This window comes from Salvelinus sp. IW2-2015, linkage group LG32 (assembly GCF_002910315.2).
Source record: "Salvelinus sp. IW2-2015 linkage group LG32, ASM291031v2, whole genome shotgun sequence".
Taxonomy (NCBI): domain Eukaryota; kingdom Metazoa; phylum Chordata; class Actinopteri; order Salmoniformes; family Salmonidae; genus Salvelinus; species Salvelinus sp. IW2-2015.
The window spans coordinates 13585935-13695359 of NC_036871.1; the positions used below are offsets into that span (position 1 = coordinate 13585935).

General features: G+C 42.9%; 1 protein-coding gene and 1 long non-coding RNA gene across 3 annotated transcripts; both read right to left on the minus strand.

Annotated features, from left to right (window-relative positions):
• Window positions 1-16031: 16031 nt before the first annotated feature.
• LOC111957263 (protein FAM110B-like) lies at window positions 16032-65569 on the minus strand. Of its 2 annotated transcripts, XM_023978046.2 has the most exons (3): window positions 65422-65569; window positions 27314-27410; window positions 16032-18781 (listed from the first exon to the last, which is right to left on the minus strand). In XM_023978046.2, the coding sequence occupies exon 3, from the start codon at window positions 18390-18392 to the stop codon at window positions 17145-17147; it is 1248 nt and encodes a 415-aa protein (XP_023833814.1). In that variant the 5' UTR covers window positions 18393-18781; window positions 27314-27410; window positions 65422-65569; the 3' UTR covers window positions 16032-17144. The 2 variants fall into 2 exon arrangements, with proteins under 2 accessions (XP_023833814.1, XP_023833815.1); XM_023978047.2 differs by lacking the exon at window positions 27314-27410.
• A 19211-nt stretch (window positions 65570-84780) lies between these two features.
• LOC139023492 (uncharacterized) lies at window positions 84781-88102 on the minus strand. The gene is made up of 2 exons (XR_011474625.1): window positions 87921-88102; window positions 84781-86123 (listed from the first exon to the last, which is right to left on the minus strand). It is a non-coding gene; the product is annotated as an uncharacterized lncRNA (long non-coding RNA).
• Between the last annotated feature and the right edge of the window lie 21323 nt (window positions 88103-109425).

The following is a 109425-nucleotide window of genomic DNA, read 5'->3' on the forward strand; positions in this document are numbered from 1 at the left end:
TAGACATGTTTGTCCTATAGGACTTCAGTGTGTGACATGTTCGTGATTCTGAAAGGACAGCAGCCGTAATACCAGTGCACTAACGTAGGAGAGCGCACTTATTGTAAAACACAAAGGGCCAGTGGTGTAGTGGGAGGTATACAGAAAGTAATCAGACCCCTTGAATTTTTCCACATTTTGTTACGTTAAAGCCTAATTCAAAATGGATTACATTTTTAAATCCTCACAATACCCGTTAATGACAAAGCGAAAACAGGTTTTTAGAAATGTTTTAATAAATAAAAAACAGAAATAACTTATTTCCATAAGTATTCAGACCCTTTGTTATGAGGCTCGAAATTGAGCTCAGGTGCATCCTGTTTCCATTGATCATCCTTGAGATGTTTTACAACTTCATTGGAGTCTACCTGTGGTAAATTCAATTGATTGTACATGATTTGGAAATGCACACACCTGTCTATAAATGTCCACCGTTGACAGTACATGTCAGAGCAAAAACCAAGCCGAAGGAATGTCCGTAGAGCTCCGAGACAGGATTGTGTCGAGCACAGATCTGAGACAAGATGTTGCATGAAGGTCCCAAGAACACATGGCCCACTTCGTGGAAGTTAGACACGCTCTAGCTGGCCGCCAGGCCAAACTGAGCAATCAGGGGAGAAGGCCTGATGGTACACCTGACCAAGAACCTGATGGTCACTCTGACAGAGCTCCAGAGTTCCTCTGTGGAGATGGGAGAACCTTCCAGAGAGACCTCCATCTCTGCAGCACTCCACCAATCAGGCCTTTATGGTAGGAAGCCTCCTCAGTAAAAGGCACATGACAGCCTGCTTGGAGTTTGCCAAAAGGCACCTAAAGGACTCTCAGACCATGAGAGACAAGATTCTGGTCTGATGAAACCAAGATTGAACACTTTAGCCTGAATGTCAAGTTGTTACGTCTGGAGGAAACCTGGCACCATCCCTACGGTGAAGCATGGTGGTGGCAGCATCATGCTGGGGATGTTTTTCAGTGGCATGGACTGGGAGACTAGTCAGGATCGAGGGAAAGATTAATGGAGCAAAGTACAGAGAGATCCTTGATGAAAACCTGCTCCAGAGCGCTCAGGACCTCAGACTAGGGTGAAAGTTCACGACAACGACCCTAAGCACACGGCCAAGACAATGCAGGAGTGGCTTCGAGCAATTCTCTGAATGTCCTTGCGTGGCTAGCCAGAGCCCGGACTTGAACCCGACCGAACATCTCTAGAGAGACCTAAAAATAGCTGTGCAGCGAAGGCTCCCCATCCAACCTGACAGAGCTTGAGCGGATCTGCAGAGAATGGGAGAAACTCCCTAAATACAGGTGTACCCAAGAAGACTAGAGGCTGTAATTGCTGCCAAATTTGCAAACATTTCTAAAAACCTGTTTTTGCTTTGTCATTATGGGGTATTGTGTGTAGATTTAGAATAAGGCTGTAAAGTAACAAAATCTGGAAAAAGTCAAGGGGTTAAATTCTTTCAGAATGCACTGTATGTATAGGGGTAAGATGTCTAGGCAACAGGATATAAAGAAAACATGTTGCATAATAGATATAAAGGCTGTTAAGATATTCATGTTTCAAGAAAGGAGTGTATATATTTGGGCTGGAGAAGCAGTTTTATGCGGAGACTTAATGGAAGCTGATAATTATGAGTCTCTGGAAACAATTACAAGTCCTCACTGCCTGAGACAGAGTCAATACCGAGTACAAATGTATCCGACACCGAGACAAGACCGAGACACTGAATATGTGGTCTCAAGACCGGACTCGAGTACTACAACACTRGTAGTAGTGGTCCGATTTTGACAGAAAGCAAACACTATGATTCATTGATTTATGACTATGACTATTTATGACTATGATTCATTGATTTATGACCCCTTGATTTATTCCACATGTTGTTGTGTTACAGCCTGAATTCAAAATTGATACAATATTTTTTCTCTCTCACCCATCTGCACACAATACCCCATAATGATAAAGTGAAAACATGGTTTTTGAAATTTCAGCAAATGTATTGAAAATKAAGAAATATATAATTTACATAAAGTATTCAACCCCATGAGTCAATACCTTGTAGATGCATCTTTGGCACTAATTACAGCAGAGTCTTTCCACATCCCGCAGGTAAAGAAGCCAGATGTGGAGGTCCTGGGCTGGCGTGGTTACACTTGGTCTGCGGTTGTGAGGCCGGTTGGACGTACTGCCAAATTTTCTAAAACGACGTTGGAGGTGGYTTATGATAGAGAAATTAACATTCAGTTCAACAGCTGGCAACAGCTYTGGTGAATAATCCTGAAGTCAACATGCCAATTGCACGCTCCCTTAAAACTTGAGACATCTGTGGCATYATATTGTGTGACAAAACTGCACATTTTAGAGTGKYCTTTTATTGTCCMCAGCACAAGGTGCACCTGTGTAATGATCATGCTGTTTAATCAGCTTCTTGATATGCCACATCTGTCAGGTGGATGGATTATCTTGGTAAAGGAGAAATGCTCACTAACAGGGACATAAACGCATTTGTGCACAAAATTGTATAGAAATAAGCTTTTTGTGTGTATGTAACATTTCTAGGATATCTAATTTCAGCTCATGAAACATGGGACCAACACTTTACATGTTGCTTTTATATTTTTGATCAGTATAGATACAATTCATTTAGAAATTCGTCAAGAATAACACAACAAAAATGATGTATTTCCATTGTGGTCCTAGTTCAACCAATAAACATGTTACACATTCACAGCTAATCTACATGGAAAAATATTATGGTGTACCATGGTCTAAATACTATAGTATTACTATATTTATATACTACTTACTAGTTTCAAGTTGTAATATCACGTGCACAAGTACAGTGAAATGCCTTTTTTGCAAGCTCTAAACACAACAATGCAGTAAATCAATCAGTTCCAGTACCATATTTACAGTGTGCAGTGATACTGGAGTGATTGAGGTAGATATGTATAGGGGTAAGGTGACTAGGCATTTGGATATATGATAAACACAGTAGCATCAGCATATTTGATGATTGTATGTGCTGTCTCTTATACACATCTGAACAACAGATTTTTACATTGTCAGCTCGTGGATTTGATCTAGCAACCTTTCGGTTACTGGCCCAACACTCTAACCACTAGGCTACCTGCCGCCCCCAGCACTCCATCACTCTCCCAGCACTCCAGCACTCTCCTTCTTGGTCAAATAGCCCTTACAAAGCCTGGAGGTGTGTTGGGTCATTGTCAGGTTGAAAAACAAATAGTAGTCCCACTAAGCGCAAACCAGATGGGATGGCGTGTCGTTGCAGAATGCTGTGGTAGCCATGCTGGTTAAGTGTGCCTTGAATTCTAAATAAATCACAGTGTCACTAGCAAAGCACCCCCACACCATCACATTTCCTCCTCCATGCTTCACGGTGGGAACCACACTTGCGGGGATCATCCATTCATCTACTCTGCGTCTCACAAAGACAGGCAGATGTTCGTGACGGGAAAGCACACTGGCAAGACCTGACAAGACAAGACGAACTGACAACAGAAACAGAGAACACACGTATAAATACACAGGGGATAATGGGGCAGATTGGCTACAAACACAAAGACAGGTGAAACAGATCAGGGTGTGACATTGTTAATTGAAATGTATTCCAGGTGACTACCTCATGAATCTGGTTGAGAGAATGCCAAGAGTGTGCCAAGCTGTCATCAAGGGAAAGGGTGGCAACTTTGAAGAATCTCAAATATAAAATATATTTTGATTTGTTTAACACTTTTTTGGTTACTACATGATTCCATATGTGTTATTTCATAGTTTTGATGCCTTCACTATTATTCTACAATGTAGAAAATAGTAAAAATAAAGAATTATGTGTGTGTGAGCAAATTATGAAGTGAATGTTTGTGTGTGTGTTGGAGTGTCAGTGTGCGTGAGTGTGCATAAATCAAATAAAAAATGGTCAACTCAGTCCATGTAGCCATTTTGTTAGCTATTTTGTAATTAGCAGTCTTATGGTTTGGGGATAGAAGCTGTTYAGAARCCTGTTGGTGTCAGACCTGATGCACCGGTACCACTTACCATGCGGAAGCAGAGAGAACAGTCTATGGCTTGGGTGGCTGGAGTCTTTAACGATTTTTCCCGATCCTGGATGGCAGGGAGCTCGGCCCCAGTAATGTTCTGGGCTATCCGCACCACCCTCTGTAGCACCATGCCATCGAGGGTGGTGCTATTGTCATACCAAGCAGTCAAGATACCCTCAATGGAACATCTGTAAAACTTTTTGAGGATWTGAGGGCCCATGCTAAACCTTTTCATTTGGACACAGAGGAAGTTGAAGTTCACAACCCACTCCACTGCAGCCTCGTCGATGTGGATGGGGGCGTGAAAATTACAGTGAATGTGTCTGTCAGTTGTTCTGCGCATTCTCTCAGAACGTGCCCTGGAATACCGTCGGGCCCCGGGGCCTTGCGGGTGTTGACCTGATTAAAGACTTTTGCAGACTTTACTGTAGTATTCACTATAGTGTTTTGCGGACATGAGGGTAGTATACTATAGTATTCACTGTAGTGTTTTTGAGGACATGACTGTAGTATACTTAAGCAATAAGGCCCGAGGGGGTGTGGTATATGGCCAATATACCATGRATAAGGGTTGTTCTTATGCGCAACGCGGAGTGCCTGGACACAGCCCTCAGCCGTGGTATATTGGCCATATATCACAAACCCCCGAGGTTGTCACACCCTGATCTGTTTCACCTGTCCTCGTTATTGTCTMCACCTCCTCCAGGTGTCGCTTGTTTTCCCCAGTGTATTTAGTGTGTTCCCCAGTGTTTCCTGTCTCTCTGTGCCAGTTCTTCTTGTATGTTTCCAAGTCAACCAGCGGTTTTCCAGTTCTGCTTTTTGTATTTTCCTTTTTCCAGTCCTCCTGGTTTTGACCCTTGCCTGTTTCTGGACTTTGTACCTGCCTGCCTTGACCACGAGCCTGTCTGCCACTCTGTACCTCCTGGAATCTGATCTGGTTTTGATCTTTTGCCTGTCCACGACCATTCTCTTGCCTACCCCTTTGGATTTATTAACATTGCAAGACTCCAACCATCTGCCTCCTGTGTCTGCATCTGGGTCTCGCCTTGTGTCTTGATAATTTCAATTGACTGATTGCCTTATATATCCCGTAACTCAGTAAAATCGAAGAAATTATTGCATGTTGCGTTTATATTTTTGTTTAGTGCATTTTTGCTATGGTGTTGTCTGGTGAGTTGCTCAGAACTATTGACCCAACTCAATAGGTGGTCTGTCACTAACATGTGTCTTTGTTCTGGTTGAGGTGTTCCCCTCATTGAACTCTAACTGGCAGTTTGCYATTTTAGCTAACCCTAGTCGGCAGGTGTTACTACATTATACTACAGTCATGTCTGCAAAAACACAATACTGCCGCCATGTCCGCAAAAACACTACAGTGAATACTGTAGTATACTATAGTAATGTCCACAAAACCACTACAGTAAATACTACAGTATACTACAGGCATGTCCGCAAAAACACTATGGTAACGGTTAAAATGTTGGCTTGACAGTCGCTGGACCAGGGTTTGAGTCCCGTTAGGGGCTACCCCTCTGAATTCTGTACAATATACTGTACTTCCATGGTTGGTTTCATTGACTCTCTTTAACTCCCCCTAATTGACCCATTTTTATCTACATCTTCCGAGTCTGTGGGAGAGGTTTAATTGAGCAAAGTGAGGTGTAGAATCACTGATCACAAATAGTATTCCCTGCCAAATAATAGGTTTTGTGCGATTTAAGATTCACAGAGCTACACCTCYCCTGGCTTAGGCAATCCCCCTGCCAAACACACATGCACAACCAGACATTGATTGGAGACCGCTTGTCAATTACAGAACATTTCATAGGATTTCTTACCTACAGCAACACTAGTGGATAATGGTGGAAATACCAGTAAAAGCACAGTACCTCAAAAAGTGCCCCCAAACTTCTGGCCCTATATATAGGTTACTCCATGGGAATGGGGCCATGTTATTCTGTGGTAAACAGTCACTTGTCTRTCTCTGCCTCGTCCTGTCCTGCTGTCTGCCGGCCCCATACATGCCTGTAGGGTGTTGTGTTGAGAGGGGGTTTGATCTATGTGTGAATGTGTGCGTTCACATGTGTATGTGGGACAGAGAGAGAGGGGACCAGATGTTTGCTAGTGTGATCAAGGAGCAGTCTTGAGTCATTGAATCAGTGTAGCCATCAGGTCTTCATGGTGATACAAACTGTTGGTCACTAAATCCGGTGAAAACTAGAACCATGAAAAAACAGCTAGCTGGAGCTCGTCTGAGTGGTTGGCTTCGGAGCCCTCACCCGCTATGTTTTTAATGCTGATTGGTTTTGGTTCATCCCACTATAGTGGTGTCTGGTTAGAACTTGATGTTGAGGCCCATAACTATACTCTTGTCTGTCACTACCACACATACGCAAACACAGCTGTTTCATATGGTGCTGTCATGACAAATGGGAATAAGGTCAAATCATGATGTCAGTGACCTTTAGGTTGTWAAGTCGGAGCTCTAGAAAGATGCCCGAGTTTCCGACTTGGAATTCCGAGTTGGATGACCGCTGAAAACAAGCTCCGACGGGAAAAATGGTTTTCTTCCAAGTTGTCTTGAATGCACTGAAGTCGGAAGTCAGCGATTTCCGTGTTCCCAGTTGTTTTGAACGCGGCAATAGTTCTTCATGTGATTGTGATTATGCCATTATGCCAAAACACTTGGGTTTAGGAAAAAGCATGCGAACTGTCCATCAGCACAACACTTTCTTCTTCTTCTTGCGGCGGCATGTAAACACAGGCAATAACGTGAGGTGTCGGGGGCAGAGACTTGGAATGCATCCAAGTTCCCTTATTGGTTGGATGAATCAGATTGAGAGGGCTGTCCTTTTGGAATGAGGTGAAACATGCACCCCTACACCCATAGAAATGAGTATAGGTTTTTGGCTTACAATCCTTTCAGGTGATGTAATAGGGCCATATCACCATTGAAATTACTTGACACACAGGCATGGCATTGAAAATAGCTATGCCCATATGACTTACACGTGGGAGAGCTGTAACACTGCAGTCTAATAGCATAAAACACTCAAGGTAGTGCTGTATGAGATGCTTTTCCTGAAAAGCAGGCTCCACTCATTAGTTGACTAATAGACAACATTTTTTGGAGTTGTACGCATCCTTACTGGCCTACCAAGCAAAAGAGCAGTAACTGTGCATTTGGTCAAAAAGGAGTTATTAACTTTTTTTCATACATTAAATACATGCTTTATCATGTGGACAAATATCCCGCCTCCATTGTGTTGTGGTATGGAGAACATTTGGGGTCATGTTTTCAGTAAAAAGTTAAGGTGGAACCAAGGAAAAAGGCAGTAACTGCCATCACACGTGAGTTACTGCCTTTTACCTTGGTTTCACTGAGCTTTGTGCTACAGTGTCTATGGTTGACCTTGGTATTATTTATTGTTCTTCGCTGATACAAGTGTCAAACTATATGACACTGACAGCCACATAGAAATAAACATATTAACACAAGTTTGTGTTAAAAACAATCGCCATGGAAACGTATTCCAGTGGGTGTACCAAGCAGAAGGCAGTAACTGCCGTCCAGGGACAAAGGTCATGTCAGAGGTTGGGRTCAATTTAATAAAAAATGACCTCATAGTAAGACAACAGATAACCATATCTCCAATGATCTGCCTACAATTCATTTGGCTGGACAATATATTTTTTTTCTCAATTTCACTCTATGAGCAGTTTTTGCTCTTTTGCTTGGTGGGGCAGRCTACAGTAGCTAGATTTCTTTACTACACATTCCATCTATCCATTACACATAGGAATGGTATGAAACACAAATCCTTAGAGATTCAACTTTTGAACCTGAGACCTTCGATTTCTTAATTGTTTCCGTAGAAATGACTATGGATGGTGTAACACACATTTGGGTGCAACGGGGTTCATAAAGTATCAACCGAACACTGGTATTGCCTACCTCCTATGGTTCACATGACCTGCTCACCTGTTGGCAAAATACTCTATAACTAGGACCTTGAGTTTTGCCTGGCCAGTTCATTTGATCAGGCAGAACTCCTGGCTCTACTTATAAGATGTCTATTTATATGGAGTCTTGCCAACAGCTAAAACCTGACTGAGTGACTGCGGCCCTAAAGTGATAGTGCAGGGAACCTCATAATGGTTAACTTTGGGAATAGTAGGCTTATCGAAAAAACAGACCTTTTAGGCCTTTTCCCCCTCCAGTTAAGCACTGCCTCACAGAAAGCTCCATTATTTTCACCACTTCACACACAACTGCAGCTCTGAAGCTCAGTGGAGGAGACTCCACGATGGTGGTGGTGACAGAGCGTTTCTGAGTTAAGGAGTCTGTCAGCTCATTACTCAGAGCTAAACGTCTCCTCTCTGTCTCGCACGGCGAATGGGCTTCGGCTAAGCTGCCGCAGTTGAGTAGAATGACTCAAAGGCTTAAAAGGCAGCAGGCGGTTCTCTACTGAGTGTGGAGGAGTGCGGGAGGAGAGAAGCTTCCAAATCCAATACCAAATCCAGAGATGTTAGAGTGAAGTCCAAAGATCACTTTTTATCTCACTGGCCCRGTTGGGCCAGTTGGCCAAAAATTTWACGTTCAGCACACAGACATGGTGTAGTTTTTAAATGCATTGGGGTCATGCAGGGCCTATATGTTGGCATGCTTCTCTCTATGTTAAGCTATTAATAGGCTACATTTGGTTATTATGATATCAATATATRTACAAAAATATGTAGACACCCCTTCAAATGAATGGATTTGGCTATTTCAGCCACACACATTGCTGACAGGTGTATAAAATCGAGCACACAGCCATGCAATCCCAAGAGATAAACATTGGCAGTAGAATAGCCTTACTGAAGAGATCAGTGACTTTCAATGTGGCATCGTCATAGGATGCCACCTTTCTAACAAGTCAGTTTGTCAAACTTTTGCCCTGCTAGAACTGCCGCTGGTCAACTGTAAGTGCTGTTATTGWGAAGTGGTAACGTCTAGGAGCAACACCGGCTCAGCCGCGAGTGGTAGGCCACACAAGCTCACAGAAAGGGATCGCCGAGTGTTGAAGCACGTAGCGTGTAAAAACTGTCTGTCCTCGGTTGCAACACTCACTACCGAGTTCCAAACTGCCTCTGGATGAAACATCAGCACAAGAACTGTTCGTCGGGAGCTTCATGAGTATGGAGTTGTTGAGATCGGTGTGGAAGAACTTGACTGGCCTGCACAGAGCCCTGAYCGTAACCCGATTGAACACCTTTGGGATGAATTGGAATGCTGACTGCGAGCCAGGMCTAATCGTCCAACATCAGTCCCCAACCTCACTAATGYTCTTGTGGGTGAAYGGAAGCAAGTCCCCGCAATAATGTTCCAACATCTAGTGGAAATCCTTAACAGAAGAGTGGAGGCTGTTATAGCAGCAAAGGGGGGACCAACTCCATATTAATGCCCATGATTTTGGAATGAGATGTTCGACTAGCAGGTWTCCACATACTTTTAGTGTATGTATTAAAAAGCTGTGTAATATAATTTAGCAATGTACAGTGCATTTGGAAAGTATTAAGACCACTTGTGTTTTTCCACATTTTGTTATGTTACAGCCTTATTCTAAAGTGTATTTTTGTAGCTTTCTTTTTGCAGTCAATCAACAGTAGCTAGCATGTTCACTACTGAAAGTTTACTTTTGTAAATCACTTTCCCTAAAATAAATAACCTCAGGGAGTAGATTGTTTTGGCACTTCTTTTTGCTCAGGACAGCACGCACGTGCAGTTTGAATGCATCAACTTCTGGACTGCTAGGGTGCTCGAGAAGTTGTAGCCCAAAGGCTGGCAGTTGGCGATGTTAAAGTCGTTTCATCTTACCTTCCAAAAGCATTGTATGCAACATTTTCCACCACCATGCTAGAGTAGCTAATGCAACTTCCTAATGTTGCGCCTCACGTTCAGCCAGGGGTAACAACAGATTGCTGCAAACTGATTTTCTGAATGTGACACGCAACATCTGGGACTARCATTCCTAGATATTTCTCCATTTTTCCCCCCACCTTCTCGCCGTTAAATTGAGTTAAAGAGGAAATCAACGCCTKTGCAGCCTGAATGGAGAATGTTTTATGTACGAACCGGTCCACGGAAGATACGAGTGTATAGCAGGCTGCATACAATGCCTTTGGATGGTAAGATGAAACGGCTCAAATTCGCCATCTGCCGGCCTTTGGGCYAGAGAAGTTGGGARCGTGTTGGTGCATGAATGAACGGCCAATCGTATTGCTCAAATAAATAAAATAATTCTGTGTGTAGTCTTCAATGGTTTTCAATGGTAGACTGCGACAGAGTAGTTAAATTATTGATGCCAATGATCCACTAAGAGAAGAACGACTGCCCCCTCTCATTATAGCTACGGAAGTTTAAAGGCCAACCACGGTACCGCCGGCATTGTTAGTGGAAAAAAGGATCCCCCATTTAATGAATGGAAAAATTGCAATCTTCGTGCTCAATCKTCGTAAAAAAATWAATWAATCAAAGTCAATAATGGTATCAATAATTGCRTCTAATTCCCCAGATTTATTGGTTGAACTGATTATTTTTAAATCACACACAGAATAAGGTATAAGGATAATTGAGTTGCTAATGACAGCCTGCAGTACCACGGTCGGCCTTCGAATTGAGTTACTCAATGAGAGGGGGCAGCACTTTGCTAGCCTGCAACGTCACTTCCTGTAGTAGCTCAAACTGCTCATGATTTGTCTCCATGAGACACCATCTTAACTGACTTTATTTAGCTTCAATGTGGTATTGAGTCTTCACAAAAGAATAAATGATGTCATGTGATCGATGACTTTTTMCATTCATATATACCGTCACTGGATACACTAGCCGGACACACATTTTTACCGGCCCTGGGCCAGCAAGCCCTCGTTAATGTTTTGTATTGGGCTTTGTGAGGTTGTTGTTGTTTGACCCCATGGCTTTGAAATAAGCCCTACTTTAGCTGAATGTAAAGCTGCAATAAGTAACTTTTTGGGCAACCTGACCAAATTCACATAGAAWWGTGAGTTATAGATCTGTCATTCTCATTGAAAGCAAGTCTATGAAGTGGTAGATCTGTTCTTTGTGCGTTATTTCTATGCTTCCCGTTCTTATGTTTAATTTTTGCATCTTTTACTTTCAGTTTTGTACACCAGCTTCAAACAGCAGAAGATACAATRTKTTTGGTTATGGAAACGATATTTGACAGCGGTTTAGATGTTACAATGATTATCTACACCCCTCAAACTCAACTCTGGACCTCGAAGCCAGTTCCACKGCATTTTTTCATTGTTCCCCTCTAKTCAGGGACTGATTGAGACCTGTGACACCAGGTGTGTGTGCAGGGGTACTCTGTTCTACCTTTATTATCAGGTAGAACAGAGTACCCGTGATCTACACTATAATTGCTTGTTTTGAGAAATAAACTGAAATTATATGAAGTATTAGAATTTTTGCACCCAGGAAATAGCAGAGCGATTTCTGTATAGTGCATATTTAACAGAAATATATATATTTTTCTGGTAATCCAAGCTTTGTCAAATACTCATATTCACTGTCTTGGCAACTGTCCTGTTCCAGATTCTAGGCCATCTAAAAGGTACCCTAGAAAAATCCTGGCAGCACACCAGCAGACAGACACTAACCATTTGTGACTCAAGGGTGAGGCTAAGGTCATGCTTGGTCTTGCTGGAGATCATACTGTTTTTAAAACAATCAGTTGTGGGGGATGAAGACTAGAAATGCTTCCCCTGAGAGCACTGTAGAAACTATAACCATATTGTCTATCTAGCAGTTGTAGTTTTATAGTATGGGTATGTGCGTTCAYACTGACCCCTTTGTGAAACACGTTAGGGTGTGGTGACTAGACTTGTGGTTAAAAACCTCTGACAGACCGACCGAYTTATCTTGGAGGTTTCACCACCCAATAACAATAGAGAAATAATCTGAGGGTGAGCACTTTCATTCAATGCAGGGGGGGGGGGGTTGTCCATCAGTGATGTTTCACTGTGTAACGTGTGACCTTGTGCTTAACCCCCTAGAGTCGATTGAYGCACTGGTGCATCAATCTAAGTAACATCATACAAAAATCACCATGAAAATCCGTCAGTTTAAGACAGAGTATCTTTTTTTGCATTGAATGTATCTCAATCCCGCACATCCGCCTGTCGCACTTCTGCATCTGTGGTGAAAGGCTGCAGAGCTAGAGTGGTGCTTGTCAGACCATGAGACGAAAATCGGTCTTCTCACGAAAACGATTGCGGCATCCGAATGGTTTGACCTACAAAACTAATGTGACTCCACTGTAGAAAGGGGAGATTCTCACAAACACGATGGTGGTGTCAYGGGACTCGTAACAAGTACCAGATTTTACAAAAATGAATGGAAGTATAAAGGTAGTTTTGTGCCTACCCAAAAAAGGGGCCATGTGTAGAAATATTATATATACAGTTGAAGTCGGAAGTTTACATACACCTTAGCCAAATACATTTAAACTCAGTTTCACAATTCCTGACATTTAATCCTAGTAAACATTCCCTGCTTTAGGTCAGTTAGGATCACCACTAATATTTTTAGAATGTTGAAATGTCAGAATAATAGTAGAGAGAATTATTTATTTCAGCTTTTATTTCTTTCATCACATTCCCAGTGGGTCAGAAGTTTACATACACTCAATTAGTATTTGGTAGCATTGCCTTTAAATTGTTTAACTAGGGTCAAACGTTCAGGTAGCCTTCCACAAGCTTCCCACAATAAGTTGGGTGAATTTTTGGCCCATTGCTCCTGACAGAGCTGGTGTAACTGAGTCAGGTTTGTAGGCCTCCTTGCTCGCACACCTTTTTCAGTTCTGCCCACAAATTTCTTATGGGATTGAGGTCAGGGCTTTGTGATGGCCACTCCAAATACCTTGACCTTGTTGTCCTTAAGCCATTTTGCCATAACTTGTATGGGGTCATTGTTCATTTGGAAGACCCAGTTGCGACCAAGCTTTAACTTCCTGACTGATGTCTTGAGATGTTGCTTCATACTGTTCTCAGCATCTTCACCTTCAATGCACTCGTCGCTCTCCAGCATCTCCTTCCTGAGCGGTGTGATGGCTGTGTGGTCCCATGGTGTTTATACTTGCATACTATTCTTTGTACAGATGAACGTGGTACCGTCAGGCATTTGGAAATTGCTCCCAAGGATGAACCAGACTTGTGGAGGTCTACAATTTATTTTCTGAGGTCTTGGCTTATTTCTTTTGATTTTCCCATGATGTCAAGCAAAGAGGCACTGAGTTTGAAGGTAGGCCTTGAAAATACATCCACAGGTACACCTCCAATTGACTCAAATGATGTCAATTAGCCATCAGAAGCTTCTAAAGCCATGACATCATTTTCTGGAATATTTCCAAGCTGTTTAAAAGCACAGTCAACTTAGTGTATGTAAACTTCTTGACACACTGGAATTGTAATACAGTGAATTATAAGTGAAATAATCTGTCTGTTAAACTTGCATGACTTGCCAAAACTATAGTTTGTTAAGACATTTGTGGAGTGGTTGAAAAACGAGTTTTAATGACGCCAACCTAAGTGTATGTAAACTTCCGACTTCAACTGTGTGTATGTATGTGTGTATGTATGTATGTATCTATATACACTGCTCAAAAAAATAAAGGGAACACTAAAATAACACATCCTAGATCTGAATGAATGAAATATTCTTATTAAATACTTTTTTCTTTACTAGTATTGAATGTGCTGACAACAAAATCACACAAAAATTATCAATGGAAATCAAATTTATCAACCCATGGAGGTCTGGATTTGGAGTCACACTCAAAATTAAAGTGGAAAACCACACTACAGGCTGATCCAACTTTGATGTAAATGTCCTTAAAACAAGTCAAAATGAGCTCAGTAGTGTGTGTGGCCTCCACGTGCCTGTATGACCTCCCTACAACGCCTGGGCATGCTCCTGATGAGGTGGCGGATGGTCTCCTGAGGGATCTCCTCCCAGACCTGGACTAAGCATCCACCAATCCTGGACATCTGTGGTGCAACGTGGCGTTGGTGGATGGGAGCGAGACATGATGTCCCAGATGTGCTCAATTGGATTCAGGTCTGGGGAACGGGCGGGCCAGTCCATAGCATCAATGCCTTCCTCTTGCAGGAACTGCTGACACACTCCAGCCACATGAGGTCTAGCATTGTCTTGCATTAGGAGGAACCCAGGGCCAACCGCACCAGCATATGGTCTCACAAGGGGTCTGAGGATCTCATCTCGGTACCTAATGGCAGTCAGGCTACCTCTGGCGAGCACATGGAGGGCTGTACGGCCCCCCAAAGAAATGCCACCCCACACCATGACTGACCCACCGCCAAACCGGTCATGCTGGAGGATGTTGCAGGCAGCAGAATGTTCTCCACGGCGTCTCCAGACTCTGTCACGTCTGTCACATGTGCTCAGTGTGAACCTGCTTTCATCTTGAAGAGCACAGGGCGCCAGTGGCGAATTTGCCAATCTTGGTGTTCTCTGGCAAATGCCAAACGTCCTGCACGGTGTTGGCTGTAAGCACAACCCCCACCTGTGGACGTCGGGCCCTCATACCACCCTCATGGAGTCTGTTTCTGACCGTTTGAGCAGACACATGCACATTTGTGGCCTGCTGGAGGTCATTTTGCAGGGCTCTGGCAGTGCTCCTCCTGCTCCTTCTTGCACAAAGGCGGAGGTGCGGTCTGCTGTGCTGGGTTGTTGCCCTCCTACGGCCTCCTCCACGTTCCTGATGTACTGGCCTGTCTCCTGGTAGCGCCTCCATGCTCCGGACACTACGCTGACAGACACAGCAAACCTTCTTGCCACAGCTCGCATTGATGTGCCCTCCTGGATGAGTCACTACCTGAGCCACTTGTGTGGGTTGTAGACTCCGTCTCATGCTACCACTAGAGTGAAAGCACGCCAGCATTCAAAAGTGACCAAAACATCACCAGGAAGCATAGGAACTGAGAAGTGGTCTGTGGTCACCACCTGCAGAACCACTCCTTTATTGGGGGTGTCTTGCTAATTGCCTATAATTTCCACCTGTTGTCATTCCATTTGCACAACAGCATGTGAAATTTATTGTCAATCAGTGTTGCTTCCTAAGTGAACAGTTTTGATTTCACAGAAGTGTGATTGACTTGGAGTTACATTGTGTTGTTTAAGTGTTCCCTTTTTTTTTTTGAGCAGTGTATATACAGTAATATATATATATATATATGTATTCCCATGAGCTTTCTTATATCTCCTAGACATAGGACAAACACTTCAAAACCTGTGTCTTATGATAGTCAAAAAATCTGTCTTTTTTGCCATTTATGAATGTGTTTCTCTGGCTAATAGTAGTAAAGGCCAAATTCAGTATTTTTATACCTAAAGGGGTCCTACAATTCAAACTCAAATAGCTAAATGATCTATAGTATGAACGTCTGAACTGTATTTGAAAGATGAGGGAATCTGTCCTTTCCACATTGGTTTTAGATTAGATCACTTCGTCTCTGAGCTCGGAGAGTAACAATTGACATAAAGAAACTGCATTACCCACAATGAATCACTCTCCTGACATATCCCACAGCCTTTTAAACCTGGAACATGAACAGTGGAGATAGGAGTAACTGTCAACAGACTCTTTTTCAGTTTTACATACTAGCTCAGGTTCATTGTAGTCTKTGGAGCGATACATAGAAGCATGGAAAATACATCTTGACAGCTTTTCGCTTTATAKGACCGCACAAGGAAGGTGATATTGGTGACCTATGATCTATGAGCTAACATCAACAGACTACACTCACATGGGTATTCTTCTGATCCTCCAGCGGTTAGATGGGTGATGTAACGGTAACGCAGTAACCATAAGTATTGTAGTACAGAAAATGAACAGAGCTCAGTGTTTCCTCATCAAATATAATTTTAATGAAATAATACTCACATTTTTCGACGTAGATGGCAGATGGAAAAACAAGCCATTTATTGAAATAATGCAGAATAACTAACATTGAAAACAATTAATTGCCTTAATTTTTAAGTACTGTAACAGTTCCAACTCCCATATACTGAACCATGTATGCCGTCATAACAACGTCATACACATTTGATCGTGAACAGGGTTTGACGCAGTCTCACAGTCAAGCCCAGAGAGAAGAYTGAACAATGTAGTAAGTTAGCTTGACAGGCGCCCTCTGACAATAATCAATAAAAAAAAAAATGTATATACATTTTCTTACAGCATTTACACACRTCTTAAAGAAAAGCCAGTACCACAAAATCCAACTGTCAAAAAGAACATTATGGACAACAAACTAAACAGAAGCAAAAACCACGTAATGCTGAATGGTTTCATGATGCTGCCTGAACGTTATCGCCATAGTAATGCTGAGAGAGGGGTTAAGCTGGGGTTTCCCCAGGAAGGGGGCAGGGTCTGGGTCTGGAATGTACCAAACAAACTCTCCTGGTACCAAAGGGGTGAGGCAGGTTTGGACTGTACCATGCTTCCACAGTCCTTTTTTCAGGGGAGTTTTTTTTCACACACAAAGCTCAGATGCATCAGAGAGAATTATTAGACTAAAGACTGGTTACACACTGAAGCGCTGCATTCACACCCGTATGGCTTCCAGGCTTAGTGTTGTTCAGAACGAAAGGACATTAAGAAGACACACCTAAAAAGAGCTGGCATCATAATGCTGGTCTAAACAGAGAAAGCAAAACGATGAGAGAGAGAGAGCTGCACTACTCGAAGAGACGGCACTGAACGGCAGCCATCTTGAAAAAGGCTATTTTTTCCTAAACCTGCTGCTTTAGCTGGAGGCCGCACTGGCGGGYTGGGTGGAAGGAGTCATGCAGATTCAGAGGACAACAAACACTGAACGCAAAAGCGACCGCAAGAGCCATCCACTGGCGCCTTGCCAGATCAATACCTTGACATTCAGAGAGATTCAGTGCGCAAGTGTCCAAAGACCTTCATTGCATTGGTAGTATATATTTTTTTGTATGTTTCTTCCCTCTCTTAGACATGAGATACTTTCTGTGACTCGCGTGCCTGTTTGATGCTGTACAGCCATTTGATGACGCGGGCGTTGCGTTCTACGGCCGAGATCCCGTAAGGCACGCGTTCGCTTGCATCTTCCTCCTCGTCCGTCATGTCCTCGTTGCTGTGCCGTGATTGGTCGCAGTCYGAGCTGATCATGCTGGCGCTGCGGAAGTTGAGGGAGATGATGTCGGAGTTGGCACGGGCGAAGCTCTCTACGCCCACACTCTCCAGCTCCTCGGGGTCCAGCCCACAGTAGTTAAAGAAGCGCTCCACGTCGGCGCCGGCTCGTGCGTAACGGTCGCTCAGGTCCGACTTGGAGCGATGCAGGGACGGCCGGCGGGCCACAGAGCTCCCCAGCGCTAGCTCCAACTGCTCAGCTGGGGCGGCAGAGGAGGGCGGCGTGGTGGTGGCCTCGCTCTCAGGGGCCTGGGGGGCGTTGTCGCAGAGGGGGGCAAGGACTTTGGGGCTGGGCTTGGGGGGTAAGGGAGGTGCGGAGCTGCTGCTACTTCGGGCCGCCCTTAGAGACTTACCGTTGCATAGCCTGCGGATGTCGGAGGAGCTGTGGGAGGTGTGGAGGGGTGAGCGGTCGCCCTCGCCCCGCTCCTCCAGCAGGCGGCGGCTGAGGTTCAGGTTGCCCCCCTGTGGGCTCCGTCGGCCGGGTACAGGGGGAGGCAMCTTGAGGGACTCGGAGAAGGAACAGAGGCTGGTGGGCTCAGAGCAGTCCGTTGTGGTGGGGATGGAGCGGTGGGGGGCCCAGCTCCTGGCCCCGGGCTTTAGAGTAGCGCTCTTAGCGTGGCCCTCAGAGGTCGAGCCGGAGCTGTTCAGGAGGTTCTTAAGGATCTCCAGGTTGAGGTTCTCCCGTTTGCTGGTGGTGGTGCACGTGTCTGACTTGGAGTTGTTGTTGGATGCCTTGAGGTCCACCCCACCACCACCGCCCCCATTCGCCCCTCTCTTAGCCACGGCAGGGCAGACAGGCGGCTTTGCTAGCAGCGGGGGCTTAACAGGCTCCTGCTTGGCGTTGATGACCTCCTGGCTCTTGACGTACTTCGACTTGTCCGCCTCCAGCCGCTCCACAGCGCTCAGCCGCTTAGGGTTGGGCTCCACCTGGCGCCGGAAGTAGTCGGGCCCTTTGTTGAGTATGCGCAGGGGGACGGTGGAGGCAAAGGCCGCCCCGTGGCCGGGGGGCTTGCTATCTGCCAGCGGTGTCAGGGTCTCGGTGGGCATGTCTGGGTGGCTCGGGRTGGCCGCCGTGGTGGCTGACGCGGGGGGTGGCTCTGCTGCTGCGCGTAGGGCAGCCTGCAGGCACGCACATGAAGCCAGGCGAGCGGAGAATGGGGGCCGTCTCCACTGGCCTTCAATAGCCAGGTCTCATCCCCACAGAGCATCAATCAGCCCCTAMTGCTGCCCTGCTCCTACTGCCCCACAGCCTGCCTGCCCCAGGGTGGAGCGACAGAGAGAGAGAAACAAGAGGAGAGAGGSAGAGTGGGGAGAAGGGACAGGCAGAGCGAGTGCAGGGGCAGTGGTCCGGATCAGTAGGCCCAGGGGTGTAGGATTGTGGGAAGGAACAACCTCGTCTCACCTCCTTTGTTCGCCCACGACTGGAGGCAGCAGATCTGAAACAAAAAAGAGACCAATCGCATTAGGGGATCAGGTGACATCACGGTCATAGCAACAACATGAAGAACTGGGACACATGCATGTACTTGACTGTTGAGGGGCACACTATATAGACACACACCTATAGGAACACATGCAGACGCAAACACACTTAAACACAGGGAAATATGTTCCTAGTGAAAAGGAGGAAGGTGAAAAGGAGGAAGGCTGAGTAGAAAAGCATACAGTTAGCCATGTCTTTTCCCTGCATTCTGCTCTAACATCGCAAGTGTTATGAAGAACCTCATTGTCTGTCAAAGTGAGGAGTGCGATTATTCCAGCTCTCCCTCAGATACACACACACACGAGAAAGTGCTGACACAGCCGCCAGTGGTGTGTTTTTCCCCCCACCACAGAGCCAGAGAGAGAAGGGACTACGAGAGTGAGATCAGACACAGGAACAGAATGGCAGAGAAAAGGAATGAGAGACAGAAGAGAGATCGAGAAAGTGCAGAGTGAAATATAGGGTGCAGAGTGAAATGTAGACCGAAGAACCTCAAGGCTGTTGGGGGGGGGGGGGGGGGATCATAAATAAAAGTAATTACAGTGGCATCAGGGACAGGGCTGTTTGTGTGCCGGCCAATGGACAGGGAAATTGCAGTGACAAAGCAGTTTTATGGCCCCACTGTGTGTGTGCGCGCGCGAGTGTGTGGTTGCGCTGCCTGCGACACGTCATACATTACTGAGGGGGAGGGAGGGAGTCTGGGGCGATGCGGGGCAGACGCCTGGACTGATTCAGTAAAACGTAAAACACATGGCTGGTGGTGGCCCTAATGTCTGGCTTACTAAAGAGTAGATTAATGAGTTCATTTCAAAGGCGCAACCTGTACGTTTCACCCTGCCTGGGACTTGTTTGTAATCTGATGGTGTGATGGGGTCTTGGACCAGGGCGAATGTAACCATTTGGGGACGACGACGACGACGACTTCAACTAACCGAGGCACCTTTTGACTATTATTGTCTCAAAATCACTGAAATTAACAGGTTTGTTACTGCATAAACTACAACATAATGTAATCGCAATCTGTAAACKTGACTATCCCCACCCCATCATATCAGCAATTATTTTTTCATAGAAATGCCTGAATCCAATCTCTCTGATTTTACCCAGCCGAATCACTGTGATTACACATGTTGTTTTCTCATAACCAAAATAATCCACAAACGGGACGGGGGTGGGAAGGGACTATAGCCCCAGACTAGATTTAGATCATCCAATACTCACTCCCAATTCCCMCCCGTCGTGCGGTGTAGAAACACACCACTACAGCTTATATCCTGACCCGTCAACCACTCAAAGACCCGCATCCCTCTATTTAGAAATATAAGTATATTGTTAGAGGCCTGGAGAGTTCATTTTGCAAAACTCAATCCAGCAACAACACAGAGTCCCAGCTCCAGCCGAGACACGCCATTGGCCACGGGGTAACCGTAGGGACCMAATTTCATCAWCTAACGGTAAGACACTCCAGGTAATAAACCAAATTAGGCAAGGCGGCCTGCCTTGCCCATAGGCCCATTGCCCCCACCTACMTTTTTTTCAATCAAATCCGTTTCAATGAAAGACATTTGTTTGGTTAGCCCCGGATACAGATTCAGGGGCCTCGCACCCGGCTATATGAAAACACATAGCAGGACGTCTGAATGAACAGAAACACTGCCAGGCTCAATTTCCTCAAGGTCTTTACTATAGTTAAGGTCATGGTTAGACCTTAGATCTACAGGACCCTGTAGATAGCCTATGTTATAATGTAAACACAAGAGAGGCATATATAACTATTACCTATGAATGTTACGGGAGACAGAGGACCATGTAAAACAGCAGGACAACAGGCAACTGATCTCTCATTAGAAGGGGGTGGGTTGGTGGCAGGGCCCATAGAATGAGGCTGCAATCTGCCACCACACTGTCTGCAGTCACACACACACACACACACACACACACTCCACCATACTGTAATTAAGGAACAGGAGGGGGTCAGAGACAGCACTATACACAGTAATAACAGTGAATGAAGCCAGGCTCTCCTCTACCCAATATACCAAATGACTATGATCCTCCCCCTTGACTACTAGGCTAGTCTTAATAGGATCGGGGCCTTTAAAAAAAAAAATCCTCTAAAATGTCATAACTGCCTGTAGCTCAGGACCTGAAGCAAGGATATGCATATGCTTGATACCATTTGAAAGGAAACACTTTGACGTTTGTGKAAATGTGAAATKAATGTAGKAGAATATAACACAGGTCTGGTAAAAGATAWTACAAACAAAAAATATGCGTTTTCTATAATTTTTTTGTTCTGTCTTTGGGAAAGAGAGAGAAAGGCCATAATAKAATATTGCAGTTTAGGCGGAATTTAGATGTTGGCCAAGCGCTGCAATACTGGACAATATTTTGTATCAAGTCTGACCAAATGTGCCGAATTGGTCCATTGATACATTTTGCAATGTGCATAACTATAGAGAACATAACTATAGAAACTAACTCAAGTGCATAACTATAGAGAACATACAAACATGATATGGTAATACTAAATTTAAGTTTACACACTCCCAGGAATGTCATACATGAATCATTAGCTTATACACTAACTTTCACACATCTAGATGGCCGGGCAGGGTGGGTGTGGAGCCAGAGACAGCAGGGGTTCATACTGTAGAACCCAGTTCCTACATTTGAATATAAAAAATTATTTTATCAAACAAAAACTATGCTACATTTTATCTCTGGGACCCTTAGACCCTTAGACCCTTAAATCAGAGCAAGATTACTGAATGTAAGTTCATTCATTTACCTTCAGAGGTGAATGTATCAAACCAGTCACTGTGATACGTTTTTGTTGTTGTTTTACGCTCTCCTCAAACAATAGCATGGTATTTTCTTCACTGTAATAGCTACTGTAAATTGGACAGTGCAGTTTTTAACAATAATTTAAGCTTTCTGCCCATACATTTTTTTTATTTAACCAGGCTAGTCAGTTAAGAAAAAAWTMTTATTTACAATGACAGCCTAGGAACAGTGGGTTAACTGCCTTGTTCAGGGGCAGAACGACAGATATTTACCCTTGTCAGCTCGGGGATTCAATCTAGCAACCTTTCGGTTATTGGCCCAACGCTCTAATTACTATGCTACCTGCCGTCCCAATGGAATAAGACATGTCTATGTCCTGGAAAGTTTGCCGTTACTTACAATGTCATGCTAATTACATTAGCGCACGTTAGCTCATCCGTCCCGGTATAGGGACACCGATCCCATAGAGGTTAGCCTCTTACCCCTTACCAGCTGTGGTGGGCTTTTGTCCCCTGCCTGCCCTGCAACACTCCCCTTGTTTAGTGTACTGTACAGTGTATGCATGATGTCATCACAGAGTTCAGTACCTTTCCTTCAGGCATTCAATCAGCTCCTAGAGAATGGAGAATGTATGACAATTGTTTTCAGTCAGTTACCTACAGTCATGATTCAGGTAATCAAAGCAAAAGTACCTATATCAGRTAAGTCCACACACAAACATGACGCGTGCACACAAACCGCTCTCTCCCCCTCTTCCTATGTTTGAAGATGCCGATTCCCCCTAATTAATACCATGTGCCCTGTCTTTCTCCCTAATAGGCCATCTCTATAACAGACCTATATTCTCCATAGATCGTATTATGATAGAGCAACACAGAGATGCATAGTGTCCTTTGACCAAAACGACCACATCCATAACAGCGGTATGCTCAGAATGTTCGACCCAACGGATTCCTTCATTCTCAGAACCGCATCAGCCTAACATTCCATTCTCCTCCTTGAAAATAAATTAAAGGCCAATAGAAAAAACCCACATAAGCTGAGAGGTCAAATCCATTTCTGGTTCTGGGAGACAATCCTTTTCTCTTTTTGCCCCAAACAGCCCCAAACACATGACGGTCATACGAGAGGGTGTTACGTACTATGCAGTCAGGCATTATGGAATGACTGGACTTATATGGCTAGAGGCCCATGTTCAGTTAAATCATGTTATTGTTGTGACGAAGTGAGACGGAATAAGACTTTCATCCAGTATAGCTGCAGGACTAATGCATCATGCACAGGGAAGTACTGAATGCAAAATCCTAACTAATTTCAAAGCAAGCGTGGCCTGGTGGATGCAGACTACAGTGAAGTACACAATGTTACTACTAGGCTACTCAAWTATACTGCAACGAGCTAAAGCACCTTCCTAATTCACTTTGGCTTGATAATAAAACGTACAGTCAGCTTTAAGGCGCAAGGGGCTTAGACAGATGTTTTGCTATCGCTAATTCTCAAGACACAGATGTTTGCAAATCTATTATGTTTTTAATAATATAAGTTAATAGGTCTCTCTGCATTCTGATTGTTTTATACTGTTTAATTAAACCTCAACMAAAAAAWAWWWWTCAGCATTTTCATAAATGTTTGCATTTCCTGCACTCATTTGAGATAATTTCCACACTGCCAAGTAGGGCTGCACGATATTGGCAAACAATCTAGGCCTTATTTTTAACTAAATGTTGCAATTGCGATTTGACTTGTGATTTAGGTCAAAACACTTGGGTGAACTGTTGGAATCATGGAAAAATAATGATTATTCTAATTCTATAGTTAGAATATTAGTGGTTACTTTGAATACAGTATTGTTTGACATGACAACAAATGAAAATGCCAGGGAGGAGTTACTGTGACAGGGTAGTAACCAAAGTGTTGGTCAGTGTTTCCTAGGGGACCCTATAATCTTTGTCGATATTAAATGTTTTCTCTTAGCTACTCCATGTAGCTAACATATTCATGCATTTCCAATTCCTCTTTGATTTAGAAGATACTGTTGMACAAACATGCTGATTTAAGCCTACACCGTTACTGGTATCAGGCTGTATAGCTAGCTACGTTTGCTCTGACTCAGTACATTTATTTGCTAGCTAGCGAGCATGACTTAGCCACAACTTGCTAACAAAAGACAAAATAGCTGTTTGCAGATATAAGAAACACAAACTAATGGTGTAATTATAGGGACGCTAGTGGATTTATATTAAGAAGCAAAATGGAAACAGCATCATTGTCATCAACATTGTTGCATGTGCTGCACTGACCATGCAGACTGAATGCAAGTGTCTCATGGTCGAGCAACAACAAATGTGCTYCTTGAGTGACGGGGCGGGGCTAGCTCGTGTGGRAAAAAGKCATGGAGAGAGAGCAGAGAGAGATGATTCAAGTAGCGGAGTAAACTATTGAAATAGACGTTGCACACGGCATATCACATTTAACAAACCAAACATTCAAATACCATTATAGAAGGTAAAGTAAAAACCCAAACCGGTCCGTGCATCAATACCCGTATATTTTGTATTTATTAAGGATYCCCATTAGCTCTTCCTGGGKTYCAAACACACCAAAGCACCCACATTACCTATAAAACAGTGAACTATGTTTGCACTGAATGAGCTAAAGATAAAACAGTACATCATATAACATCCCTACACCACCACAACACAAAATGTTCAATACCACCATACAACAATATCACAATGTGTGCGCATTCATGTGTCGGTACCTTTGGGTGTGTAAATAGTAAAATACGGTATACCGCCCAGCCCTACCCCCACATAATGACAGTCTCTGTGTTGAGTCATTCAACTGGTGGTTGAATTTTAATAGGGTCCGGAACCCTAACCATCTGTCAATGTCTTGTACACAAATCGGCAACAGACAGCGGAGATTGTGGGCCAAAATACAGGCCAGATTATCATGTCATTTTAAAGTCATTTCAATTCACTTTAATGCAAAATACACCCTGTGACCCAAAACATGTGTTCTTATTTCCCCAAAATGTTTACAGATTTATGCAAGCCTTCCTTCCAGATATCGGGTTTTACTGAATATGTGCTGGCACTGCTTCACTGGACTCCTGAGAGAGGTAAGACCCCATCCCCCATCACCTCTGTGTGTGGTTCTCGGAACATAGTTCAATCCATCTACAACTTCTCTATTTGAAGTTCACATGCAGATGTTGTTACCACAGGAAACAGAACTGTCATTCCCGGGTTTCTCATCTCAGTGAGGTTAAGGGGGACTGTTTTTGTAAAGGGGGAGGGTTGTTATTTCTTGGCTCCAGGCCCAGAAAGGTGCTTTAGGAATGGGGGATTGGGGGGGGGGGCGGGGGTTGTCTATGGTAGAAAATTGCTTTATTTCCCCCAAAATATTGCAGTGACGGTTATGAACTGTCAATACTTTTCAATCTCAATACAAGGCTTTGGATGATCTCTATCGCTCTGAGGAGATATTGACAGCAGCCAGGACTTTGTGTCTTCGGCCAACAGACACTAAAATAGATCTGTAATAGATCTGTTGTTCTTGTGCACTGCAGCTATCCCGTTACATCTTGGCCGTCCCCGCAGCGTAAATAAACGTTCAACCATCCAGTCTGAAAACTGTTTAGAATTTCAGATAAATCTTACAACAGGAAAAGACTGTTTCAGGCCGTCTGCTATTTTTAGCAAATAGAGGAGTCTCAGTCCGTTAAATTTGATGCTCTTTGGAAGAACGGGGAGAATGCAGGCTAAAAACGTTCTGCGAAATGTGCCAGTTTTTCCATTAAAGCATATTTGTGCTGATACGACTACTAGCACAGTCCTATGTTACTTCTTTTGGATGTTGAGATAATCGATGTAGATGGTACAGAAGGAGGTAAAGCTATGAATGAATCATCTGTGGTCCGAGGCAAACAGATGTAAAGGGTAGACAGACAGGGTTTCCTAGAGAGACTGAGAGAATGACAGAGAGAGAGAGACAAATACACACGCACCATAGTCTCTATGGGAATAACACATACGCGCACACACCCACACCACACGCGGTGACCCAATTTAAACTGAGTCTCATGTGGCAAAGTAGTGAGACTATCGTCAACAATACTGTGTACTACACCAAGTTGATGGATAACATTGTCACTCCTAGTCCCACAGGGTGTTGAGGCTTGGTCCCACTTTAAAACTAACTTACAAAGGCTTTATATAGCATGCATAATGTCAACAAGTCCTTGATTAGATTCATCAGCTGTGTTAATGGTGGGCTACACTCTTAGCACCTTTATTTCTATCTAGAACCTAAAAGGGTTCTTTGGCTTTCCCCATAGGAGAACCCCTTGAAGAACCCTTTTTGGTTCCACGTAGAACCCTTTCCACAGAGGGTCCTACATGGAACCCAAATAGAGTTCAACATGGAACCAAAAAGGGTTCTCATATGGGAACAGCTGAAGAACCCCTTTGGAACMCTTTTTTCTAGGAGTGTAAAACCAAAGCCGACACACCCTGTAGGTCTCCAGTATCAGGACATCAGGCCTAACGGCTGCTGACAGATATTGCTAATGGGATGGCAGGGGAAGAGGCTGTTTTGGGACAGTTTGTTCAGCACAGACACTTCTTTACAATGCTGCCAGCACATCACCTTCCACAGCTTTATTCACGCCAGCAGTAATGTTTATTTACTCAAACTGGTCTGGGTGAATGCAGAGACTAGTCGGTGTAAGGCTAATGGAATCAAACAGTGCATTGCTGAAACTTTACTGCCACTGTTGGCTAATTCTGCGTTGGTTATGACGGACCACTCTTCTGGAAAAGCATTGAGCGATATCGTATTCTATCACTCACCACGTTGTAAGAGCGTRTAATGGAGTCGATAGCCTAGATAGTCCATTGCTTATCCATACTGATTTTAAGCCATAAAGACAGACTAATTTGAACACAATTATTTTATTTAACCTTTATTTAACTAGGCAAGTCAGTTAAGAACTAATTCTTATTTACAATGACGGCCTACCAAAAGACAAAAAGGCCTCCTRCGGGGACGGGGGCTGGGATTTTTTTTTTAATTATAATATAGGACAAAACACACATCTCGACAAGAGAGACACCACAACACTACATAAAGAGAGACCKAAGACAACAACATATCATGGCAGCAACACATGACAACAACATGGCAGCAGCACAAAGGGCAAGGAGGTGGCGACAACAATACACAACGCGAAGCAGCCACAACTGTCAGTAAGAGTGTCTGTGCAAGTCCCATCCCAATATCGTCAAGATCAGCGGACATGCTAGGTCTTCTACTGCATGAATACACTCTCTAAGTCACACTAATTAACAACCTGTTTTATAGCTGCTGTACAGAGCATAGCCTAATCAGCACTAGGAAGCAGACTGCACTGTAGATAGGCTATATAGTAATATAGGCCTAGCCCTAACAAGCCTACCAAATCACAAAAGGTAGTTTATATTGTGTCTGCCCTACACAAAGATTATTTTGTAATTGATAGATCTGGTCCAATAGACTGACTAAGATGAAGTAGTCTAGTTTGAGGGAGGCTGGTGCTGCGACTCAGGAGGCTGCTGCAGCTGCATACCAGCAGGGGCTGGCAGACCGGCTGGCTAGACTCAGTTGAATCAGGTGTGTAGGCATGGATGGACACGGAGATGATGATGGGGCTCACCTGTTCAGAGCTCAGGTGTTGGCAGACTCTGGTCCATTGGCCAACTCTGAGTCCTCCTTGTCCTCCAACCGCTGCAGGTTGTCAGCAGGGGAAACGGCTGCGATAACACATAAGTCTGGTTAGATCAGGAACCACTCTAGGTGATACATATCGGCTATATAGTACTAGAGACATACTCCAGCTCTAAACAGCAAGTAGTAGAATAGTTTTTCATTTAGGCTATACAACAGATGGTGTGGGACATGGACTCTTGTCATTAGACCATGAGGTCTGAAAAATTAACGGACAAACTTGGAGTAAACTATCACTAACGAAATCCAAGAAACTCATAGGTCTATGGGTACAACCAAAGACAATATGAAGATCGGAAGAAACTGCTTCTCCAATAGAAATCCCTGGTCACGCTTGTAGGTGATGTCATGGTGAAGATGGCCAGCTGCGTTCATGCGCAGAAACATGTCATCGGGTCTAACGGTCATCTCGCGCCAACCTGCGCATGTGTAGGCCGTCAAATCAAAGCCACTCCTTCGATATAACGTTGTTTTTGACGAAAATGAAAACGTGTCAGTTTATCACTTCCAAGAGGTTGGAGTAATAACATGTTCAACTACTTAAGACATTGCCTGGAATCTAGGTTAAGAAAATGAACAACTAAAGGAACGTTTCACTTCTCTCACTGACTTCTCTAACCTGGTCTGTTTTGGTCTGTTTCGCAAGCGTTCCCGGAAGTCTTGCGAAGTTGCGCCTCTGGGTTTGGAAACTCTGTGATATACAACTAATGTGTCTTCATTTTCTCAACACAGTCTAGTCAGGTTCAGTGACATAGTCCATCAACCACTCTCCTAGATGCAGATGCTCTCGCTGTGTGAGCAGCACTTGTGCAGACCGATCAGACACGAGCGCTGCAAGCTGTCTAGATGCAGGGGACACAGAGATACATCAAACTCCAAAAGGAAGACGAAAATCTCCACTCTCTCATCAGAGGCATTTCAGAAATCAAGTTAGACAACACATTTTCACAGGGAATGTTGTGGATWGGTGCTATGGCGTGCGTGTGACATTCTGAAATGCCTGTCACATTTCAAAGCTGAGTGTTAGGCCTCAATCACAGGTCTATAAAAATAGAGATTATTTATCTGAAATCACAATCGTTCTGCACTGCAGAAAAACAGGGGAACTAGTGTGCTGGGCTGGAGCAAAAAAAAGTGGGCTAGCACCAAGCAATGAGGCCCTCGAGGACTTCAGTTGCTTTCCCCGCTGGAAGAGAGGAGACATAGCCTGTGAAAGAGTACACTGTGTACTTAGTGCTCTACTCTTGAGAATCTACATCTGGAACATTGAGTGAAACAGTCACAGCATAGTTCTGTTTATTAGGATCCCCATTAGCTACTGCACAGCCAGTTGCTACTCTTCCTGGGGTCCACATAAAACRTTCAAATACATGAACAACGTACAGAACAATTATAAACAAGAAAAACAAATAAGAGTTATATATTGAAAAGACGCCAAGAGACAACAAAAATACTATTTACAAATAATCGTATATAAATATTCATATTCTTATATACAGTGCAGTTAAATTAGATCTAGCATTTCGCTACACTCGCATTAACATCTGCTAACCATGTGTATGTGACAAATAAAATTTGAATTTGATCTTTAGAAAGATGAGAGGCGCTCTGATACAATATGTTTATCTGTTTTTTAAAGCTAAACTTGCTTTTTGCCTGAGTAACCTCTGGTGGCAGAGCATTCCATGATGACATGGCTCTATTCATTAAGTGTACAAAACATTAAGAACACCTGCTCTTTCCATGACAGACTGACCAGGTGAAAGCTATGATCCCTTATTGATGTCACCTGTTAAATCCATCAGTGTAGATGAAGGGGAGGAGACAGGTTAAAGAAGGATTTTTAAGCCTCGAGACAACTGAGACATGGATTGTGTGTGTCCCATTCAGAGGGTGAATGGGCAAGAGAAAATATTTAAGTGCCTTTGAACAGGTTATAGTAGTAGGTGCCAGGCGCACCGGTTTGAGTGTGTCAAGAACTGCAACGCTGGAGTTTTTTGTTGTTTACCCCCTTTTTCAATCTTGTCTCATCGCTGCAACTCCCCAACGGGCTCCACCACCCAAAGGACATCCAGCTAACTTCACACAACTGTGGGAAGCATTGGAGTCAACATGGGCCATCAACATGGGCCAGCATGGGTGTAACTCAATATTAGGATGGGTGCAACTTGATATGCAGTGTGTATACACATATAGTATACAATGCATTCGGAAAGTAAATCACACCCCTTGAGTTTTTCCATATTTTGTTACGTTAGACTTATTCTAAAATGTATTAAATTAAACAAATTCCTCAATCTCCACACAATACCCCATAATGACAAACCAAAAACAGGGATTTAGAAATGTTTGCAATTTATAAAAAAAATAGGTACCTTATTTACATAACTATTCAGACCGTCAAAATTGAGCTCAGGTGCATCCTGTTTCCATAGATCACTCTTGAGATGTTTCTACAACTTGATTGGAGTCCACCTGTGGTAAATTCAATTGATTGGACATGAATTGGAAAGGCACACACCAGTCTATATAAGGTCCCACAGTTGACAGGGCATGTCAGAGCAAAAACCAAGACATTGGGTCGAAGGGATTGTCCGTAGAGCTCCAAGACAGAATTGTGTTGAGGCACAAATGTGGGGAAGGGTACAAAACAATTCTGCAGCATTGAAGGTCCCCAAGAACACAGTGGCCTTCATCCTTCTTGGAAGCAGTTTGGAACCACCAAGACTCTTCCTGGAGCTGGCCGCCCAGCCAAACTGAGCAATCGGGGGACAAGAACCTTGGTCAGGGAGGTGACCAAGAACCTGATGATCACTCTGACAGAGCTCCAGAGTTCCTCTGTGGAAATAGGAGAGGCATTCCACAAGGACAACCACCGCTGCAGCACTCCACCAATCAGGCCTTTATGGTATTGGCCAGACGGAAGCCACTCCTCAGTAAAAAGGCACATGACAGCCTGCTTGGAGTTTGCCAAAAGGCACCTAAAGACTCTTAAGACAATGAGAAACAAGATTAACTCTTAGGCCTGAATGCCAAGCGTCACGTCTTGGCATTCAGCCAGAGCCCGGACTTGAATCCCATCAAACATCTCTGGAGAGACCTGAAAATAGCTGTGCAGCGACGCTCCTCATCCAACCTGACAGAGCTTGAGAGGATCTGCAGAGAAGAATGGGAGACATTCCCCAAATACAGGTGTGCCAAGCCTGTAGCGTCATACCCAAGAAGACTCAAGGTTGTAATCGCTGCCAAAGGTGCTTCTACAAAATACTGAGTAAAGGGTCTGAATACTTACATTTATATACATTTGCAACATTTTAAAAAACAACTGTTTTTGCTTTGTCATTATGTGTGTAGATTGATGAGGGGGAAAAACCATTTAATCCATCTTAGAATAAGTCTGTAACGTAACAAAATGTGGAAAAAGTCTAGAGGTCTGAATACCTTCCGAATGCACTGTATATACAGTACCAGTCAAAAGTTTGGACACTTACTCATTCCAGGATTTTTCTTTATTTTTACTATTTTCTACATTGTAGAATAATAGTGAAGACATCAAAACTATGAAATAACACATATGGAATCATGTAATAACCAAAAAAGTGTTAAACGAAACAAAATATATTTGAGATTCTTCAAAGTAGTCACCCTTTGCCTTGATGACAGCTTTGCACACACTTGGCCTTCTCTCAACCATCTTCACCTGGAATGCTTTTTCAACAGTCTTAAAGGAGTTCCCACATATGCTGAGCACTTGTTGGCTGCTTTTCCTTCACTCTGCTGTCCAACTCATCCCAAACCATCTCAATTGGGTTGAGGTCAGATGATTGTGGAGGCCAGGTCATCTGATGCAGCACTCCATCACTCTCCATCTTGGTCAAATAGCCCTTACACAGCCTAGAGGTGTGTTGGGTCATTGTCATTTTGAAATACAAATGATAGTCCCACTAAGAGCAAACCAGATGGGATGGCGTATCGCTGCAGAGTGCTGTGGTAGCCATCAAGGTTAAGTGTGCCTTGAATTCTAAATAAATCACTGACAGTGTCACCAGCAAAGCACCCCCAAAATCACTGGCAGTGTCACCAGCAAAGCACCCCCACACCTCCTCCATGCTTCATGGTGGGAACCAGACACGCAGAGATCAAACTTTGTGATATTACATTGTAGAATAATAGTGAATACATCAACTATGTAGAAAATAGTACAAATAAAGAAAAACCCTTGAATGAGTAGGTGTGTCCAAACCTTTGACTGTTACTGTATGTTAGAACTTATTTTGAAGTTAGTATTTGCAATTCAAAAATATATGTAATATTTTACAATGGTATATTCTAATTAAGCAATAAGGCACGAGGGGGTGGAGCTGGTATCTCTGACAGAGCAATACACTGATCCCCCACTGAGTCAAGAAGCAGGGATACCATGGCTAAGTGCTGTATTCAGGCACTCCGCGTTGCGTCGTGCTAAAGAACAGCCCTTAACCGTGGTATATTGGCCATATACCACAAAATCCAGAGATGCTTTATTGCTATTATAAACTGGTTACCAACACAACTAGAGCAGTAAAAATACATGTTATGTCATACCCGTGGTATACAGTCTGTTATACCCCGGCTGTCAGCCAATCAGCATTCAGGCTCGAACCACCTAGTTTATAATTATTCATAACTTATTTTACTTTAGTTCCACATGGAGGACTTTTGAGAGAATACAATTAAATCAAGAGAGTAAAATAGCGGTATGGGCTATTTTGTTCACAAATAAGCCAAATAAGAAATACTTTTTCAATTTTGATGCAAATTAAATTAGGCTAAAGCTTTTTCAAATCTGTTCTGTTTTGTAACAGTATGGTGGCATAGCCTCATAATATCTGTTCTTCTTCCCTCATAAGAAACAGCAGATTATCTCACACACTGCAAAGAGCACAGCCTCCACACAATTTGCCTCAGCATCCCACGATGCAGCAGTGTAGGCAGGGCTATTTATAAACAGGGTTCCTGGCAGACGCCCCCACACACACGCTGCCTCACCTTGAGTCGCTAACCCGCCTGACTACATCTCACCCCACCTCACCCCCATCCCTAACATCTCCCAGAATGCTGTGTGTGTCGGTGGTGTTAATTATGGCCACAGAGAACAGGAGGAAAACAGAGAGGAGAGTAGCCCTCCCCTCTCCTTCTTGACCCCACCTCCACAAAAACACCTCCTCATCCTCCATCGGATATAAGTAGGACAGTGGGAGTCATGGGAGAAATAAGGTGGCTGAATAATGTCCTTGATGTAGAAAAGCAGGTCCGGGATCTGTATCCCCAAACATTATAGAAAGACCATGACTTTTAGCAGTGGGGATAATGAAAATGGCCCTAGGACTCACCCTTGGGGCACTCCATCTGATAGGTTACAGTTTAACTTTAACTACTTTGACTCTGCTGTTTAGCTACACACAACAGTAAGCCTAGTTGTCGGAGGGTCTGCCATTCAAGTGGTTAGGCCTACACTGACCCTTCCCTAACCAGCAGGCCTATGTGATCGCTTAATCTAGGCCGTAATGATTTTTCAGTGTACAATTAGACAATGTAGGCTAAAGGTTACTGTGACTTATGAATGTTTAGAACCATGCAAGGCATTGATCCTTTTGGAAATTCAAGTTTTTGGTTTCACGGTAGCACTAAGCACCTGATTCAACTATTCATGGTCTTGACAGAAGTCGTTCAAAACCACAACTAGTTGAGTCAGGTGTTTAGTGTTCTGGAACAAAGGAGGTTGCACTACATGCACCGTATGGCTCCACAGAATCATTGGCTTCCTCTGTTCCCTGTTCTAAACTCTAAAAAGGTAGAAGATAGTAGGCCTACCTGATCAAATACTAACCAAACGCAGAACTAACTTAGATCAGTAGCATTCTACTCTGTTCATAACAGCTTTCCTATCTGTTTGTTTACTAACACCAGCAGCTGCAGAAAGGTGGGCGTGTTTGAGAATCCCTTCTTCTTGACTCAGTGGGCGATCAGTGTATTGCTCTGTCAGCGATACCAGCTTACGGTACACATACCAGTTTACGGTACAGATTGACAGGAAAGCCTTCCCAGCCATAGATAGAACACTGTCTCAGATGAAAGCAAATGCATCCCAAATGCAAGAGAACTCGGCTGGCTAAAAGGAGAACTTCCAACCAGCCTCAGTGTCTAACAGTGGAAAAATGTCATCCTCATCACCAGTGAGTGACAAACTTAGTCCACTGGTGTTTGTCCTCTGTTCTGACATTAGCCTAAATACACCAGGAGAATGTTTGGGTCTTTGTTCTTTGTCTTCTTCTTCTGCAGAAGCATGCTGCTTGTCTTCTTCTTCTGCAGAAGCATGCTGCTACCTTGCTGCTTTCCTGGTAGCTGCCTGTTGGCCTCGGTGTAGAGTGGAAAAACACTGTAGCAAGGAAGGAACATCTGGGATGATGCTCCTTTGGCCAGCAGCGCTAGGCCTAGCTAGCTACAGTACTTCAGGGTTTGGCAGGAGAGGGTGTGAACTGTGAGACAGGAATGAGGGCTGCTTAGGATCTCCGAAGGAATGTTAAATCACAACTACTTTTTAAGGTGTTTAGACGAAGAGGCAAACAGATACGGTTTTCAGGCTGATCGACGACACTGAACAATTTATCCCTGAATCCTGTGTTTTGAATTAGGGAACAGTTTGAGTACGATAGTGGTTGGATTTGATAGATTGCTCTTTTTCATGGTTTTGATGAAAAGGGAGAATGGAGTTTGATCAAAACGTGGAAAATGGAGTTTGAATAGGCACCAAATCTCCAGTCATTAATATTGTTTTGAATTAGTGCTGTTTGAGGTCGATTCGGTTAAAAACAATTTACCAAGGTTTTTGATTTCAATAAAATACATAATGAAATATGACCTTGCAATTATTACAAAGCCAAATATTGGGAACATTCAATTGCCAAAATATTTAAAACAACTCATTGTCTAAAACAGAAGAAAACAATAAAAGCCCCATGATGGTAGTGACTGCTCATTACTGCGTGCTTATATTTTAATAAAATATTTCAGTTGTGTATATTCCTTTAATTATTATTTATGACTTTATTTAATTTCTTAAAGTCATCATCTCATCTCTGCTAGCTAGCAGCTGCCTGTTCTGCAGAGCTGTCTGACTAAATCACTATTTCAGTGGTTCTTCAAAGTTGATAAGGCATACTTTTAAGCCTGCTGAATAACAAAAATCAATCAATTAGATGTATTGTCGGGTAGAGATACCTAAGCAACTGCTCTCTATCCATCGTGTCTATCACGCTTGCTCTCCTTGTCTGTCTGAAGGCTCCACACAGGCACGAACCGATGAGAACAGGCAGCTGTAGGCACAACGGATTCCGGTCATTGTAATTAATTGTTTACTGCCCTAAAAGCCTTTTTGGGCGACCCGACCAAATTCACATAGAAATGTGAGTTATAGATTTGTCACTCTGATTAAGAGCAAGTCTAAAAAACAGTAGATATGTTCTATGTGCACTATTTCTATGCTTCCCGTTATGTTTCGTTTTTGCGTATTTTACTTTTAGTTTTGTAGACAAGCTTCAAACAGCTGAAAATACAATATTTTTGGTTATGGAAAATATATTTCACAGCGGTTTAGATGGTACAACTTTTAGTCTGACTCAGGAGGCATGCAAACCATTCACCTCTTCCGAGTATATTGCTCGCTAATATTCAATCCCAATAAAGTAGACGAGCTCAGGGCGAGGATCTCCTTCCAGAGGGCCAGGGACTGTAACATACTCGGTTTCACGGAATCATGGCTTTCTCCGGATATACTGTCCCCATTCATATAGCCAGCTGGGTCTTCATTACATTGTGCATACAGGTATAAAGAACTCTCCGGGAAAAAGAAAGGCGGAGGTGTGATTGTGACTCATGGTGTGATTATGCTAACGTACAGGAACTCAAGTCCGTTCGTTCACCCGACCTACAATACCTAACAATCAAATGCCGACCGCATTACCTACAGAGAGAATACTCTTAGGTCGTCATCACAGCCGTGTATATTCCCCCTCAAGCTGATCCCATGACGGCTCTCAAGGAACTACACTGGACTTTATGCAAACTGGAAACCGCAAATCCTGAGTCCGCATTTATTGTAGCTGGGGACTTTAATAAAGCAAATCTGAGGAAAACGCTACAGAAGTTTACCAACACATTGCCTGTGCTACCGGTCCATCACAAACTATCGACCATTGCYACTCTCGCTTCCGGGATGGCTACAAGGCCCTCCCCCGCCCTCTCTTCGGTAAATCAGAAGGCAGAAACTCAAACAGGAAGTACTTAATTGTTAATTTTTWAAAATGTAACCTTTACTTAACTAGGCAAGTCAGCTAACAACAAATTCTTATTTACAATTATGGCCTAACGTGAACAGTGGGTTAACTGCCTTGTTCAGGGGCAGAACGACAGATTTTTACTCACTCCTCCAATACCTCTTATACAGTCTGGAGGTGTGTTTTGGGTCAGTGTTCTGTTGAAAAACATATGATAGTCCAACTAAGTGCAAACCAGATGGGATGGCGTATCGCTGCAGAATGCTGTGGTAGCCATGCTGGTTAAGTGTGCCTTGAATTCTAAATAAATCACTGACAGTGTCACCAGCAAAGCACCCCCACACCATCACACCACCTCCTCCATGCTTTACGGTGGGAACCACACATGCGGAGATCATCTGTTCACCTACTCTGCGTCTCACAAAGACACGGCGGTTGGAACCAAAAATCTCACATTTGGACTCAGACCAAAGGACAGGTTTCCACCGGTCTAATGTCCATTGCTCGTGTTTCTTGGCCCAAGCAAGACACTCTTTCTTATTGGTGTCCTTTAGTAGTGGTTTCTTGAACTCCGTGAAGCATTTATTTGGGCTGCAATCTGAGGTGCAGTTTCCTGTGGCGGTCGTCATGAGAGCCAGTTTCATCATAGCGCTTGATGGTTTTTGCGACTGCTCTAGAAGAAACTTTCAAAGTTCTTAAATGTTCCTGATTGACTGACCTTCATGTCTTAAAGTAATGATGGACTGTTGTTTCTCTTTGCTTATTTGAGCTGTTCTTGGCATAATATGGACTTGGTCTTTTACCAAATAGGGCTATCTTCTGTATACCACCCCTACCTTGTCACAGAACAACTGATTGTCTCAAACGCGTTAATCAAATATATTTAGATTTGTTTAACACTTTTTTGGTTACCACATGATTCCATGTGTTTTTTCATAGTTTTGATGTCTTCACTATTATTCTACAATGTAAAAAATTAAGAAAAACCCTTGAATGAGTAGGTGTGTCCAAACTTTTGACTGGTACTGTACTGATTGTACAAAACATTACGAACAGCCTTCCTAATATTGAGTTGCACTCCCTATTTTTACCCTCAGAACAGCCTCAATTCGTCTGGGCATGGACTCAAGGTGTCAAAAGCGTTCCTCAGAGATGCTGGACCATGTTGACTCCAATGCTTCCCACAGTTTTGTCAAGTTGGCCGGATGTCCTTTGGTTGTTTATTATTTTTATATATTTTTTGTTTTACCTTTATTTAGCTTGGCAAGTCAGTTAAGAACAAATTCTTATTTACAATGACGGCCTACCCTGGAAAACCCGGACGACGCTGGGCCAATTTTTGCGCCGCCTTATGGGACTCCCAACGGCCGGAACTGAACCAAAATTGAGTTCAGGTGCATCCTGTTTCCATTGATCATCCTTGAGATGTTTCTACAACGTGATTGGAGTCCACCTTTGGTAAATTCAATTGATTGGACATGATTTGGAAAGGCACATACCTGTCTGTATATGGTCCCACAGTTGACAGTGCATGTCAGAGCAAAAACCAAGCCATGAGGTTGAAAGGTACCAAAAAATGTCTGCAGCATTGAAGGTCCCCAAGAACACAGTGGCCTCCATCATTCTTAAATGGAAGAAGTTTGGACTCTTTCTAGAGTTTGCCGCCTGGCCAACCTGAACAGACGCTTGGTATTGCACGTGGTGATCTTAGGCTTGTGTGCGGCTGCTCGGCTATGGAAACCCATTTCATGAAGCTCCCTGAAGCCGCTTCGAGGCAGTTTGGAACTCTGTAGTGTGTGTTGCAAACTAATACATATGATTTTTACGCGCTTCAGTGGTCCCGTTCTGTACGCTTGTGTAGCCTACCATTTCGCGGCTGAGCCGTTGTTGCTCCTATACGTTTCCACTTCACAATAACAGCACTTACAGTTGACCGGGGCAGCTCTAGCAGGGCAGAAATTTGACCAACTGACTTGTTGGAAAGGTGGCCTCCTATGACGGTGCCACGTTGAAAGTCACGGATCTCTTCAGTAAGGCCATTTTACTGCCAATGTTTGTCTATGGAGATTGCATGGCTGTGAGCTTGATTTTATCCATCTATTAGCAACAGGTGTGGCTGAAATGGCCGAATCTACTAAATTGAAGGAGTGTCCACATACTTTTGTGTGTATGTATGTATGTATGTAAGTATATATATATATATATAYAYACACACACACRYRYGTGTRTRTATATATATATATATATATATATATATATATATGTGTGTGTGCAGTGTAAACACTAATAAAATGACCAGTGTTCCATGTCTATGTACATAGGGCAGAAGCCTCTAAGGTGCAGGGTTGAGTAACCGGGTGGTAGCCGGCTAGTGACAGTGACCAACCCCCTGTGTTTAGGATCAGCATAATGGAGTTTTTTGTTGTTGCCTATCTTCATCACCTGGGGGTGGCCCGTCAGTAAGTCCAGGACACAGTTGCACAGGGCGGGGTTCAGACCCAGGGCCCGGAGCTTAATGATGAGCATGGAGGGTACTAATGTGTTGAAGGCTGCTCTGTAGTCAATGAACACCAGTCTTGCATAGGTATTCTTCTTTTCCAGGTGGCTTGGGCAGTGTGCAGTGCAATGGCGATTGTGTCATCCATGGATCTATTGGGGCAGTAACTGGACTATTTGTACTTGACCATATTCCCAGTGACTTTACCGCGCTTTCAGTTTTGGAGCGAATGCTGCCGTCCATGGTTTTTGGTTTGGATAGGGAACAACATCCCCTATACACTTTCTGATTAACTCAGTTACTGTGTCAGTGTATACGTTGATGTTATTCTCAGAGGCAACCCGGAACATATCCCAGTCTGTGTGATCAAAACAATCTTGAAGCATGGATTCCGATTTGGTCAGACCAGCGTTGAACAGTCCTTACCACGGGTACTTGGGGCTGCAGGTAGCCTAGTGGTTACCTGCCGAAAGGTTACTGGATAGAATCCCCGGGCTGACAAGGTAAAAATCTGTCGTTCTGCCCCTGAACAAGGCAGTTAACCCACTGTTCACGTTAGGCCATAATTGTAAATAAGAATTTGTTGTTAGCTGACTTGCCTAGTTAAGTAAAGGTTACATTTTWAAAAATTAACAATTAAGTACTTCCTGTTTGAGTTTCTGCCTTCTGATTTACCGAAGAGAGGGCGGGGGAGGGCCTTGTAGCCATCCCGGAAGCGAGAGTRGCAATGGTCGATAGTTTGTGATGGACCGGTAGCACAGGCAATGTGTTGGTAAACTTCTGTAGCGTTTTCCTCAGATTTGCTTTATTAAAGTCCCCAGCTACAATAAATGCGGACTCAGGATTTGCGGTTTCCAGTTTGCATAAAGTCCAGTGTAGTTCCTTGAGAGCCGTCATGGGATCAGCTTGAGGGGGAATATACACGGCTGTGATGACGACCTAAGAGTATTCTCTCTGTAGGTAATGCGGTCGGCATTTGATTGTTAGGTATTGTAGGTCGGGTGAACGAACGGACTTGAGTTCCTGTACGTTAGCATAATCACACCATGAGTCACAATCACACCTCCGCCTTTCTTTTTCCCGGAGAGTTCTTTATTCCTGTATGCACAATGTAATGAAGACCTGTATAAGAGGTATTGGAGGAGTGATGGAGTGCTGCATCAGATGACCTGGCCTCCACAATCACCTGACCTCAACCCAATTGAGATGGTTTGGGATGAGTTGGACCGCAGAGTGAAAGAAAAGCATTCAAGTGCTCAGCATATGTGGCAACTCCTTCAAGACTGTTGGAAAATCATTCCAGGTGAAGCTGGTTGAGAGAATGCCAAGAGTGTGAAAAGCTTTCATCAAGGCAAAGGGTGGCTACTTTGAAGAATCTCAAATATATTTTGATTTGTTTTACACTTTTTTGGTACTACATGATTCTATGTGTTAATTCATAGTTTTGATGTCTTCACTATTATTCTACAATGTAGAAAATAGGAAAAATAAAGAAAAACCCTTGAATGAGTAGGTGTGTCCAAACCTTTGACTGGTACCTTATGTGTGTGGTACCTGCTAATCTTACAACATTTGCACACACTGTATATAGATTTTTCTATTGTGTTATTGACTGTACGTTTGTTTATCCCATGTGTAACTCTGTGTTGTTGTTTTTGTTGAACTGCTTTGCTTTAGCTTGGCCAGGTCGCAGCTGTAAATGAGAACTTGTTCTCAACTGGCCTACCTGGTTAAATAAAGGTGAAATATATATCCTTTTTAAATACACAAGTCATCAAAATAAGACAGCTTTGGCATGGAAACAGTGCTTGGTCTTATTCAACCAAGCCTTGATACATGTGGCGTATCCTCTACCATGAGCAGTCAGAGTCACACGTCTAAGGACATTTAAAGGGGCAATCAGCAGTTGCTACATCCATTTCTGGACTTAAGTGAATGATATGTAGGCCTACTCATTGATTCTTGAAGAATATAACATATAAATGCCTCATGAGCTTAGTTCAACTGTTGTACCCCATCAGAACAAAAACATAAGATTGTTTTAGTGCCGCTTTAAAGAGGAACAACATGCTCAACTGTGAAATAGCGGGCAGGTAAAAACAATGGTTTAATCTATAAAGTTTTACTCGGATTATGTTAAGGCTTCATTACATAATTTATGACAACACTGAAAGAAGAAAAAAACTAGATAAAGCCTCAATGAATTTCCATTACACAGGTTCCGCTGCTTTAGATTGACCTCTGCAGCAGTATTAAGTAATACGATTAGGCCTACTCCGCATCCCACCAACACAAACACACAGAAAACATATCAGCACCCTCTGAATAGCTCTTAGGGTTATTCATCTACAAGCTCCCAGTATTGAAACACACACATAAACAACAGTCACTTGACACCTGGAAACAGGCTCCCACTCAGACACGATCACACACGCAGGCATTACCAGATCATGGCGTGTGCCTGATTACATTTCATTGGACAGTGATGGCTCGGGTTAGACAATCAATGTGGCCCAGAATCTTGTTACGGACCACACACACACTTTAGGCATTTAGCAGACGCTCTTATCCAAAGCGACTTACGGGAGCAATTAGGGTTAAGTACCTTACTCAAGGGCAGACAGTCAGATTTTTTCTCTCTCACCTTGTTGGCTCTGGAATTCGAACCAGCAACCTTTCAGTTACTGGCCCAACCGTCTAAACGCTAGGCTACCTGACCCCGCTCACACCCACCCCTACACACACCTCTCTTACTGCCGCCGCTTGCTGCTGAATACTTTTTGCTGACCTTTAGGGTGAGATGAAAACAAAGTCAACCCCCCCTTACCCTTCCATGGTTTCCCCGCAGGCACCGAGATGGATGGCCTGCACCAGCAGCAAGGACCCGCAGTGTCAGGATTAAGGGAGGGGGGGAGCAGTCCACCTGTCAGACCGTGACATCAGCTGACGCGTGCCACTGACACCTGCAGCACCAGGCAAACACATGCTGCTGAGAGTTAAGATGTTGTAGGCTGCAGCCAGGCTGGGCTCCCGAGTGGCACAGTGGTCTAAGGCACTGCATCTCAGTGCAAGAAGCGTCACTACAGTCCCTGGTTCAATTCCAGGCTGTATCACATCCGGCCGTGATTGGGAGTCCCATAGGACAGCGCACAACTGGCCCAGCGTCGTCCAGGTTTGGCCGTCATTGTAAATAATAATTTGTTCATAACTGACTTGCCTGGTTAAATAAAACATTTTTTTTTAAATTAAAAAGCCAGGCCTAGACAATATATTCCACTGAATGGTGTTTTCAGTTTTTTCTATGTAATATGACCTCTAATACAATAACTCTCGATTTTACCTTCTCTCACTCCCTTTCTGTAGGATGTTTATAACCCCTCTTTCACCCCTTTCCCCTCTCTAATCTGATTGTAGGCATTCAGTGGACTGTTACTATAGTCAGACGTGAGGGTGAGCCAGGCAGGGTATCAGCTGCAGTATTATATTTTCATAAATGGAATCATCAGGAGACGACGTGAAGCAGCCATTCTTTTAATAACGCTGCCGAGAGGACAGAGACACAATGATCTCAATCAAGCCCCCGTAGACAGACCGAGCCTGTCCTTACGGTGTGCGTACATGCGTTCAATGTTTATGCGCTAAGTGCGGAGAGCGGCAGGCTTACTGGTGTTGTTCATGTGATATCAGAGCCTTAGTAGGGTAAGACTTTTTGTTCTTATTTGGGTTTTTGCATGCTCTGATTCCAGACTATTTTTATTGCACCCAAAAAAGGAATTCAGAACCCAATGTCAGCCCCAGTGTCCCTATATGCAAGTGTGTGTGTAGACTAGTCAGCCAAGACATAATGGCGACGGATAGTGTCTGCATGCCATGACCTCACGAAGCAGTGAATGATAGTGTAACAGCACTCCAGAGCACGTGTGTGGGGTGTCGCATGTGCATGGGAGTAAGTGGGGGAAAGATACAGCACGACAATGCAAGATCGGCTAGGTCTACGTAAAAAAATTTTTTTATCTTCTTTTAAGATTTTCATTTTGCACATCATTCTCAAGAGTCATTGCACTAGTTCAAGTAAGCAGTAAGACATATGTCCAGAACATCTGTCTTAGACTCTCCCTAACAGTAACCATACCTGATGGTTCAGTTCATTATTAACATGTGTGAGAACTGGGTAGCCTTCTGTGCAACAAAGGACCTACAGAACCACAGAAAAAGAACCATCTGTGTAGTAAGAGCCAATACAGGGATCCCTTAGTGAGGTGAGTCATGTTATTTCGACTGGAGGCCCATTATCTTCTCATGTTAAAAAAGGAGGTTAGTCCCGATCAATCAGCTGCATGGTGATTCATCCGTCATGTAAACCAGGGCAGACACTCAACAGTAAAAGAGGAGATCAATCTCCGCCTCCGTATTTTATGACGTCTTTAACTGTCTGCTTTTATTGAAAACTGAAGGAGAGAGGGACGCCCCCTGTGCTGTGACAGTTGTACTGGTCACACATTTGAGCCACACTGAAATCGAGATCGACACGACAGTCAAGTGGTATCTAACAGTTAAAAGGGTATGAGAAAATACACTTCTCGCACATACATAACAGAATTCAGCAATAGGCTATGGAGTAAAACAAATATCAAGTTGACTGAATGTGTGTCAATTTCATGCATTTTCTTGCAATGTTGTTGCTATTTTGACTGAAAACTGAAGACTGAAAACCCCTGAATATTGGTTTGAACATGGCCATGAGACTGACATTCTTGGAAAGGGACGTAAGGCTTAGCCATAGATACTGGTACACTGGCAGGAATTCAAGGGTGAAGATAGACCTGTGTAGGGCCTATAGCAATTGCTAAATAGTCACAACAGCTCTACTAGCCTGTATAAAAATAAAAACTTTCAACACCGTCAAACTATGTGCCACATCTTACTAGGAAAAAAAAACATTCCTAACAGGTTGTTGTCCTAACACCTTGCCTGATACAAGAAACAAGCAAATTAGCAGACAAACTTACTGCTTGAGCAGCTCTTCTTGGCAGCCCAAATGTTGACAAGCACTTTCCAGAGCTGCCGTATCAGGAAACACAGAATCACGGTACACATCGTAGACTGGCGTCCTTCATAAGGGTGCCCAAATTGGAGCCTTTTACAACCCAAATGGTACAACCACACATAGGAAAATAACTGAGTAGGACATGAGAACCTGCTGTCAGACCCCATTAAACTAATACAGTCTTATCTACCTGCCACCTTAATCACAGCTTAACATCCTGCCTCAGGCCAGCTAATGCTAATGCTAGCCAAACCATGTGGCAAGACTCTTATGACAAGATTCGGCAAGGCCCTTGTTTAACCTCAACAAGTCAACACAGAAAAGACAAGCAAAGGTATCGTATTCTTTATTTTGAGCACAGGAAGGATAAGATCACTTGGACATTCTGATAAGGTGCACGAGAGAGAAGTAATCCTCTTGCTGCAGCCCTCAACACAGATTAGGCCAATGACTCTCAGGGTAATGTTCTCTCCCAAGTGGGATGATGAAGAGTTAACGACATAACAAAAGGCCAAAACTTGAGTTAACCATGACCCTGTCCACAGGTCCGAAAGACTACATGAGGTGAAGCCTGAGGAACACTCCCACATTGACAGCCAGATAAGAGAACACTCAGACCAGAGAATGAGGATCCCAACTGAGTTAAGACGCCCAATGCAAACCGCTTTCTATTTACACTGGCAAAGTTAGCACGGTTCATTTGAAACAAACTGGTGTGGGCTATTATCATTATAAAATAAAATAAATCTTCAAAAGAGAAAATGAGAAATGTAAAACGCGGTCATTCAGGCCACCCTGTACCTGACCTCGCTAGCCTCATTGCTTCTCCAAATTCAGCATTCCACTTTTTGCATAACCTGACCCTGCTTTTTTGACTACCCTTCAGAGCTATTTCACTCTAACACTCAGGGTAAAAGCTGCCCATAAGCACAGATCTAGCAGCAGCTGGCTTCCCTAAATCCTAACCTGAAGCATTTTGGGGGAAACGCTTAAGTCAGTGTCTGTATGAGCAACTGCATCCTACTTAAATCCTTACTGCCCTAACTATGAGAGACAACCTGATCGACCAAGGTGGACCCATGTACTAATGTACTAGCCTACATTTAGCCTTCCCTCCAGACATAGGGTCCATTAGCCAAAATAGTTGAGTATTAACTTGGACAGGATCTGTTTTTTATGGCAGAGAAACCAATTTGGCTGAGGGGACCTGTATCCACCAACCTGAATAAGTGTAATCCTCTTGTTTTGGATCCCCGGGAAAGTCTGTAGTCTGGACGACAGTCAGTCTGCATCCCAGGGGACGTCCAAGCAAAACTGAAGATAGGCGTTTTCACATATTGAGGGTGTTGCTGAGCAAAATATACTGTATATGGTACATTTTTACAGAGAACACTTGGCCTCCAGTCAATTCATATTTTCAACTATTTTGTCGATGTCGTGCTTGATGCAACAGTTTACCTCAGGAAAACCAATAGTAGATAGACAGTGGTCAGTGGACACCACCTAAAAACGAACCATTGTCTTTAAAGACAACTGGCCTCGTTATGACCTACGTAAGAGTGACTGACTGTGAAACAAAGGTCAGATGATGCGGAAACAAAACAAAAATAGTTAAGAGTACTACTGTATCAGGTACTACGTCCCCACCCCCGTGCAGAGGATTTGGGTCACCCTTTAATCCCATCCTCAGACTGATCTCACTGACCCTGGGGTTAATTCACCAAGATCGACTGTACAGCACCGTAATCACTGCCTATTGTCCCAATACACCGGGTTACAGAGTTCACGGAGGAAGATCAGACAAAAATGTCCCATCCACAAATAATAGGCTAACAAAACAACACTGGCTCAACTCAGAGGGCTAATAACTAGGGACATGAATGCACACAAACTCAAAAAGAAAGCCGAGCCTTCCTGAAACAGCCGTAGTCTCAGACTAAAAGTCTTAGAGACAACCGGATCATGGACCCAAAAGGTCTTAAGATTAAGAGGTTACGATGCTATACCACAGATAAACATTATGGGTGAAGCAGGGATACTGTAGTGTACCATGACATGACCTCAAAGTAATCCTACGACAGGGTTGGGGACAAGTCAGTTCGGAGGCTGAACAGAAACAGCTCATTTCTTCTTTGTTTTTTATTGAGTTAAAATGGAAGTGAGCCCAATCCTGTCCCAGGAAGACCTGTCTCCACTAAGAGCAGTTCTGTCAAATATTTTGACTACAGAGGATGCACACTTGTAGACGGAAGGTGGGTTTTTGTCTGGGTTCTTTCTCCTATTACTGTTATATTTCCCTGGTAAGTACTGCAGAGGTCACAACTCATCGTCATAACAACACCAGCAAGGATCTCTTTGTCCCTGCGTTACTGGATATGGGCAGGTGGAGTTGTGACTGGAACAAGTGAGGGAGGCAACATTAGGGGGCAGGGATACTGATACTGTTCTTTGGGCATCTTTATTTTACATTGAGGGACGACAGCAAAGCACATGTTAACAAAATAGGTTTATGGAAGAGCAGGCTGGGTCGGGGAGGGGGCAGAGAAGAACAAGTTCTAACTGGTTCAAGGTCAAGTGCTCTATCAGCTACAAGTCCGCTACAAGACGGAAAACATGAAAGTCATAGTTAGGACAGGTCTTCAGTTGTCAACGACACCTGGAACGAGAAGACCAGTTCTACTGAAGATAGGAGTCCATTGAAGAGCACCAGGTGTGTTCACCTGTATGCATCCACCTGAACCTCACCTGCCATGACAGGCCCTTTAGTTCTCTGATTCGCATCTGAGATTCTGCTGCTACAGCTGAGGTTACAGGATGCCTCAGGTGCTGAAGGAAAACAATAACAACAGATTTAGGTTATTTGCCACAAATTGCAAGTCATTTTCGTCAATGGACAAAACATTTGTAAAATCAGGCACCATTTTTTCCCTCCTGTATATCATTTATCTGCAGCAATGTAGTCTGGTTTCAGCAAAAATGATAAAGAATGTTCCAACACATGGACAGGCTGACTTAATTCGAAACCTAAATCAATTTGCCCTTACAGGTAGAGAGCAGTTAGTGACTTTATCCGAATACTGTCAATGTCACAATCGTCCGCAGTGCTACTGTAGACACAGCTCTTCTCTATCCCTCTGCACTGCTTGTTTGCGTTTGGGAAATAGGGAACTGCTCGTGACCTGGCACCCTTCAACTGTTTGGTTGAGACCATCTGCTCAGGCTTGGTACAATAGGGCCGTCTCATCAGTACCTTCTGGTGGGTCGTTCACACTCACAGCAGTGCTGCTTTATAATCCCCCTTAATTCGACTTGATGTTGGAATAATCTCACGACTCCGGTAGCAATCCCAGCCATCTGTAAATAAGCCTTTACACAATACCCAGACGACGATGGAGGACAACAAACAAATACACCTTACAGGGTGCAGATAAATAAAGCAGAGTTACAGGGTAATATTGCTACTTCCTGATCTCAATGGAATCACCATTAAAAACAATTAAAAAAGGTTATATGAATGTCACAAAACATCTAAGACAGGGGTTCCCAAACGTTTTCACTCAAAAAAGTGTGACGTCTATTTGGCACAAGTACTGTCGATGACAAACTGTTCACACCCCTCTTGTTGGCGGAGATAATGTTGCCATTTTAAAGCAAACTTCCTGCAATTCTACACATTTTGTCATGTCTTATGTGTGTTCATGTGATATCGGACTCAAACATTACAACAACAAAAATCAATGGGCTAAAAGACCTAGCTCAAAAACGTTAGCTGACATGGACTAGTTGATCTGGACATTCTGACAAGTTATAAATAGCTCTCTAAGGTCTGCAGTGACAAGAGGAAAACTGATGATGCACTACCCAATTTCAAAATTGCACCTTGTGCATTCTACTATTAGAACGGCTCGCCCCCCAGTTTGTGAACCACTGATCTAATACACAGCTATGAATGTCACACAAATAGTCCAGCCCTATGTAGGCCTATCAGGGTTTGTTGTTTCTTAGAGGGTGAAAACAGTCGAGAGTGGCATTTGACCTCATGCATATGAACAGGTCTGCCTGAGAGACCTCTAGAGAGACAGCCTGAGACCCAGGAAGGGTTAACGCCAAGCAGAAGCAGGGCAAAGGTGAGGCATAAGCACAACCTCAGCAGGACAAATGTCACTCCGGATCTAATCCTAAGACTATACACTGCCAAGGCTTCGGGACTTTGAAAATCAGTCAGTGTGTGCACAAAGGGACGTGATGTGCACCCTCCTCACATAACAGCACAGTAGAACTCAAGCAGCTTAGAAGTACACTCACTAAAATGAAAAGGTCTTGACCTACATCACAGAAAAAAGGAGGTTCCTGAATGTCCCTGAAAGTAGCTCTCCTCGCAATCAAGCACAAATGAACAGACTGCGTCTGCCTAGGAGTCCTTGTGCAGGGCTCTACACTAGTGCTGAGCGATTATCCAAAATGTCAAACAACTGACAAATGTGGTTCAATTATTTGAATTCCATTTTGTTTAGGTTTTTCTGTGAGCTCAATGCACACATTGCACAGTTTCTCTAGAGATAAATCAAATCAAATCAAGCCTAAACTGTGCGATGTAGTAGGGAGTTGTAGTTTCCCCACAGGCCAATATTCTACATAGTTTAGAGGAGAAAATGTGGTAATTAACTACACTGACCAGAATCCATTGCGCACCTACTTGTCCGGTCTGTGTGTTTCCTTTATGGCTGCTATGTTAGGTTAGTAAGGGGCAGACAAGGAGAGGGAGAGAAGAGACATCGAGAGGGATAGAGAGCGGTTGCTTCACGAGGTATCTCTACCTGAAAATACATTATCCAAGTGACTGACAGAAGGTACTCAGCAGTCATAAAAGTATACCTTATTTACTTTGAAGGACTACTGAAGAATCAGACAGCATAGGAAGCAGCTCTATAGAGATGAGATGATGACTTAGAATGAAATAATAAAAGTAATCTAATATACACAACAAATGAAACAGTTTATTACAGATTTGTGAATACCTTATGGTTAATAAGTGATAAGCAGTCATGGGCAGCCACTACCATCATGGGACTTTTATTAATTGTTATATTTTTGAGAATTCAAACCACATAATGCATAGTGCATTTAATTTTTACTGTGATAATTTTTGTATAATCTAACCGAAACTGACCTCAAAAAGCACTAATGGCTCAGCACTACTTTACACCAATGTGTTAGTACAATATGCAGATGTTCAGTAGGCCTATTTGCCAGGGCTCAGGTGTGTTTGATTGGCATGTTATAATGTGTTGGATGGTTATTAGAGGTATCTGGGGTTTTGTAGTCAAATTGCCATCTGGGACACCTCACACTGGTGAGTGTCAGGCCACATGATCAGACCAGCTAGTTCTCTTGTTTCTCTGGAGGCAGACGCACTCGAGTAAAAAATATTTTTAAAAACTGCAGGTAGGGCAACCGTTGACTGGAGGCAAAAGACAGAACAAACAGACATGTTCACCGAGTGTGGAAAAGGCCTGCTGGGTCCACGACGCAGCTGCGCCTCCTCTCCATTGATGTGTCAGGAATCAGACAGATGGGTTTCATCCTCCGCCTCCAGAGGATTCACATGAGCCGGGAAACATGAGACTAGGGCCACACACTATCAAAACCGAGAGACGAAACGACCGCCCCACTATCACAAACTAGCCTATAAACGTGACTTAGTAGGCTACACACTAACATAACAGAAACATTATCAGAACTGAAACGGCCACACTATAATTAAGCAATAAGGCCAGAGGAGGTGTGGTATATGGCCAATATACCACAGCTAAAAGTCGTTCTTAGACACGACAACGCGGAGCAGTGAAAAGTACTTTGTTTGGGTATATGGTCTGATATACCACATCTTTCAGAAAAATCTGCATTCTGGGCTCGAACCACATGGTTTATAATCTCTGACATGATACGACATACACAACATGATACAGACATAAGCTACGCTATCACAACCAATAGCCGCAATACTACGACCCTAACTTGACACCACACGCCACATTTTCACATAGCTTAACCTTCCAGAGAATTCAAATGATCCAAAATGCATGTTATCACCACCGCAATCTCAGAATTATCCCAGCTAACTCGAACAGCCCAGACATAAAACAGGCTAGCTGAGATGACAGCCACACGCGAACTATAACAGTGGTACTATTCAACCTAGCCATTATCATACACTTTAAACAGTACATTTACTCAGGTCTGAGATAACAGCCACCATACTAACTTACAACCAGCAGAGAACATTCCCGAACAACAGCAGCAGCTGCAAGGTTTTATCACAGCTTGTTTTAATGCATTAAGCATCCGCCAGATAGCCGCCATCACACCAGGCCCATTGTAATTAGTATAGTTAGAGATGATTCTGGTCAACCTTCAAGGCCACCACCGTCTACAGTAAATGACCCCTCCCCAAAGTGTTTGGACTGTTATTTCTCTCCTCCTCCCCCTCTCCCTTCCGAGTGCCAGCTTTATACCAGTCTCAGTAAAACTCCACTGCTACTTTAAATCCATTCGTGAGAAGTGGGGGTCCAGCTGAAACCTGACATGCTTTACTACACACACCCTTCTCCCTCGCTCTTTACACTGCCCTCTCTCCCCGTTTTTCTGCTCCCTCATGGCTCATATCAGTGGAGCTGTCCTAGTAAACGCTGTCTGACCCAGTCTCTATCTACTGCTCCTCAGACTGCAAACTAACATACCTCAGCCACTGTACCATGTAGGCCTACTTGTGCACTATTGTTTTAGTACAGAAACTGAGTTTTTTTTTGGTTAGCAGGATTGACCCCCACTGTACTTACACTGACTGAACATAACTGTTCTAAGAGATGCTGCTATGACTGTAATTTGTGCACATTTCCAGGAACCTTGACTATTTGATGCCACTGCTAGTGGCAACCACACTTTGACTCCAAATGTTCATGACACAAACATAGCCAGCTGCACACTCAACAAGTAAGGCCCAAATAATTAAGTCTTAACAAATGTCCTCATCAAAACGTGTGACGTCTCGCTGACCACCACATCATGTCTGATTAGTTACGACTGACTTGGTCTCTCAACATGTCACTGGCAACCTCCAGCCCTGGGGCAGAGAAAGGACCTGCCTACATTATAGAAAAGAGGAAATGTGGTACAGGTGCTGTCGAACATAGCAATCCACTAGCTATTTGATGTGTGATATTTATTCCAAGGACCCCAGACTAACCTCCGTACCAGTCACCATAAGCTGCTTTGTGTCCCTTGAGATCAGTAGTAGATGGAATGGACCACCATGTACATCATAGATTTACCTCTGCTATTTCATATAGCCAAGGCATAATCTGTTAGGCCTAAACCTTATTGAGTGGCAAGTGATTGTGCTACAATAATTTGTTCCATTTTTTAAAATAATAACCAAAATCACCACAGACAAGTCTAAACTTCAGATGGCTACTATGGTCTTTGGTCCTGATCTGAAAGCTCTGGACTGGTGACAGATAATTTCCAGTAGGGATCCAGCGTCTTCCTTTCACGATTCACCTACCCTATCTTTTCAGATTAGTGCAGATGAAGAGGAGAGTGAGGGGGAAAGGTAGCTTCTTATAGACCATTAAGATGCACCCCATTTTACATCAAACAAGCAGGATGGGGGGGGCCTACCATGGGGGATACAAGTAGTGATGGAGAGAAAAAAAATATTATTTTGGATGACATATCGATACTTTGACTCCATGTCAATTATTATAATATTGTTTTATGCTAGGTAGCGTTAGTCGGCTGTACCGGAGACAAAACTCCAGTATTTTTCATCCTATAGCTTATCCTGCTCTCTGGTCCCTCTGCAGCAGACATATAGTGAGCAACATGTTTGGAACATCAAATCGCAATATCGAATCGCAATACATACAAAATCGTGAGAATCGTAATACATATCGTATGGGCACCTAAGTATCGTGCTAATATCGTTTTGTGAGGTCCCTGGCAATTCCCAGCCCTAGATACAAGGCCTGGCTCTCTGTTCATGTCTCTGTTCAGGCTGTCTCTTTCAAAAAAACAGCAGAAACGCAACCTTTCACAGCTGGAGCAGATCTTACTATTTAGCAGGACGCCAAGCAATAAAACAGAATGTTGAACATAAAACATCAGCATCCCAAAATACCTGCCCCTCTTTCTGAGGAAGAACATGAACTTTGGAATAAATAAGTTAAAAAAGGTGGGAAAGTAGGCTAACAAAGGTTCTCAACCCTCTGGTCTGTTGACCAGCGCCGGTCCTTGTGATGTTGCTTACTGCTCTGTCAGATAGGGAGCTGACACTATTTCATCAGCTCTCAAGAACTAGTTTTAATCTCAGCTACAAGGTTGTGAACCACAGTTTGCCAGTCCCTGGCACAGAAAAGGCTGATAAACACAGGTCCACTCAGCCCCTCGTTGGAATGCTGGTCTTTTACATAATACTCATACTCTCTGCTTTAGTAGTCTGCTGATTCTCAGAGTAATATGATTTAAAGATTCTCATGTGATTTGTAGATTGTTCCAGGTCAAGCATTTGCAGCAGCTGAGAGCTTCACTTCTAAAAATCGCTTCAAGCAAACTAAATGTCATCAAAATCCCGCTCCATCGTGTGAACCAGACTCACCTCCGCTTCGCATATCGCTAGAATGAAGACAAAGCATGGAGATGTATCCACGTTTGAGAAAGAAACTCGCCCTATTGGATAATCCATCTAGTGCTGGGTTATATGAACAAAAACGAATATCTTAATTTCTTCAAATTTATGGGTGATTCACGACATACAGTTCAAGTCGGAAGTTTACATACACTTAGGTTGGCGTCATTAAAACTCGTTTTTCAACCACTCCACAAATTTCTTGTTGACAAACTATAGTTTTGGCAAGTCGGTTTGGACATCTACTTTGTGCATGACACAAGTAATTTTTCCAACAATTGTTTACAGACAGATTATTTTACTTATAATTCACTGTATCACAATTCCAGTGGGTCAGAAGTTTACATACACTAACAACAGCAAAGGACCTTGTGAAGATGCTGGAGGAAACAGGTACAAAAGTATCTATATCCACAGTAAAACGAGTTCTACATCGACCAAACCTGAAAGGCCGCTCAGCAAGGAAGAAGCCACTGCTCCAAAACAGCCATAAAAAAGCCAGACTACGGTTTGCAACTGCACATGGGGACAAAGATCGTACTTTTGAGAAATTTCCTCTGGTCTGATGAAACAAAAATATAACTTTTTTGGCCATAATGACCATCATTTAGTTTGGAGGAAAAAGGGGGAGGCTTGCAAGCTGAAGAACTCCATCCCAACCGTGAAGCATGGGGGTGGCAGCATTATGTTGTGGGGGTGCTTTGCTGCAGGAGGGACTGGTGCACTTCACAAAATAGATGGCATCATGAGGCAGGGAAATTATGTGGATATATTGAAGCAACATCAAGACATCAGACAGGAAGTTAAAGCTTGGTCACAAATGGGTCTTCCAAATGGACAATGACCCCAAGCATACTTCCAAAGTTGTGGCAAAATGGCTTAAGGACAACAAAGTCAAGGTATTGGAGTGGCCATCACAAAGCCCTGACCACAATCCTATTGAAAAGTTGTGGGCAGAACTGAAAAAGCGTGTGCGAGCAAGGAGGCCTACAAACCTGACTCAGTTACACCAGCTCGGTCAGGAGGAATGGGCCAAAATTCAACCATCTTATTGTGGGAAGCTTGTGGAAGGCTACCTGAAACGTTTGACCCAAGTTAAACAATTTAAAGGCAATGCTACCAAATACTAATTTAGTGTATGTAAACGTCAGACCCACTGGGAATGTGATGAAAAAAATAAAAGCTGAAATAAATCATTCTCTCTACTATTATTCTGACATTTCACATTCTTAAAATAAAGTGATGATCCTAACTGACCTAAGACAGGGACTTTTTACTAGGATTAAATGTCAGGAATTGTGAAAAACTGAGTTTAAATGTATTTGCGCTAAGTGTATGTAAACTTCGACTTCAACTGTACAGTCGTGGCCATAAGTTTTGAGAATGACACAAATATGAATTTTCACAAAATCTGGTGCCTCAGTTTGTATGATGGCAATTTGCATATACTCCAGAATGTTATGAAGAGTGATCAGATGAATTGCAATTAATTGCAAAGTCCCTCTTGCCATGCAAATGAACTGAATTCCCAAAAAACATTTCCACTGCATTTCAGCCCTGCCACAAAAGGACCAGCTGACATCATGTCAGTGATTCTCTCGTTAACACAGGTGTGAGTGTTGACGAGGACAAGGCTGGAGATCACTCTGTCATGCTGATTGAGTTCGAATAACAGACGGGAAGCTTCAAAAGGAGGGTGGTGCTTGGAAATCATTGTTCTTCCTCTGCCAACCATGGTTACCTGCAAGGAAACCCGTGCCGTCATCATTGCTTTGCACAAAAAGGGCTTCACAGGCAAGGATATTGCTGCCAGTGATATTGCACCTAAATCAACCATTTATCAGATCATCAAGAACTTCAAGGAGAACGGTTCAATTGTTGTGAAGAAGGCTTCAGGGCGCCCAAGAAAGTCCAGCAAGCGCCAGGACCGTCTCCTAAAGTTGATTCAGCTGCGGGATCGGGGCATCACCAGTACAGAGCTTGCTCAGGAATGGCAGCAGGCAGGTGTGAAGGAATCTGCACGCACAGTGAGGCGAAGACTTTTGGAGGATGGCCTGGTGTCAAGAAGGGCAGAAAGAAGCTACTTCTCTCCAGGAAAAACATCAGGGACAGACTGATATTCTGCAAAAGGTACAGGGATTGGACTGCTGAGGACTGTAAAGTHATTTTCTCTGATGAATCCCCTTTCCGATTGTTTGGGGCATCCGGAAAAAAGCTTGTCCGGAGAAGACAAGATGAGCACTACCATCAGTCCTGTGTCATACCAACAGCAAAGCATCTTGAGACCATTCATGTGTGGGGTTGCTTCTCAGCCAAGGGGCTGAGTGGGCTCACTCACAATTTTGCCTAAGAACACAGCCATGAATAAAGAATGGTACCAACACATCCTCCGAGAGCATCTTCTCCCAACCATCCAGGAACAGTTTGGTGACGAACAATGCCTTTTCCAGCATGATGGAGCACCTTGCCATGAGGCAAAAGTGATAACTAAGTGGCTCGGGGAACAAAACATCAATATTTTGGGTCCATGGCCAGGAAACTCCCCAGACCTTAATCCCAATGAGAACTTGTGGTCAATCCTCAAAGAGGCGGGTGGACAAACAAAAACCCACAAATTCTGACAAACTCCAAGCATTGATTATGCAAGAATGGGCTGCCATCAGTCAGAATGTGGCCCAGAAGTTAATTGACAGCATGCCAGGTCGGATTGCAGAGGTCTTGAAAAAGAAGGGTCAACACTGCAACTATTGACTCTGCATCAACTTCATGTAATTGTCAATAAAAGCCTTTGACACTTATGAAATGCTTGTAATTATACTTCAGTATTCCATAGTAACATCTGACAAAAATATCTAAAGACACTGAAGCAGCAAACTTTGTGAAAATTAATATTTGTGTAATTCTCAAAACTTTTGGCCACGACTGTATATCTACATTTTATGTTCTCTCTAAATAAGCTTTGTTGTACAATTAAAGGTCAAATACACTGCATTTCAAACAGTCAACAATAATCTAATGAATTCAGGGCTTCTTCAATTATACCTTGGCTAAATATAAGCCTTCCACAACCATAAGTCTGCCTATGTAAATGCCCTTTTTGTTACAAATTTAACCAGAACCATGCAACCATTCACATCTTGTAGCAGGCATTATAGAAAATAACCACAGGTCTCATACAATCTCTCAAGCACAAGCCCACCTGCTAGGACGTAGCCAGTTAATCTTTATATTTCAAGTTTCAAGGATCTATTTGCTAGTTAACAAGGTAGAATAGTTGAATTGTTATGAACACACCCTTCTGTCATTCTACAACTGTTTGAACAGCATGCTAGCTTGTCCACTTTGTTCAGATGTTGAAATCAAATGGCCTACCTTCTTTCTCAGAATGAGTTGCCAAATCCTTTGTGTTTTATAAATATGCAATAAGCATAAAAAACTGACTAGACAGCTTGTATAACAGTCTTTGGCTAAAATGCTACAAGCGGTACGTGGTACCCCAATGCTGTGTGCGACAAACTGAGAATGAATTTTCCAGAATTGAGGGTATGGTTAGAAAGGTTAACGTCTCCTCTGTTACAGTAAAATAATGTCTCAATGTGTTGGTGTCCATATGACCCATTCTGTTGGACCAAACCTCAAATGCAAATAGCGAGTTGAAACCGCTTGTCAGAGAGGAAGAAGTGATCTCTCATCTTTGTTGTGTGAGTGGCAGGGGGAGGGGCTTGATGTCTGTGTGTAAACAGAGGAAGATGTGCGGTTTCACTCTCGCCAAACTCTGTCCAAAATAAGCCCAATGCATTCTATGGGCTTATTTTGGACCTAACCTTGTCGCTTGCCTTGCCGCCTTTGGGACAACGACTCCCATTGTTAGGGCGGAGAGATGAGCATCTTGTCATTATATACAGATCTCTGGTGTAAATGGGAAGGTGAACACAACACAGAAGGAGCAAAGAAGACGAGACCAAAAAGAACAAGCGGACATAAATGCTCATTAAAAAGAAAATACGATACAGGTACCTTGCAATATAGGTATTTGGAATATCGCGAAAAAAAAACATACATTTGAAAGAATCTAATTCATTCAATATATCTTGCAGCCCTAGATCCCATCGCTGCAGGCACAAGGTCAGGCCTGGAGGATGACGACCCACTCATCACTATCAAGATACATTTTCACACTGTGACCAATTCATCTTTCGCATGCTCTCTACTTGTCAAGTGTTCCAAACGGGGACATTATTTGTCTCTTTACCTAAACATGCAAACACTATCAGATAGAATCCATAGCAAGCAGTGTACTGGAATGACATTCTGATTAAATGAATTTTAAATCACTCTCATGTTATGGGAGGCCCAAAATAACTGAAACGAACAATGACTACATCTCATCTGCCCAGACCCGCATGCTCACACCCCCATCCCTAGTGCCTGCATTAGTGTTTTCCACATGGCCTTAAATTGTACCAATTTGGTTTTCCTCAGTCGCCCATGATATTTCAATATTTCAATAATAAATCTTTAGATTTTTCCATTGTGTTAATGATTGCGGATTGATTGATGTCCACATTTTTAGTAGACATTTTTCAAGATGAGAAGAGAATCGTCCAGCCCATTGGGTGTCTCACTACACCCCCATAATGCCATGTCTTGAAATTTGCAAACAGACAAATTAAAAAGATGTTTATATTGTAATAAGTCTGACAACATTCCAGCTCCGCCCATAACTTTTGGACTTTATAGCATTCCCAGAAGGCATGGATTATGGAGTCATTATTAGTTTAACACTGAAGACATGACTATGCCGTTGTGCTGTAGAATTTGTGAATTTTGTCTCTCGTATAATACATTCCATACATTAGTTTATACTGGATTAAGCAAGCGTACATTTTCTTTAACTGTAATTTTGTTAGTTATGTTCCAACATTCCCTCCATCTTGTGCCAACATTGTTTGTTTTAAGTCCTGGTTCCAAAAGTGTATTTTTCTTTCTCTAAGAGATTGTCAGTTGGATAGGCTCTCTGCAAGGTTTTGAATATCTTCCCTATCATATGAACATCCTTTCTGACTCAAATAAGATTCCATCCAGGTTGCTCTGATATCCAAAAGATTTCTAATCGAAATTTCCTGATATGTAACTATCTACATTGGTCAGTCCAAAATTACTTTTTTCTGTCATGGAAATACATTTATATTTTAGCTTTAAAAATGATAAACTTCCTCATGGCAAAATGTGTACAATAGCATGAGATTAGCTATAAAACTGCAGATTTCCCTTTGCCCCGTGGCAAAATGTGTAGAATTGCAGAAAATTCCCAAAACATGTATGGGACATGTCTTGATTGATGCATGTCTCAGTGGACTAATCCATTGCGGAAGCCACAGGGATGGCAGACCAGTAGTACATAAACCGTTAATTCACATCATTTCTAATCTACAATGTTTGTTTGGATACCGTCATTTCTGTTAATGAATTCAATATATTACTATTTTTACTGTTCTCAATTTTGGAGTGGACATGTTGTTTGCAGAGAACACATCCTAGGCTACATTTGTGAGAAACACGTTTTGGTTTATTTCATTCCATTTACGAGGTCAATTTATTCATTGTGTTTTGTTTGGAGCGCTCCTGTCAATGTTGACTAAGGACGCACACCTGACTACACATAGAAGTAGGCCTGGGCTACCTGGCTTGAGTGCACATGTAGACTTATAAAATGTGCCCATTTGGGGATCTGACAGTATTTCTGTCTTAACTCACCACTACTAATGAGCTGTGGAGATTCTCAAAGTAATTTTTTCTTCACCTCAAACAGCAAGTAAACAAAGTCTGTTTTTACATCCATTGAGAATGACAATAGTTCCCTCAATGTAGCCTATTTGAAAAATCTTTCCAGCTCGCTCCCTTTCGATAACCCGTCATGCTCTGATCCATGCTCTGATCCGGTGGAAATGTTATAAAATAGGCCTACCTGATTACTTCTTATCCCTTGCGCAAATAGCCTACAGCTGTGTCTGTCCAGAGCTCACTGGCAGGGGAAACTCTTGAGGGTCCAGAATATTTTATACAATGTTGCAAGTTTGTTAGCTTAGGGCTGGACCAAGTTGATAGTTGATACAATGTTTCAAGTTCATACATTAAGGGACGAAAGTGGCATTTCCCGTATGTTTGATGAGGATCTCCATATTACAAATGTACGGTCCCTTACTAGACGTCCGTGGGTATTATTAAAATTAACCAGCCGTCTCTCGGGCGTCCCCCAGTGCCCGGTCTTCCAGGAAGTCATCAAATGAAGTCTCATCTGCTGTACCGGAAAATTCCACCAGATGGCGACTGGCTGTATATTGCAAATGGACAAAACAAAAACACCAAATGGACATGGCCGTTTCTCGTAAACGGAAAACACTTCAAAGATGAAACTCGGTGAGCACAGGTTTAGCCAAATGTACTTTTAGCCCAGAAACAAGATGTCGTTGAGGCCTCAACGCTCTTTGAGTTAATGTCCATTTTCTGGGATTAAAGGTTGAAAATGGTAATACAGTGCTAATTTGCCAGCTTCACGTCAAAGTACATAAACCTACAGTGTAAGGAAAAATAGAACCAGCCATTTATCTAACGTCCGTTTGATGATGGTTAACTTCCCTAGGGTAGGGGGCAGCATTTTCACATTTGGATGAAAAGCATACCCAAATTCAACTGCCAGTTACTCATCCCCAGGAGATAAGATATGCATATTATTAGTAGATTTGGATAGAAAACACTCTGAAGTTTCTAAAACTTCAACAAGCAATGGAGAGGAACCACTATCACTGCTCGGCCATCCCGAGTTCAACGAGCCAGTCAATTGGGCATTTCTGCAGTATATTAGAGCATGTCCAATTCGTCATGGTAAATGCCCATTGTAAGACATTGCAAACAGACAGTGTACAATTGTACATTTCCAATGTATTTAATGAAGGATTTAACATCACCAAATGGACAGGCTGAAATCAACACCAACGAGCGATTGGACAGTGTCCATTACACATATGCTATATTGTCAGTGTGAACATGCTCTTCTGCAAGTTGACAGTGTCCATTGCCAATGTATATCCATAACAACTTCCCATTAGGAAATGGACATGCTGAATCAACATCAATGAGAAATTCTTGCTTCCTATGATCAAACATGACAAAAAGACCTTATAGGTTGATTCAGGGCTTAACATAGTTATATATATAATTTGGTGAGTATATATGTCATTTGGACATTTCCTATGCCATTTGGACATGGTTCACTGATTTTTGGGTTTGGAAACCGACTTCCTATGATCATATATGGCAAATGGACGGTAGAGCGCACTCTCCACCTTTGGGATTTCTGGAGTATGACACTTGGCATTTGCCATGTTCCACTTGCAATATGTTTTTGATGAACTGCCGTCCATTTGAGTGGTATTTGCGATTGTGTACTTGGTTCGCCAAATGCCAATAACATGCCATTCATTTTTGTCCATTTCATGGGGTCTTCCCTTACAGACAGGCCATGCAAAGCCAATGTGATATATTTTTTATCAGGATATTGTTTTTATTTGTTGGCTTTATATAAGCTATTTTTACATAGTTGGCAATGGCAATTGAAGTTGCTTTTAGATTTGTAGCATTTTCATTTAGATATAATTGTTATTAACCACAACAATGATTTTGAGATAAAGACTTTATTATATTATTATTTATTATGTGCATAAGAAAATCATAACTGGCACGCAGATCGGTAGAAATTGTAAGATAAATTGGCACTCCAAATGGAAAAGGTTGCCGATCCCTGTTTTAGCCTATTACCGGCAACTTTGGGAGAGTAATGGCAGAATCTGCGAAGGCCAGCAGCAGGTGATGGTTCGGGAACAATTTATCTTTTGTTTGGTTAGGCGATCTTGATCTCTGGCTCCCTTGAGTCATTTGTGTGTCTTAATTATTTAATCACAGTGTGCTTAAAGCATCAGACAAGCTCAGTGGCTTACATATACGGTAGTTGATTTTATTAAAACACATAGGGTGTGTCTATATATGGGAAAATAGCCTATGAGTTTAAACATTTCGACCAGTCGAAATAATTACTCTGGGGGGGGGGGGGGGTGGCACAGCCTAGTCAGTATTCATAACAAAAAGTATCTCTACCTCAAAAGTATCTCTACCTCAGTCACAGGGCATCCCCACCCCCACGTCCTCTTTCCCTCCCTGTCCCTTAGCTCTCTCTCAGACAGAGCTGCATGCTGACTACTGTTCTGTTCATGTTCTGTCTGTGTACTCAACTGTTCCCGCGTCACAGCATCCATTTCCACTGAGCCTCTCTGCTTTGACCATCATGGCATTCCTCAGAAAGCCAGGGCTCCACCATCCCCTGATCCCTGAGCTAGTACCGCACATGACGGGGATTTAGCCTACTGGTCTTTCACTATAGGCAGGCTAATATGGGGTTGAGTATTTAGGCAAATAGTTAGGCTACATATCTGAATATGTCCTAAATGTGTAGGCTTTGGAACATATTTCAAGTGACCTATTGAATTTTTCCTGCGTAAGCAAATTTGTAGGCTAGTTTATCATCTTCATGCTTTGTTTTCTTCATGTAACCTGACAGATATTATGGTGGTCATGCTGAATAATTTTTATGGGATGGAGAGGCAGCAAGCACATTATTTGTGTTAGCATGCACATTGTTTTCATCTTGACATTGGCCCTCGCTGCTGGCCATTGCAAAGAGTGTAGGCTAGCCTAAATTATATCCTTTTGCAGGGGGGCAACAAACATGTAGCCTATTATAGCACAGCACAGAGTAGCCTACTACTCTCAACTAGAGGTTGACCGATTATGATTTTTCAACGCCAATACCGATTGGAGGACCAAAAAAACCCTGATTCCGATTAAATCAGCAGATTTATAAAATAAATAAATATATATATTTGTAATAATGACAATAACAATACTGAATGAACACTTATTTTAACTTAATATAATACATAAATGAAATCTATTTAGTCTCACATAAATAATGAAACTTGCTCAATTTGGTTTAAATAATGCAAAAACACAGTGTTGGAGAAGAAAGTAAAAGTGCATTATGTGCCATGTAAAAAAGCTCATGTTTAAGTTCACTTGGACTTGCACAGAACATATGAAAGCTGGTGGTTCAATATTCCCAGTTCTTCAATATTCCCAGTTAAGAAGTTTTAGGTTGTAGTTATTGTAGGAATTATGACGCGTCGACTATTTCTCTCTATACCATTTGTATTTCATATATCTTTGACTATTGGATGTTCTAATAGGCACTTTAGTATTGCCAGCCTAATCTCAGGAGTTGATAGGCTTGAAGTCATAAACAGCGCTGTGATCCAGCATTGCTAAGAGCTGCTGGCAAACGGAGTAAAGTTTGAATGAATGCTTACGAGCCTGCTGCTGCCTACCACCGCTCAGTCAGACTGCTCTATCAAATCCTAGAATTAACTATAATATAATAAACACAGAAATACAAGCTTTTGGTCATTAATAGTGTCAAATCCGGAAACTATCATTTCGAAAACAAAAAGTTTATTCTTTCAGTGAAATACGGAACCATTCCGTATTTTATCAAACGGGTGGCAACCATAAGTCTAAATATTGCTGTTACATTGCACAACATTCAATGTTATGTCATAATTATGTAAAAGTCTGGCAAATTAGTTCGCAACGAGCCAGGCGGCCCAAACTGTTGCATATACCCTGACTCTGCGTGCAATGAACTCAAGAGAAGTGACACAATTTCCCTAGTTAACTTCTTATGGCTGGGGGGCAGTATTGAGTAGCTTGGATGAATAAGGTGCCCAGAGTAAACTGCCTGCTACTCAGGCCCAGAAGCTAAGATATGCATATTATAAGTAGATTTGGATAGAAAACACTGAAGTTTCTAAAACTGTTTGAATGATGTCTGTGAGTATAACAGAACTCATATGGCAGGCAAAAACCTGAGAAAAAAATCAAACCAGGAAGTGGGAAATCTGAGGTTTGTAGGTTTTCAAGTCTTTGCCTATCCAATATACAGTGTAGAATTTGGTCCGATTGCACTTCCTACGGCTTCCACTAGATGTCAACAGTCTTTAGAACCTTGTTTCAGGCTTCTACTGTGAAGGGGGAGAGAATAAGAGCTGTTTGAGTCAGGTGTCTGGCAGAATGCCATGAGCTCAGTCAGGCTTGCGCCCGTGAGAGTTAGCTGTGTTTCTTTTCCTTTCTAAAGACAAAGGAATTGTCTGGTTGAAACATTATTGAAGATTTATGTTAAAAACCTCCTAAAGATTGATTCTATACATCGTTTAACATGTTTCTACGAACTGTAATATAACTTTTTTGACTTTTCGTCTGGACTAAGTGCCTGCGCCTCTTGAATTTGGATTTGTGAACTAAACGCGCAAACAAAAAGGAGGTATTTGGACATAAATTACGGACTTTATCGAACAAAACAAACATTTATTGTGGAACTGGGATTCCTGGGAGTGCATTCCGATGAAGATCAAAGGTAAGTGAATATTTATAATGCTATTTCTGACTTCTGTTGACACCACAACATGGCAGGTATCTGTATGGCTTGTTTTGGTGCCTGAGCGCTGTACTCAGATTACTGCATGGTGTGCTTTTTCCGTAAAGCTTTTTTGAAATCTGACACAGCGGTTGCATTAAGGAGAAGTATATCTTTAATTCCATGTATAACACTTGTATTTTCATCAACATTTATGATGAGTATTTCTGTAAATTGATGTGGCTCTCTGCAAAATCACCGGATGTTTTAGAAGCAAAGCATTACTGAACATAACGCGCCAATGTAAACAGATTTTGGGATATAAATATGAACTTTATCGAACAAATCATACATGCATTGTGTAACATGAAGTCCTATGAGTGTCATCAGATGAAGATCAAAGGTTAGTGATTAATTGTATCTCTATTTCTGCTTTTTGTGACTCCTCTCTTTGGCTGGAAAAATGGCTGTGTTTTTCTGTGACTTGGCGCTGACCTAACATAATCGCATGATATGCTTTCGTCGTAAAGTCTTTTTGAAATCGGACACTGTGGTGGGATTAACAACAAGTTTATCTTTAAAATTGTGTTTAATACTAGTATGTTTGAGGAATTTTAATTATGAGATTTCTGTTGTTTGATTTTGGTGCCCTGCACTTTCACTGGCTGTTGTCAAATCGATCCCGTTAACGGGATTTCAGCCGTAAGAAGTTAATATTGCCTGCTAACATGAATTTCTTTTAACCAAATATGCAGGTTTAAAAAATATATACTTCTGTGTATTGATTTTAAGAAAGGCATTGATGTTTATAGTTAAGTACATTCGTGCAACGATTGTGCTTTTGTTAAATCACCCGTTTGGCGAAGTAGGCTGTGATTCGATGATAAATGAACAGGCACCGCATTGATTATATGCAACGCAGGACAAGCTAGTTAACCTAGTAATATCATCAACCATGTGTAGTTGACTAGTGATTATGTTAAGATAGATCGTTTTTTATAAGATAAGTTTAATGCTAGCTAGCACCTTACCTTGGATCCTCGCTGCACTCGCGTAACAGGTGGTCAGCCTGCCACGCAGTTTCCTCGTGGAATGCAATGTAATACGCCGATTACCGATTGTTACGAAATCTTGAAATCGGCCCTAATTAAAATCGGTCGACCTCTACTCTCAACTTCATATCCATTGTTGTGGGAATAGTGGGATAAATATAAATTAACCACGGTGATCCCGAACATCATTGACCTGGCATTGATCTCGAGGCCATATGTTAGAGATCTGGTTTTGGACCCAGAACACAACACTGCAGTCTTTTCTCTCTCCGTCTCAAACAAAGGCATGGTGTCTGTGCCAGTCATGACCGTAACAAACCGTATTCTTCACTGTTCAGCATTCCTCACAGCTAACAAGTTTTTGTGAGTAACACTAGAATCAACAGCTGTTGTTGTCTTGGCTGTGCCAGCCTGGGTGTGTGTTTGGTCAAGCCAAAAAGGGGAAGAGTTTATCGGTGAGAGACTGGGAAGTGTTTAATCTTAATGTGATCAACAGGGGAATTCAAATTGGTTAATTACACATCAGGGATGGAATGTGTTGACGTTGTCATAATGTGTTGCTTCGAGTTGGTAAACTACACACAGTCAGGGTTTTAGCCTAAATGTTTGGCTGTTGATGTTATGCAATATGCATCACAACAGTGTCCAGCTTAAAAATGATAAGGCCTGGGCCAAATGCATCTGTTTATGACCACTTGCTTCTCTTCGCTGGTCTCTGTTATAAACCGGTTATGAGTGTATCATGCTTCACATACTGTCATTAGGCTACTTATTCTGTCAAGCTAAGTCATGTTTATGACTTATGCAGGCAGTATGATGGAACATTCAAATAAAGGGTTCCTGCTAAAGTCATCCAAGCCTAATGCCTTTCACTCGTTTTGTCATGACAATCTATTCACACTGACACTTACCCAAATCATTTTACCACCTACAGCCTCCCAACGAACACACTGACACAGACACACACTCCAATCTCAATATTCATAAACCTGTTGTGTGTAGCTGTGTACCAGGCTCTGTAGATCAAATGATTCAGACAGAGTTTAAGGGCCCAGCAGCTATTCACTGTGAAGTGTGAGGAGTGGGTATACAGACAGGTGCACTAACGGATATGACATGTCAAACAGAACAAGTGAACACGGTAGCCTCTATTTACTCGTTACTATATGCATTCCATGCTACAGGCCTAATGCTAATATATTACACTGAAGAATAATCAATGCAAACTTACACTTGCTCTTAATTTCCCACTTATCTTATGATGACACAGTGCTCAGCCTAAAAACATAGACAAAACGGACAAACACCACAATAATATCTCAGAGGAGCCATAACATTGCCATGTTCTCAGTGGACTGGAAAGTCCAAGTGTTCTTGCTTGTTAGTGGGCAATTACTCGAATGTCACATCTCATAACCCCATACAATAACGATGCTGACTCTGCAATCCCCCCAGCGCTCGAGCCACCCGAACCATCATCTTGACAAAATGTTAAAACCTCAAAGAGCGACATTGAGGTTTAGGAGTCGTTTCATTGTGACCTGCTGCTTCAGGCTGATGCACAATGCAAAGATGCAACGTTCTATCAGCAGTTTAGCTAAATGACAGCCACCTGTATGGTGCAATGTGAGCCAAAAAACAACCAGAGTAGGCTACGTACGAACGTTGGCTCGTGATTGCATGGCAGTTGAAACACGACGTCGCACACTTTAACATTTTCAKTCAGACTGACCGTATCGTATTTTTTGTCGTAAAAATTTAAGTGAATAGCCGACATCATTCAAACAGCCATGTTGATGTATAGCCTACGTTGGTGGATAATTTGGGGGAAATAACGACTGGACATAAGAATGTATGTCTACGTCAGTCCGTGCGGAAGATATAATCGTAGCAGGTAAACCATAGGTAAAACACTTACCTTGATACCCAGCGCAGGAAAACAAAAGATGCTGCGGTATCTTTCCGTTAGACGGAATGTGTGGGGATGGCCTCAAAGCTTCAAGGGAAACGCCAAACAAGCTCATTCAATGCAATCTACAAGCGACTGTACAGTCTGTATCCCTGCGCCATGGAAAGAGGGGGGGGGGGTGCTAGGACAATATTCCGAGTTGTCTTGCATATAAATCATCAAAGAGTGATTAAAACTCTTATTTCTACATTATTTCATGTTAATATCGATGGATTGTTAACGATAAATGATTGTGTTTGAGATTCGAGAGTATGTTTTATTCTCAGTCGATCTGTGCACCCCTACCATTGTATATGATGTGTTCCATTTTCTCTTAAAAGATACACCTCCTTTTTATGAACGCAAGGCACAGTTTGATCCATAGAAACAGAATGAATAGAACGGCCTTGGAACCTCTAACCCTGAGCCTTCGCTATGCCCCGCTTCATAATGTTGGGCAACCAATCGCAGCGCTCCAATGGATCGAGTAGGACACCTCGGTCAAGCTCACGTTTACATCGCATGAAAGCCAGTGAGGTCTTTGGCAAAAACTGAGTTCTTAAAAATAAAAATCTTTAAATGGCTAAATAATTGAACAGTACTTGCTACTGTGACTCCTGAAATGCAGCCTGTTGATGGAATATTTTTCTAATATGAAATTATACTTTTGTTATTGTTTGCTAGCTTAGTCTCACTAACCACTTAAAATGACTTGTTTTCTCAAAATGTGTGTTAGCTAGCTAACTTAGCAATGTTATGATTACAACTCCCATCTGCTGTCGACATCAGCATACGATTGGAGAGCACTAGTTAACTCCAAAAGTGGTTATAGTTTTGACTGCATGCTGACCAGTAACGACCCATAAGGTAGGGCAGAGACCCACCTGTTAATTAAGCTAAAAAAAATAATAATAATGTGTTGCCTGTTTTGCATGTTATTTTGGCATTAATACGTGTCACATATCAGTTTGCAAACAATATATATATATATATATATATATATATATATAATTGAGTTAATAAAGCCGCATACAAACTTGGACTCTTTTTTGCTTTCTTGATTAAGGCAGCTCTAAAATGCAGGTGTTTCAGCCTAGCTCAGTGCTTTCTGTGGTGGTGAGGGAGCCAGTGGAAAACACGAAGCGTAGGTGTCACGGCTGTTGAAAAGAGAGGACCAAGGTGCATTTTCTTTATTAAATCAAAATGACACCGAACAAAAACAATAAACACTACAAAAACAAACCATGAAGCTCAAAGGCTAAGTGCCCTAAACAAAGTCAACTTCCCACAAACACAGGTGGGAAAAAGGGCAGCCTAAGTATGGTTCTCAATCAGAGATAAAGATAGACAGCTGTCCCTGATTGAGAACCCTACCCGGCCAAAACATAGAACTACAAAACATAGAATACCCACCCCAACTCACGCCCTGACCAAACCAAAGTAGACATAAAAAATATCTCTCAGGTCAGAGCGTGACAGTAGGGGTTGGTAATGTTTTTTGGTTGCGCCGTGATTGGCTCAGTGTTCTGTCACTCACTGGGACACTACATCACTGCAGTGAGCTCTAGAGGTAGAGCTAGAAAATTCAAGCCCCTTGGGTGCTGCCATAGAGTTACATTAGAAGTTCCCACCCAAGCAGGCTCAAGGTCATTGGCAACACATAAAATGACGTCAAATCACGTTATATCTTCAGTAGCTTTGATTGGACTGGTTAGAGTGCTGGGCCATTAACAAAAAGGTTGCTGGATCAAATCCCCGAGCTGAGAAGGTAAAAATCTGTTGTTCTGCCCCTGAGCAAGGCAGTTAACCCACTGTTCCCAGGGGCACTGGATGTTGATTAAGGCAGCCCCCTGCACCTCTCTGATTCAGAGGGGTTGGGTTAAATGCGAAAGACACATTTCAGTTGTACTTGTTGTACTTTCAGTTGTACTGACTAGGTATCCCCTTTAAAATCTTAGCTAGACAAGCAGTCCTCATCATGAATCAAGTCGACAATGCTTGTCATTTGAAAATTAATAAGGATTAGAAATTATAGATAAAACGTGTCTGTGCTCATTAGACATAAATATTACACAACAAGTTGGAAATTGCAAATTTAACAATGAGTGGTTTGGAAGGAATCAGTGCCTAACTGCAAGCATTGCAAAGCAATCACTAGCCTGCTATTCAGGTGACTGGGTGTTTGGTCCAAGTCTGGGTTTAAGGGTCTCTTTTCCAAGCTTAAAAAGGACAAACATTCAACATTGGCCATGCTGTCAATCCAGCATGACTTCTGCCATGCTCAAAACAACAAAACTCAGAACTGCGAAATCTTAGACCTCGGGAAAAAATGAGCTCTGACTGGGAAAATACGTTTTGAACGGTCATTCAACTCAGAATTGCAAGTCGGGAACTCGGGCCTCTTTCTAGAGCTCCGACCTGAAGATCCCTGATGTCATCATGATTCAACCTTGTTTTTTCCCCTGAGTTCCCAGTTGTCTTGAAAGCACCATAAATACAGATAATGTCAGACTTTGAAGACAACGTTTGTCCACGAAGGACCGTCATACCACCTTCCTGTTCAAGTGAGCAAAGCACAACAAGGTGTGTCCAAAAATGTCTTGTATGCTGCTGCATAAATGATGTAATATGCCAGAGAGATATGTATACTGTAGCTAAGAAAGCAATACTAAGTGTGTGTTGTTTAGTAAGCTGTTAGTAGCCCATGTGCCTCACCCTGATAATTTGGTCCATTTTCCCCACATAATTTAGCCTACAACAGTAGGCTCCTCCTCCTCAACAAACTTGGTGGTGCACATGTAGCTTATAGCCTGTTTTAGAGAAATGTCATCATCAAATATTGTAAGAGCTTTCATTGTCTGCTTATATGCCCCCTTTATTTATCCTACGGTGCTGACTTGGTTTCCAGGGAGAATACTTTCAGAAAGACCCATGTTCTGAATTCGGTTGCTGCATATTTCAAAAGTGCTGAACAAATAGTTATATTGACAACGTCCGTCCTAGCTCGCTCATTAATGTTTTAATCTAAATTACGGATTTCTTCTTATCCGCTCCCTTATGCCATAGTTTGTACATCTCAATTGTCAGTAGAAACCACATTTGTTTAATGTCAGCCATATCAGCTTAGCTTTTTTTTAAAGGCAGTAAATGAGGCTGAATGAACTGGTTCACTGCCAGACAAGGCTCCGCAGATAGCGAGGTGTAGCAGTAGTAAGGTGTTGGGACTGCTGTTGGGACAGCTTTATGTAGGCCCTAACAGTTTGTGTCACCCATATAGTGCAATTAATGTATTGTTTAGTGTTATGTTGTGTAGTTTTTTTTTTGCCCCACCAAGATGTACATGCTAAAATCGCCACTGATGCTGACAGTGAATTCAGAGACATTCAGTGGCTAGCTACACTACATAATTTTACCAGGTTCCCCTGAAGCAATTGTAATGACAGTTCACCACAACATACCCAAGGGTTTCCTGATTAGCAAGGGGTAGTCTGTGTTTAGTTTAATTGTGTATTAGAAGCACAGTTTGAGATAATTGTGAAGGGTTTTCTCCACTAGTTAGAATGGGGAATTGGGCTTCCCGGGAAAATGTTGTTGAAGGTTGCAACAGTAACTAAAGGGGTGTGGCTTAGTGAAGGGTCATCTCATGGGTACACTCGCTATGGCTGCCTGGTATTGTGATGCAATAATTTCCCATGGTAATGTAGAATGCTAATTCAAATGATGTTAACTGATGTGAAATTGAATGTTTGTTTTAACAAATCACAGCACATATTGGTTGGGTACACGTTCTGCTTTTACTTCCTGCTTTGCTCCTATAGGTACACTTGAAAACGCTGCCAGTCCATCCATTATGCCATCATTGACTTGAATGGGGAGGCCCCTTCTATCCATTTGATTTCTATGGGCAAATCATGCTGGCCTGGTATGCACATTAATCAGAGCATTAAAGTAACTGTCCAGTGTTTCCAGATTTCTATTAAATATGAGTGATTACAATTTAATTACAATGAGTGAAATAGTTGTACTTCTAAAAATTATTAAAAAGCTGTTTTTCTGTGTTTGAATGGTTGAGGTGTACCCTAAAAACAGAATGGTGTGGGCATATAATGGTCGTTAAAAATATTAACGCAAGTCGACCTCTGATTGGCCAGCTCATCCTCCTCAGGAGGATGACATCATCCTCTATGAGGAGATAGCAAGCAGTCTGTTCGAGATAGGTGGGGTTTTTGAAGTGTTTTTTCTCAATTTTACGCTTTGGCCACAAATACTTGTAAGTCGCTCTGGATAAGAGCGTCTGCTAAATGACTTAAATGTAAATGTAAATGTAAATACGATAATGGGACGAGTCAACAACATTATTTGTGTATGAGTTAACAGTATATTAACTTTTAAAAGTGTGATTTTCAGTAGGCAGTTAATTTAATAGAGGAAGTAAAAAAAAGAAATAGTGTCATTATATATATATTTGACACTATCATTTAATGGTTCAGTTAACCATATCCCAGTGATCCTCAGGCATTGGCATATACATTACTTTACACATAAATGATTCTTTCCATCTCATGCTAAATTGAATTCATTAGGGAGCATGATCCAATCTGTGCCTTGAATTGAAAGAAGTACCTTGTGACTTGCCTTTGTGTGGTGTGCATTTTAACAAGATATGATAATGTCAGTGTCAGTTGGTGCCGTTTAAGATTAGGGGGGACAATTGTTTTTTTTATGAGCATGGCCTTATTTCTATTACAGCAGAGGTGTCAAACTCATTCCACATAGGGCCGAGTGTCTGCAGGTTTTTGGTTTTTAGTTTCAATTCAAATGTATTTTTATAGCCCTTATTACATCAGCTGATATCTCAAAGCACTTTTCAGAAACCCAGCCTAAAACCCCAAACAATGCAGGTGTAGAAGCACGGTGGCTAGGAAAAACTCCCTAGAAAAGTCAAAACCTAGGAAGAAACCTAGAGAGGAACCAGGCTATGAGGGGTGGCCAGTCCTCTTCTGGCTGTGCCGGGTGGAGATTATAACAGAACATGGCCAAGATCTTCAAATGTTCATAAATGACCAGCATGGTCAAATAATAACAATCACAGTAGTTGTCGAGGGTGCAGCAAGTCAGCACCTCAGGAGTAAATGTCAGTTGGCTTTTCATAGCCGATCATTAAGAGTATCTATACCGCTCCTGCTGTCTCTAGAGAGTTGAAAACAGCAGGTCTGGGACAGGTAGCACGTCCGGTGAACAGGTCAGGGTTCCATAGGCAGAACAGTTGAAACTGGAGCAGCAGCACGGCCAGGTGGACTGGGGACAGCAAGGAGTCATCATGCCAGGTAGTCCTGAGGCATGGTCCTAGGGCTCAGGTCCTCCGAGAGAGAAATAAAGAGAGAATTAGAGAGAGCATACTTAAATTCACACAGAACACCGGATAAGACAGGAGAAGTACTCCAGACATAACAAACTGACCCTAGCCCCCCGACACATAAACTACTGCAGCATAAATACTGGAGGCTGAGACAGGAGGGGTCAGGAGACACTGTGGCCCCATCTGATGATACCCCCAGACAGGGCCAAACAGGAAGGATATAACCCCACCCACTTTGCCAAAGCACAGCCCCCACACCACTAGAGGGATATCTTCAACCACCAACTTACCGTCCTGAGACAAGGCCGAGTATGGCCCACAAAGATCTCCGCCATGGCACAACCCAAGGGGGGGCGCCAACCCAGACAGGAAGATCGCGTCAGTGTCTCAACCCACTCAAGTGACGCACCCCTCCTAGGGACGGCATGAAAGAGCAACAGTAAGCCAGTGACTCAGCCCCTGTAATAGGGTTAGAGGCAGAGAATCCCAGTGGAGAGAGGGGAACCGGCCAGGCAGAGACAGCAAGGGCGGTTTGTTGCTCCAGAGCCTTTCCGTTCACCTTCACACTCCTGGGCCAGACTACACTCAATCATATGACCCACTGAAGAGATGAGTCTTCAGTAAAGACTTAAAGGTTGAGACCGAGTCTGCGTCTCTCACATGGGTAGGCAGACCATTCCATAAAAATGGAGCTCTATATTAGAAAGCCCTGCCTCCAGCTGTTTGYTTAGAAATTCTAGGGACAATTAGGAGGCCTGCGTCTTGTGACCGTAGCATACGTGTAGGTATGTACGGCAGGACCAAATCGGAAAGATAGGTAGGAGCAAGCCCATGTAATGCTTTTATAGGTTAGCAGTAAAACCTTGAAATCAGCCCTTGCCTTAACAAGAAGCCAGTGTAGGGAGGCTAGCACTGGAGTAATATGATAAAAGATTTGGTTCTAGTCAGGATTCTAGCAGCCGTATTTAGCACTAACTGAAGTTTATTTAGTGCTTTATACGGGTAGCCGGAAAGTAGAGCATTGCAGTAGTCTAACCTAGAAGTAACAAAAGCATGGATACATTTTTCTGCATCATTTTTGGACTGAAAGTTTCTGCTTTTTGCAATGTTACGTAGATGGAAAAAAGCTGTCCTTGAAACAGTCTTGATATGTTCGTCAAAAGAGAGATCAGGGTCCAGAGTAACGCCGAGGTCCTTCAGTTTTATTTGAGGCGACTTTACAACCATCAAGATTAATTGTCAGATTCAACAGAAGATCTCTTTGTTTCTTGGGACCTAGAACAAGCATCTCTGTTTTGTCTGAGTTTAAAAGTAGAAAGTTTTTAGCCATCCACTTCCTTATGTCTGAAACACAGGCTTCTAGCGAGGGCAATTTTGGGGCTTCACCATGTTTAATTGAAATGTACAGCTGTGTGTCATCCGCATAGCAGTGAAAGTTAACATTATGTTTTTGAATGACATCCAAGAGGTAAATTATATAGTGAAAACAATAGTGGTCCYAAAACGGAACCTTGAGGAACACCGAAATGTACAGTTGATTTGTCAGAGGACAAACCATTCACAGAGACAAACTGATATCTTTCCGACAGATAAGATCTAAACCAGGCCAGAACTTGTCCGTGTAGACCAATTTGGGTTTCCAATCTCTCCAAAAGAATGTGGTGATCGATGGTATCAAAGGCAGCACTAAGGTCTAGGAGCACAGGACAGATGCAGAGCCTCGGTCTGACGCCATTAAAAAGGTAATTTACCACCTTCACAAGTGCAGTCTCAGTGCTATGATGGGGTCTAAAACCAGACTGAAGCATTTCGTATACATTGTTTGTCTTCGGGAAGGCAGTGAGTTGCTGCGCAACAGCTTTTTCAAAAAAATTGAGAGGAATGGAAGACTCGATATAGGCCGATAGTTTTTTAATATTTTCTGGGTCAAGGTTTGGCTTTTTCAAGAAACCCACTTTTAGTGAGTTTGGTACACATCCGGTGGATAGAGAGCCGTTTATTATGTTCAACATAGGAGGGCCGAGCACAGGAAGCAGCTCTTTCAGTAGTTTAGTTGGAATAGGGTCCAGTATGCAGCTTGAAGGTTTAGAGGCCATGATTATTTTCATCATTGAGTCAAGAGATATAGTACTAAAACACTTAAGTGTCTCTCTTGATCCTAGGTCCTGGCAGAGTTGTGCAGACTCAGGACAGCTGAGCTTTGGAGGAATACGCAGATTTAAAGAGGAGTCCGTAATTTGCTTTCTAATGATCATGATCTTTTCCTCAAAGAAGTTCATGAATTTATTACTGCTAAAGTGAAAGCCATCCTCACTTGGGGAATGCTGCTTTTTAGTTAGCTTTGCGACAGTATCAAAAATAAATTTTGGATTGTTCTTATTTTCCTCAATTAAGTTGGAAAAATAGGATGATCGAGCAGCAGTGAGGGCTCTTCGATACTGCACGGTACTGTCTTTCCAAGCTAGTCGGAAGACAACCAGGTGAGGGGAGTTCCTTACTAATTAGTGACCTTAATTTATCAATCAAGTACAAGGGAGGAGAGAAAATCCACTGAAACTCGGCCCTTGGTGGAATGAGTTTGACAAGTGTTATAGCAAACTGGATGACTGTCATTCATATTCCATTCTCCCAGCTCTATGTAACGTTGATAGGTTTAAGCTACTACATAATACTCTATTTTTCCCTATACCCATCATGATGTTGCTACAACCTAGCCTACAAATTTAAGTTTAAAATTGTAGGTGCACAGGTCGAGAGACAAATTGGAGTAATCAAGGTGAAAGACAGTGACACATTAATTAAATACCACCTTGCACACTCTTGCCTGCATCTAGCTGATCGGGGGTGTATTCATTAGTCCAAACAGTTGCAAAACTTTTTGATTAGCAACTAAAACAAGTTTATTTTGGACAAATTCAGGTAGGTCCATCCCCATTTGGTTCCGTTTAAGAAATATTTTGCAACATATTCGGCAGAATGAATACACCCTTGATCACCCACACACAGTTCACTTTCATAGCAGCCACATATAGCATCATCATTTTGCTTGTTGTGTAATTCCTTCTCACATCTACGCGCTCTCCTCCTTTCACCATTTCCCTTCGTTTGTGGACTTTCAGTGCACAACAGCCATCTGTGACCAGGCGCAAAACCCTATCCAAGCCAAACCTTCATAACATAAACGCTAACCGCTAGCCTACATCATTGTCACCATATTAGCTAACGTCATAGTCAACAAACTATAACTAACACGTTAGGAAACCCACAATCCAATCCATGTGTACAATGACACAGTACAGTCTACAGCACAGCAAGCAGTTTAATAAATGAATCAAACTGAAGCGTACCTTGACTTGGAAGAGTTGCAATGTTGGATAGCCTTAGCCAGCTAGCTAACATAACTAGCATTTTTGAGTCAGGTTGTTGAGTAGGCTAAATTAGCTGCATTAGCTAAGTAAGCTAATGGTAACTAAGTAGAATAAAAAAAATACAGCAAAATATAGCTAACTCTCACTTTGCAGCTTCTCTATAATTTAAGAAATTCATTTTTTTTAACTGTTCAACTATTGTCTTTCTCTCTCTTTGAGTCAACAACTCACCACACTTTATGAACAGCAGTACTAGCTAGCTGTAGCTTATGCTTTCAGTACTATATTCATTCTCTGATCATTTGATTGGATAGACAACATGTCAGTTCATGCTACAAGAGCTCTGATAGGTTGGAAGACGTCCTCCGGAAGTTGTCATAATTACTGTGTAAGTCTATGGAAGGGGTGAGAACCATAAGCGTCCTAGGTTTTGTATTGAAGTTAATGTACACGGAGGACAGAAAATAGCTGTCCCCTGGCTGTACCATGGTGCTACCCTAGATGGTGCTGTTGAGGCTACTGTAGACCTTCATTGCAAAACAATGTGTTTTAATCAGCTATTTGGTGACATGTGAATGAATATATGTTTAGTGTAGTTTTATCTAAAAAGTGAAATCCTCAAATGATATCACTGTGAATACAAGCAGACTCATTTGAAAACTCTTAAGAGTCTGGTTTCCTTGTCATTTAGACATGCCAATCACAGATTGGTACAAATTACCTATTTTTGTCTCGGGGGCCTCAGTAAACATCCCATCTGCCTTTTCACCAGCCTCTTTGATGTTAATTGCTGCAGGATTTATGGAGATGCAACAGGATTACAGCTCCTTTATTCCCCCTCTCACTAAAGGGATCTTCAGAAACACATGGCGCTAAGCTCTGTTCCACTGGCACACAAATAACCATATAGGACGCCCTACCCTGTGTGTCCCATGCCAGGCCTGGTGGAACCCTACCAGTGCCAGGCTTGTCCTACAATGGCATCAGCTCCCTCTGAGCTGAGGGGGATGGGTACCATGGGCACAGACACTCCAGGGGTTGCCATGACTGCATGGGGGGCGGGGAAATTGCTGGGAGACTGTCAGAGTGAGGAACAATGAAAATTGAAATGTATTAAACAATACTAGGACTGAAATCAACAAAAGAATCTTACTGGATTTTCAGACTCAATGAGCCGTTCCTTTGACAGGGATATCCTTAGATGCTTCTCTGACAGAGGACATCTCAGGACAGACATTGAGGCTTTTGGTATTGAATATCTAATATAATGGAAAAGGGTGTCAGATACTATTCTCTCATTCTGCATCTCAATGAGAGAATAGTATCTCATTGAGTATCTCATCACAGTTCACTACTTTTGACCAGAGTGACATTAGAGCTCTCTATTGAATTATTTGGGCAACAAGGTGTTGTGAGATTTGATTTCCATCTGGAGTAATGGGAACAATAGATCAACAGGAAGTGGGCCAACCACATCTGATGACTTACAGGTGCATGACAAAGAGTCAGGACATTTAAGATGGTACCATAACACCACTGATTCTCCCACAAAACACAGCAAGAGAGCAAGGCATTGACAATAACTGCTTCTCTCAGACATACAGTATAATGTCCAGTATGATGTCCGGTATAATGTCAAGGGTTTGCACTCAAAAAATAATGAATCAATCATAAAGAGATCATAAATTGGATGTGAAAGGACCTTTAATACGTCAAGCATCAACAGTGTGCCTGGTATCACATCCCTTCAATACAACAACACCTCAGAGGCCAGACAGTGAGATCACCCTGCTATGCTACTATCTCACCTCCCTCACATGTGACTGCTGGCATTATCAGGTCTGACCTAGGCTTTGTCACAAAGCACCCAGGGTGTTATTGTAATCATTGTGACCAGCTGCTGTGTGGGATAAAGAGGGGGTGGACGGGTACGTGTGGGGGAGTGGAACCCTCGGAGGAAAAGTCAAAGATTGTGTGGAATTTAATAAGAAGTGAGCCCCTGCACAACCACCCCGTTGGTCTCATTGTCCTCCTTGTCAGGAGGAGGGTCTTGAAAATCAATCCCGCTGCCATGCCTAGCCCATGACTGTGATGAGAGAAAGAAAGAGCGAGAGAGCAAGAAAAAGAAAGAAAGAGCGAGAGAAATAGAGCGAGCGAAATAAAGAGCGAGCGAGAGAAATAAAGAAAGAGCGAGCGAAAGAGCGAAAGAGCGAGAGAAAAGAAAGAAAGAAAGAGAGCGAGTGAGCGAGCGAAAGAAAGAGCGAGAGAAAGAAAGAAAGAAAGAAAGAGCGAGAGAAAGAAAGAAAGAGGGAGCGAGCGAAAGAGCGAGCGAAAGAGCGAGCGAAAGAAAGAAAGAGCGAAAGAGAGCGAGCGAGCGAGCGAAAGAGCGAAAGAAAGAAAGAGCGAGAGAAAGAAAGAGCGAGCGAGCGAAAGAGCAAAAGAAAGAGCAAAAGAAAGAAAGAAAGAGCAAAAGAAAGAGCAAAAGAAAGAGCAAAAGAGAGAGAGAGAAAGAAGAGCGAGACGAAAGAAAGCAATAACGAAGAAACGATAAGAGAGATTAAAGAGCGAGCGAAGAAGGAGCGAAAGCGAGCGAAAAGAAGGATAACGACAGAAGATCCAGAGAGAAAGAAAAAAGAAAGAGCGAGAGAAAATATAAAAAGAAGACGAGAGAAGAAAGAAAGAAAGAACAGAGAAAAGTAAGAAGAAAGAAAGAATAATATAGAGCGAAGAAAGAAAGAAAGATCTAAGAAAGACAAGAAGAAGAACAGAGAGATAAGAAAGAAAGAAGGAGCGAGCGAAAAGAAGCGGAAAAGCGAGGAGGAAAGAGCAGTGAAAGTAGCAGAGAAAGAGAATGGAGCCGAGAGAAAAGAAGGAGCTGAAAAGAGCGAAAGACGAAAGAAGACGAGCGAGGAAGAAAGAGCGAAAGAAAGAAATAGCGAGCCGATGCGAAAGAGCGCAAAGAAAGAAAGAGCGAAGCGACGAAAGAGCGAAAGAAAGCAGCGAGAATGAAAGAAAGTGAGCGAAAGAAAGAAGCGAGTCGATTGCGAAAAATGAAAGAGCGATGTACGAGCGAGCGAAAGAGAGACACAGAAAAAAAGAAAGAGCGAGAAGAAAAAGCGAAGAGAAAAGAAGAAAGAAGAAATAAAGAAAGAGCGAGCGAAAGAAGGCGAAAAGCGACGAAGAGCGAGCGATGAGCGAAAGAGCGAGAGAAGAGAAAGAAAGAGCGAGAGAAGAAAAAGAAAGAGCGAGAGAAAAAAGAAGAGCGAGACGAAAAAAAAGAAAGAGCGAGAGAAAAGAGAAGAAAGAGCGAGCGAGCGAAAGAGCGAGTGAAAACGAAGTGAAACGAAGGAAAGAGCGAGAAAAAAAAAAAAGAAAGAGGGCGAAGAGAAAGAAAAGAGGAGAAAAGAAGGAAGAAAGAAAGAGCGAGCGAGGAGCCGAGGAGAAAGAAAAAAGAAAGAGCGAGAGAAAGAAGAGCGAAGAAGAAAGAAAAGAGAGAAAGAAAGGCGGCGAAAGAAAGGGCAAGAGCGAGCGAAAGAGCGAGCGGAAAAGAGCGAAAGAGCGAGACGAAAAAAGAAAGCAAAAAAGAGCGAGAGAAAAAGAAAGAAAGAAAGAGCGAGAAAAAGAAAGAAAAGAAGAGAAGAAAGAAAGAACGAGAAAGAAGAGAAAAAAGAAAAAAAGCGAGAAAAAAGAAAGAAGACGAAAGCGAAGAAAGAAAAGAAAGAGCGAGACGAAAAAGAAGAGCGAGTGAAACGAAAGAGCCAGAAAAGAGAAGGGAAAGAGCGAGAGAAAGAAAGAAAGAAAGAGCGAAGAAAAGAAAAGGAGCCGAGAGAAAAGGAAGAGCGAAAGAAAGAAAGAGCGCGAAAGAAGAGCGAAAGAAAGAAAGAGCGAGCGAGCGAAAGAGCGAAAGAAAGAGCGAGAACGAAGAAAGAGCGAAAGAAAGAGCGACGAGCGACGAGAAGAGCAAAAAAAGAGCAAAGAGAGAAGAAGACAAGACGAGCAAGACGAGAAAGAAAGAAAAAAGAGCGAGCGAAGCGAAAGAGAAAAGAAAGAAAGAGCGAGAGAAAGAAAGAGCGAGCGAAGAAAGCGGCGAGCGAAGAAAAGCGAGCGAGCGAGCGAAGAGAGCGAAAGAAAGAGAAATGGGTGGTGTTTCTCCAATTACAGAAGAACAACAGGACAGAAATACAACCCTCCAACCGAAAAAGGCCTGTTTGTTGATGTATCCTCAATGAAATGATAAAATATACACACCACAAATTCCAAGTGGCTATACTTAAACTCTTAAACATTACTTTATCTCGGTACTTCCGGCGCCGGAAAAGAGAGGCTGCCTCCGCTCGGCCTTGGAAAATATGCGTATTTTGTTTTTTACGTGTTACCTTACATCGGTACCCGGGTAATCTTAGGTTTCATTACATACAGTCGGAAAGAACTAACTGAATATACGATAAACGTCAACTCATCATCGTCTACCAGGTGAATATGACTTTCCCGAAACGGATCCAGTCTGCCTTCCACACAATACAATGGATCTGATCCCAGCCGCGACCCTGTGCGACGCCCGAAAAGGGGAAAACGTGCGGTCTCGTGGTCAGCTTCGGAGAACGGGCACATCGCGCTCCACTCCCTAGCATATACTCGCAATGTCCAGTCTCTTGACAATAAAGTGATGATAATCCAGCACGGGTAGCATTCCAGAGAGACATCAGGGATTGCAACGTGCTCTGCTTCACGGAAACATGGCTAACTCAAGGGACGCAACGAGTCGGTGACGCCAGCTGTTCTTCATGCACGCGCCGACAGAACAAACATCTTTCCGGAAGAAAGAGGGGGGGTTATGCCTTATGATTAACGAGAAGTGGTGATCATCAATACAACACACAAGAACTAAGTCGTTCTGTTCACCTGATCTAGAACTCCTCACAATCAAATGTCGACCGCATTATCTACCAAGGGAATCTCGTCAATCATAATCACAGCCGTATACATCCCCCCCAAGCAGACACATCGATGGCCCTGAACGAACTTTATCTGACTCTTTGTAAACTGGAAACCACACACCCTGAGGCTGCATTCATCGTAGCTGGGGATTTAACACAAGGCTAATCTAAAAACAAAACTCCTAAATTCTATCAGCATATCGATTGTGCTACCAGGGCTGGAAAAAACACTAGACCATTGTTATAACTAATTTCCGCGACGCTTTAAGCCCTCCCCCGCCCCTTCGGAAAAGCTGACCACTCACTCCATTTTTGATTCCAGCCTACAAACAAAAACTCAAACAACAAGCTCCCGCGCTCAGGTCTGTTCAACGCTGTGCCGACAATCTGAATCCACGCTTCAAGACCTCTCGATCACGCGGATTGGAATATGTTCCGCATCGCGTCCAACAACAAATATACGAATATGCTGATTCGTGAGCGAGTTCATTAGGAAGTGCATTGACGATGTCGTACCCACAGCAACGATAAAAACATTCCCAAACCAGAAACCGTGGATGACGGCCCATTCGCGTGAAACTGAAAGCGCGAACCACTGCTTTTAACCAGGGCAAGGTACCGGAGAGCATGACGAATACAAACAGTGTAGCTACTCTCCGCAAGGCAATCAAACAGGCTAAGTCTCAGTACAGAGACAAAATCGAGTCGAAATTCAACAGCTCAGACACAAGGTAGTTGGCAGTCAATCACGGATTACAAAAAAAAACCAGCCCGTCGAGGACCAGGATGTCTTCTCCCCAGACAGGCTAAACAACTTTTCTGCCCGCTTGAGGACAAATACAGTGCCACTGACACGGCCCCTACCAAAACCTGCGGGCTCTCCTTCACTGCAGCCGAGTGAGTAAAACATTTAAACGTGTAACCCTCGCAAGGCTGCAGGCCAGACGCATTCCAGCCGCGTCCTCAGAGCATGCGCAGACCAGCTGGCTTGTGGTTACGGACATATTCAATCAATCCTTATCCCAGTCTGCTGTTCCCACATGCTTCAAGAGGGCCACCATTGTTCCCTGTTCCCAAGAAAGCTAAGGTAACTGAGCTAAACGACTACCGCCCCGTAGCACTCACTTCCGTCATCATGAAGTGCTTTGAGAGACTAGTCAAGGACCATATCACCTCCACCCTACCGACACCCTAGACCCACTCCAATTTGCTTACCGACCCAATAGGTCCACAGACGACGCAATCGCAACCCACACGCCACTCCCTAACCCATCGGACAAGAGGAATACCATGTGAGAATGCTGTCATCGATTACAGCTCAGCATTTAACACCATAGTACCCTCCAAACTCGTCATCAAGCTCGAGACCCTGGGTCTCGACCCCGCCCTGTGCAACTGGGTCCTGGACTTCCTGAGGCCGCCCCAGGTGGTGAGGGTAGGTAACAACATCTCCACCCCGCTGACCCCAACACTGGGCCCCACAAGGTGCGTTCTGAGCCCTCTCCTGTACTCCCTGTTCACCCACGACTGCGTGGCCATGCAGCCCCAACCAATCATCAAGTTTGCGGATGACACTACAGTGGTAGGCTTGATCACCAACAACGACGAACGGCCTACAGGGAGGAGGTGAGGCCCTCGGAGGTGTGTGTCAGGAAAATAACCTCATACTCAACGTCAAAAACAAAGGAGATTGTGGACTTCAAAACAGCAGAGGGACGACCCCTATCCACATCGACGGAGCAGTGGAGAAGGGGAAAGTTTTAAGTTCCTCGGTGTACACATCACGGACAAACTGAACTGGTCCACCCACACAGACAGCGTTGTGAAGAAGCGCGCGCAGCCTCTTCAACCTCAGAGGCTGAAGAAATTTGCTTGTCACCAAAAGCACTCACAAACTTCTACAGATGCACAATCAAGAGCACTGTCGGGCTGTATCACCGCCTGGTACGGCAACTGCTCCGCCCACAACCGAAGGCTCCCAGAGGGTAGTGAGGTTGCAGAACGCATCACCAGGGCAAACTACCTGCCCTCCAGGACACCTACACCACCCGATGTCACAGGAAGGCCATAAAGATCATCAAGGACAACAACCACCCAAGCCACTGCCTGTCACCCCGCTATCATCCAGAAGGCGAGGTCAGTACAGGGCATCAAAAGCAGGACCGAGAGACTAAAAACAGCTTCTACTCAAGGCCATCAGACTGTTAAACAGCCACACTAAACATTTAGCGGCCGTGCCAACATACTGACTCAACTCCAGCCACTTTAAAAATGGAATTGGATGGAATTAGTAAAAATGTAACCACTACACTTACAATGCCACTTTAAATACAAAATGTTTACATACCCTACATTACCCATCTCATATGTATATATCACTGTACTCTATATCATCTACTCATGCATTGCCATCTTTATGCAATACATGTACCACTAGCCACTTTAAACTATGCCACTTTAGTTTACATACTCCTACATACGTCATTCTCATAGCAATACCTCTTCAACAAACAGTAACTCCACATAACCATGCGGAGCTAAGCAGTCAGGCCGAGTAGGGGAATGACCGTGCTGAGTAAACACAGCTACATTCAAGAGTATCTTAGTACATATTCTTTATCCCTTTACACTTGTGTGTGTGTGTAAGGTAGTAGTGTGGAATTGTTAGGTTAGATTACTGTTGGTTATTACTGCATTGTCGGAACTAGAAGCACAAGCATTTCGCTACACTCGCATTAACATCTGCTAACCATGTGTATGTGACTAATAAAATTTGATTTGATTTTGATTTGATTTGGTATCTTCCCCAATATTTGGAACCTAGGACTGATAACCCCAATCCAAAAAAAGTGGAGACAAATTTGACCCCAATAATATGTGGGATATGTGTCAACAGCAACCTTGGGGAAATCCTCTGCATTATCACTAACAGCAGACTAGTACATTTCCTCAGTGAAAACAATGTACTGAGCAAATGTCAAATTGGCTTTTTACCAAAGTACTGTACGACAGACCACATATTCATCCTGCACACCCTAATTGACAAACAAACAAACCAAAAAAAGGCAAAGTCTTCTCATGCTTTGTTGATTTCAAAAAAGCTTTGACTCAATTTGGCATGAGGGTCAGCTATACAAATTGATGGAAAGTGGTGTTGAGGGAAAAACATAAGACATTATAAAATCCATGTACACTAACAACAAGTTTGTTAAAATTGGCAAAAGAACATACACATTTCTTTCCATGGGGCTGTGGTGTGAGACAGTGATACAGCTTAAGCCCCACCCTCTTCAACATATATCAACAAATTGGCGACGGCACTAGAACAGTCTGCAGCACCCATCCTCACCCTACTAGAATCTGAAGTCAAATCTACTGTTTGCTGATGATATGGTGCTTCTGTCCCCAACCAAGGAGGGCCTACAGCAGCACCTAGATCTTCTGCACAGATTCTGTCAGATGTGGGCATTGACAGTAAATCTCAGTGAAACAAAAATAATGGTGTTCCAAAAAAGGTCCAGTTGCCAGGACCACAAATACAAATTACATCTAGACACTGTTGCCCTAGAGCACAAAAAAAATTATACATACACTACCGTTCAAAAGTTTGCGGTCACTTAGAAATGTCCTTGTTTTTGAAAGAAAAGCAAAAAATTTTATCCATTAAAATAACATCAAATTGATCAGAAATACAGTGTAGACATTGTTAATGTAGTAAATGACTATTGTAGCTGGAAACAGCTGCTTCTTTTTGGAATATCTAAATAGGCGTACAGAGGCCCATTATCAGCAACCATCAGCAACCGTGCCAATGGCACGTTGTGTTAGCGAATCCAAGTTTATCATTTTATAATTGATCATTAGAAACCCCATTTGCAATTATGTTAGCACGGCTGAAAACTTTTGTTCTGATTAAAGAAGCAATAAAACTGGCCTTCTTTAGACTAGTTGAGTATCTGGAGCATCAGCATTTGTGGGTTCGATTACAGGCTCAAAATGGCCAGAAACAAAGAACTTTCTTCTGAAACTCGTCAGTCTATTCTTGTTCTGAGAAATGAAGATGTGTGAGAAATTGCCAAGAAACTGAAAGATCTTGTACAACGCTGTGAACTACTCCCTTCACAGAACAGCGCAAACTGGCTCTAACCAGAATAGAAAGAGGAGTGGGAGGCCCCGGTGCACAACTGAGCAAGAGGACAAGTATATATATATATATATTTAATTTAACCTTTGTTTAACTAGGCAAGTCAGTTAAGAACAAATTAATTTGTTCAATGACGGCCTAGAAACAGTGGGTTAACTGCCTTGTTCAGGGGCAGAATGACAGATTTATACCTTGTCAGCTCGGGGATTTGATCTAGCAACCTTTCGGTTACTGGCCCAACACTCTAACCACTAGGCTACCTGCCGCCCCATATTAGAGTGTCTAGTTTGAGAAACAGACACCTCACAAGTCCTCAACTGGCACTTCATTAAATAGTACCCGCAAAACACCAGTCTCAACGTCAACAGTGAAGAGGCGACTCCGGGGTGCTGGCCTTCTAGGCAGAGTTGCAAAGAAAAAGCCATATCTCAGACTGGCCAATAAAAATAAAATATTAAGATGGGCAAAAGAACAGACACTGGACAGAGAATACAAGTCCACTGTCACTGACCCAAACTTAAAATAGGCTTTGACTATGTAGACTCAGTGACTATGTAGACTCAGTGAGCATAGCCTTGCTATTGAGAAAGGCCGCCGTAAGCAGACCTGGTTCTCAAGAGAAAACAGGCTATGTGCACACTGCCCACAAAATGAGGTGGAAACTGAGCTGCACTTCCTAACCTCCTGCCAAATGTATGACCATATTAGAGACATATATTTCCCTCAGATTACACAGACCCACAAAGAATTTGAAAACAAACCCAATTTTGATTAACTCCCATATCTATTGGGTGAAATACCACAGTGTGCCATCACAGCAGCAAGATTTGTGACCTGTTGCCATGAGAAAAGGGCAACCAGTGAAGAACAAACACCACTGTAAATACAACCCATATTTATGTTTATTTATTTTCCCTTTTGTACTTAAACTATTTACACATAATGACATTTGATTTTTTAAATTATTTTGGAACTTTTGGGTGCAATGTTTACAGTACATTTTTATTGTTTAGTTCACGTTTGTTTATTATCTACATATGTTTCCCATGCCAATAAAGCCCTTAAATTGAAATTGTACTGCATTGAGAAAGGGATGGATGGATGAGAGAGAGAGAGAGAGAGATGGCTGCAGTTACAGTCTATTAACGCTTTTTATCTAATAACGGCTAAGTCAGGCAGCCTATTGTCTGTCTACAGACTTGATTAGACAGCAGGGTATTTGGGGAAAGGCGGGTGATCTCATCTCTTTTAGACAAATCACAGAGAGGGTCTAAAATGTTGCATAAACTGAAAGGAAATAGATATGCATTTGTCTTGGTTTACATCACCAAGACAAATGCCTCATTGAACCTATAGACTGCAGTTGAGCCCAAGGAATGGCGACATCTAGGATTCTGAACTTGTGGCCTCGTCTTGTGCTTGTGGTTTGGGTGTCAGATCACATTCACTGCATAGTATGGCTCTCACAAATCATGTTCTCCCAGTGCCTATAAGCGGACTTAATAAAGAGAGATCACAATATCGATTAAATTAATATTTATTCAAACAATAGACATACTGTAGCAGCTACAGATCTAAATTCCTTATCTTCTAATATCGTAGCATGACCCACTGTGTTATTGGATGTTGTGAAAGCAGACAATATACTGTACAGCCAGGAAGTCCAATAGTATCAACACAATATCTAATTTAATTTAGATTTCCCCTCGTAGCCATTCAGTGTAGGGCCCTGTCTATTCATTTTGGCAAGGGAGATGTAAAGGAATGGGGGATGTGTCGAGATTCATTACAGTAAGTACATGCGCTGGGCTGAAAGGGAGGGCTGTTTTCCACCCTATACACTGTTACTTAGCAATGACACAACCAGGCTGGAACACCAGAATTATTGTCATGACATTGTTACTTTTTTTAAATGTTCCTCTCTGCATTGTTGGAAAAGGCCCATAAGTAATCATTTTATTTTACTGTTAGTCTACACCTGTTGTTTACGAAGCATGGGACAAATACATTTTGTTTTGATTTGAGAGACACATACACAAAAAAGGATAAAACATTATTCTGATCAAGAAAAAAAAACATGTCACATGATGTTAGAAATATGTAACATTGGTGTTAGGGGGACATGAAAGACACTTGAGAATAATTGACAGGTTCAAATGAAGAGGATCCATTTCCAATGATACTCCATTGAGGCTTACACAACAAATAATTAATTCAACTAATTGAAGTTGGTCAGTGACCCTATTGATATCAGGATGAATCTATTCTAAACGTCAGAGCCGAGGGGTGTGAATGTAGATCAACACGGTTGAGTGAGTTTTCCCATATCGATTGGCCCAAAGCACATGTTGTTGGTTCATTGAACGCTAATATGGAGAGCAGGCATTGTCAAATGAATTCTGCATTCAGGAATGCAGTGAGATATACAACAAAAACAATACCAGACACCCTTTAAACCGACGCATAAACCTTAGTTAGTTAGGAACCTCAATCTTGTTTTTTAAAACCTGGAAATGTTATTGAGTGACATCACTTCATCCAGGTGTGTGGGGTTTACTGTATGTTGTGAATGGTGTGCTCCTTATGGGAGATGTTGTTTCAGTTTTCCCTGGCAAAGCAGTTCATCAGTGCAGTCTGAATGTGTTTAAAAACCCTGAAACTACGGTGGTTACAGGAGCAATTATAGATAGCAGTGACAGCACCACCATTAGCTGTCAACCGTCGTACTACAGTAGATTAAACTACAGTGTGTGGTACATTCTGGGCCCCATTCACAATCCGTTAAGTCCTTTTCCATGGAAGACGGGCCCTGGTTCGTTTTGCCAGCGGATAATTGAACTCAATGGCAAACCTTGTTGAAAAGGCTGTGCTTGGGAGAAAAGAGGTACATGTTAAATGAGGTCCGTTTTCATCCGAAACATGTAAACAACGCATGATAAATTATGTCACCGTCATCTCTACAATAAGCTGTTTATGTTGTTGCAAAAACTGTGAAGAAGTTGTTTTTTACTGTCTATTTTTGAGGAGATGTCTCACTCAGTCTCACATGAGTTGGATGGAGGAGGTTTATTTGTGATAATGCCCGAGAAGACAGTGTTTGGAGGATATATAAGCACAGGTGTTGTTAGGCCCGAGAATATTGACATATTTTCCTTAAAAACGTTATTTTGATGAATTTATTCATATAATTTCATCCTTCCATGAGATATAGACCCGCAACAGATGTAGGACTCCTACCCAAGCCAGCTGGTCGTTCGATCTATTGGTTCGGTTGCCAGAGACACGACCCAGTCGTTAAGTTTTTTTGTTCTAAATCCATGGACGCGACCCAGTCGTTTGTTCTAAATGTTCTGTTGCCATGATGGCTGGCAACGTTCTTAACCCTTGCTTGCTAGCTTAGCCAGTCAGCATCCAGGATTGGACCCACCTGTTGTATAAATTGAGATGTTGTCTTTATGGACACAAGCATTATGACCACATGTTATGTTGGTTGGAGGAAGTGGTATCCCCTCAAAATAATTTAAATCAAAATAACTAACCTAATGAAACAAATTCCCATAACCTGAAAATGACATTGTCAAGACCGGACGGCAGACTCAGGTAAGACGAAGGAAGGAGGGGTGTGTCTCTTTGTTAACAACAGCTGGTGTGCGTTCTCTAATGTTAGGGAGGTCTCACATTTTTGCTCAGTTAGAATACCTCACAATAAGCTGCAGACCATACTATTTACCAAGAGAGTTTTAATCTATATTTTTTTCGTAGCTGTTTATTTACCACCACAACCGATGCCGGCACTAAGATTCCACTCAACTAGCTGTATTGGGCCATAAGCAAACAAGAAAATGTACATTCAGAGGCGGATACATTTGTCGTGGCCGGTAATTTTAATGCAAGGAAACTGAAATCCGTTTTACCACATTTTTCCCAGAATGTCACCTGTGCAACTAGAGGCGACAAATCTTGATCAACTTTACTCCACACACAGAAACGCATACAAGGTCCTCCCTTGTCCTCCCTTTGGCAAATCAGTCCTTAACTCTATCCTCCTGCTTCCTGCTTAGAAGCAAAAACTCAAACAGGAAGTACCAGTTACACGCTCAATACGGAAGTGGTCCGATGAAGAGGATGCTAAACTACAGTTCTGTTTATCTAGCACAGCATGGAAAATGTTCCAGGATTCATTCGATAACATTGAAGAGTATCACATGATCACCGGCTTTAGTAGTTAATAAGTGCATCAACGACAACGTCCCCACAGTGACTGTACGTACATACCCAAACCAGAAGCCATGGATTACAAGCAACATACACACTGAGCTAAAGGCTAGAGCTGCCGCCTTCAAGTAACGGGACACTAATCCGGACGCTTATAAGAAATCCGTTATACCTCCGACAAGCCATCAAACAGGCAAAAGGTCAATACAGGACTAAGATTGAATCCTCTGATGCTTGACAGATGTGGCAGGGCTTGCAAACTATCATGGATTACGAAGGAAAACCCAGCCACAAGCTGCCCAGCGACGTGAGCCTACCAAACGAGCTAAATGCCTTCTACGCTCTGTGGCAAACCTCTTCAAGGTTAGGAGCGTTTGTCACAAATTAAGTGGGAAACTGTCACCAAAATCACCCCAGAATGAGAGTTCTTTCGAACAGGACAGTACCTGTGTGTTTGTTTCTCCATCCGGGTCCACCCAGGCTCCAGGCAAGGTCAAGGATAGCAGGGTTCGGTACACGAATCGGGATCTCGGTAGGTCCAAACACCAACAGGTAAGTCCAAAACAGTCCAGCTCATGCACAGTAAATCCAGCCAATATACATTGTCTCTTTCTCTATGGTTCACAGATCCTTCCAGCCCTCTCTCTCTCTTCCTGGTTTGTCTTGACCCTTTATTTGTGGGTCAGCCCCACCTTCTGAGGGTTTCCCTTGCTCCTGGGAATTGTAGTTTTGGCAGTCAGACATTTTGTGATCTGTAGTTCTGATCGGGGTGGCCATTTTAGTGATCGGGCAGAGCCCCTTTATTAGTTCTGCTCTCACATATCTGCCATTTATCACTCGACCCCCTTCTTTGCCACAGCTCCCTTCGAGGCAAGCAATGCTGAACCATGCATGGGAGCATCAGATGTTCTGGATGACTGTGTGATCTCACTCTCCATAGCCAATGTGAGTAAGGCCTTTAAACAGGTTAACATTCACAAGAACGCGGGGCCAGACAGAATACCAGGACGTGTACTCAGAGCTTTCACTGACCAGCTGATGAGTGTCTTCACTGACATTTTCAACCTAATCCTGACCTGGTCTGTAATACCAAGCAGACCACCATAGTCCCTGTGCCCAAGAATGCCAAGGTAACCTGCCTAAATGCCTTTTGCCTTCAACACTCACATCTATAGCCATAAAATTGCCCTCCACACTTCCCTCACCCACCTGGAGAAAAGGAATACCTATGTAAGAAGGCTGTTCACTGACTACAGCTCAGCATTCAACACCATAGTCCCCTCTAAGCTCATCACCAGGCTCAGGACCCTGGGACTGAACACCTTCCTATGCAACTGGATCCTGGACTTTATGGCAGGCCGCCCACAGGCAGTGAGGATAGGCAGCAACAGATCCGCCACGCTGACCATCAACACGGGGGCCCCTCAGGAGTGTGAGCTTAGTCCCCTCCTGTATTCCCTGTGCCGTCCCTAGGAGGGGTGCGTCACTTGAGTGGGTTGAGTCGCTGACGTGGTCTTCCTGTCTGGGTTGGCGCCCCCCCTTGGGTTGTGCCGTGGCGGAGATCTTTGTGGGCCATACTCGGCCTTGTCTCAGGATGGTAAGTTTGTGGTTGAAGATATCCCTCTAGTGGTGTGGGGGCTGTGCTTTGGCAAAGTGGGTGTGGTTATATCCTGCCTGTTTGACCCTGTCCGGGGGTATCATCAGATGGGGCCACAGTGTCTCCTGACCCCTCCTGTCTCGGCCTCCAGTATTTATGCTGCAGTAGTTTATGTGTCGGGGGGCTAGAGTCAGTTTGTTATATCTGGAGTGTTTCTCCTGTCTTATCCGGTGTCCTGTGTGAATTTAAGTATGCTCTCTCTAATTCTCTCTTTCTTTCTCTCTCTCGGAGGACCTGAGCCCTAGGACCATGCCTCAGGACTACCTGGCATGATGACTCCTTGCTGTCCCCAGTCCACCTGGCCGTGCTGCTGATCCAGTTTCAACTGTTCTGCCTGCGGCTATGGAACCCTGACCTGTTCACCGGACGTGCTACCTGTCCCAGACCTGCTGTTTTCAACTCTCTAGAGACAGCAGGAGCGGTATAGATACTCTTAATGATCGGCTATGAAAAGCCAACTGACATTTACTCCTGAGGTGCTGACTTGCTGCACCCTCGACAAATACTGTGATTATTATTATTTGACCATGCTGGTCATTTATGACCATTTGATCATCTTGGCCATGTTCTGTTATAATCTCCACCCGGCACAGCCAGAAGAGGACTGGCCACCCCTCATAGCCTGGTTCCTCTCTAGGTTTCTTCCTAGGTTTTAACTTTCTAGGGAGTTTTTCCTAGCCACCGTGCTTCTACACCTGCATTGCTTGCTGTTTGGGGTTTTAGGCTGGGTTTCTGTACAGCACTTTGATATATCAGCTGATGTAAGAAGGACTATATAAATTGATTTGATTTGATTTCACCCAAGACTGTGTGACTGCGCACGACTCCAACACCACCATCAAATTTGCTGACGACACGACGTGGTAAGACGGCACGACAGCGGCTCTTCCCTCCCTAAAAAGATTATAAGATTTGTCATGGGCCCTCAGATCCTCAAAAGGTTTTACAGCTGCAACATTGAGAGCATCTTGACTGGCTACATCACCGCTTGCAACTGCAAGGCACCCGACCACAAGGAGCTACATAGGGTGGTGAGTACGGTCAAGTACATCACTGAGCCCAGCTCCCTGCCATCCAAGTCCTCTATAACAAGCGGTTTCAGAGGAAGGCGCAACCATTTTCCATAGACTAGTCACCCAAGCCATAGATTGTTCCCTCTGCTACCGCACAGCAAGCGGTGCCAGTGCACAAAGTGTGGAACCAACAGGCTCTTGAACAGCTTCTACCCCAAGCCATAAGCCTGCTAAATAGCTAATCAAATGTCTACCTGAACTACCTGCATCAACCCTTTTTTGAACTACCTCTCTTGCACTGACTATGCACACAAACTCACAAATGCAGTACTTAAACTGACATACAACATACATGGGCTCCCGAGTGGCACAGAGGTCTAAGGCACTGCATCTCAGTGCGTCACTACAGTCCCTGGTTAGATCACATCCGGCCATGATTGGGAGTCCCATAGAGCGGCGCACAATTGACCCAGTGTCGTCCGGGTTTGGCCTGGGTAGGCCGTCATTGTGAATAAGAATTTGTTCTCAACTGACTTGCCTAGTTAAATAAAGGTTACATTAAAAAAATTAAAAACACACACACACTACATACGCCCACACACACATAACATGCACACACATGCATACTGATGCTACACACCCTCACACACACTTTCACACTCACCCCATGCACTGCAGCTACTGCTCCACATATGCTACAGCTCAGTCTATTTATTATCTATCCTGTTGCCTAGTAACTTTACCCCTAACTACAGTATATGTACATAGCTAACCTCAATTACCTCGTACCCTTGCACATCGTACCACTGCACATAGCCATGTTATTTTTACTCATTATTGTTATTTGTTATTCACTGTGTATTTATTCCTCGTGAGACTATATATATATATACAGTATATATCTTTAACTCTGCATTGTTGGAAAAAGACCCGTAAGTAAGCATTTCACTGTTAGTCTACACCTGTTGTTTACGAAGCATGTGACAAATAACATTAGATTTGACTGTATATATTTCAATGAACGACCTCATATCAAATGGATGAAATTACAAGTGTCTTGTGTATTAGACAGATATCAGTGTGAGGGCATTTCCCGCAGCGGTGAAATATAATATGATGGAAGCTCTCTCTCTATCTATCTCTCTCTCACCTGTTGTTTACAATGCATTGAGCGGATAAAATGTGATTTGATTCGTCTCGCCGCATTCTCCCCCTCCCTCTATGTCCCTCTCTGCCTCTCTCCCTCCTCATATCCCGTGCACAGTAAGACAGAGTACCCATAAAGAGATGCACAACACCTCCCCCCAGGGAGAGAGCTCGTGCTTGGGGGCAAACCTCAGAAGAAGCCTGGGTTTTTGCTGATTCAATAGCAGCTCCCTGCTACAACGGCACAGAGGCTGCATCTGCAACCAATCCCCAGTATAATGTAGGTCATGTTCCCACACTCTCTTCTCCCAGAGAACTGGCAAGACAACGGTACTGAACGGACCCCACTCACAGAAACTCACGCATCCACCAATCAGGGCCGGTGCTGGGCTCTGTCTGGTACTCATAAAGTAGAGATGTTCTCTAAGGTCACAGTAAACGAATGATTTGTAAGTCTGGAGCATTTATGATGTATTATTCATAACCTTGGGTATTGCTCGAGACCGGTGGAGAACATTTGAGGTTGCTCATCATATCCCTGCTTGGATGTTGTTTTTAGAAAAACTCACTGACACGCTATTGTAGGAGGGTATGAATGCACAATGCAAAGATATGGTGCCTTTGTGCAGTGCTATACCAGAAATACCAGGTGGTTAGAGTAGTTCAAAGCCATGTTAATATCCACAGTGTCCTGACCATGCAGTTCATAAGATCAGAGTAGCATGTGATGTAAAGAAAAGGAGAGAGCAAGAGAGGAAAGGGAGGGTAGAGGGATTATATAGAGTGATGAGGTGAAAAGGAGAGGGAAAACAATGAGAGAGGGGAGAGTGAAAGGGAGCGAGAGAGAGAGTGATCATTGTGCTGATGCTCTCCTTTCCACATTCCTCATAACAGCCGCCCCACTGATCACAGGGCCCCGAGGAGGAAGTGCTCATTCAGGAAGGAAGCGTCTGCTGAACTAGCACCAGGAGAGAGAGAGAGAGGGAGGAGGGCGAGAGGGAAAGAACGCTGGGAGAGAGAGATAAGAGAGAGATTAAGAGAGGGAGTGTGTGTGTGTGTGTGAGAGAGAGAGAGAGAGAGAGAGAGAGGAGAGAGAGAGAAGAGAGAAGAGAGAGAGAGAGAAGAGAGAGAGAGAGAGAGAGAGAGAGAGAGAGAGAGAGAGAGAGAGAGAGAGAGAGAGAGAGAGAGAGAGAGAGAGAGAGAGAGAGAGAGAGAGAGAGAGAGAGAGAGAGAGAGAGAGGAGAGAGAGAGAGAGAGAGAGAGAGAGAGAGAGAGAGAGAGAGAGAGAGAGAAGAGAGAGAGCGCAAGGAGGTCAATGCATGTTACAGTGATACACAAGATTTATCGAAGTAATCTAGATTGTATTCATGTTAATCTCATTTGGAATAAAACTAAATGAATGAACTACAGTCAGAATCTGTTTTGTTTTGGTCTGAAAACTATTATATTGGCTTCTTACAGGGTTTTAATTTTTACTTGACCAAGTTAAGCATCTCTATCAGTCTGTCTAAAATAACTGAACCAACTAGGACAAAGGTCATAGAGTTGGGTTAAAGGTTAGAATTACAGTAACAAAGGAAAAGGGTGGTTGGGGGTGCTAAACTGCGTGGCCAACATGAGGAACTGTACCGTGCCTTCTCCCTCAGTTCAGCAGAGATGATGAGTTTATAAAGAGGGGTCAGAGAGTACATCCAGAGGACATTCTGGGAAGAGAGAGACAGAGTGTATTGAATCATGAAAGATTGATATCAAAACAGTATTGTGGCTGAAAATTGCATAAACCGCCCGCGATGCACTCACCAAAGGTTTGCTTTTAGCGGCACTCTAGTCCTTTTCACTCTTTTATTCATTGCACGCTATTTGTCTTGCCCTCCAATAAAGTATATATTTGGTATTTACACTGTGGTAAAAGGTAGCTAAGTGAAAATGTGTTTATGTGAGAGACAGAGGGCATTTTTTGGGGCCAGTTCTTTTCTGACAAGAAAAACTCTGAGAGCAGGTTAGTCGTAGGCCCTATGGCAGGGGTTCCCAAACTTTTTTGGTCCGTGACCCTATTTTGATCACCTGGTAAAAAAAACACTACCGGTCAAACGTTTTAGAACATCTACTCATTCAAGGGTTTTTCTTTATTTTTGTTATTATCTACATTGTAGAATAATAGTGAAGACATCAAAACTATGAAATAACAAATATGGAATCATGTAGTAACCAAAAAAGTGTTAAATAAATCAAAATATATTTTATATTTGAGATTCTTCAAATAGCCACCCTTTGCCTTCATGACAGATTGCACACTTGGCATTATCTCAACCAACTTCACCTGGAATGCTTTCCCAACGGTCTTGAAGGAGTTCCCACATATGCTGAGCACTTGTTGGCTGCTTTTCCTTCACTCTGCGGTTCGACTCATCCCAAACCATCTTAATTTAGTTGAGGTCGGGGGATTGTGGAGGCCAGGTGTCACGCCCTGGCCATAGAGAGGCTTTTATTCTCTATTTTGGTTAGGCCAGGGTGTGACTAGGGTGGGCATTCTAGTTTCTTTATTTCTATGTTCTCTGTTTCTATGTTTTGGCCGGGTATGGTTCTCAATCAGGTACAGCTGTCTATCGTTGTCTCTGATTGGGAATCATACTTAGGGAGCCTGTTTTTCTAAAGTGGGTAGTTGACTTTGTTAGTGGCACTATAGCCCTAGTAAGCTTCACGGTCGTTTCTTTGTTTCTTGTTTTGTTGGTGACATTCTAATAAAAGAAAATGTACGCTCACAACGCTGCACCTTGGTTCGGTCATTTCAACCTAGACGACGGACATGACACCAGGTCATCTGATGCAGCACTCCATCACTCTCCTTCTTGGTAAAATAGCCCTTACACAGCCTGGAGGTGTGTTGGGTCATTGTTCTGTTGAAAAACAAGTTTAGTTCCACTAAGCCCAAACCAGATGGGATACCGTGTTGCTGCAGAATGCTGTGGTAGCCAATCTGGTTAAGTGTGTCTTGAATTCTAAATAAATCACAGACGGTGTCACCAGCAAAGCACCCCCACACCATCACACCTCCTACTCCATCTTTGCGGTGGGAAATAAACATGCGGAGGTCATCCGTAGTGGTTTATTTGCAACAATTCGACCATGAAGGCCTGATTCACACAGTTTCCTCTAAACAGTTGATGTTGAGATGTGTCTGTTTCTTGAACTCTGTGAAGCATTTATTTGGGATGCAATTTCTGAGGCTGGTAACTCTAATGAACTTATCCTCTGCAGCAGAGGTAACTCTGGGTCTTCCTTTCCTGTGGCGGTTCTCATGAGAGACAGTTTCATCATAGTGCTTGATGATACAGACCGCCGGTTGTTTATTCAATTTTTTTTGTTTTTTGGGGAGGGGCTCAGTCGGGCCTCAACCACTGGTGTCATATAAGCCCACATAAGACAAAACATGTAGAATTGCTGGAAATTACCTTTCAAACTGCAACATTTTCTCCCTGCCCCATGGCAAAACATGTAGAATTACAGGCAATTAGTTTGAAAACTGCAAAATGTTCTCTCTGCCAACAAGAAGGGTTTGAACAGTTTGGGGTCGCATGGGTTGTGAGGTGGGGGTTTGTTACTACGTCGATAAATGACAATATCCATCCAGACCTTAGCCACCTAGGAAATTTGTGTGACTGGACCTTCTCAAATAGTACTTGAGTACCCCTGGCTTATAGCTCTAACCATTCAAAAGTTAGAGCCACATTTGTAGGAAGATAACAGAACACTCTGTGTTTGTCCCAACCGCATTTAGATGATATCTATTAACCAAGTGGCACATTTTAGAGAAAATCTGAGTTTCTCTTGCGATCCCATTTTCAAATCAAGCGGTGTCACGCCCTAGTTTGGGAAAACACTGCTCTGTGGGCATGGAGTTCAACCTTGTCAAATCACATGGTCAGAAACAAATCTGTGTATTAGTTTCTTCTACACCAGAAGTTCAGGAATTTTTTCACTGGTGTTACTCCCTATAGTTAGTCAGAACAGGAAGTGAGTAAAGCATGGAGCTGCAGTCCCCCCATATGGAGATCATTAGTGATGATGAGTTGTGAGACCCTGACAGATTTCTGCCTCACTCAAAAACTTTCACAGCATTTTCCACAGAGGAGAAGAGCACGGTACAGTACAGTCAGTCAGTGCCAATCCAAGAGAGAGGATTGTAATTACGTTAATGATAAATGTAGGTAGTCCAACAGCAAAAACACTATTCAGAATGATTTAGCGTAATCTCCCCTCTACAGTAGGGCTTGTTCCCTGGTCAGTATCACCAGGATCAGGGCTCATCCAGGACCAGGCAGATCCACACAGACCCCAGTACAACCAGTCTAATAACATAGGAATGCTATGAAGAGTGGAAAGGACTTTATTCTGCAGGAGGTTAGGGCTACTTAACATGACCATATACACTGCATTCGGAAAGTATTATGTATGTATGTATGTATGTATGTATGTATATATATACACACACACACTGTGTATTTGGAAAGTATTCAGACCCCTTGACTTTTTCCACATTTTGTTACGTTACAGCCTTATTCTAAAATAGATTAAATAGTTTTTTCCCCTTATCAATCTAGACACGATACCCCATAATGACAAAACAAAAACTGTTAAAAAAATTTTTTTGCAGATGCATTACAAATAAAAAACTGAAATATCATATTTACATAAGTTTTCAGACCCTTTGCTCAGTACTTTGCTGAAGCACCTTTGGCAGTGATTACAGCCTCGAGTCTTCTTGGGTATGACGCTACAAGCTTGGCACACCTGTATTTGGGTAGTTTCTCCCATTCTTCTGCAGATCCTCTCAAGCTCTGTCAGGTTGGATGATGTCGCTGCACAGCTGTTTTCAGGTCTCTCCAGAGAGTTCGATCGGGTTCAAGTCTCTGGCTGGGCCACTCAAGGACATTCAGAGACTTGTCCCGAAGCCACTCCTGCGTTGTCTTGGCTGTGTGCTTAGGGTCGTTGTCTGGTTGGAAGGTGAACCTTTGCCCCAGTCTGAGGTCCTGAGTGCTCTGGAGCAGGTTTTCATCAAGGATCTCTCTGTACTTTGATCTGTTCATCTTTCCGTCGATCCTGACTAGTCTCCCAATCCCTGCCGCTGAAAAACATCCCCACAGCATGATGCTGCCACCACAATGCTTCACCTGTCACGGCCGTCAAAGGGAGGAGACCAAGGAGCAGCGTGGGATGCGTACATTCTTCTTTATTTCAAAAAACAAACACTAAACAAACTAACAAAATAACTAACGAACCGTGAAGCTATACAAAAATGAGTGCTGACAGGCAACTACACAGAGACAACTACCCACACTTACAGGTGGGAAAGGGCAACCTAAGTATGGTTCTCAATCAGAGACAACGATAGACAGCTGCCTCTGATTGAGAACCACACCCGGCCAAACACACAGAAATACAAATCATAGAAAAAGGAACATAGAATGCCCACCCAAATCACACCCTGACCAAGCCAAAATAGAGGTTCACCGTAGGGATGGTGCAAGGTTTCCTCCAGATGTGATGCTTGGCATTCAGGCCAAAGAGTTCAATCTTGGTTTCATCAGACCAGAGAATCTGGTTTCTCACGGTCTGAGAGTCCTTTAGGTGCCTTTTGCTAAACTCCGAGCGGGCTGTCATGTGCCTTTTACTGAGAAGTGGCTTTCGTCTGGCCACTCTACCATAAAGGCCTGATTGTTGGAGTGCTACAGAGATGGTTGTCCTTCTGGAAGGTTCTCCCATCTCCACAGAGGAATTCTGGAGCTCTGCCAGAGTGACCATCAGGTTCTTGGTCAGCTCCCTGACCAAGGCTCTTCTCCCCTGATTGCTCAGTTTGGCCCGGCGGCCAGCTCTAGGAAGAGTCTTGGTGGTTTCAAACTTCTTCCATTTAAGAATGATGGAGGCCACAGTGTTATTGTGGACCTTCAATGCTGCAGACATTTTTTGGTACCCTTTCCTAGATCTGTGCCTCGACACAATCCTGTCTCGGAGCTCTAAGGACAATTCTTTCATCCTCATAGCTTGGTTTTTGCTCTGACATGCACTGTCAACTGTGGGACCTTATATAGACAGGTGTTTGCCTTTACAAATCATGTCCAATCAATTGAATTTACCACAGGTGGACTCAAATCAAGTTGTAGATGACCAATGGAAACAGGATGCACCTGAGCTCGATTTCAAGTCTCATAGCAAAGAGTCTGAATACTTATGTAAATAAGGTATTCTGTTTGTATTTGTATAAATTTGCAAACATTTCTAAAAAAACAGTTTTCGCTTTGTCATTATGGGTTATTGTGTTTAGATTGATGAGGAAATTGCTTTATTTAATCAATTTTAGAATAAGGCTGTAACGTAACAAAATGTGGAAAAAGTCAAGGGGTCTGGATACTTTCCTCTAAACATACACTGTACTGTATGTAATTGTTGTGATCATTCAACAGATTATTTTTGTTTGTCTTGGTTTCTGTATACTGTACTGTAAGTGTGTCTGCATAAGTAAGCGAATCTATTTGCTCCTTTGCTGATGAATATTAGTAGCCATTTTGCAACATGATTTACATATAGGCCTTTACCTCATTGCATTGGGAAATTAGGGGTTTTGTTCAGATTTGTACGATGATTTGTAATAATCACAGTTGGCCATCGTATCAATTGATAGTTTCAGCTTGCTTTTCAGTTAAAAGTCATTCAATATTGTCTGTCTGCTCGTTTATCCATCAGCAACTCCATTCTGAAGGAGAAAGGTTAACCTCAAAAAGGCTAAATTACTTTAACAGATGAGTGCTATAGATCTTCCGTCGCTATGCAAAAGCCTCAGCAGATATTTCACTCAACAGCACGCCTCCTTTGTGTTGTTCCTGCAAAACCGATGGACGGACAGACAGACAGACACACAGACAGGTTTGCGGGCCTCACCACTGACAATGCCATGTCACACAATGGGTCTATAAATCAGTTGATCAGATCCAATATGGTGTGAAACTTTCCTAATGGAGTGAAGTATTGAACTGTTGCTGTAAACATTGCAGGGAGGGGAATAAACTATTGGATTCATCAAAAGCCGTTTGTCTCCAATGCTGTTGAAGGGTGAAGCTGTGGAGATGGCAGCCCCTATGTGTCATGTCGGCTCTGCTGTAAGTGTTTCTGTCACCAGAGGGATAAACTCAAGTTTAATGTGACATCGCCGTGGTTACTGTGACACACTTTTATCCAGCAAGGACTACATGGAGATAGAAACAGCACAATAATAACTGCATGGCTAAGACTACCATGATGTTAGATAGTCACATCACATGATTGAGATAATCCATGTGATTTAAAAAATAAACATATAGATGATTAAATACGGTATATAGATGTGATATACATGTTAATACAGATGATGTAATATGAGTGTTTGTCTCTATATTTTAGGTTGGATGCAGATGCTGTAAATCCGTTATGACTACCGGCATATGATTATGGTTTATGTAAAATAATGAATTGCATTAAATCAAATGACTGTTGGGTGAATTTCAGTAATCGAAATTGGGATATATAAAGAAACAATACAATGTGGTTTCAGACTATACTTCTGGGACCATGCTTTCCAAGAAACAGGATTCCCACAAATGTTCTAGAATTCCAAAGAATTCCCACGATGCTCTGGAATACTACATGAAGGTACATCGGATTTACGGACTGTTAGATGCAGTTTCTGAGGAAATGGCCTGATCATTCTGAAATGACTAGTTGATACACAGTCAACCGCTACTGCTGCAGATTACATTTGTAAACACACTGAGAGATAAATACAGTTACTGTTATTTAGTGGCTGTTAGGAGAATGTAACCACTGACCACAGCCCTGTTTAGGATGTCAGTGGGTGACAGGAGATGGGTTCATGGGTAATTCTGTAGTGGAATTGATGTATCTGTGTTTTGATTCAAACATGGTGTGTTTAATCAGGACCACCAATGATACAGAGTTTGTTTTTGAAAATGTATTATTTTTTAACTCTACCTCACATTCAAACATAAATCTATAATTCCAAAGAGCCTAAAAAAGCCAGAATCATTAGATTCTTAACACATTAAGTATTATTCATATTTTATGTACTTTTCTCAATTTTATCCATTTTAGCTTGGTAAATTGTATGTTTCTCAGACAGACTGGGTAGGAATCAATGAGATTTGACACGGTTGTGTGTCCAAGGTTTCTGAATCCTGGAGGGGCAGATGCAGGGTATAATTGACCTAAAAAGCTTTCTTTCCAGTCCAGAGTCCAGAATCCAACCCCTACTCTGCAAGCCCTTTAGCACCGAAATGGTGTATTAGTTTGACATCCTCAGTTTGACAACATGTTGAGTTGACAAAGTGTCATTTTGGGCATAACAGCTATGAGCAATGGATCTATGCAATAAATGTATTAATAGGAGACTAATAATCTACAAGCAAGCTAGTTATTTTTTCTATTGTTTATTTAGTAAGTAAAAAAACAAGTAGGCAACAATACCTTGACATTATGTTCTTTAAATTATTTTGTTCATTGAAGGTCATGATGACTGTATGACGACACACTGATGGACAAACACAACATTGGGACTGTTATGCAATGTTTAGAGCACAGAGATGTTGGTTTTGCACACAGAATCAGATATCATCAGGGGGTTCACTGCTGTGCTCTTATCTGTTATACCTGATACCTATTGGATGTAAGCTATTACTAGTACTGTACTGTTTCAACAGAAGGGGGCAGCACACACACACACAAAGAAAAACAAGTTTGTAACATGACAATCCAACCCAGAGTTTTCTACACGCTGCCGATTGTGGTTGCTTTTAGGCACTGATGTAGGATAAGCTTATTTTCCCCAAATTTGAACCTTAATCGTTAGGGAAGGAAATGCGATACTGACTTCACATCAGCAGCTACAGGGAATATCATCGAATTGGCCGTGAAACAGGTGGTCCATTACAGTGAATGAATGTGCTAATCCAGGCTTTCGATACTGCCATTGGTACAATTCCCAAATATCTGTTTTAGAATAACATTTTGACACATTTTACATATTGAAAGAATTTTGCAAATAATATTGCAAAGTAGTCTAACAAAGTTGAAAGATGTTTTGATAAAGAGATCTAACGACAAAGTTAATGAATTATAGAAATAGGCTACTATACATAAAATGCAGTGTCATTTTTATTAAAGAATTAACCAATCAGCGCTAAGCAAAACTCAACTGTGTATTGTCCTGGCGAATCACATCCTAAGCGAAACGTCATCATTATCCGAAAATGTTGTCTGTTTCTAGTCTGCTTGTGTTGATGTCTTTCAGTAGTTAGCTTGCTAAATCGGCCCTTTCCTAAACCATGGTTGTAGATGGGGATTTGGACTTGTGGTTTTGACTTAATTCTCTGTACAGGCCAATGATCATAACGGCAATTCTGATCTAACCATAAATGCATATATTGTGCCACTGGCGTGAGAAGATTGAAGTTCAATATGTAGCCTAGATGTAGCCTAGTAGGCTCACGTTAACTATGCTGAACAAAAATCTAAACCCAACATGCAACAATTTGAAAGATTTTACTGAGTTACAGTTCATATAAGGAAATCAGTCAATTTAAATAAATGAATGAGGCCCTAATCACATGATTGGACAAGGGTGCATCCATGGGTGGGCCTGAGAGCATCCCTACGGTGAGCATGGTGGTGGCAGCATAATGCTGTGGGAATGTTTTTCAGCAGCAGGGACTGGGAGAAGCACTTGGGAGCCAGGCGGCTTATGGTTGGAGGCAGCTTATCTTAGAGAAATAAACATTCCATTCTCTGGAAACAGCTCTGGTGGACATTCCAGCAGTCAGCATGCCAGTTGCACACTCCCTCAAAACTTGAAACATCTGTGGTATTGTGTTGTGTGGCAAAACTGCACAATTTAGTGGCCTTTTATTGTTCCCAGTACAAGGTGCACATGTGTAATGATCATGCTGTTTAATCAGCTTCTTGATATGACACCTGTCAGATTATCTTGGCAAAGGAGAAATGCTCACTAACAGGGACGTGAACAAACAGCGTCCAAATGTGTGTCCAAACTAACAGCGTCCAAACTAACAGCGTCCAAATGTGTGCACAAAAAATAAGCTTTTTGTGCGTATGGATTATTTTAAAATGTTCTTTATTTCAGTTCATGAAACATGGGACCAACACTTTACATGTTGCGTTTATATTTTTATTCAGTATAGCTAGCTAACATAGCTGGTTCATTGTTGCCCATGAGAGGAAGTTAGTCTAGCAAGCATTTTAGCTAGGTAGCCTATGAAACAAAAACTAAAAGTGTACTGTATGACAGAGCCATAGACCGCTTTGACAACATGAAAGAGAGGAGGATGGCATTGGCATTTAACTAGTCTACAAGGAGGGTGAGTATTATTTTATTTTTTTACTTGCACACGCAAGCACACATGCCCACACAGACAGAAATCAGTGCCATGGACAGCCACATGATTTTTAGCAACATTGATTGGACTAAATTGTTGTTGGTATCTTTAAGCTTGCTTACAGTGTATTAAAACCACTGTAAATCTAAGCCGTTGGGGGGGTATCAAAAAAATTGAAAAAATATATAGAAAAAATATAGAATTAGGCTTTTACTACTAAAGCCCAGAGAAACACATTGAATAAAACATTAATAAATGGCAAAAAATACATAATAAGGGTCTGTCCTATATCTAGGAGATATAAGAAAGCTCAGGAAATATATATATATATTACACATATTTAACCCCTTTTCTTTAGGTAGGCACAAAACTACCTTCATACTTCCATAACTTTTTAAAAAACGGTACCGGTCACCAGACGAGTCCTAGAGCAAAAGATAACACCATCGTGTTTGTGAGAGCATCCCCTCTCCATAGAGGGGTCAGTTTGTAATAGTTTGTAGGTCAAACCATTCAGAAGCTACAGACTGAGAAGACCGATTTTCGGGATGTCTCATGGTGTGAAAAACACTGCTCTAGCTCTGTCACCTTTCACCCCAGATACGGAAGTGTGACATAGGCGGATGTAGTGGATTGAGACGCATCCAAATGGAAAAAAAATTTAATTGACGGATTTTGATGGGGATTTTTTATTAGGTTACTTAGATTGCCGCACCGGTGCATCAATCAACTCTAGGGGTTATTAAGCATATGTAGCCTTGTTGATTTGATGATGTTTAAATGTTTAAGTTGAAATGGTGCTTGAATAGCGGAGGCAGTGCTCCTGTTGTCTTTGTGCTGACTTGCGCTAACTCTGTGGTTCTAAATCATTTATTCCACCACTGTGTGACTATTGTCACGGCCTTATTGTATATCACGGTGGTGTATGAAGTAACACAATAAAATAATCCCCATCAAAATCCGAGCCCCACAAGTGTCTCGTCTGAAGGCAACCCATACAAACAAATTGAAGTATGAAGGTAGTTTTGTGGCAACAAAAAAAGGGGGGTAAATGTGTGTCAATTTAAAAAATAATATTTCCTGAACTTTCTTATATATCCTAGATATAGAAGACACTTCAAAACAATATTCCTTATTATTTATTTTTTGACTGTCTTTTTTGCCATTTATGAATGTGTTATTCAATGCGTTTCAATGGGCTATAGTAGTAAAGGCCAAGATCAATATTTTTGGGGGATACCTAAAGGGGTCCTAAATTCAAAATGAAATAGCTATAGATCCATGGTATGACCGTCTTAAAACAATTCCACATGTTAGTTTACTACCCCACAAATACAATTATCTGTAAGGTCCTTCAGTCGAGTAGTGAATTTCAAGCACAGATTCAACTACAAAAACCAGAGAGATTTTCCAAAATAAGGAGATGGGTAAACTATACATGACCTATACATTACCTTGTAGTAAGACACTTGATTCAACTAATCAAGGGCTTGAGGATGTGTTAGAATTCATATAGAACAATCGCCTGAACGCTCTATGGGTCCCAAGGATCAGGAATGAAGAACAATAGTTCACAACCTACAGTGGGGAGAACAAGTATTTGATACACTGACGATTTTGCAGGTTTTCCTACTTACAAAGCATGTAGAGGTCTGTAATTTTTCTCATAGGTACACTTCAACTGTGAGAGACGGAATCTAAAACAAAAATCCAGAAAATCACATTGTATGATTTTTAAGTAATTCATTTGCATTTTATTGCATGACATAAGTATTTGATCACCTACCAACCAGTAAAGGGATTCCGCTCTCACAGACCTGTTAGTTTTTCTTTAAGAAGCCCTCCTGTTTCCCACTCATTACCTGTATTTAACTGCACCTGTTTGAACTCGTTACCTGTTAAAGACACCTGTCCACACACTCGAAATCAACAACAGACTCCAACCTCTCCACAATGGCCACAGACAGAGAGCAGTGTAAGGCATCAGGAAAAAATTGTAACCTGCACAAGGCTGGGATGGCTACAGGACAATAGCAGCCGCTTGGTGAGAAGGCAAAACTGTTGGCGCAATTATTCGAAAATGGAAGAAGTCAGATACGGTCCTCACTCGGTGCTGGGGATCCATGGCAGATACTCATCGTAACGTGCATCAAATGATCAATGAGAAATGAGGAGGGATTCCAGCCAGAACACACCGCAGGACTGGTCAATGACTGAGAGAGCTGGCCTTACAGTCTCAAAGAACCTTCGTAACACACTACCGTCATGATAAATCCTGCAGCACACCAAGGCGACCTGTCCGCCAGCGCATGTCCAGGCCCTTGCGAAATTTGCCAACTGACATCTGATGATCAAGGAGAATGTGAAGCTGTGTTATGAGACAAAAAGAGCTTTATGGTCTAAAACTCCACTCGCCGTGTTTGGAGGAAGACGAAGGATGGACACCCCAGCACTCAACGTGCAGCATGGAGGGGAACATCTTTTTGGGGATGCTTTCTTCAAGGAAGGACGACTGGGTCGAGGGGATGTATTATGGATGTACTGCGAGATTTGCGCAACGCCTCTTCTTCGTAGAGATTGGACTGGCGTGCGTGGCTGCAAGTCTTCCAGCATGACACGACCCGAAAGAACACGCAGGGCACTAGCGATGTACCCCGTATAGAGCATCTTCAGGTTCTGGAGTGGCCTGCCAGATCTCCGACCTGAACCAATAAAATCTTTGGAGGGAGCTTGAGGGTCCGTATTCCAGCGAAGCCCGAACGGTGGGCTGGGGGGCGTGGAGAGGTCTTATGGAAGAGGCCAATCCCTGCGTGCCGCTGTGTGCAAAACATGGTCAGACTACGGAAACGTATGATCTCTGTAATTGCAAACAAAGGTTTCTGTACCAAATATTAAGTTCTGCTTTGCTGATGTATCAAATACTTATGTCATGCAATAAAATGCAAATGAATTACTTAAAAATCATACAATGTGATTTTCTGGATTTTTGTTTTAGATTCCGTCTCTCACAGTTGAAGTGTACCTATGATAAAAATTACAGACCTCTACATGCTGTGTAAGTAGGAAAACCTGCAAAATCGGCAGTGTGTCAAATACTTGTTCTCCCCACTGTATATGAGGCATCTCATAGCTCACACTGTTCAACTCTAGTCTATGTGTTTCCCTTCCTCCCTTGCATGTACAGTTGAAGTAGGAAGTTTACATACACTTAGGTGGGAGTCATTAAAACTTGTTTTTCAACCACTCCACAAATTTCTTGTTAACAAACTATAGTTTTGGCAAGTCGGTTAGGACATCTACTTTGTGCATGACACAAGTAATTTTTCCAACAATTGTTTACAGACAGATTACTTCACTTATAATTCACTGTATCACAATTCCAGTGGGTCAGAAGTTTACATACATTAAGTTGGACTGTACCTTTAAACAGCTTGGAAAATTCCAGAACATGATGTCATGGCTTTAGAAGCTTCTGATTGGCTAAATGACATAATTTGGAGGTGTACCTGTGGATGTATTTCAAGGCCTACCTTCAAACTCAGTGCCTCTTTGCTTGACATCATTGGAAAATCAAAAGAAATCAGCCAAGACATCAGAAAAAAATTGAACACCTCCACAAGTCTGGTTCATCCTTGGGAGCAATTTCTAAACGCCTGAAGGTACCACATTCATCTGTACAAACAATAGTACGCAAGTATAAACACCATGGGACCACACAGCCGTCATACCGTTCAGGAAGGAGAAGCGTTCTGTCTCCTAGAGATGAACGTACTTTGGTGCGAAAAGTGCAAATCAATCCCAGAACAACAGCAAATGACCTTGTGAAGATGCTGGAGGAAACAGGTACAAAAGTATCTATATCCACAGTAAAACGAGTCTTATATCGACATAACCTGAAAGGCCGCTCAGCAAGGAAGAAGCCACTGCTCCAAAGTGCACCGCCATAAAAAAGCCAGACTACGGTGTGCAACTGCACATTGGGACAAAGATTATACTTTTTGGAGAAATGTCCTCTGGTCTGATGAAACAAAAATAGAACTGTTCGGCCATAATGACCATCGTTATGTTTGGAGGAAAAAGGGGAACGCTTGCAAGCCGAAGAACACCATCCCAGCTGTGAAGCACGGGGGTGGCAGCATCATGTTGTGAGGGTGCTTTGCTGCAGGAGGGACAGGTGCACTTCACAAAATAGATGGCATCATGAGGGAGGAAAATGATGTGGATATATTGAAGCAACATCTCAAGACATTAGACAGGAAGTTAAAGCTTGGACGCAAATGGGTCTTCCAAATGGACAATGACCCCAAGCATACTTCCAAAGTTGTGGCAAAATTTACATTTACATTACATTTACATTTACATTTAAGTCATTTAGCAGACGCTCTTATCCAGAGCGACTTACAAATTGGTGCATTCACCTTATGATATCCAGTGGAACAACCACTCCAAAATGATTTGTTGGTTAAATAACATTGCAGTTACTTTACAGTGCACCACCTTTAGCAATAGTAAAGAGTAAGTGACTAAGGGACAAAAAGCTGATGTCCACAATCAGGCTGCTCCACTATCTATGACCACAGACTTATGGGTGTAGTAGTTACATAGGTCTTGGATGTTCACCTTGACTAGCAAACAATAGGACTGATAGAAAAGGAGGTGGATAGGTTGATACAGTTGGGCCTATATGGAATTACTTCACTATGTTGTTTTTGTTACATTTACATTTAATCATTTAGCACGCTCTTATCCAGAGCGACTACAAATTGGTGCATTCACTTAATGATCCAGTGGAACAACCACTTACAATAGTGCATCTAACTCTTTAAGGGGGGGGGGGTTAGAAAGATACTTATCTCCTAGGTATTCCTTAAAGAGGTGGGGTTCAGGTGTCTCCGAAGGTGGTGATTGACTCCGCGACCTGGCGTCTGTGAGGGATTTGTTCCACATTGGGTCCAGAGCACGAACAGTTTTGAGTGGCTGAGCGGAACTGTACTCCTCAGAGTAGGGAGCAGCAGGCAGAGGTGATGAACGCAGTGCCTTGTTGGTTAGGGCCTGATCAGAGCTGAAGGTACGGAGGTGCCGTTCCCTCACAGCCCGTACACACCAGGTCTTGTAGCGGATGCGAGCTTCAACTGGAAGCACGGAGATGAGCGGAGGACGGGTGACTGGAGAGAACTTGGAGAAGTTGAAGCACCGACGGGCTGCGGCGTTCTGGAGAAGTGTAGGTTTTAATGGCAAAGGCAGGAGGCCACCCTGACACCAACAGGAGTTTGCAGTGAATCCAGACGGGAGAATGACACGTTGCCTGGATTAGGACTGCGCCGTCTGCTGGCGCAGTGCGTCTACTCGCGAAATGTTGAGAGGCATGGACTAACAGGAAGGTACCGCTTGATGTTATTTGAGAACGGACAGGTTGTCCAGACACGCCAAGGTTCCTAGCAATGCTGGAGGAGACACATGGAGTTGCAACCGGATTGGGAGATCATGGAACGTGGCAGTCTTCCCGGGAGGAAAAGCTCCGTGCCTGAGTTCGCTTGAGGTTGTGACCGTCCATCACACGATAGTCATCCAATGCAGATATGCGATGCACAGACTGTACCCTGTTGATCAGAGGGAAGAGAGAGATTAATGTGTGTCGTTGCATAGCAATAATGAGAGACGATGTGGGATAGACAGTACAGTTACTGGTGTAAGCGAAGATAGGAGAGGCGCCTAAGAACAAGAGCCTGGTGGAACAGGGGAGAGCAGTGGTGCGGACAGATCTACGCCACGGCCACAGTGGTAGGAAGCGACTGTCAGGTTAGGACGCAATCCAAGCGTGCGGCCGCCGGAGATTGCCCAGCTCGGAGAGGGATGGAGAGGAGGATCTGAATGGTCCAGTCATGCAAAGGCAGCCGATAGGTCTAGAAGGATGAGAGCAAGGAGAGAAGAGTTAGCTTTACAGACGGACGCGCTCGTACAGAAAAGCAGAGTCTCAGATAATAGAATACCTAGTCCTTAAACCATGACTGATGGATCAAGAAGGTCATCTGAAGAGAGATACGCCAAGACATAGCTCATATTTTTTTATCATTTTATCATGCTATTATGCAGCACATAGCTGTATGATCAATTATTACATTAAATCTTTTCATTTACTTTCAGGCAAGTTTGATGTAAATGGAGAGACACTACACTGTCGCATCGAACACGCTCTATTTGACGCTCTGAACCCACGGCAGCACAGCACGTCACGCACGCTCCCCACCCCTCCCTCCTCCTCTCCCTCCACCTCCCTCCCCCCCCCACGCCTACAGCGCCACACACAACACACACACACACACATGCTGGGCACCTTGACAAAGAACACCAGATGATAGCTGTGGATAATTAGCCTTGAAGTAATGCCGTGGGAGGATAATTGATCGCTTGACGTAATGCTGTTTTGACAGATATGAAGCTGTAAAGGAGTATCTGCCAACTAATACCTCTGCTAATACAGTAGTACTGTAAAGCAGCAAGGCTGGATAAGAAGAGGTGAAACGCCTCATGTAATGTGATCGCACATCGCTCATATAGTCCGTCCTGATTCTGCTATTCAGAATTAGACCTGGAAGAACATGTGGACTACGTAGCGTAATCGAACGACCTTTGATCAGGTTACAGTTGAAGTCGGAACGTTTACATACCACCTCACCAAATGCATTTAAACTCATTTTTCCCATTTCTGACATTTAATCCTAGTAAAAATTCCCTGTCTTAGTAGGTAGGTATTCACCACTTGTATTAGAGATGTGAAATCGTCAAATAAAGAGAGAGAATGATACTTTCACCTTTTATTTTTCATCACCATTCCCGAGTGGGTCAGATGTGCACATACACCTATTAGTATTGGTAAGCTTCTTTAATTGTTTAACTGGTCAATGTTTTCAGGTAGCTCGCCAGACTACCACAATAAATGGTGCATTTTGGCCCATTCCTTTTGACAGAGTTGTGTAATGAGCCAGGTTTGTAGGCCTCACTGCCGCACACGTTTTTCAGCTCTGCTAACAAATGTTCTATAGGATGAGGTCAGGGCTTGTGAGGCCACTCCAATACCTATGACTCTGTTATCTCTTTCACTCGTGTCTCGCAGAGTACGGCACCGCCTGCTTAACAGCAGGAAGCGGCGCAGGTCTAACAAGGCACTTGTCATCCTCCCGTCTGATTACTGCAAACTCGCTGTTGGCTGGGCTCGCCTGCCTGTCGCATTAAAGCCCTACACTCATCCAGAACGCCGCAGCCGTCTGGTTCAGCTTCCCAAGTTCTAACGCACCCCGCTCCGTCCGCTCTCTCACTGGCTCGCACTGAAGCGCGATCCGCTACAAGACCATGGCTTGCCCTTACGGAGCCTGTGAGGGAAGCACCGTCCATTCAGGCTCTGATCAGGGCCCACACCCAAACAAGGGCACTGCGTTCATCCACCTCTTGGCCGCTCGCCTCCCTACCTCGAGGAAGTACAGTCCGCTCAGCCGCAGTCAAACTGTTTTCGCTGCTTCTGGACCCCAAATGGTGGAACAACTCCCTCACGACGCCAGTTCAAGCGGATCATCACTCACCTTGCCGGAGAACACTCTCCGAAACCTCCACCTCTTAAGGATACTCTAGGATAGGATAAAAGTAAATCCGCTTCAAACCCCCCCGCTTAACAATAATAGAGAGATGCACATTGAAAGTG